The sequence below is a fragment of the Gymnogyps californianus genome, chromosome 24 (genome assembly GCF_018139145.2).
Source record: "Gymnogyps californianus isolate 813 chromosome 24, ASM1813914v2, whole genome shotgun sequence".
Lineage (NCBI taxonomy): Eukaryota > Metazoa > Chordata > Aves > Accipitriformes > Cathartidae > Gymnogyps > Gymnogyps californianus.
This window is the reverse complement of record NC_059494.1, coordinates 3,871,301-3,997,486: the sequence shown is the minus strand read 5'-3', so window position 1 is coordinate 3,997,486 and position 126,186 is coordinate 3,871,301. Positions and strand designations below refer to the sequence as shown.

Genomic DNA, 126,186 nt, shown 5'->3' with positions numbered 1-126,186 from the left:
CTGTACTGGTGCCCGCATCCCCCTCCCTGCCCATCCTCCCCTCCCACTGCTGCCAGCCCCAGGAGATGCTCTTTCCCCTCTGAGCAGCTTGGTTGCCCAACCGAGCAACAGCCCGACCAGGTCCAGGCAATCTGGCTTTGCGGGCAGGATAGCATCTCCCAGGGTCTTGCACATCCCAGTTCTCCCAGTCCCTGCACTGGGAGGACCCACGTGAGCTGCAGGCACAGAGCATCCCATTGTTGGGGAGAGCGGGATGGGAAGGAGGGTGCAGTGCATCCCACGCCCTCCTGCCCTTCCCGGTGTTAACGCCGTTTCTCCCGGCCCTGCAGCATGCAGCGCCGGCGAAGCCTGACCCAGCGGCCGCCCCCGGCCAGGCGTCCCAAGCCGCAGCCCAAGGTGGCCGTGCCGCGCTGCCAGGCGCTCTACCAGTACATCGGGCAGGACGTGGATGAGCTCAGCTTCAACGTGGGGGACATCATTGACATCCTGCTGGAAGGTACCCCCGGACTCCTGCCCTGCCCAGCTTCTCCCCGCTGTACCCTGTGGCAGCACCACACCTGACCCAGCTCTTTTTTTCCGCCTTCCCAGATATCTCCGGCTGGTGGAAAGGCCGGCTGCATGGCAAGGAAGGGCTTTTTCCTGGGAACTACGTGCAGAAGATCTGAGCCGGGTGCAGTGGCCGCATGGCCGGAGGCAAGGAGAAGGTCACCATCCTCCCACGCCACCTCCGCCGAGGCTGTGCCGAAGGAGCCGGTGGCGGCTCCGCGGCAGTTCTCCACTGATGGCTGGCATTGAGCGAGCGCTTCCTTGCGAGCCCCCCTGGCCTGTGCTGGTGGCCGGCTGTGCCGGTGCCAGCCACTGAATCCCACAGCTGCTTTAGATGACGGCCTCCCTGCAGCAAGGACCGGCTCTTTGCTGCTTGTTTGTACCCTGTGAGTGGAACTGATCTGGTGATGCTGGGGTATAAATAGGATTATTGTTAATAATTACAGTAAATAATCAGTAAATAAAAAAAATTGAGCCCAGAGTTTGTATTTCACTCTGGTGCTGTAATGCGTAAGCTGTCACACGTGAAGTCATCTTATCTTGTATGTATATAGAGGATTACAAAAGGACGGCTGATCACTTCAGGATGTTCCGAAGGCCGGTATATCTGGTGCATCTTGAAGGAGGATGCAAACAGACAGTAGTTCATCAGCTTTACTTAGATAACTTTGAAACAGACTCAGCAGTACTGTGGAGTTACCCTTTAACAAACTGTCTCATCAGAATACTTAGAATCACACCCACGAACCTAGAAGCCCCTTACTCACAGAAGCCCCTTCTTCTCTGAGCATGCGTGGTAGTAAAAGGAAACTCTGTACCTTTAAGTGAAACCGAAGACTACCGGGACCGATAAGAATCTTGAAAGATTAGATGTAAACAGTATTGTCCTGTTAAGAAATGGTCAAACAGTATGAAAATGTCCACCTTGTGTTAACCAGGTGTGCTAGCTTTGTGGAATTATCACCTAGCACCCATCTTTGCGCAAACATGAAATAAATATCTCGGCTCTGTGTGTGAGATATTGGATTATTGCACACCGGGTAAAAAGAACCCTGATTTTGGGACAACAGTTTCAGCCCGTGGCTCCCGCTGGCCCCGTGACAAGAGCCCTGCATCCATGTGTCCCCACGTGGGGACGTGGGCGGACACACGTCAGAGGCAGCCCCGTTCCCCCCATGTTGAACCCTCCAGAAGATGCTGAATACAGAAACCAACTCCCGAGGAACCCAGCTCAGGCGTCTCCACATCCCGGCGCGACTCTGGACCACTCAGCACGGCCGCCCAGGAGCTACTGGGGCAGCGGCGAGGCAAAGCAGGGCAACGGGGTGCAGCAGGACCCCGGGGCACCATCGCCGTTCCCTGATTTCTCACAGGAAAAGCCACGAGGACCACTTAGCCAAAGCCCACCGAGCTGTAGCAGCTTTTTCTGATGGTGGTCAGAAGCTGGGGCCCCCTCCAGTTTGCAGGGCGGGGGGGGTCTCATTCACGGGGGGCCAGGGGCGATGCATGGGGCAGAAACCACCATCCTCGGCTGCACCGGCTCTGGGATTTGGGGGACCCTCTCTGCCCCAGCGCCCCAGGACAGGGGGAGAGCTGGGGCTGGGGGGGGGGTCTTGGGGGGGGGGGGGGGGGAGCTGAGTCCCACACAGGGTTGTTCCAGGAGGTTTGCAGCAGGGAGAGGGATGAATGGTGCTGACATGTCGGGGCTCGTCCCTGCCTGGCCCCCCGCTCCCCGCTCCCCCCGCCAGGCCCTGCGCCGGGCGGCCGGAGGAAGTGACGACAGCTTGCTCCCGCGCGGCCCTGCCTCAGCCTCGCCTCCCAGCCCTCCTCTTCCTCCCTCCCGCAGCCCCCACCAGGGCTGCCTCCCCCCCCCCCCCCAGCAGGCAGACCCCTGCCCCAGAGACGGGGGGCTATAGCGGGGTTTAGGGCACCCTGTTTCCTCCAGGGTGGGGATGGCACAGGGCAGGAGGCTGCTGGGATGTGAAGTCCCTCCACGGCCCCATGCTGCAAACGATGGCTGGGCCTCGCCGTTACGGGTTTTTACAACCCCTGTGGTCCTTGGGGTGATTTTTCCTGTAAATCACAAGTTTTTAGGAGCCCTTGCACCGCAGAGCTTGGTGGGGGGGAAGCAGGCAGAGCCTCTGTTTTTATTTTAATGAAAAAAACTAGCTTTGGAAACTCTGGGGATTTAGGAAACTCTGGGGATTTAGGAAACTCCTTCCAGGCTTCATTGGGGCTGGGGGGGGGGGCAGCACCCCAGCAGTGGGTGCTGTGCAGGTGGGATGCTCCCACTCAGCCCTGCCAGCAGGCGGGAGCTGGGCCAACTCAGGCACTCACTGGGGTGCTCCAAAGGGCCCCGGGTGCTCAGAGGGGCTTGGAGGGGCTCCAGGGGCTCCGAGGGGCTTGGGGGTCTCTCAGGGGCTCCAGTTGCTCTGAGGGTCCTGGGAGGCTCCAAGGGGCTTGGGCTGCTCTTAGGAGCCACGCGTAATCTGACGGGCTCGAGGTGTTCCCAGGAGTCCAGGACTTGGGGTGCTCAGAGGGACCTGGGATGCTCTAAGGGGTCCAGGGTGCTCTGAGGGGTTTGGGGAGCTCTAAAAGGCTTGGGGTGCCCAGGGATGCTCCAAGGGGTCCAGGGCTTCCCAAGGGGCTCAGGGCGCTCTGAGGACCCCAGGATGCTCCGAGGCCCCCGGGATGCTCCGAGGTCCCCGGGATGCTCCAGCCGCCCGCAGGCGCTGGGGGGGGGGGGGGGGGGGGGGGGCTGCGAAAACACCCGGGAAAAACAGCCGGGGGCACCGGGACGGGGCGGGGCGGGGCCGGGCCGCCCCCCCGCAGCCCCCGCCCCCCCTTCCGCACCGCTCCTTCCTCCCCCCCCCCCCTCGCCCCCCCCCCGTCCTCCTCCTCCTCCTCCCCCCGCTCTCGCGACAGCTCCGCGCAGAAAATGGCCCCGCGGCCGCGCCGCCGCTGATGCGCGCTCCGGGCGGCGCCGGCCCCGCCGCAGCCCCGGTACGTGCGGGGACGGGACGGGCGGTGCAACGCGGGGGGGGGGCAGCACCGGAGCACCGGGTACCGGCTGGGACCGGGGTCAGCGGGGAGACTGGCACCGGGAAGGGAGCACCGGCACCGGGGGGGTGTACCGGCACCGGGGGCGGCGGGGCTTTGCAAGGAGCTGGGACGTGCACCGGGGGCTGCGGAGGAGGGGGGGGGGGGCTACGGGCAAAGCCGCCCTGCCCGTGTGGGGGGGGCACCAGCCGTGGGGCTGCTGCCCACGGGGGGCTCCAGGTTACGGGGGCCACTGCCCGTGGGGCGATTAGCCATGGGGGGTGGTAGCCATGGCTGTGTTACTGCCCACAGGGGCTAGTAGCCGTGGGTGTATTACCCATGGGGGGCTACTAGCCACAGAAACCACTAGCCATGGGGTGCTACCCATGGGGGGCTGCTAGCCGTGGGGGTTACTACCTGTGGGGCTAGTAACACAGGGACAGCTAGCCACGGGAGCCGTTAGCCCTGGGTCTTTGCAGGCATGTGTGGCCTGTGGGAGCACCGGGACCCGCTTTGCCACCCGAGCATCCAGGGTTGCACCCACTGGGGTCTCCCTGCGGTCTCTCCATCTTCCCGCACACGTGGGAGCCGCTTTGTTGCTGTCAGGGGCTGGGGGATGCGGCTGCTCGTCTGCTGCTGGAGCGAGGGGGCTCCCGCACCTCGGCCACGGCGTGAACTTGACGGGGGCCAGGGCCGCCTGCTCAGCGGGCAGCTTTGTCCGGGCTCAGGGAGGAAGGTCCATCCTCCCCAGATGGCTCCTGAAAGGAAAGAGGGTCTTTTTCCAGCTGAAGAGCTGCCGTAGGCCGGTGGATCGGCCGGCCGCGGGCAGGCAGGTAAAGGTGGGCACCAGGATGGTGCGGGGACATGGGGAAATGGCAGCATAGCTCTTCCCCATTCGCATGCCACCTGGGTCACTGATGGTTTGGAGCAAGCCGGTGGGATGGCAGGGACCCCCGGGCTGCCCTGGGCAGCTCTGCGGGGAAGGCTGCAAGATGTTTCCCAAGGAACCACTGAAGGGCCTCGGCCAAGCTGCCCCCATGTCAACTGTGGGGACGTGGCCCAGTGGCTGTGCACAAGGCTCAGCGCTCACCCCCTTGGATGCCCACGCTGCCACTGGCAGCAGCCGTGACGGGGTTCGGGGTGGGCTCCGTGGGGCTCTCCGGGCAGATTTTCTGAGTTGGAAAGCAGGGAGCCTGACCTCGGAGCGAGGTGCAGGGGTAAAACATCGAGGCAGCGGCTTTGCTCCAGCCCAAGCTGGGATCAGGGCACCCAAGTTGCGGTGGGCATCGCAAAGCCCGTGGCTGTGAGGCAGGGGCTGCCGGGCAGCAGAGATTTCCAGAGCATCTTCCCCCCCACACCGACTCTTGCAGGGCTTCCTGTAATGTCTGAAGGCAACAGGAGAATTTACGACGTGCATTTTAATTTACGACATGCATTTTAACCCCGTGACCGGTGGCTGGAGCGCATGCCGGGGCAGGCGGGGGGCTCGCCGCGCTGGCAGGAGCCGTGCTGCTGTCACAGCCTGTGTTTCCTCCCTCCGTGCCGCTCGGCGCTCACCGGCTGAGCGATCACATGAGCCCCTTGTTCGGAGCCTTTGTCTCTCATCTCCTATGCCAAGGAGCTGCGTTTTGGGAAGCTTCTGCAACCTCTGGCCATAGACCACACAGAGATGCTCAAATAGGATTATTTGTCCCATTTATCCTCCCGGGGTGGGTTTGTAAAAGTCTTCTGTGCTTGGTGATATGTATAAACCCCCTGGTTTGTTTGAGGGAGATGAGCTGTATTAATTATTAACTGAATCAGCACCAGAGGCTGCTCTGGGTGACCAGTAGCTGCAAATCCTCCTGCTCACCCTGCTTGTTGCTGTCAGCCCCCCAAAAGGATTTTTCCAGGGTCCCCGTTCACCACAGGGGCCGGAGCGAGGGAGTTTGGTGCCAGCAGGTTTTCAGGGAGACTGAACCTGCGGCAGGAAAACCCTGCAAAAAGTGACCCCGCATTTGCGGTGGCTCTGGGATTCAGGTTTCCAGGGCAGGGTTTGCACCGGCGCTGGGGGAGTCGCGTCTCCGGTGACCATGTTGGGGTCACTGGGGATGGGGACGGTGGCAGGTCAGCGGCACCTGGGCCAGAGCATCCTGCTCAGGGTTGCAGAACGGAGGGTCCTGGAGAATGAAAAGTGTTGGACACCGTCCCACGGGAGATGACAAATGACAGCAAAATGATACAGATGCCACTGGCTCCCCGAAAACCAGGGCCTGGGCCCAGCATACTGCGATGCTATGGTGCTGCCATCATGTCCGCTGCCGAAAACGCACCCGTGTTGAACAGCTTTGCTCCGGCGGGACGTTGGAGGGCTGCAAGCTGGGTGCAGGTGTGTGCAGGCGTGCTGGCTGCAACAAGGTGCGCCTGCATCCGTCCTGCCTGCCCTCACCAGACCTGCCCGTTAGCATCTGCTCAGAGGCATTTTCCCAGCTTTTCCAGAGGAAAAAAATCAGCTTAAAACGCATCACTGGGGTACCATCTGCAACTGGGAAATGGAGAGCGGCATCAGACAGCGCATCCGAGAGGGAGAGGAGGGAGGTTTCAGCATGAGCTGTAACATCCAAAGGCACCGCTGGGTTTGACCCTGGAGCACTGGGAGCTCCCTGCCCCAGGAGCCGACAGCCCTGCTGCAATGCTGCCAAGGAAGAATTTCCCGGTTTCTTGAAAAAAATTGCCTGGGCTCCAGCTGAGCTCTTGGTGCAGTGGGTGCGGCATCCTGCTCCCTTACGGCCTCATCTGAAGGCCATTGGAGGCCATCGGTCCCCAGGGGGACTGTCAGCAGGCGCTGGGGACAGGCGGTGCCATTGAGGATTGATCCGGAGTCAGCGTTTCCAGCAGGGAAGCGGTGACCCAGGGGAGATTCACTACAGTCTCGAGGACTCGCGCTACGAGGCAGTGCTCCAGCAGCACCGAAGCTCTGCTGCTTCAGGGACAGCCACCGAAACGTGGCAGTGCCGCACGGACGCTGCCCAAGGGGCTGAGCAGGAAGACGTAGCCCTGCCTCGACCCTTTTCATGCTTTCTTCCTCAAGAGAAGATTCCTGAGACTTTTTTTCCCAGCAAAACTGCATTTCCCCCTCCTGATAGAACAAAGCTCCATCAAAGCTGCCGTGAACTTTCTACTCAGTGTTTACCCCGCCCTGGCCATGCTGCTTCGTGTAGCCCAAGCAAACCAACCCCTCCAGCCAGGGCTGAATTCCCCCTCCCGGGACACAATCAGCCCCTGGCCCTGCCCCAAACCCCCGGCTCTGGGGCGACCAGCCCTCCAACCAGTCCCGGCCTCGGTGCAGGTTGCATCCTGCAGCACCGGCAGAAGCAGCCAAGCTGAGAAAACAACAACAAAAAAAAAAGGCAATGCAACCCCTAAACAAAGCCGCAAGCCTGGGGGCAGCCGGAGAAATAATCCCGCACGGATTCCCCCCCCCGATTTATTGCCCAATGGGTTGCAATCCCAGCACCACCGGTTGCTGCAGTAACAGCCGCTGAGCCTGCCTTTGCCAGGCTAAAGCCCCGCTGTGTGCGACCGGCCGGGAGCCGGGCTGGAGCGGAAAAGCTGGGAAAATGCCTCTTGAACAGATGCTAACGGGCAGGTCAGGCAAGGCCAGGAGGGATGGGATGGATGCGGGCACACCTCGTTGCACCCAGCAAGGCCGATCCCCAGGGACATTTGCTTTGGGAGTCATTGAGCTCTTGGGGAGATGTTAACCCTCTAACCAACTGTAGGTGTGCATGTTGCAGCCACTCCGCAGCCCTAGCACTGATTATTTTTTAATTTTTATTTTTATTATTATCATTATCATTATTATTATTGGTTTATTTTCCTTTTAACTTTGACATTACGACACTATTGAGAAATCTCCTGAAGTGAGGGACTTTTCAGATGCTTTTTGCTGGGAGTTAGTGGTTGGCTTTTCCGTGTCGAAGCCTCGTGCCGAGGCTCCGTGAGGCCAAGCCGATTTAATTTTGGGGACCATCTGATGTAGCTTGTGTGAAGGAACTGTCCCCACACGCCCATCAGCATCGAGTCCTGCTGCCAATGTCCCGGTCATGCAATGGGACCTGCTGCTCCTCTTGGCTGGAAAACCCTTCAAAACTGCGGGGGGGGGCAGACGGGGGGGCATCCAGTGAGACCCTCGGCCTGGCCGGGAGCAAAAGAGGCTGGAGCAGCTCCTGCGATCCCTGCTGCGGCAGCGCCAGGGCTGCGTTGGCTTGGCAGGGAGGGGGGGTCCTGTGGTTTGGGGGGGGGAATTTTTGACTATAGGTGCTGTGGGCTGGACCTTATCACAAAGCAGGAGTCTGGCAATGAGTGGGGCAGGCTGGGCCGATCGGCTGCTGGGGGGGACCTTTCGGGGGCTTTGTGGACCACCCCTGGGGCGGGAGAAGCGGGAAGGGACAACGACAGCTCTGGCTTCAAAGCCTGGCCACTGCTCCCCATGGGGGGCCATGCTCAAAGCCCCCAGGGCGAAGTGCTGCCTTTGCAGCACATCCACCCCGCAGAGATGCTGCAAAGCCCCTGTGAAGCCAGGATCTGCTGCCAGCTTGGCCCTGGAGGTCCCCGGGCGGGAGGGTCAGTCCCACAGCCACGGGGCACCAAGGAGGAGGAAGAGGAGGCAGTCGACATCGCTCCGTGCTGGGCTTTAACCTCTCGCCCTTGCGCTCGGTGTAGCATCACCAGGAGAAGACGCCGTCAGCGGTGCGTGCCTCGCCCCGTGCCCACCACTGGCCAGACCATGAAGACAGAGAAGGACGAGGCTGTGCCCACCTTCTCCCTGGGGGGTAAATACGCTGGAGACGGGGCAGGTGAGTCCCTTGTCTGGGGGTGGTGGTGAGAGGATTCGGGGGAGGACAAGGGAGAGAAGCCTTCACTCCTGTTGCTGCGTGGTCCCTTTGGCCGAATCCCACCCCAGAGGGGTGGCTGGGAGCACCCTGAGGGTGTGCATGGGTGCGCACGGGTTTGCATGGGTGTGCACAGGCGTGCATGTGGCATCACCCAGTGTGTTCAAGACACCAGCAGACTTTGCCTTCATACCAGCAGCTTTTTCTAGAGCAAAGACCCTCCCATCTCTAACCACCCTGGAGGGCTCCTGCCTGTCCGGCCCCTTCCAAGCCAGACCCCACCAGACCCCCCCCCCTAATTGCCTGAGCCCCTATTTGTAAAGGGTAGGAAGGAGGGCAAAGAGGGAGGTGGTTTAGGCAGGGGCTGAGGCTTGTCTCTGCTTGCGGCAGGTTGCAGCGAAGCAGCTCTGCCCGGCGGCCCGATGCCGGTGGCAGGGAGCGGAGGGACCTCAGTCCAGGACCTGCGGCCGCTGAAGCGCAGACCTGTCCCAGGTGAGCCGAGCCCCAGCCCTGCCCCGGTGACAGCAACAGGGGCAGGGATGAGGCCAACGGATCTGTCTCCTTCCAGGCAAGCACTACCAGTGCTCGAGCTACGGCTGCAAACTGGCCTTCCCCAGCATGCAGGAGCTGATGGACCACCTGAAGGTCCACTACAGACCCACGCAGTCCCTCGAGGGTAAGGCTGGGACACCCTGCCTCACTCCAGGGTGCCCTTTTTTGGCTGGGAGGTGGCAAAGCAGGGCTTAAAGCTGAGGCAGCACTGGTGGCGGTGCCTGTACCTCTGGGAGATGCTGCACAGCACTTTATGGGAGTGGGGAGAGTGTGGGAGGTGCTGGAGACCCACTGGTGGGGCTGCCCCCAGCCCCGGGGGGTGCAGCACAGCCGGGCTGTTGTTGAATCTCTGCCTTATTTCTTTGCTCAGGCAAAACCTTCCAGTGCCCCACGCTGGGCTGCACAGAGACCTTCCCCAGCATGCAGGACCTCATGGCCCACATGAAGGTGCACTACAAGCCAAACCGCTACTTCAAGTGAGTCCCGCTGGTCCCCGTCCCCATCCCATGCCGCCCTGCCATCTCCCTGCAGACACCTCCCACGGCACGTCCTATCTGGGGGCACCCGTCAGCTCCCAAACAGCCCCGAGCACACGGGCTCCCACCTTTGCAGAGCCCCCATCTCAGTGGCAGACCCCGGGGCCGGGGTGGGGGGGGTGTGATGCAAAGGGGAGTGCTGACGCTGCTTCCCCTGGCCCCGCAGGTGTGAGAACTGCATGCTGCGCTTCCGGACGCACCGCTCCCTCTTCAAGCACCTGCACGTCTGCTCCGACAGTGCCAGCAGCCCCACGCCGCCCCCCAAAGCCGACAAGCCTGTCCTGCCTGCTACCTCTGCCCTGGAGAAGGAGCCCCCGGCCAAGCCACCCGAAGGGCTGCCCAAGCTCCCGAGCATTATCCGGCCCCCGGAGAAAGAAGCCATCCTCCCTGGCGCGGACACTGCCCCGGCGGCCCCCGCCACGCTCCCCACCAGCCTCCCCGAGCTGCCCGGCTCGCTGGAGGCGCTGCCGCTGGTCTCGCCGGCCCCCCACCCCTTCCCGCTGCTGGAGCCCAGCCTTTTCGGGCCATCGTCCTTGACTCGGTTCTCGGGGCCACCCCCCTCCTCGGTGCCGGGGCCGTTCCTGTCCTACGTGCACCCTTCGCCCTACAGCTTGGCCCAGCCCCCGGCGCAGCATCGCCTCCGGCCCTACGTGCCGGGCCACGGCCCCCCCATCTCCAACGCCGTCTGGAAGAAAAGCCAAGGTGAGCGCGCGGGGACGTTCGGGCAAACCTTCTTCTGCTCCCGCCTTGACCAGCAGCTCCTGGAGGAGGACCCACCGTCGGCCAGCCGAGGATCCCCCTCCTCCCGGCCCCACGCGGGGCCACCCTGGCCTCCCCCCCGCCCCAGCCCCATCCCACCTCCGCCGCCCCCTCCATCCCACTCGCAGGGATGCTCAATTGGAGAAAGCGCCAGCAACCACCAAAAACAAGCCTCCAAATTTTCCCAGCCCTGCTGCTCCCCGGCGTGCTGGGGGTGCGAGGCGGGGGGCCGGGCCAGGCCTGCCCTCCCACGTGTCCCCCCCCAGGGAGGGGAAGACCTAATGCTTGTCTTGCCCCTCGATTCCCTCCGCAGGTGTGAGTGTCAGCCCACTCCTCCCATGCTTTGGCTCAGGAGTGACTCCAGGTTAGTTTGGCACCTACTGGTTGGGGGCTGCTTTCTGTCACTGGGGGGGGTGGTGGGTGGCGAGGGGGGGCCACAGGGGATGGGATAGGTCCCACGGGGTGCCGCGATGCTCCCCGGAGAGCAGAGGGGGAGGGCAGGCTCCCTCGATTTCGGGAGCCACGCGGAGAGGGGATGCCGCCCAGGTAGGCTCGGAGACAGGGGGGGGTCGCTGGCTGCGTACCCCCAGGAACCGCCCAGCTTGGTTCCTCTGGAACAAGGGCAGAAGCAGCAGGAGAAGGAGCTGCAGCAGCTGCTTGGGCTCAAGTCCCCCCAGTTGCCCCAGCCCCGAGGCCGGGCTGGAAACTGCTGCCCTTCGCTCCATGGGGTGCGGAGAGGTGACAGGCAAAGGGAGGTCGGGGCCGGGGGGGCACAGCCTCGCTCCTTGCTCCCAGATTTGGGGTTCCTCCCTTGGGAAGGCGACCTCCGTGCACGTGGGGCTTGGAGCAGGGGGAGCTCCTGCCCCCAATAGCACTGGCCGATCCGAGCCCCACAGCACCCAGCACGATGCAACCGGCACCCAGGGCCTCCTGCCCTGCACCCTGCACTGCCACTTCACATGGCTCCCGCTGGCGGGGGGAGCTCCTGGGCACAGCCCCCCCCGGCCATGGCGGGGGGCCGGGGGGCGAGCACTGTGCTTCCCTCCTCGCCCGTCCTTGCAGGGCACTCCTCCAACAGCCGCATCGTGTGGGAGCACACGCGGGGCCGCTACACCTGCATGCAGTGCCCCTACTCCACCGCCTCGCGGGAGGAGATGACCCTGCACATCGAGGACCACCGCAAGAACCCCCCACCGCCCGGGCGCCTGGACGCAGAGATGGGTATGGCCCAGGGGGATGGCGGGAGGGACCCCGACTGTGGGGATACTCATGGGGAGCGGGCTCGACCTGCCCTGTGTGGACAATGTGTACCCTGCTCCCTCTGTCCTGGATGGGGGTGACCAGCTATTGGGGTGGGCACCAGGCTCCAGCTCCTGGCTCCCCAGCCTGCAGCGATGCCCCAGGGGGGGTCTGTGTGCCCTCCCCGCACCCCCCCGCTGGGTGCCAGTCCCCAAGCAGCCTCCCACGGGAGCCAGGGTGCAAGGGGCTTAGCTGCAGTACTGACGGCTCTCTTCCCTCTCCCTGCAGATTTCGGGGTGGGCCTCGCCTCCTTCCACACCAAGCTGACGCCAGAGATGGAGAACTCCCTCTACTCTCAGCTCTGATGCTCCTGGCTCCCACGGGACTGCTCCTGCACCTCCCCATCCCTCCCACCAGCCGGGCCGGGGGGCACCGCACAGCCCCGTGCCACTGCACTGGGACAGGGACCCCTTCCTGGGTACCTGGAGCATCCCCGAGCCCCAGCGTGGGGTGGCAGAGGGGCAGATGTTTTTTTTCTCTTGAATTTCTACCCTCCCTTTTATTTTCGGAAACTCTAAGCACCCGGAACCCCACGTCTCCTTCCCCTAAAAGTTTCGTTGCTTCAGCTCCAGGGGCTCTGGGGGGAGCCCGGTAGGTTGCTCAGGAGTTAGTGGACTTCTCTGGAATGAGGTCTCGAAATAATAAATGGGAATTGTACAGGAGCGGCGGCCAGGAGAGCCTCTGTCAGTCCCCGCAGCAGCTGCGGGCAGTGGAGGAGTGGTGCCGCCCCTAAGGATGCCCCCCACCCAAAGGAGGGGGCAGACGGGGTCGGGGTGCAGGGTGGGTGGGTGCCCGCAGCAGTGTGACCCCAGCCTGATTCTGCTCCCGGGCTGGCCCTGCCCTGGGCAGGTTTGGGGAAGGGGAAGGGGAAGGGGTGCTCCCTGCCAACACCCCCAGCCTCTGTCAACACATCCCAAACCGTGAAGGGCTCCTGAGAAGCAGAGTTGGAGCCTCTGCCAGCTGCATCCCAGCACCCAGACTGGGCACCCAAACCAGGGCAGGACCTCAGCCCCTTCTCTAGCACCCAGCCAGGCTCAGTGCCTGTCCCAACCCCACCACAGACAGAGGTGCCAGGAGGCCACTCAAGCACCAGGCAGCAAGTGGAGATGAGGGCCCCTGCTCCACCCCAACAGCTCCTTCATGCCCTGGTCCCCAGCCCTGGGGACTGCACAATCCCCTACATCCTCCCCCCCTGCACACCCCATGGGAGCCAAGTGGCCACGTGTTCTCACCCCGGGGCTCCCCGGGTCCTGCTTTGCCTGCGCAGGTGCCGGCCCCATCCCAGCGAGGTGAAAAGTTTGCTCCAAACTGGTTTGAGCGAAGGCGTGCCGCTGCATGCCAGTGCCCACGCTGCCGCTGGCCGGGTGCCAGCTGCCGCCTGAGCAAGGGATGGGAGCACCAGCACCCTGCTGCTCTGCACGCCAGGGTTGGGGCCTGCCGCCAGCCCCAGGAGGGGACACAAACCCCAGGGGAATTTCTGCCCCCATTTCTCCCCCCCCCCCAGTTAAGCCTTGGCTCTCGTTCCTGGAGCTGCCCCTTTCCCAGACACATTCACCCCAAAACACAGGTCCCACAGGTGGGGGGGCTTCACCTTCCCACCTCCCCTGCCCAGCCCACTGCCAGCAGCAAGCGTGCACCCCGCTGTGGGTACGCCAAGCGGGGGGAGCACAGAGCTGAGCCCCAGTGCCCGCAGCTCTGCCCTGTAATGGGGGCTCAGGAGGGACCCAAAGGCAGCCTGGCCAGGATGGACATGTCTTCATCCTGCTGCAATCCCTGCACACAGGCAAGCAGCATCCCAGACTGCCACGGTTCACTCCTGCCTGCACTCCTGCGCTGAGTGGCCTTGCCATGCCACCTTCCCCAGCCCACCAGTGGGGACTACACCCTGGGGGAGTCACCGGCCAGAGGCAGCACCGGCCCCAGACAAGGACGGCGAGGCTGGAAAGAAACCGGGGGGAGCCGAGAGCCAGCTGGACGGACAGATTGGGCCGGACAGCCCGAGCTGCAGCTCCAGTGTCGCTGCCTCCGTGCACGGGAGCGAGCGGGAGGGCTCCCCACCGCAGCAGGGTGGCCCTACAGCCACTCATCTGGGTGAGGAGGGGGCAGTGAGGCTGTATTTGAAAGGGGGGCCCCTCACCCGAGGGGGGAGCGCTGGGCAAGCAGGGGGGTTGCATGGGCAGCACTTGGGTGCAGCAGCCCCAGGAGTGGGGCTGGGAGTGGCCGCAGCGCTGCTCTGCCTCCCAGCTCTGGTCCATGCAGGGCCTGGGGCTGGCCCCCCCTCCCCAGTCCAGCATGGATCCCCTCCTCGCCCCAGGCCTTGAGCAGGGGGACAGACGCGCTGAAGTGAGAAGCCTGAGCTGAAGCCCCCAGCTGCTGAGACCTAATGGAGCAGCAACTCGTTACAGAGCCAGAACAGGAGCACGCAGCCCTGGCAAGGCGAGGGACCCCTCCAGCCCCCAGCGAGGGGGGAGCACCGAGGCATCGGGCACACCTTGGAGCCCTCCAGCTTCAGCAGGCACAGGCAGCTGCCCTGACCCCCCCAGCCCAGCCTGCAGTGCGGTTCCTCCTCCCTGCCTTGTGTTCATACCCCAAACACCCAGCTTCCCCGCTCCAGGGCAGTGTAGGTGCCCACCCTAAAACCCAGCAGCAGGACCCTTCCCCAACTTCTCCCCGACCCTGCGAGCCTGGCTATGGTCACCTCCGAAGACAGAGAGTGCAGCACAGCAGGGGCTGCACCATCCCGTGCAGGTCCTGCAGACGCATTTGTGCCAGGACTGTTACTGCATCAGGATGGGCTGTGCCACTCCAGCCCCCACCCGAGCCCCCGCTCTGTCCCGTCCCCATCCCCACCCCACGAGCAGCCCTGACAGGCCCAGATCAGCCCCACCAGCCGAGCTGCACTTACCGAGCATCCACCCAGCATCCACCAGAGCAAAACCCGGCCGTGCTGGGGGCACAGGATAGTCACCGCTCCCAGAAGAGCCTCAAGAAAAACTGCCCCACAACTTCCAGCAAGCGTTCCTGCAGGCTGGCTGCAGCTCGGATGTTCCTAGAGCAGAGGCAGCGAAGACAACGTTCATTGCAATGGATTTTTAAAAACTGAAGTCTTTATTAAAAGTTTTATCCAAATTTTGTAACAAAAGATACAAAAGGGCTGGAGATCCTTATTTCTGGGACTAGTCTGACCGATCAAAACCTGACAGTTACTAGGCTAATATAAAATCCATACAATCTGCTAAAAATGCAGGGAAAAATTAGAAGTAACTGCTGCTCTGAAATTTCTTTTAAAAATTCCTTTAACATTTATAAGTTACTCAGTTTGCATTTTACAGGACTAGTTCTTCTCCGAATGGTTACAGCTACTGTACAATGCAAAAGACAACAGCAAGAACAGAACAAAGCAACAGAAACTCAGATGTGCTGCAACACACACCACTCCTCTGAAGGAACCGCTGCGAGTCTCGCCTCCGAGCGCCGGGTGCCGACAGATTGCCCAGAGCAACCACCGGGAACGCCACAAAGTGCCAGTGCGTCTGCACCCGCGGAGAGCCTCAACAGCAGGAGGAACAGCAGTTACTCCCACCCCAGCACGGCTCTCCGGCACCCAGCACCGAGCAGTTACCATCCCTTGGATGCCACGGGGCCAGTTCTCCCCCAGAAGCTAACGGATGTGCCAGCTGAACACCTCCAGGCAGAGGAAGGGTGGGCGAGGGGTCGGAAACCCTCCGGCGGAGAGCTACACCTGGCTGAATCCCCCCCCTTCCTCCTTCCAGCCACCGCAGGGCGGGGGGACACGTGCTCTGCGGCAACATCTGCGCTCCCACAGAGCAGAAACACGAGTGGGAAGAGAGCTGGATTTCTGATCAATGCACTTCTCTTCATGCTGAAAAGGAAAGAGGAGGAGGATGCGGACACCAGGCTAGCGCTGAGGCAACCGTCCAGAGCTGGTACTGGCTAGCAGAAGGACCCTGAGAATATATAGGCTAACACGGTCTCCCGGGGAACGCCGAGTTAGGTGCATCACAGTGATACTGGTTGAACGTGTTCTGTACAGTGCGAAATGGAGTTTGACAGAAGTGCAGTATCCCTTAACCTGCTATTTCCTATCTCTTCCTAAAGGCAGAGGCTGCTACAGGGTGACGAGAAGCCTCATCGCAGCAAAGACGCTCACAGCTGCAAAAAATCGGACTTACTTGGGATATCCAAGTGAAAGTTATTAGGTGGTCACCGGGAAAAAATATTCCAGTTTATAAAAAAATAGGAAAGCAAGTGCAGGGCTACTGCAAGGTGCATCGTCAGAGGTACCAGGTCTTGCAAGCAGCCAACCCCCCCCTCCCCAAGACCCCAGGCACCCCACATCCCCAGCACTAAAGTATCTTCAAGCATCTCCAGAGATCACATCACCATTATTTCTGATCAGAGAGACCTCAGCGATCGTTCGCTTTGAGTCCATTTAGATGAACCAGATTTGCACCCACTGCTCAAGATGGCTCAAGCGTCTTCAGAAAGCTGGTCTGAGGGCATGCGGATAGCAAACACGCCTTCTTTGCTGTCAGGCAGGGTGGCGAGCTGGAGCTCTGGGTCCAGTGTGGCAAGGCTGATTTCAGACACGAAAGATACCCTAGGAGGAAATTTTTTTTCTATTTTTTTCTTTTTTTTTTCTTTTTTTTTTTCTTTTTTTTTTTTTTTTTTGCAAACTGCTGCACAAACCACAGAACGGAGAAAGCCTTTGGTCATGAGACACTTGTGAGAAAGTAAGCTTTGTATGGAAGATTCCCCTGAATGCCTACAGTATTCTACATCTTAAAAAAATATATTGTTGACGCTGCAGCCATACAAAGGGGGGGAGGAGTGGGAGACGGGGATTTACAGTCTCACATAGACACAACGGGGAGGTTAAGACAAGCACAGTCATAGTCTGTAAAACTGATTGGCTCGCTCGGATCAGTCATCCTCATCGTCCTCTTCGTCTTCTGGATCTTCCTCTCCTTCATCCTCTAGATTTCGTTTTCTCTTTTCCCCTCGTGGAAGGTCTGCAAAAAGAGGTGAAGCATGAAGCTCTGTTCAGTCTTGCGGAAGAGCATTTGAACTGTGGCTTCAAGCTGCGTCAGCCACAGCTTGCTGGTGAGCAAGCACAGACTAGACTGGCACCATTACAGAGCGGAGATCCACCCTGCCCAGTTTCTCATGGCACCCAGAAAAGCCTGGACTAGCACGAGACATTAACTATTTTCTATACCCTCCAAGCATCCCACATTTCAACAGCCGCTTGAAAACGGGCTTTTTTTTGTTGAGCACCCCCAAAAACGTAGCATCTGCAGAATTCAGTCACTTCTGACCAAGCTCATACAAGATCATTTGAAGTCACGCCAGCCACTACACTCTGTCAACATTCATTTAGGTGTTTATAGTTTGTTATAACCAGAGGAGCCTGGACTCAAGTCAAGAAGCTTGGGTCTACCCTCCCTCTCTACAGCTGAGAGGAGAGAGGAACGTGTCTCCAAGAGCATTTCCTCACGCACACTGCTAACACGAGCTTCTGTGACAGAAGCCCGGCTCCTGCACAGACTATCAGTTCAAGCTACTTAGAACTGGTTTTCTAGGCAATTTGCCTCTTTAGTATTTGGCAGACTTACCCAGCTTGGTTGGTGTTAGGAGGTACTGAAACCTGTTTCCCCATCACCACTGTGTGACCCTTTAGTTATAACCACTATTCCATAGTCAGCTGAGGCATAAGCAACAGCTTCAGCGCTGCCCGTAAGCTGAAACGCCGCACTTTCTATCAGGGAAAAGCTGCAGGCAACAACAGCACTGCACTGGGAAGCTCTACAAAAACAGCAAATGTGTGAGACTATTGAGGCAACTTTGCAAGCACCTCGTTTGTTAGGATTCGACTCACCATCATCAGCTTCATCTTCTTCATCATCCTCACCATCTTCCTCCTCATCTTCCTCCTGGAGTCAAAACAAGATGCTTTGTTGCAAGAAGCACAATCCCATGAGCCAGGCGTAATTCCACAGCAACATTTTTCTTCACCTCTGCTCCCGCCCTACTCTAGCCTCAGGGTGGCAGGTACAAGCCAAGCAGAGAGAAGCCGTCGGTTCCTAAATAGCTTCTTGCATCCCTGCGAAGGGGGCTGTATGGCTTTATCGCTTAAAGCCACGGGAATTACCAGGCCGAGCAATAAACAAGTCTGAACTGGCAAACTCTGTGGACCACGAGTCAAAAGGTGTACAGGAAAAGCCGGAGCGCGTGGCGGCACTCCTCAGATCTGCCCACAAAGAGGCATCTGTGGCATCTGGTCAGATGGGTCACCAGATTAAGGGACAAGCGCACTACCAACCATAGCAACGTGGTGCTGCAGATTTATACCGATGGCAGAAAGCCTCACCTCATCATCTACTCCATCCTCCTCCTCTTCACCTTCCAGATCATCGTCTTCGTCTTCTTCATCATCAATGACTTCTTCATCCAAATCATCTTCCTCATCATCATCATCCTCTTCCTCGCCTTCTACCAAAAGGAGAAGGGAGGTAAGCGTTACGGTTCCCAAAGACTCTGCTACTCCCAGACAATACGCTCGCACCTCCAACCCCAGTGCTACGTGAGCAATGGGCAGGAAATCACACAGAACAAGCACGCACACGGAGCGCCAGCAACAAGCCCCGTCAGCCTGCAGCGAGTCTCATTTCTTACGCGGCCTGGCAAAGGAGGGAGTGGGGTTATCCAGACAGCCCCTCCTTCAGCAGCAAGTTATAGTCACCATTCATTTAGCAACACGACCATGCAGAAGGGGAAAAGGGGTTGTTCCCCAGCAAGAAAACCAAGAGGAGAAAATCCTCACCTTCCCCATTCTCATACTCGTCTTCCAGTCCATCCCCATCTGCTTCAGGGTCTGAGTCAGGGGCTTCCTGGTCATCAGCATCAAATCCGTCTAGGTAGGTGAGCTGGGGCAGAAGCGTGAACACGCTCTCCCGGTAGTTGATGAGCATTGTCACCTCACAGTTGAAGAGGTCCAGACTATGGAGGTTTGGCAACTTTTTCTGCAAAGATCAATTTGTTAAGATTATTTACAAGTTGACACTGTTTGAAGATCAGGCAGCCATCAGAGGACAGCTGGTTTGCTACCCAGATCTAGTACAGAAGTGTCTTTGCATGCATTATTTGCACCATGTGCTCCTCAGATGGAGAGAAGTTATTTCTCTTGCTAACTGTAGGCAAAGAAGATTTCTTTTCAGCTCCTCTGTCCTAGTTTCCCCTCCTTGGAGCCAGCTCCCTGTGAAACCATTTGCAAATCTTACTCCCTTCTGAACGGGGTGGGCAACAAGCACAGAAAGCCCAGCTCCCCCAGCAGGAGGAATCGCTGAGCCGGACTCATCCTGCCCAAAACATCAGGCAAAATACCCGAGAGCACGACACAGGGAGACCTGCAGCCTACGCCTGTGTGCCTTTCAGCACAGCCACAGCAGCTCTCCCGCTCAGGCTGTCGCACCGGGCACCAGCTCAAGCGAAGGAGGAGTAAAACAGTTTCAAGCTCTTTCTGGAGGGGATGGAGGGACCAAAGGCAACAGCTAACGAGGCAAATGCCCTAGACCAGACCTTTCAGCTACAGAGTCAGGATCACAAGGCAAGGGCCCTCCTTCTCTGGGGCAGTTCAGATGCAACGGGAACCCCCTGCAACGCATGCTGTGACAGCACCCAGGGCGAGAGGGTCCCAGCCCAGCACAACAGCACCTTTGGACTGATGTGATGGACACCCTCACTGGTGTCCAAGCAACTCATCTCCATGACACCCCAGGTGCCACCTACCTCAAACTGCATCCGACCCATTAACGGTCCTTTCTCAGATGGACACTGAGCACTGCATCCACAGTTTTACTCATCCAGCCCAATTTCATGCTTCTTTTAGCAACTGGCTGCTGGTTTTCCAGACAGAGGAGCCATTAACTATTAGCCCAGCCTCAAATTGGACCCACTCATCTGTTCCCATCAGAACCACGAAGTGCTGTTGGAACAGTTACCAAGACGTTGGACTTCTGCTGCACAGACACGCTCCCCAAAGGAAAAAACGTCATCCCTTAGATTCCAGCACAGCCTTCCACTCACCAAGGGCTCCAGGGTGTTGATGTCTTTGATCTTGTTGCCGCTTAGATTCAAGTGTGTCAGGTTAGGAGTTCTCTCTGCTAGAACTTCAAGGCCACCAGAAATCCTGTTATCACTCAGCTCCAGCTGCCAGGAGGGAATATCACATGGTCACAAAGCGTCTCGGCTTGCAACATGGGGAACAAAATTGCCCCGAGAACCGGACGACAATGAGCACCCAAGTTCCAGACCCTGTTCGTTAGACCATGCCACAGAGCAGCAGTTCAAGTTTTCACTTGAAACCCCTTTCCCGCAGTAACGCAGCACTCCCAGCCACCTCCGTGCTGCAGGACACAGGGGTACGTGCTCTAAAATCCCAAACATTTATGATGTTACTGAAGCTTCTGACAGTAGCACAACAGCAAGAGAGAAAGGAAGCTAAACATATAGTGAGCTCTAAAGTATTTTGTTGCATACTAAAAAACAACTTCTCTCACTTGCTCAGACTTGTAGGCTACAGAGAAAAAAGCAAAATCAAATGACCTTTTTCTGGCAAATACAGGAAAAAACAACTGTCACCAGGGACAGGGCAGCAGAAGTCTCAGAACAAGGACTGCTGGAGATGGGACCACAGGTCTGACTCACCTTCCGGAGTTTGTTGAGTTTGGGGAGATTGGAGACGGACAGCAAGTTGATGTTGATCATGCTGAGGAACTCCAGGTTCTCAAAATCTGAAGAGAGACCAACGATCTTCCCATCGTCGGAACGGCAGTTATCAAGAACCAGCTCCTTCACCTGCCAACAGAGACACCCAGCAGCTGTCACCCCACCCGGCCAAGTCTCACCTTGAGTCTGTCAAGCTGACACCAGGCGGAGCGACCGACACTTCAAAGCAGCACGTGTGTCTGAAGGTCCTCCTTACTCACATTAAGGGACACGCAAGATCTTAAAGCCAAATAACTTCTGCGAGGGCACAAGGTGAGAATCCCTCATGGTGGTTAGGACTTCAGCCTTTAAGCACGAGCCATGCAACATGCGACCGCTGCACCACCCCACACCCCGTGGCTCCAACCGAGGTCCACCTTCTCCACTAAGAAGCATGAAGGGGTTGAACCATGAGGCTGCATCAAAACATTTCATGCGCAAGGCATCAAAAAACGTTCAGAGTCACGCTTCAGGCTTCACTAACAAGAGGCCAAACAAGGTCATCTGGTTTTGTCCCCTTCAACTTTCTCCCCCACGCCACTGGGGTGCTGGAAAACCTGCCTCCAGAGGATTCGTTTCCCTGTGACAGTCTCCACGCAGAGGTGACACATCTGCCTAGGCAGGTCTCTAAGCAGATGGGCTCAACCTCAGGCTCCTAGTGCAGGACCACTGATAGCATCTAATATTTTGCCCAGCACAGACTACACGCACAGAAGCCATCGCTACCTGGTAATTCAGCACAGAAATCAACCCCCCTGTGGCATTCGGACCGTGAAGCGCCAGCACAGAACTGCTTCCCCCCTAAACACCTGGAGGGTAAACAAACCTGGCATCCCCCTCTCCCCCAAAGCGCAGGGGAGTGCTCAAGCCCCAGCTCTCACAGGCCACTTCCAAAACTTGCTTTTACCCCACACATTCTTCACAGCAAGATGCAAAAATCAGCCTTGGCCAGAAGGCTCGTGATGCTCTCCAAATTCCTCCTTCGCAGCGTTCCCATTTTACCTCTCTTGCTCAGATCGGCCAACTATTAGGGAGTCATTTTAAAATCACTTTGCCTTACTGGCAGCAGAGTTTCAGGGCTGCTGTGCCATCTTTGCAGCACAAGCTCCGAATAAATTAACACTTAAAACTCCAGAAGTGGCATCGCTGGTCAGGGCTCCGAGTTGAGCAGCAAACAGGCTCAGCCAGGAGTTTTGTAGCTGAGCTCATTTTGCTCCCAACACCCCAGACAAGCCTCCAACTGAACCGAGGCTCTGTCACCACGGTGGGTGTAAAGGACGGCCAGCCCTCCGCCGCCTTCGCTTTGTTGGTGCGGGCACAGAGGCGAGCCTGAACGTTATCAGGTTATGAAGGAACCTGGCTGAGACCAGCTTTAACCCAGACCGGACCCCTGCCCTGGATCGCAGAGCAAGCACTGCAGCAGGACGAAGCAGCCAGGATGGCTTCTTCCAGCAGCAACGCTGGCTCACACCGGCTTTGGTCCCAGGGCACGCACGCTCTGACCCCGCTCGCCTCTGCAGCGTGCCAGTCGCTCAAATTCCTGGTCTCAAACTAGAGGAGACCCACAGCTTGCAGCCTCAGAGGGACGCTTCTACTCCTCAAACCGTTCTCCTCCTGCAAATCCCTTTGCCATCCACAAAGCATTTTTAATCTCTACCAAAAGCTCCACTTACAACCCATTTTCCTCATGCTTGATTTTAAGCTGCCCACGGCCGCACGCTGCCACGACACAGCGACCTGTCCCCAGGCCGAGTGACAGCCACCAGCTATCTCACTGCAAGGCGGCGAGCGGGGCTGCCGGCCTGGCCCAGATAAGAGGCAGGCCGCCTTTTCGAAGCCGAGCCGGCTGCGGGAGCGCAGGCCTGAAGGACGAAACGAAACGTTTCGAGAGGCTGCAAAGCCCCGGGCCTGGCCCCATGGCTGCCAGCTGAGGGGAGCGGGCGGCTCCCCTTCCCCCGCCGGGCGGGACGTCCTCGCCGGGAGGCGGCAAGTCGAGGCGAGGCGGCAACGAGGCGGCAGCGGGGCGGGCAGCGGCGGGGCCCGGGCGGCTCGGCTGCCGCCTCAGTCCCTTCCCCAGGCGAGGGGGTACCGCAGCTCCGCTCTTCGTGCCCGCGCCCCGGCACCCAGCTCCCCCCACCCCACCCCGGGCCTCCGGGAGAGGCGGGAGGCCCCACTCGGGCCCTCGCACCGCCGCTGCCCGCCGGGACACCCGCTGCCCGCCCGGCGCTGAGGCGACCGCCGAGCTCTGACAGCGCGGCCCCCGAACCCCAGGGCGGGGAGGGGGGGAGCCCCGGGCCCGGCCCGAGCAGGCCCCGCTGGGAGCCCGGACCCCGGCGGGGCGGGCCGGGGCAGGCCCGGGCGGCCGCTAACATGGCCGAGCCGCCATGGCTGCACGGGGCCGCACCGGCCTTGCTCGGCGGCTCCGGCGCGGCGGAAACAGGCCCGGCCCGGCCCGGCCCGGCCGCCCCACCGCCGCCCAACGGCCCCCGCTGCGGAACGGGACGGGACGGGACCGGCCGCCGCCACCCCGGACCGGGCCGGGCCCCGCCGCGCACGTGCGCGCCGCCATGCCGGGGGGTAGAGGAGCAGGGGGGGGGCGGCTCGCCGCCGCCGCGCTCCGCACCCCCCACCCCAACCGCCCCCCCTCAACCCCCCCCCGCCATGCGGGACCCCCACGGTCCGCCGCCCCCGCCCCACGTGCTGGCCCGGCCCCCCCGCCCCCGCCACGCGCTCTGCGGCCGCGGTACCTCGCCCGGCTTCTTGTTGCGCAGCTCCAGCGTCAACCGCTTCTTCATCTCCATCCTCCCGCCGCCCCGAGCCGAGCCCGCCGCGCCGCCCCGAGCTCCCCGCGCCGCTCCCGCTCACCGCCGCCCCGCCCCGCTCCCGCCGCCGCCGCCGCCTCCCGCCCGAGCCCGCGCGCGCCGCCGCCGCCGCCGCCTCGGCAGAGGAAGGCGCCAACGGCAACAAAGGCGGCGCGCGCCGCGACCCCTGCCGGCCGCGCGCAGCGCCGCGCCGCGCCGCGCCCCGCCGCGCCCCGCACGGCAGCGCCCCCTGCCGGCCCCGCCCGGCCCCGCGGCGCTCGGCAGCGCTGAGCCGGGCGAGGCCGCGCTCTGGGGGGGTCCCGCGCGCGCAGCCCCCGACCCCGGTGCCACGGTCCCGACCCCTGGCGCCATGTTCCCTGCTCCAGCGCCACACTGCCGTCCCCAGGCACCACGTTCCCGCCTCCAGCGCCACGTCCCCGTCCCCGGGCCCCACGTTCCCATCCCTGGGCACCACGTTCCCATCCCCGGGCACCACATTCCCGTCCCCGGGCACCACGTTCCTGTCCTCGGGCACCACGTTCCCATCCCTGGGCACCACATTCCCATCACCAGGCCCCACGTTCCTGTCCTCGAGCACCACATTCCCGTCCCCAGGCCCCACGTTCCTGTCCTCGGGCAGCATGTTCCCATCCCCAGGCACCACATTCCCGTCCTCGGGCACCACATTCCCGTCCTCGGGCACCACGTTCCTGTCCTCGGGCAGCACATTCCCATCCCCAGGCACCACATTCCCGTCCTTGGGCTCCATGTTGCCATCCCCGGGCACCACGTTCCCGTCTCCAGCACCACGTTCCTGTCCTCAGGCACCACGTTTCCATTCTCAAGCACCACGTTCCCGTCTCCAGCGCCGCATTCCCATCCTCGGGCACCATGTTCCCATCCCCGCGCACCACATTTCCATCCCCAGGCCAGGCCCCCTCTTTCAGCCACTGCTGAGGCTACGCCTGCCAGCGGTGCCGCGGCCAGGGAGGCTGATAAAAACGGGGTGTTGGTCGGGCTTTCTGCTAAAGGAAGGATGAGATAACAGCGGGAACTCCCTCGTTACTGTGAGGGTTACGATGATGTTTTTCCCTTCTCTCATCTGATGGGCAGCCCGCAGAGGCCGGCGGCTCGCCCTGGCCGGGGCTGCCCTCCGGGTGCAAACACCCTGAGCTGGGGAATCCTGCCGTCATGAGACGGGCGAGGCGAGGGTTAGCAGGGCAGCCGCAGCCCGTGAGGTTCATGGCTGCGGGAGCGCCTGGCCCAGGCGGTGCTGTCGGGCCCAGCTGCGCTTAAAGGGTGCGACAGAGCTGGTGGGACTCGCTGCACGGGGCTCGGGAAGGTCCCCCACCGCGACACGGTGCCACCGTTCCCAGGGACCCCACTCAGGAGAAGGATTCCTGCAGGATGTGGGCACTGCTGCCGATGACTTCATTAAAAGTTATCTTAAAAAATATCCAGAGAAATCTCTCTGATCGACGACCAAGCCTCCGAGTAAACAGGAACACGAGGGCGCGCAGGACCAGCCTCATAGTCCCTCATTGTCCCCTTTGGCAGCAGGCCACTGGCCTTGTATGGGAGGAAATGGCTTTCTGGTACATTGCAGTTAATTTTTGCCAGTTGGCTCTAACATGAGCCTTATTTTATTAGGAGTAGCAAAATGAAACGGCGACATTCAGCAGAGGGGTTTAAGCTCCAAAGGGGCCAAACCCAGGGGTTTTTTTAAGAGCAGATAAGGGACATCTCCATGAAGAAAAACTGCCTTTAATGTCGGTGCATTTTTTGCATCTCTGTGATCTCCCCTGCTCCCTCGCTGACCGCGGCTCAGTTTCTCCAGCCCAGCTGCGTGCCAGAGAGCTCCCGGTGCTCTGCCGTGGAGCGAGCAGTCTGCGGGGCACCGCACCAGTCACCCCTCTCCTCTGTGTGCCCCTAAGGAGCTCCCCCTGAAATGCCCAGCACCGAGCCTGCGTGGAAGGTGGGCAGATGCTGTGGAGGGCGAGACCTGTGGTGGGGGCACTAAAGGAGCAGGGAGAGCAGCCCACGGCTGGGACGGGCTGCAAGGCCCAGAGCATCCTCTTACTGCCCTGTCCGGGTTAATCACATCCCCACGGGTGAAGCAGCAAGCGGCTCACAGAATCAGAGAATCATTTAGGTTGGAAAAGACCTTTAAGATCATCGAGTCCAGCTGTAAGATCATCGAGTCCAGCCATAACCGGGTCCCTCCTTTGCAGGGCGAACCCAGGCTCTTCTGGCCCTTTTTGGTTTCACCGAGACCTACTCGGGAGGGAAGAGCAGGTCTCGGCACCCGAGGGGTCCCCGGATCTCCCCCCTCCCAGACCCCCCCCCCGCTGGCTCCAGCAGCAGCTCCAGCAGGCTGCCCCTGGGCAGAGCAGCTGGGAGATGAGCGGAGAGGTCCCCCCTTGCTGATCTGCATTTGTTTTAAGGTCTCTTTCATGTTCTCTTTGAGGCTCGTTTCCTGTTCTTTGTAGAAAACAATGCTCCCCCCCCCCTCCCCGCCCGTCCCAGGGTGGTTTTATCTCCCCTCCCGTGGGCTGCACTCCCTCGGGAGCTGAGCTTTATGTTTGTCCTAAAATACAAAACCCTGCTCTGATTTAACCGAATTGATTTTAAAGCTGCGTCTGGTATTTGATGTCTGGTAGATGCATTTAAACTGATCTAGATTTTCTATGTTTGGGCAGATTAACGTGAAGCTGGTAATTTACTGTGCGAGTGACAGCAACTGGAAGGCTGGACTGTAAATGCTGACATGGATTGAAATTCAGGTCTGGAGCTTTTCACGCAAGCTGGAGCACAGATGCTGGGAATAATGTATTATCTGTCTATTATACAACACAATATTATCTGCTTGCATTTTGCACTGCTTTAACTAGTTCATTCCTAGCCCAATGCCTCCTGAGAGTGAATCCTGTATAAACAGGCCGTTACTGCTGTCTGTGCCACACGGACCTTCTCACCACGCCACACTTTCCTGTCCTCAAAACAGGGACAAGACTCCCCCAGATCTCCTGGTGGCTGTAGATCCTGCTGGGATCCTGCTGGGACATACTGGGATCCGGCTGCAGCAGAACGATGGGTACACCAAATCAGCTGCAACAGCTTCTCCTGTGGGAGCCAGGAGCTGCACAAAACCCGAACGAGGGCTTGTCCCTGCATGGCTGAGCTGTTCCACCAAGGCGACTTGCTCCAGAGCCCTTCGGGGCGGTTTGGGGATATCCAGTGATCTCTCGTAGCTGGAGGATGTGTTCGGGCAATTTCACTGAAGATTTACAAGCCAGTAAGGCATCAACTGGGAGACCAAAAAGCCAGTGCCCACGTGCACCCTGACAACCCCCCAAGGAGGAGGCAAAGAAGGTTAACACAGTCCTCGGTAGCCTTTAGGAGAAATTCCCATGATTTTTGTTTGTTTGTTTCGCTGATGGAAATCGGGGATCTAAAACTTGCAGGGCCTGATGTGCTGGGCCCCCGGGGATCTCCTCTCCCTCTGCTTCCCGGCCGGGCCGGGCCCCGCCGGCTCTCCCCGCTGCAGAGCTGCTCCGGTGCCGGCAGAGGGAAGCATCCCCCCGGCGATACGGGGAGCGGTGCCCCGGCACCTCGGCCAGGGCCCCTCGGAGGCTGGAGCCCGGCCCTGAAGGGTCCTGGGGGGAACCTGGGGGGAGGAAGAAGTGGGAGCAGGAGCAAACACCTCTGCAGAAGGAGAGCCTGAGCGTGGCTGGAGTCCCCGAGGTGCAGCCGGGCAAAGTGGTCCTGATTTGGGGTAAAGCCAGTGCTGGTGCCTCCCGCCTGGGCTCTGCAACCCTTGTCCACAGGACGCGTGAGCGCCGGGCAGCTTTTTGTATTTTGGGGCAAGACAGAGGCGCCCGAAGGGTTTGGATGCCACCAGGCTCCTTCCAGGCACTTGGCAGAAGTGCCTGAAACAGGAGTTGTTGTCTGTGGGCTCCCAAAAGGCAGCAGGGAGAAGGAGGCACTTCCAGAAAGAGATGTGCTTGGGTTTGCCTCTGACCTGATCGCTGTCTTTCCAAGAGCGTGCAGGATTAGTACCCAAACAGAGAGAGAGGCTTGGGGCTGGCACTCCAGTTTACACACAGTATTTCCCCAGCGTGAGATAAAGTCACGATTCTCTCATATTTGCAGTGTTTCTCCTTTATTGGTGATCCTCCCAACGGTGCGGCGGGGATATCGGCCTGTCTCCCTTGAGCTTTCTGCACGGCAAGGGCCTTGCAAGCCGTGTAGTTTGCACCTTAATATTTTATCAGCCAGTCAGTGATTGAAAAAGAAAATCCAACTGTTCTCCCCGGAATTTACCTGTCGTGTCCTGTCCCTCACGACAGTCTGCACCTGGTTTGAAACACCCAGGCGGCAGGCAGGTTCCTTCAGACTCTCTGAACATGGGGTTCACTATCCCAGCCCAGGGGCTCCTCAGCCCAGGACGGCTTGTTCTCTCTGCTCTGCAGTTATTAGCTTTGCCCTGCAGTAATTAGCTGTGGATACCGGCATCTTTATGCAGCGTAACCATATAACCCAGCTCCTATCTCAAAGCAGATCTGGAGGCACCTTGCAGATTGCTATTCAAACTTTCGCATAGGGAAGCTGAGCCGGGTAGAGGGGAAAGTATTTATCCACCACCATCTTGTAGAGAGCCAGTGCCCTTCGGACCAGCTTCTCCCAGCAAATACACTCAGCATCATTTCCATCGCAATCAGTGCCTTGGAAACACACGGTGGGAATGGGTCCAGCTACAGCCCCAGGGAGAAGAGAGAGAGGCAGCGGGGATGTACCTGGGGTGGGATTTGGGGAGATGGAGCTGCCTTCGGCCAGGCGGGCACTGTCCCCACCTCACCCCGCACGAGGAGTTACCTCCAAGCTGCCCCAGCACACCCCAGACTGCTTGCAATACTCAGTTAAAAAAGAAGGAGGGTAGTGGATAATTACTGGTTTTACCAACTCTGCAACGTCTCCCAGCTCAGCTGGACCAAGCAATAACGCCAGGAACTATCATCACGGCTATTACTGCTTTGCACTACCTCAGGATTTTGGATCCCCTCTAAAGAAGCCAACACCCAGAGAAACCACAGAGAAAACCTGTCCCAAAGAGCTTACAAAAGGCATGCGACACAGTCAGGAAATGGACTTCAGGTGCCTCAGGCCCCAAGATGCACCCTGATGTTAGGGTTAAGTAATGCTGTGTCTGCTGGGATGGACACCTCCGGGGAACCCCAGGAAACACCTCTCATCACCCCCAAGAGCTGCAGCAGACACTTCAGTCCAGAAGGACTTATAACACATGAAGCAAACAGGCACAAAGTCTGCATGTAGGATTCTCAAATGCCACCACTTTTTGGTTTATATCTCAAAAATACACGGTTGAAACGATACCCATCTCCTCCTTCGGTATTTCACCAAGACCATGTCCTGTCCCTGCACCATTTTCCTGCCACCTGGATTATGCTTCAACTGCCTCAGGCCTCAGCCAGTTTATGACATTTCTGTGCAGCGTGGGCATTGATGGGTGAACCCTGAGGTCTTTCCCTTCTCTGGCCTGGGCTTACACATCTCGCTACCCCCCAAGCTCTGATGCTGCAAAACTTCCTGCTTCCAGGCTTAAAAATCCTGCCCCTCCACCTACTTGTCTGAAGAATTTCTGTGAACAGGTAGGGAAAATCAGGATTTCTCAGTTTGTTATCACACCGCCGCTCAGTCAGAGCTGCACTTGCCTGTAATTTGCAAAGTTTGTGCCAATATTCTGATTACTTGCAGGAGTAACATCGCATTGTTGGGTTATCCCAATATGAGCATCCCTGGATGAACTGGAGTTCCTCCTCATCACCTCTGCCATGCCAGAGCATGAGGGGGGCCGCTGTGCTCCGCTCACAGGCTGCAGTGAGATTCAGGACATGAAAACAGGATTTGGGAAACTCTGCTTTGTGGGAAATAGTCCCACAGGTGCCACAGGAAGAGGCACGCAGCGGGTGGGATGGCTCCGTTTCCCAGTTCCCATCCCAGTTTCCCAGTCTTAACAGGGCTGCACTGGGGAGATAGGCAAGGACTTAGCCTGGAGGCTGGGTTCCCAGAGCAGCCTCCTGCTCCGTCACCGGCCATTGTGCAACCCTCTCACCCTCCCTGCAAAGGGTGTGGGCAGAAACCCTCGCAGGTGGGTGCTGCTCAGGGTGCAGCTGAGCTTGGGAAACAGCTCTGCACCGGCACCGAAGCACGGGAGAGCCCTGTGAGCTCTCTCCTTCGCACCACGCCGGGCAGCACACGCTCCAGCCTCACACACCCCGGCTGCGGCCGCACAACGGCATGGCGTTGGCCCCTCGCACGCCCCACATGCCTTTGGAGATGGGACGGGGCGGCCAGATCGGACCGGAGGCAGGCAGGGCCGATTTTACACCTCAGAGCTATTTCGGAGCCAAACTCAGCCCTGATGCAAGCAGGAAGTCAAGTGAATTGCACCAACCTGGGGTTATTTTGGGCCCTTCACATTTACCTCTGAGTTGCCTGCAGACTGTTAAACTCTCAGGAAGAGTTGGTTTTATTATTTAGCGATGGTTTTTAGTCCCTCTGTGTTCCAAGGGAAAGCTGGAAATTAAAAAAGTGAACAACATAGTCAAGAAACGAGGAGTTATTAAATGAATAAAGGAAATGTCTATGCTGGTGAGGGCCGGCGTGGGAAGGGATGGATGTTCAATGGAAGACGCATTCCCAACCAGCTTCTCCCCAGAGTTTGGCCCATCGGTTGCCTGTGTTTGGTGACTGCCAGCAGTGTCCAACTAAAGATCAGCGCTGGCACAACCCAGCAAACAGCATCAGGAGCTTCCTACGGAGTGTGCACAGAGGGGGAGCCATCTTCAGGGATGCATCCAGCTCTGTGTTAAGGCCACCAAGAATGGGATCTGCAGGAGAGTGGCATGGTCTTGACTTGAACGTGTTTTATTGTGCAGGCAGCTGCGCTCAGACCACTGCCTGGGCACGGGCACACAGACAGAGGCTGTTAAATAGCTCGCAGGAGGACACAAGTATTGCTTGTTATCTGTCTGGGTTGAGTTTGAATCACAAGGGATGCTCTCTGCTATGATGGGATCTCATCTGCTTTCGGAAATAAGAGGGAAGTTTGTGCCAGGAGGTGGTTGGAGGAGGATGGAGAGGGTCTTCCTCGTGGTCTCAGAGCGCAGGCGCCAAACCAAGAATGAAGAGAGTGGGACACGGCCCCTGCATGCACTCCTGCCGGATCTGCTCTGTGGCTGCTGGGGGCATTTCTGTGCCCTTCTCAGGCTCTGCTGTTTCAGGTGACAAACTCTTCCAAGAGGTTTTTCTAGTGGTGCTTCTAAGTGGCACCGTGTCCTCGTTATAACAACCCCTCTTGTCTGCCCATGAGGCACTCACACCAAATTTCTGTTTTCAAAATAATGCACAAAGGGAGACTGTGTTAAATATTAGTCTCCCTTTATTTTTGTAGGCAGACAGAGGTTTCAAAGCATCTGGGATGGGACATGCTTCTTTGAACAAAGGTAGGAAACTAGACAAGGCACAGGGATGTGCCTTGTGGGATGGGATGGGACGGGAAGATTGCAGGGAGATGCAGCGAAGGGGCCTGGAGGATGGGAGCAGGGAACAACTACACATGATTTCCCACTCCAGAAGCAACCCAGCTGGAGGGCACCCAATGCAGCCATCAGGCAGCAGATACGCAAAAGGAGATACTTTTTCACCCAGCACCTAATTAAACTGGACCTCGTTGCCATAGGATATGACCTCAAAAAATAACCTTTAAAAGCTTGAGATAAACGTATGCAGGATTGGTCTGTTCTGACTCATTAAACATGATGGTCCAGGACCTCCAGCTAAGGAAGTATTAAGTCACTGACCACCAGAAGATGGGGCAGGATTATTTGCTGCTTGCCTTCCTTCTTATATTCCTTCCAACAGACTAATACTACCACTGACAGGGTGGCAACGCTGTGGTCTGCCTTCTTAGACGCTTACAGAGTTTTAACGAAGGCACTAAGTCCCCAGGCTTTACCCTGTCCTTCACCATGAACTGAGGTGAAGCTTCTCCCTTCCTAAAACAGAGACAGCAGCTCCTGCTTACTGCCCGGTGGGGAGCAGAGAGTAAAGAGGGGCCGGGGGGTCTCCCCCTTGAGTACTCGGAGACAGCCCTGGATCAAGAAGGCTCTGGTTCCCAGGGCCCGTTGCAGACTCTGCTATTAAGTCTCTCGCAGAACTTGCACAAATCGTCGCCGTCTCCTGCCAAAGCTTTGCGTCACTCTGAGAAAGGATTGCAACGTTAGATAAACACATCTACCTGGGTGCAAAGCACTGCCCAGCTTCTGCCAGCTGTGATGTAAAGCTGGAAGCTCAGCCCAAGCAAAAAGGAACTTTCTCTTCATCTCCTTCCATTTTCACATCTCTTCAGAGTCAAGATTCCTGCAAGTAAGAAAGGGTGAAAAGTTGCTGGATGCAGGGGTTTGGTTTGGCAAGAGGTGCCTCCCTGCTCTGTGGCTGCTAAATTCAAAACCTTCCGGGACCCAAGGCAGCCCTCGCTGTCTCTGTGGCCCGCACCTAAGTGGGAGAGCCCTGGTTATGCTGTTACAGCACTGCCAAGAATAAGGTGATTTTTCTTTCTCCCGATTTAGATAGCTTATATTTTCATCTACAAGAAGGGGAGAATGAGAAAAGTCTCTGCTTAGCCCCTGCACATCGAGCAGTTCCTGCTGAGTTACATAAGCCAAAGTCTCTGCAGCGTATACACAACCGCACCGAGCAGCGCATGTGACAGATGACAGCACTGGGAGAACTTCCTTTAATTATAACTGTTATTGCTATTACAATTAGCAATTAAGGCATTTGTTTTAAACCTGTCTGTATTTCAAAACAAGCACGGGGCGGTCAGATTGGCAAAGACTATTGGGTTAACTGGTATGGCATCCTGCCTGGAGTAAAGATAATGGAGTAGCTGGGTGATTGCTCAATGATGATGGATTGGTGGGGAATTTCTCTTGGACCCTGAGTCCAACCCTCTGGGGCCTGACAAGGCTTGTGCTCTGCTCCTCTGAAGGCTGACTTGCACAAGTACCAGGGCCATGATGTTGTAAAGAGCAGGTGGTTCAGACATTTGAGACTTTAAAACCACACCTCGCGTGGGGTGCAATCCGTCTTTTGCTGTTGCTACTGACGCTTTTCGGTTGCCTGGAGCCCCTGCCCTACCTGGTGAAGAAACACAGATATTTACAGCTCTGCAGATGTGAATAAGAAGGGTTACATTGCTCCCGGTGGGCTATACAGCAGCAATGGAGACGAATGCTTTCATTTGGCTGTGTAAAGCACATGCAGCTTTAGCTTGTCTCCTGCTGCTGTTATTATTTCTTCCAGACCGCGATTTGCTAAACAGCTTCCAAACCAAGCAGAGGACACAATTCCTGCCCTGTGGAGCCAGGAATGACAGGGATTATCTAACTGTTCAGCATTAGCAAGGCTCCCAGGTCACCTGCCTGTGTTTTTATACCTGGAAGCATGAAATTGCAGCCCTGGAGCTAAGTCATGTACCAAAAGCAAAGGAGCTCGCAGCGGGATGGAGCCTGTCCAGGCTGCTTCAGGGCCTTCCTGGACAGAGGCAGAGCGATGCAGCAGGGCACCGGTGACCCAAAATGCCTGGGTTTCCTTCCTGACTCGCCCACTGCCTCGCTGTGAGACTGGAGCTAAGTCATTTTGTCTCCTTCCACCCCAGGGCTCTGACTCACGCTTGCTGAGCAAACAGCAGCGGGGATGCGGGATGCCAGCACTACCACCTCATCCTCCCTGCCCCGGCTGTTTGTTACTGCCCCTCTGCCGACAGTCACGGCTCCACACCAGCCAAGGCAATAAATAAAGACACATGGCTCTGAGACACAGCTTCTCCAAATAGGCTTTTTAAAAAAAATCCCTCGTCATCAGCAGTTCAGGTGGAAGCCTCCATCTGAGGTGCCATAGGACAAGGCAGGGAGGACCAACCTCAAGTTAAGCAACTGGATTCTCCCAAACTTGCCCGCCAGAGTCCCCACTTCCCTGTTTTGGTGGCACCAGCAGCAGAACTGCTTCCTCACCACGGCTTGTGAGGACACAGTTATAAAACGCTTGCAGTTGGGCCCTGAGGCTGCAGGCTCAGCTCCTGTGAAAGCCCCTGCCCCTTCCACTGCCTGCTCTCAGCTGTCTCGGTGCCATACCCTCGGAACCCGCTGCCTGCCCAAGGGATGACAGAGAGGCAGAGGAGCCGGGATGAGGCTCTCCAGGTTAAAGCATGTCCCTTATCACAAAGCCTGGGACGTTGCCTGGGGTGTGGGGTCTTGCAAGACGGCACCAGTCCCAGGGAGCGGGAAGGGAACAGCTAAGGGGACAGGATGAGGAACAAACCTCGTCCATGAGGTTTCCTGGCAGATCCTGGTGCAGAAGAGACACATCTGAGTGAGCCGAGATGTCACGTGTTAGAAGAAAGGTGGAGAGGAGGCAGCAAGCCTTAGCAAGGAGGTGAGGACTTTGGGTGAAACTTTGAGAGAAAGAAGTCTCGAATACAGGGAGGATTAGGGGAGTCTCTCTGTGTAACTCTCACATGAGGCCCAGAAAGCTTCACCCCTGTGCTCCCTGGGCACCCCCATCTCCCCAGCCCACTCCCATGTCAGCATCCTCAGCATCCCAGGCCCTTCTGACCACAGGCAGGAGGATGTAACCATTAGGAGGAGCTGGGAAGGAGGACTCACCAGGAAATCAGCCTCTCTTTATGACCTGAATGCTACTTATTGATGAATCAGGGAAGATGTGGATTTGTGACACCCTCCCCAGTTATTTATTCATTGTGTGCCACAGGATATATCAGCGATGCTTGGGTGCTTTACTCATGCCAAGGATGCCAGAGGTTTTGAGGTGGGAAAACTCATTCTTTTCAAAGATGTTCATATAGGCCAGCCATCACGTGTCTGGGCAACAATCTGTCTCATTTTCAAATCCACCTCTGCCACCTTCCCTGGCCGACGCGGTACCTCACCTGCCTCCCTTCGCAGTGGGGTAGGCAAGTCACCACTTGCTTCTCACTGAGACCTCCTGCGGAACTGGGTACCTTCTTTCAGCACGCGAACTCAGTCTCCTACTCGCACGCTCCATTCAGGAGTTATAAGTGAATAAAAAGCAAATTCACCGCAGACTTCCTCAACGTGGACACCATGGTGCAGCCATCCAGGGGGTGAGAGCAGCTCACTGGGGATCGCCTCTGATCTTCTGCTTCAAGCCGCATCATCTGTCCTCGAAAGACACCCAGCCTTGACTTAGTTGTATGTAACAGAGGGTCCATGTTGTAATATAAGCTGCTTCAGTGGTTAATTACCCTGTCATTTCAAAATGCATGTAGATTTGCATGTGAGGCTTTTGTAAGCCCTGGCACCTTTAGGAGGTGTTGCACAGCTCGGGTCTCCCAGGTACGCTCCTTTTTATAGAAGTATAAAAATAAATGGCTAAGCTTCCCAAAGAGCCAGTCCCCAGGGAAAATCTGAAGTGTCACAGCAAAGGCTGCTGTTTGATCCCTACTCTTCAGGGAGCACACGGCCAGGGACAGGGACACCTTGGATCTTGGTCTGACCCTGCCCTGTGATGCTGAACGTAGTGTCTCCTCTGCTCCCATAGGAAGAGCTGACCAAATAATAAGCTTTTATGTTTAAGAAAGCAACATATTTCTTCTTTTCCCAACCCTACATGGAGGAAAAAATGTTGATTTTTGGGAAAAGTTTAATTGCTGCCAATTTTCTTGACATCCTGAATGGGATTCAGGAGGAAAATGTTTGCAAAGCAGTCACCCAAAGGTGTCCTATTCAGACAATTCTTTAACTAAATAACAAAATAAACTAGCTAGAAGAAGTGTGATTTATTTTTTATAATAAAATTATTTTTGATAATAAAACAGTAGTTGGGGAAAAGTTGAAAAGTGGCTCAAAAACGAGGCAGCATCAGCTTGCTGCATGTTTTTTGGTGAAAACTGCTTTATTGGTTTTTAACCAGCTCTGTAAGGGAGGCTGTATGGATCAGTCCCTCCCCTGGGAAAAACAGGGTTAGGACTGGGGTGTGTGCGCGCGCGCAGGTAACCTGCCTAGGGGCACGCTGATGATTTCAGACTGCATTTCTACCCGCTCTTCCAACCCTTCCAGCTCACGCTTCTCTGCCCTCCCTCTCTGCCCCTGCCCATTTGGGTGCACAGATATAAACCCTCCAGCCAATATGTTTCCTTTGGGGGACTGGAAGGTTTGCCTGGAGGGCGCGCATGGCTCTTGTCTCATCCCGATGCTTTCCCTAGAGACGGAGCAAGGGTATTTCCTGGCGGCTGCTCCCGGTGAGCTCACACCGTGGGCACTCCTTCAGAGCTAGAGCGGCAGGGCAGGTTACGGCTCCAGCTTTGCTAGAAACCTTGGAGCTCCCGACGCTTTGCCTCACTGCGTGGAAGCAGTACTGGTCCGTCTCAAGGGAACACAGGTAAGCCAGGCTGGGATGAGAGGCGAGCAGCAAGCCAACAGCTGCTGGGCACTCTGGTCGCTGCTTCGATTTTTCTGTTCCCTTTTTCTTTTTCTGTCTCCTGTCTCCTCCATCCCTTCACCACCTCTCAACTGACGTCTGTTCAACTAGGAGATGGGATTTACCATCTTGGGTGTGATTCTTTTTTTACCCTACGCAACCACTTGCATTGCTGTAGAAGCGTAATGCAGAGCACCAGGGATCAGGAGAGAGTCAATGTGGTGTGAATGAGCACGTGGAAACCCAAGATCACGAAGAGGCAGACCTCCAACCAGTCTGCCTGCCATCTATTTTATTTTTCTTCTGTAGCTGTGATGTCACCTGCACTGGGGAGCCAGCCAGCCTGGATTAAAGAGAGGGCATCATTAACTTGCAATTGTAAAAGAACGGTGGAGGTTTATCCACAAGTCAGTTCATCTGGTTGGAGCAGGAGGTTACAGAAGAGCTTGTTTGTATTAGTGGTACACTCCTGTGTTTTCTCTCTTTGAACTTCTTCTTGGGAAGAGAAGCAGAGGAAGCTGTGGTAGCTTCACACCACTGCACACCTACAGTAACTGCTGAACTCGGTGGTGTTGCTCAGCTGACACCGTTGTAAACAGGGACTCGACTGTTTCTCCGCAAGAACGTGATCAACTGATGAGTGGTTTTAAGATAAACTTCCCTTCCCTGCGTTAGACTCAAAGCTGAAAGGATTTTCAAAGAAAAGAAAGCTCTGTTTTCCACCAGTGCCTCGGGAGCTCAGAGATGCTACTGAAGTGCTTGGTGTCACCCCGGTACCTGCTCATTCTGCAGAGCTAGAGAAGCACAGCCAGACGGGTTAGTTCAACACTGCATCCAGGGATTTAACTGCTCAGCTCCAGGGAATTTCTGTGGCTCTTGTGTACCAAATACCCAGCTGCTAGGGTTTGGATGGCGCTTCCAAACACCTCTAAGGTTGGCACCCCTCTATCAGCTTCTAAAATAGCTCTAAAGTCTCAAGGATCTGAAACAAAATATGCCAAATAGGAAACTTGATCAGAACTTTTACTTTTTCAAATGAATAAAAGCAGGCTGAGAAATGATGCTCACGCTGAGGACAGGAAAGTCTTTAGCATGGGGAAGCAAAACAGGCAAAAGGTTAGATTTTTTTTTAGAATCCTACTTGTAACTGCAGCTTCTGCCACTACCAGAGGCGGGCTGGGGAACCTGGCAGTGGAGAGCCCACTCGAGGTGTGAAGCTCTGTGAAAGACTGGGAAACCAAGGCGGAGCTTGCATGGGAGCGCATTCAAAGTGAAATCGCTGCCACTGAAGAGACACCTCCCAATGCCTTTGCTCTGTGCCCCCAGGACTCTGGTAATACCCAGGGTCTGTGCTGGTGTTCCAGGGCTGAGCTTGCATCAGGTGAGCTCCAGCCCTCAGGAAGATGCTGAGAAACAACTAAGGAGAACAGAGCCAATGAGCAATAAACCCTATAGAGTTGTCCACTCCCAAAAAGTAGCTCACAGCCTACAAAGTACAGGGAAGTCCTCTTGGCAGAAAGATCTGAGTCATAAAGAAAGTGAAGAGAAGGGAGAAGACAGGGTGACAAGGACAGTGCTGAAATGGGGAAGCATCGTGTGGCAGCGACGACCCCTGATCAGAGATGTTAATGCCATGGATGACCATTCCCAGGCTGGGAGTTCACGAACATTTCCCAGGGTGATTTGTCACTCCTGCGTCGTGGGGAGAGAGGAGGAAATATTCTGCAGCATGATGTCTGCTGGGAAGAGGATGAGTCTTTCGTAGCAGGGTAAGGATGCTGTGCTTGAGCAGACTGGTGCAACGCGAGCGCGCGTGTGTGCAAGAGGCAGGCAGGCAGAGCGTGCTTCTCCACTTTCCCTTTGGGTGTGCAGCACACTCCTTCCCCGCATGCAAAACTAACCCACTCCTCTCCCTTTTGCAAAGGTGGCCCAACGATGCCGAGCATATTTTCCTACCAGAGTGCCGAAGTCGACTGGTGTGAAGGCAATTTTGAGCGCTCAACGGTCATTGCGGAGTACTACAACACCGTGAGTGCGGGCGCATCCGAAGGGCAGGCTGGGGCGCGAAGGCAGCCGGCTCTGGGCACCCAGGAGCTGCTTTTGGGAGACGAGATGGGACAACCTTGTTTTCTCTCCTCCTGCTCACTCCTTTGAACTTCCTGGTGTTGGAGGGTGCTGGTATGGGGAAGAGTTTCTGAGCTTCAGGTAAATCATGGGACTTTTATTGCTTACAACAGCCAGTTGCTCACAAAACAAGCTGGGGTCAGGGGCACTTCTGGCACGTGTGGGGCTGAGTTCCCAGTGAGAAAACTCTGGCGGTGATCCTTAGCCCAGATTTGTGAGATCCTGTTATACCAGTCCTGCAGCTCTCCTGCCAACTGGGGTAGGTCCCACACAGGGCTCATATATTCCAGCTAAATGTACAGGAGTGGCAAAATGAGAGACAGCACTTGCATGAACCGTGTCGGGCAGGTTGGGAATCCGGAACTCAAGACGGAGGAAAGCTGATGCATGAGCCAGTTTCACCTCCTATGATCCTTTATAATTCAGGCTCCATCCAGCGCCAGTCCCTTGAATGCAGCCTTCCGGCTTAAGCATGGCTGGAAGCATCCATATCTGTCTGCAGAGGACTCGGTAGATAACCGGTCTCTGCAAGCGTGTCCTTCTACCTCAGTGCAATTACAGGCTAGCAAGAGTGTGAGGCATGTGGATTTACAACCTTCCAAAGGCCTTGTTTACAACTTTTAGCAATTACTGTCTAACACTAGAAGTTCTTGTTCTCATGGAAATGTCTCTTCCTCTTTTTTTAAAGTGTTTCCTGCTTTTAATAAATTGCCTATAATAACGATAATTCCCTCACCCGAGTCCCGCAGCTCCCCAGCTCTAATTGCCCAGCCAGGGTCTCAGAGGAGGGATGCTCGGGCTGTATATAGTCACTTCCCTTTGAGACAGTTAACAAATAAAGATCTGCCAGTCCAGACCAAATCCTGCTTCCCTCTGGCATCCAACTGACGTGTTGTGCTGTTGCCTGTTTACTGGCACTGCATCCCTGTCGGCTGGGCTCAGAGCTGCAGAGCAAGGCATAACTAGCAGGGAGGTACAGAAATCACTTAACCTCACATCAGCATTTTAAATGTAGCTGGAGATGCCAAAGGCCTCCGTGTTTTGGAGTGTCACCGGCAACACTGGAGAAGGACTGATTTCCACAAAGAGGAGGCAGTCTGAAAGTTATGTTTTTAATCAGAATTCATTCGGGGAGATAAATTTGCCTCACATCCTAGTTTAGTAGATAGGCAGCATTTTTCAAATGTGTCTTTGAAGCTGAGATCCCATTTTCACAGGGATCCTGATTTACACTCAGACTGTCAAAGTGGCTCAGGATCCTTAACACACCAAGAGGTATCTCAGGAGCTCTCCAAAAGCACTTACGTGTCTAACTTCTCTGCGGCACACTGCTAGACACCAGTTGGCGTAGCCAGATGCATAACTATCTTTCTTAGGACCCAAAGCCCTCTAATTCCCATAAAACATGAACTCTTAGCTGCCTAAGTCATTTTGTGGCACAGGTTTCTCAATTATGTAGCTATTCCTGAAAATCTTACCCCAGTGCCTAGTTCTGGACTGAGGTCCCTACTAGCCACAGCCATCTCCCACATTTCCATACTCCACCACCTTCGAGGCACTGGCCTTGTCGGGATGAATTTTCACTGGGTAGGACTCAGACACAGCTTTCCTCCAGGAGAGGAAAACTTCTCCAATGCATGTTTCTGCACAGATGCAAACTAGCGCGATACCAAGGAACACAGAGCAAATCCTGCAGCGTTTTTTCAAGTGATTAAACTAGCCCTTGTTCCTCTCTATATGTGAACACAGGGCACCTCTTTCCCAGCAGAGAAGGAGCTTTTTTTTGGTCCCTGCACTGATCTCCTTCTTGCCAGGCTCGCTTTTACCAGTCTACGGAGCTCAGCAGAGTGTCTGTGCAGGCGGAGGGTACCACTTCTGCAGTTTCTGTCTTAAGATGCGATTCCCATTTAGAGAAAGCAGCAGAGATCTAAACCTGCCTTGACAGCTGCCTGCATCACGGCTGGCATGTGATCTCCTGTCCAAACAAGGGGAGACAAAAGAGCAAACGCTCCTAAAAACTGCTGCTGTCTGAGCATCTGACAACAGCCCCAAAGGCTGCACCATGCTCAGGGCCAGACCTTGTAACCAAAAGCGGGCAGGAGCATCACTTACATGGGCATCACCCCTTCATCAGTCTGCACGTGCTAGCTGGCATTGCCTGGCTCTCACTCCTTGCAGCAGCACCAGGAGAGCCCTCTTCATGCTCTGGGCTCTCTCGCAGGGTCAGGCTCCTTGTGATGTGCCCTAAAGGGGGGACTATAGAAATCAGACGAGGCTGAGATCCCTAGCTATGCCTGCTGGCTGGCAGCATGTTGCAGATCCAGCTGGGGTTCAGGGCACTAGCTCAGATGTGATCCTAACAGCCTGGATCTCCTTCTCTTCTCTCCTCCATTCATTTATTCCCCATATTCAGATTGCTTCCTCCCTGCGGCAAGCTTTATGGGCCTTATCTCACTGGGCTGCCCTGAGATAATTATATCAATATTGACTTCAGTGTCAGTTTGCCAGAGTTTTAGACTAGCTGGGAATCCAGCCAGCTCCTACCCAAGACTCCTGCACCACTAAATCAGCAGGGCTTCCTAATGGAGCATCCTTTTCAACGTCTTCTTCCCAACACTGCCCGGGGCTCAAGCAGGGTAGTTTTGTGCCAGCAACAGTAACGTGCTGCTGAGAATTCCTCTGTGCCGCACTCTCTCTCAAGTCTGCTTGGGTTAGATGCTTTTTATTAGAAATAAGCACCAAGGGTATGAGCAAAGAATGTAAACAGTATCTTTAAGTACCTAATAATACATGGCGGCTCGTGATTGGATGCAGTTCAGCAACAAAGTGCTGACTATTTATAGTGACTCAGTGACCCAGAAATTTATGGTCTTCTGGCTGTTCGTAGGAGAACTGTATTGTGCTACATGAGGGTCATCAGTCAGGGACTTGTCTTTCTACCCTCGTTTCTTTCCTGAAATGACTGATCCAGGATGCTGGTAATGACACCCACATCCTCAGCAGTCTCTCTGGCAAAGCAGCAGGAGCTCTGACACTGCTGTATATCCAGAGGTCCTGGATGCTTCATCAGTTGGTGGAGATAAGCTAGGTGCAAATTACCTAGATAAGCCCAGAGAAGCACTCACTTTCAGAGTGTGTCAGAGCCGTGGCGTGCGCCCCGGCCCTCTGCACGGGCTCAGTAACCCTGCGGCCTCGCAGACGCGTCGCTCTCTTGTCTGCCCAGAAAGTCGCGTGCAGGAGTACGGCAGCTCCTTGCCCAGCACTCTGCAAACACTAGACAAACAGCTGTTTCCTGCCCCAAAGCACTGGCGTGACATCGTGATGTCAGGACATGCAGCCTCGTCTTCTGCTACACAGGTCTGGCTATTAGGAACTTGCTATACAGGTCTGGAGAGCCTCTGAGGTATTCACTTCTGTCTTTGGCCCTGTGGGCTCTTCTGTCAGCTAAAGCTAGTTTGCTGGCCTTTAAGTGAATGAATGCACTCTAATGAGTATTGCAGAAATCTCCTTTCACTGCAGAAAATGCCTATCTTGAGCAAGGACCAGCACATGGCTGCTATTGCACTGTTGCTGTGGTCACAGAGCCAGGCAGAGCTCTGCAAACCAGCATCTCCTGTCCCAATCCATATTGGAGGCTTGTTCTTACCCTGTCATGGATGGAGATGCAAACAGGTTCTCTGCAGGTCTCTCTCTCCATCTTAGGCTGCAAAGTGCCGAGTTGCAGAAGCCCTGGGGCCTTTCCCATGATCCTGCTAATGCACCAGGATTAGAGCCATGTCACTGATCCCAGTCTTGCTTTTCTTCTAGTGAAAGACACAAATGCCAGTATCGGTGGGCTTGGCTTAGGCACCTGGAGCAATAACTCACACTTGTTAGGAAGTGGGACATCGCTGTGAGCTCACACGGTGGAAAACCACAGGGCTGAGTCACTCTCAGTGGTCAGATCGCACCTCGGCTCCATCACCACTCTCTTATCTCCCTGGCATCCCAGGCAGAGGGAGCTGGTGCCTCCTGGCCAGTACGACCCAGCTAGGTATAAGTAGAAGCCGTGCTGGGGGGACTCAGCATAAGCAGAGACTCTGGAAAAACTTCCTAATGGAAGTACTGGGAACAAAACCCTCCTAACCACATTTGAGATGGAGCTTGCCACATCCTAGAGGGAAGATATAAGGCAGCACTTACAAACCAGGGCTTGGATCCAACAAGTGATGAAGACCCTGTGTCCCCCACAGATGCAGTTTTGTAGCGGCTCTCCCCTAAGCTCTGAGTTTGGCTGCTCTGCAAGGAATCACTCTGTCTTTGGACCCTGTTGGCGTGGTTCCCCTGATTATCCCTCCCCTCTGATATCTGATCTTGCACATCTCATACGGAATTAATGCGGCAATAACATTGCTATCATGTAATTAATGGCACTGTTGCAATGCCCACTGCAGCAGGGATTCAGAGCTCTCTATACGCAATCTCAAACTCCCGCATTTCCTCACTTTGATGTGCATGCTGGCACTTGCATACTGCTGCCTTTTCTGCAAGCATTTTCTCTCTTCTTGCTATCCCTGCTTGTCTTCCAACAGCCTCTTTAACCATTTCACAGGAAAAGAAATGTTTGCAACACAGTTGTTACTTTAACACACGGTTTGGTTTCTCGATCATTTCCGAACAGTTTGACCTCAAGTGTGCAAGTGGGACCAGCACTTCTCTTTTCATAGCTGGAACGGGAACAGGCCTGGATTTGGCTCTAAGCACCTAAAGAAAACCAATACTGAGAATTGCTGTTAATGGGAGCATCAACTTGTTTCATGAAAGCCTTAGTGAAATTCAAGATTAATCTCAAGGTGTTAGAGGGAATAGAGACCTTGGATTAAGCGTGAATTGTGTTTCCCTCTGGAATATGAGAGGGTGTGTTTCACATACATGACAACATCCCTGTGATTTGCAGCCCTGTTACGATAAACTTAGATCCCATGGGGCATCACAAGCCAAGCACCGATTTTGCAGTTTACCTGGTGCATGTAAGGGCTGCTGAGGAGTGAGAGTCCAGCTGTGGAGGTCAGATTCCAGGCTTGGGGTCTGGGTCAGCATCTAGCTGGAAGATGAAAGGAAAAGGATTGTCAGGGTGAGATAAAAGTCACCCTGGTGGCTTGCCAAATGGCATTTTAGCAGATGGCTCTGCCCTGTTCTTCCAAAGCCCCAAAGAGCTGTCTGGCAGGTAAAACGTGGCACCACAGTCCCAACCTTTCATGAGCAAGAAAGATTTTCCCTGGGGAAGCTGTGCTTCCCTGTGATATCCCTTTACTGAGTTTGCAAAATCAGGTGAAAAAGCCAGGGTAAGAACCCATAGAGGGCAAGGATTATTTCAAACTTCATTCCCCTGCAGCTGCAGGGGGGAGCGGGCCTGATCCAGCAGGCAGGTCCAGGCTTTGGGCACTCGCTGCTTCTCTCCAGCTCCAACATTTTCCCCATCAGCATCTGCCATTCCGTGAAGCACTGGCACCTTCAACCAGCCCAGGCAGCAGCAACAGGCTGAGCCTCAGTACCATCCCCTCCTCCCCAGACAAATCAAAGTCTTTCAGTGCAGCAATTTTGCAGAGCTGGAAATCAGGGCAGAATAATTTCACCGCATTCATTTGCTAGGTATGTTTAAAGGAGGTTTATGACTTCATGTAATTACTAGTGTCCAGAATACCTCCCACCCCAGGCCAGGTGGCTTCGCACATGACACTAGAGGATGTCACCTCAATCCTGCCTATTCCCACCTACCAACGTCCTGCTTGTCCTGCTGCTCTCCACTGCACCCACTCCCACTTAACAAAGGTTTTCCTGACTGTGGCTTGCTGTGCTGGCCTAGCTCCTCACACCCACCCAGCTCCTCGCAGGGGGCTGGCTGCTGGCCGAAAGGGGCAGAAGCCATCCAGGGAGTTTCTGGCAGGTCTGGGTTGACAGGAGAGGGAGACGGCTGCAAACAGAAGAGCTTTGGAAGCTTTCCTGAAGACACTGGGTGGCTGAAGCTAAACCATCACCCAAAAGGGGCACACCAGCTTACACTGGGCTTGCTGGCTCCAGAGGTGCCTGCAGGGAGAGCACGGATGTCTGCAGCCATTGCTGTCACAGCAGTAGCTGTCTTTCCAGTTCCGGCCTCACTTCTAGAGAAACGCCTCTGCCCTCTCCCTGTGCCAAGAGTAATACCTGCTTCCGCACGATGCTTTCCAGTAGAGATCAATATTCTCTTCACACATGGAGATACTGAGGCACATGGTGGGATGGGACTTGGCCAAGATCATGCAATAAGCTGAAAGTGCCTTTTGTTTTTCAGATCAGCAATGTAGGCTTCTTTGTCCTTTCTCCTGCCCTGCTCTACCTGAACCGGCAGTACTGTCAGCAGCGCGCCTTGCCCTTGTATGTCATCTCTGGCCTACTCTTCTGTGTAGGTGGGTGCTAAGGTTGTGAGAAGACCAGACAGGTTGCCAGAGTACCTGACTGTTCATTCATGATACCTTTGGAGGCTGGTTCTTAGCGACCAAAGCCACTAAGGGGGCAAGCTGGGGTGGGAAACTGAACAGCCGCGTCTGAAGCCCTGCAGCTCATGGTTCCTGCTGGCTGCAGATTCACACCTTCCAGCCCAGTAAGTCCCTGTGGTGCTGTGTGGACTGACTCACTCAGGCCTCCATCAACACCAAGGTCCATGCCCTGCTCTTCAGGAACGGTGTGTCTTTAGAAATGGCCCCCAAGAACTTCCCAGGCCAGGTAGGCTTGTGCAAGGATGGAGCTTTGCTGACACAAGCTGTCCTTGCTCCTTGCAGGTATCTTCTCCACGTACTTTCACATGACCCTGAGCTACGTGGGACAACTCTTGGATGAGCTCTCCATCCTCTGGACGGTGGCTGTGGCATATGCCTTTTGGTACCCAAGGGTTTACTACCCCAGGTGCATCAAGAGCAGGTATGACTCAGAGGGACAAAGGGTTGCGGGCTCTGAGGGGAGGGATGGGACATTGACACTGATGCGTGTGACCCACAGATCCCCCCCCAGCCCACAGCCAGCTCCCCTGCAAGGGGTCAGCATTGAGGTTACTGCAGTTTGCTTTGGGACCAGACCCTCCATCACTCAGTGGTAGACGTACTGGCAGAGGAAGAGTAAGAAACCCTCCCACAGGGAAAAGCTGTGCTGGGCTCCTGTCGACTGGAGCTGTTTGTCTTTGCGAAGCTGCAGAGGAAACTTTGCACAGAGAATTTAAAAATTAATTAGGAAATTAAATGTTCCTGAGCACTGAGATTCGATTACCCATGCTGTCAAACTGTTATAGCATCCCCTGCCATCCACAGAGAGCTTTCCCGCAGAGAGGCCGATGGGGTTTCCCATAGGACAAGCTGGTCAATGTTAACACCCCACATTTCAAAGGTTGTTTGCAGGAGGGCTGGCTGGGCTAGAGCTCAGCAAAAGGATGCAGATACTGGGTGAGCATGGATCAGCAGAAACAGGAACCCAGCAGGGCTTTGCTCAAAGGACTGTCCCATCCTGGCAGGCTTGCTGGAGCCCTCTGAGCCAGCCCAGTTAGAAGCCTTGCAAAGGCCTGTTCCAAGTCTGCTCTTCCAGTCTGCTCTTCCCATGCCAAAGAGGAGGTCACCAGGAGTTCACTGCGGAGACAAGGTTGGGGGAGAGGGGAAGGGACTTGGGAAGGGATTTGCATGTGAAAGGCCCCTCTGAGCCCTATTGTTGTTCAGTCAGCCCAAATCTGCATGTTTGCACAGCTCAAGCCCCTGCCCACTGCTGCTGGGACTCCTGCTTTCCAGCCCTTCCCTGTGCAAAGCTCCTGATGCCTTTGCCTCTCGATGCTCGTCTCTGGCATCACCATAAAAGTGCACAAGTTACCTTCTGGGCTGTGTTCCCCGCTCTGTCATGGACTAACTCGGGGGGCTTTGGGCAAAGCGCAGATATAAACAGACACCTCAGCCTTCCTGCCAGGACTATTGCAGAGGCTGAGGTCAGCCATGTGCAAACAGATTGGAGGTGCTGGAGAAGGGTTTCCTCTCTCAGGCAATGAGCAGGACCTCTCCCATCCTTATCCTTCCATACTGTGAACCTTCGGGGCACTGACACTCCCAACTCCCTTTAGGAAGCATTTCTTCTGGTTGAGTGGTGTCACCACTGTGATCAGTACCTTGATGTCCTTCATCAAACCAGCCTTCAATGCCTACATGCTCAACTGCATCGCCTTCCACCTGCTGTACCTGACATGGTGTGAGCTGAAAAAGTAAGGAGGGGGCTGAGAGGGGTTATCTGCAGGTCCATTGCATGCTCCTGGCAGGCTCACATGTGGCAGTGACTCTGTGCACAACAGTGAATCGAGCCTAAGTCTTCATCAGCCACATGTTGGACTATCAGCTCTGCAAAGAATTGGGGCAGCCTGGGAGGGACGAGGAAGAAGCACAGGCAGGACTGTGGGCAGTGGGATACAAGAAGGCCATCTGGCCCAGGTGCCACACAGAATGGGGACAATCCATAGGACAAGTGTATCTTCTCCTCCCCAGCTGCCATCTCTGCAGCTCTTTCCTCTTTGTGGGGGATTTGGGAACCAGTGTGGGGTTGGGAGAACCCACCAGGATCTGGGGAGAAACATAGGAGTGCCTTGGCATCTCCTCACATCACCCTCACCCACAGAAAGTCAGAAACCCTACAGAGCCACGCTTCTCCAGTTCTTGTGGTCTGATGAATACTCTCCAAAAGAAAGTCACTGGGTTTTGCCCTGTTGCATTAGCATTTGCAGCCAGGAATCAGCCCTCTTGAAAACTCACTTTCCTTCCAACACGATACTCCGCTTCCTCTCCCTCGCTGTGTCTTCCAGGTGCAATGACAAAAGGGTTCACCGGATGGCCGCAGCCATGGTCATGTGGTGGGTACTGGCCATCAGCAGCTGGATAAGCGACAAGTGGCTCTGCGGGCTCTGGCAGGCCATCAACTTCCCCTACTTCCACAGCTTCTGGTAAGGGCTCCAGCGTAGAGGCAGGAACCCCAGCCCAAACATTTCAGGGGCTGAAGGGCCACAGCTAAGGAGAAATGGCAGCAGGGATGTGATACTCAACCAGGGAGCAGCCGTATCTCTGCCCAACCCTCTCCCCCTTTCCTCTGTTGCTGTTGATGCTGCTCCTCACCCTGGCCCCAGCCCAAGGATTTGGTCCTAATCACTGCTTAATAGCCCTTACTTCCTCCGCACCAGCCAAACAGTGTTTTGCAAGTGAAATTGTTCTAAAAGTTCTAAAATTCACAGCTTGCTTTCAAAGGGCTACATCTGCTCCCAGGAAGCTGCATGAAGTGCAGTGTTCTTTGAGTTATTTTACTAGCCAAACTGAAAGACAGTGTTTTGCTTGGGCAAGACATTTCAGTGCCTGGCCAAGCGTGGCTGTAAGTGCTGCACACAGCGTGCATTCTCAGATTCATCCTCACAAATCACTGGGACAGATACCCAGCGCTGCTGGGCTAGGCCAGGCAAGGTGGAATGGGTGCTTTGGTTTGGGGCTTAAGTCCCCTATATCACCCCATCCCTTCTGCGCAAGGAATTGCCCCTGCCCCAGCTCACAGAGCTCTTCTAGGATTTCCCCATAGGCACAAACCCTGCAGGACCCGCACTCCCTGCAGCCCTCATGCATCACAGGATTGGGACCTTTGCCTGCCATCGCCGTACCCTTTGGCTTTAGCCTCACGGTCACAATGCCAGCCGCACACCACTACAAGGTGCAGGAGAAGTAGATGGAATAACCCCTGTCCAACACATGTCTTCTTGGTTTCCTTGCCAGGCATGTGCTGATAGCCATGTCCCTCCTATACTGCTGCCCACTGGTCATCTACTTTGACGTCACCTACGAGATGCCATCGTTCAAGCCAAAGCTCGGATATTGGCCCAGCGACTCTTGGCCTGTTGTGGTGCCTTACATTGCCCTGGAGGAACCCCACAAGCAGTGCTAGAGCCGGTTGCCCTCAGGCATCCCTCGGACACGGGGTGCGTGATGCACACGTGTGCGTCTGCATGGGGAACACCTCGGCTGTGCGCCTGTTCCTCGGACAAGGGCAACGTGGCTAGCAGATGGGGCAGGGAGCAGCTGAGGCCTCATGATGCCGGGCATGAAGCAGAGTGGGAGCCCACAGGTGCCTTGGAAGACTCTGCCCAGACTGGCGTCCGGGGAACCGAAGATCTCCTCCTCCAGCAGATCCCCACTGAGAAGGGGAGGGAGATGGTGCTGCTTCTGTGTCTTCTGCATTAGTCAAGCGGCGGCACCCCTTGCTGACAAAGGCACAGTGGAGAACACAGAAGCCAAACTGGTGACAGCTGGGTTTTTTGGGGCTGCTCTAATTATTATTATTAATTTTATTTATTGATGTATGTGGTCTTGCTCAGGAGGGCTGTGCATTAAAGCTATGGACACTGACTTTCACTGAGCCCCTTTCTTTCCCCTGACTGCACCATATCGCCCGTCATCTGCCAGTCACTCCCACAGACAGGGTGGCCAAAGCGCTCTCTGATGTAGGGAGAGCAGTTTATAAAGAGAAATCCTCCTGGGTGACAGCCCAAAAGAGGCTCTGCTGGCCCAGGTCCTGGGCTGCTCTACCCCTTCTCAGCCCCCAGCGGCTCTTGTTCCTCCCCAGCTCTGACAGTCTCCGATGGCCATGTGTAACCTGGAGACTCCTCTGCTTGCTGAAAGGGCTGGCTGGTGGCAGAGAGTGAGGTAAGGAGCCAGTACATTAGATAAACATGTCGGTACCTTTGCAAGAACAAAGAGAAGCTGTAAAGCCTCAGAGAAAGACCACTGCTGTGCCACGGGTACAAAGCAATGCTTTCCAGGTTCTCCCCACAGCGTAACAGCAAAGAAGTTGCTCTCGCAGCCACGGGGGACACTCTTGTTCTCCGAGCCTTGCTGCGTTACAGCGACGAGTTGAACAATGTCGTGGGTCTGGGTCCTCGCACAACCAGTGGGGACTGTCTCTGGAGAGCACCAAGAGGCTGGCAGAGCGGCTGAGGTTGGCTCCCTGCAACGCAGCCAGAACAAGGTAATGTCACTCCAGGGACCACAGGCTTTTTGGGTCCCCGTGAGTAAAGCAAAAGCAGAAGCACTCTGGGCTTAACCTCTGAGGCAGAAGGTGCTGCGCAGCGTGCCACGCAGCGCCTGTGCCATGGCCCTCCCGTGGCTGCTGCTGCTGCCTCGTGGGTCCCTCTGCAATGGTCCCCAGAGCCACTAGATGGCAAATTTGGCTCATGAACCCCGAGCAATAGTTCATCTTGGGAAAGGGATGCCTTGCACAAGGACTGAATCCCCAGGCCTGGTCCCCCTGCTCTCTCCGTCCCCCAGTACCAGGGTCAGACACCTCTCTGCCAGCACGACCACCGATGAGACACCTGCACAAGGTGCAGGACAAGGGGGACTCGGAGCTCCAGCCTTTGTATGCCCTTGCGTCCCCGTGCCGGTGCCCATCTCCTCCTCTGTTTGCCTCTTTGTCTCTCCTGCATGCCATTGCTCTTGCCTCTCCTCTCATCATCCCGTCTCCCTTTCGCTGACCCTCCCCATTTCGCTCCCTCTTGCTCTCCCCCCGCCTCACCCCTTCCCCAGCCCATCACATTCTTCTACAGCCTATTAATAACTTCTGGGCAATTGCACCGGGTCCCCGCTGGGCTCAGCCCCTCCGTCGGCGCTGCCCTGCGCAGCCACTGAGCGCGCCGGCAGCAAGTTCAAAAGTGCAGCGGGGCTTTCACAGCCCCTCTCCCCGTCAGGGGGTGGAGGAGGCCGCTCGCAAAGAAAGGCCGCGTTGCCAGGGAGCCTGGCACAGGAAAAGGGGGTCACCTTCACCTCCGACAGGACCGCCGGAGATGGACAGGCGCCAGCAGCCCGGCGGGCCGGAGATGCTGAGAGAGCCACGAAGGGATGAAGGCTGGGGCGTGGGCGAGGAGGGCTAATTGGCCGCCTCCGGCCACGGAGCCGGTGCGATGCTCGGCAGAGAAACCCAGCGGCAAAATCCTCCGTGCGGTATGGGAATAAGGGAGGTGTCCTGGGCGCCGCTGCCTTGAGAACAATGTTGCTGCAGTTGAGTGACTGTAACAGGCCCTGATGACAGCCGGGGCCGCGTTAAAAATGCCTATTCAAGCAGATCAAGACATTGAGAGGCCTCGTGGGGATCTGAAACCCTCAGGGATTTCTGGATGAAGCCAGAAGCTGAATCCCCAGCCCTGGGAACCTGAGGGGGGGGGGGGGGGGAGAGAAAAGAAAAGAAACCCACAAAGCAGTTTTAAAAGGACTGCAGCGCCCGAGGCAGGGCCTCCTGCTCCAAGCGGGGCTGTAGCCTGAGAAAGCAAAGCAGCCCTGACACCAGTGTGTGACTGTGGTCTGGGCGTCCCCGGGGCTGCACAGGGTTATCTGCGGCTGGGGTCGCACCTCCAAAAGGTCCCTGAGCTGCTGGGGATGCTCTGTCCTTCCTGCCAGGGAGCCACGGCTCCAGGTTGCGGGGTGCAGCCTGCACCGCAGAGCTGACAAACCCCCCATAAAAACAAGCGGGGCTGTCAAAGGGATGAGTCAGGGCATTTTTGCCTTGAGCTGAAAGGGGTCCTGCAGGGATGACCAGCACGCTGAATGCGTAAAACTGGGAGCCCTCAGAGGGTGAAAGGCAAGAGCGGCCCCTTCTCGACCGCCCCAGGCCATGGGGAGTTCTGACGGTACCTTCTGCACAGGGACCCTTGGCCGTGTGGGTGCCTCTCGGGGTGTAACCGGCCAGCTCGCTCAGCAGAGCAACACAGGAAAACAGGCAGGGCAGGAAGAGCTGCAAACCCGCGCACTCGGGGATCTGAGTTAGGACTGGTCAAAATTAAACCTTTCCTTATTTTTGCCAGATGAGCCTTAACCCGGATCATTTCCCTGATTTGGTTCCCCATGTGGCTGCCTAAACCACAAGAAAAGAGCAAGAGAAGGAGCAGGAATGAGGAAGAGGATAGAGGCTGCTCCTTTCAACTGATGCCAGATTAAAGAGGTGGTGAAACAACGGCATCAGTTGAGCCTGTCTGGTGCAATTGCAACACAAATGAAATAATAATATTGATAACGCACCAGTCCTGCAGCATCAAGGATTAACACTTACCTGTTCTGCTGCACCAAATTGCCTCCTGCTGTTACAGATTTACACTGCAAGATTTGGCTCAAAGACTGGAAACTTTTGAAGGCAGAGTGATTTATCTGTAAAAGACATTGCACATTCATGGACCTGCATAAATAAAGCAAAAGTAATTAATAACAACCCAGTCCCTGCTCTTAACAATGCCAGGAGAAGAAATTCTTTCACTGGAGTGTCTCATGTCTTTTGCAAAAGATCTTTATTTGTTAACCATCTCAAAGAGAAAGAAGATAGTAGTTTTGAAACACGGAATGGATGTCGCTAGGTCCTGGGATTTTATTGCCAGCCTGGCAATCTTTACAATTGATTTAAAGAACCCTCTGCTGGAGTCATGTTAAAACAACACTGATTCAGCTTTGATTTTTTTTCGGTTTTAATCTCCTAGATCTGCAGTCAAAAGTTTGAAACCATGAACGCAAAGGGCTAAGAAACCCAGGAAGCAAAGAGATAAGCTCGAAGAATTATTACCTCTAAAAGTCTTGTCCTTTCAACTCTTAAGTGCTACTTTTGAGGTTTGACACAGGATTCCCAACTCAGGGGCTGGCAATTCTGTTACACTCACCTCACAACTGCTAGGAAAGAGGTTTCTTTTTTTTTTTTCACTGTTTTACCTACATCCTTGCTATCCACTTTTCATGTAAGACAAAATTAGCCATAGGGACGTAAACAAATGCCAGGATTTACCAGATATTGATGGCTGTTCTGGAGAGATGAAAGGTATCAGGTCCTGATTAGCTGAAAGTCGTATTTCAGCGAATACTCTGTCACTGTGTTTGCAGCAGTCAGGGTCTTGAGGTCCCCTGCCTATGTCTTTCTGTATTAGCTCACACGGTGGCTGCACACATAATCGGGGCCAGTTTTGACCAGTGATCATAGAGGAGACGTGGGTAAAAGTCGTCTCTCAGTAAGGAGAAGCACGGCCATTACATGGTCAAAGAAACCAGTTGACAAAAAATGATTTTTAATCAAAAGATCAAAGGATCTCTTCAGCTGTTTCTATAAAACCCCATGATTTGGTTCCACTTAATAAGACATTCTGGTGTTTTCAGAAGAAAAACAAGCAGTTCACATTTGTCTGACAAAGTGGCTCCAGTAACTTCAATTCTCTAGTAATGGCTGCTATCAAAGTACCTAAAATGGAAGGATTAATTTTTCTGTGCCTTCACATTACAGCTCAAAACATGGTTTCAATTAGGACTGTTCTCCACTTTTTTTTATTCACTTTCTATGAACATTCAGTCACTTGGTCCCGATTCATGAGCTCACTTAAGCACATGGCTTTTTATAAATGTGTTTAAACGTAAAACTGAATCGGGTTGTTCTGAAATGGCACACTTAGTTTCACTGTCACAAATATTTAACAAAAGGCAAAGATTTGTCTCAAATGCTGAAGTATTCACCAAAAGCAACATTCAGTTGTGCATTGGGTTATAAAATTCACAATCTGCAATCGATGCTGCATTTATTTAGATAGGCCTTCCATAAGAGACCAGCTGTCTCAGTTCACTAAAATGCATAAGCATATGTTTAATTTTAAGAATATGAATAATTCCATTGATATCAATGGCACTTGCTTACACTTAAGAATATATTTTGCTGAGCTGGAGCCAGAAATAGTGCCATGTAATGCCAATAAAGTGCAAACTGCAATATTTCTCTAAGGGCTTTCTGGGATCAATTTAAAAATTAATCAATGAAGAACTGTAATGTGAAAATGCAAAAAATTAATATATGTGAGATTTTGCTGTTTACTATCTTAATATTGCCAAGTATTAACATCCACCAGAGCACTGCCAAGTGAAATCAAAACCAAATCTGTGAAACAGAGCAAAAATGGCAACAAGTTGAATTTGTTACTCTATCACAAATCATCCTATCAGACTTAAAGATTTAGTCATGTAACATTGAATAACATTTACCATGCTTACAGAAAGACTTACACAGAGATTAAAGACAGGGTCTGACCCCATTTGTGCCACCCCCAATGCATCCTAACTCTATTCAGCCCAGAGAGCCAGTCCAGTCCGAAGTGGATGCGTGAAAGGGAGAACAGGATCTGCTCTGTAACAGCAGAAAAGTGCCTTGAACAAGGATGACTTTTAATGATCAAAGTATCATAGAGCAAAGGGTCACTAAAAACGTGATTTTGCTCTCCTGCTTACTGTGCCTTACCTTCCACAAAACTCTATGAATTCCTCTGTTACGAGGAACAGATGAAAATTTCCAGGCACCAAGCACTTTAGCTATTTGTATGTGTTCTCATAACTTTACTCATCATGAGTCCAACAGTACTGACGTTGTCAGTGACCTGCATGGACCTGGGACATACCCCTTATTCTCCTATGATGGTATCATCATATAAACAGCTATATATCCATATGCAAATGACTGCTGTTTTCAAGCTGTTCATGAGCGACCTTACACACTGCCCATACGGTACGGTAATATGTTTTCCACATATGTCAGATGTTTCATGACACATTTCACGCATATATTTAAAATAGATTTCATAGCATATAAAAATGCACAGGCAATGGAAGAAAATGGCCTGCATCTGCAATGTTTACATAATGCATTTCAAAATTGCATGAAATGTGTCCAAATTGATTGTATTCTTCATCTATCTAAAATATTGATGGCATATAAAATGTATGTGTAACGGATTCACTCATGAGCACGTATTACATGCTTTATTTTGATGCCCGAGTAACAAAGGGAAAGAATTTGTTACAGCTCTGCCCCCACAGTGTAGCTACAGAGACAATTCTCAATTCTCCCTGTGTTGGTCGAAATGGTTATTTGTCGCATGTGTGTATGTTGCTTTGTATTCCAACCTGACTCCCTTCAAAGTGCACTGGCTGGCCCTTTATGCAACAAAATCAAGCTCCAAGGCACCTGAGAAGTGCCACACTGCTAAGATATGACTTTGCTGCAATCAGGTGCACTATTGTCTCACAGGTAGCGATATCAGCGATAATGATTAAGTTTCAGTGGGATAAATTTCAGCATGGTAGGGCCAGCCAAATTCCCCGAGTCACAGGCAAGTTTGCATAGCCCATACTGGAGCATGGGGGATTATCCAAACTGCTGTCGTACCTGAACTAGCTAGATTAGAGGTGATTTGCATACATTTAAATATGTGGCAACCCCACCTCCAGTCGCTGCGTAGACAGGTGAAAGCTCATTTCATACCATTCCAGCAAAACAGCTTAGCTTTGCTGGAATCTGTCATGAGAGCAGCTGACCGAGAATCCACAAAAATCAGAAATTCATACTAATTTGAATGTTACAGGCTCTGAAACGCTGCTCCGCCAGCTCTGGGATGTCTCACAATCTGCTCTGAGTATAGAGAGGATCAAACCACCAGGCTGGGTAGCTGCTCATGTTGGAAACGGCCAGTTGCTCTGAAAACCACCAAGCTGACTTACTGGGGTTGGAAATAGCAGAAACACCAGTCCCAAGAGGAAAAGGCACCACACAATGTGAGCCAGAGCTCAGGATGCTCAGAAACATGGCAAGCATGAGTGTGCGGCCACCGGACTGCTAAATTAGAGCCCTAGGAAACTCCAAACTCTGGGAATGCCTTGGGAGAGGTTATATCTCAGACAGTATATTTGTCTGGGATAGTAATTCCTACTCGCTTTTTGGACTCTTCAATCCAGAAACCAATTCAGAACAGGCTTTTTGGTGCTGGTCAGACTCACCTACTGATCTCCTCCTGTCATGTCCTATTTTTCAAGCTGTTTTTTCCCCCATCTGGTATTTTTCAGTGGCCTAAAGGTTATCCTGTCTAGGGTGACAGTCACCAGTCAGAAGTCGGGCTCTCTCTGAGCATGCAGATGAGCACCTTTCAATGACTTTGGCATCAACCAAAAGAAGCCCCATGCAAAGCAGACAAATTTCGGCAGTGAATCTCACTCCCTCCTATTGTACCGTGATTGTGTTTGCTCCAACGGGCACATAAGGTGCCTGGGCCCGTCTTCTCCAGCCTGCACTTCTGCCAGCAGCTCGTATTCAATGTTGGACAAATCCGGCTTGTGAAATGCTCTTCGTGGCAGGTCCAGCCGGCTGGTGGGTTTGGCACGACACAGACCGTTACATCACTTGGCCAAACCTGACCTCTGTCTGTAGAGTACAAGAGAAAGGTACCGTCATCCGACGGCTGCTCAATAGCTAGGCGCAACGGATTGATAGGTGTCAATTCAGCCTGCAGTGGACCAGTAGCTACATTATAATGCCAACCTCACCTTTGGTGTTAATGAGGCCCCTTCATTAACAGCCTTGAGCAGAGGGGTCAGGGACTGAATAGACAGACTCCTTTCTCACCCAGAAAGCTGGTCCTTCTCATTCAGAATTGAAGCACGTTAGCGGGGCAGTTTGAGGACGCTTGTGCTACCCATGTTGCATCTGCAAGGGACATGGCGTATTTGTGACTATTCATCTGGCTCTTTTCAGCAGCACTAAATACACAGAAAGAATAAAATAAATTCTCATTGTGATCCCACTTACTAAGAAAGTTTTCCCTCTTCCTTCTGGTTTGGAGGGTCATTGTACATTAAAAGGCTTTTGCATTTTTCAGTAGCTATAGTACACTATAATTTAGCTTTTCCTCAGGCACAAAATAACTTAGTTAAGCTAAACTATATTACAGCGTGGGTTTTTTTTCTACTAAGTCCTTCATTAATAAGGGAACTAAAGAATTTCCAAGCTGTCTGTAATTTTTCCCAGATGCAGCTAGTAGTTGCTAGGAGTATCTTTTTGGCAATCAGAGTTTTTGGCTATTAACAATCTGGACTTTCGCTATACTACCCTGGTGTTAAATATGTGCTGTGAATACTGTAGTGTTGAGTGTGAATTGGAGAAGGAGGGGAAGGCAGAGAACAGGCAAAACAAAATCATTTTTAGAAGAATAAATATTGCTAGGATTAACAGCTGATTCAAAGGAACACACTTCCCTGCAGGGATCCCAATGCTGATTAGCAAACCAGGAGCCCGGCTACACCAGAACAAGCATCGCTGCAGAACTCACTCACTCCTCGCTCACAGCTTCTCTCTCCGTCACTACCTGTTCTGTTTTCTCCTTGGCAGCCAACACGGACAAGTCCTGCAGTGAGCCTGTGCCATGAACTAAAGACAACAAAGGCCGCAGACAGCCATACACAAGCCAAAGCAACACCCAGCTCCCCTCGGTGCCACCAGAGAAACCGAATCCTCTCTTGACTTCAGGTTCAGGATGTTTTCTGAGGCTGGATGTAAGGACCTGACACTGTTGGCAAAGCCATGGTAAGTACCAGGAGAAAGATATCTGCCCCTTATTACCTAAAATGTCATCAGTTCTTTGTTTCGACTGCAGGTATGTTCATCTTGGAAATGCCACAGAGTATTTGGCTCATCAGATGTGCTTCATGAAAGTAGACGAAGACCACTTATAATCATTTTGCAGCTGGTAAGAGAAGGCGGTGAAGTGACTTACACACATCCAGGAGAGAATTTAGGGGTCTTTCCACTCAGTCATGTTGCATATGGGCACAAAGTGGAGGCATGTATTTTCTCAGAGAAACCCTGCTCAAATGCAAGATCTGTGTCTTAATCTTTAAGTCCCTGGGACTATTACAAGATCATCATTTTTCTACACTGCCTGACCCTTTCAGTGCTGGAGACAGCCTTGCTTGTTGGGTGGCTGACGTCCAGGCACTCAAAGCACAGACTGACCACAGAAGTTGTGGTCGTCAGTTCAAGAGTGGAAACAGGGAAGACGCAACTAAATTAGTAATGAGAAAATAATAATGAATGACGAAAAACAGCAAAACTTTTTCTCCAGGGATAGGAAGGGAAAGCCGCAAACAGACAGATGCACACATATAAATTGACGATAGGGCCTTACAGCGGATGTACAGCCAACCACCCCAATGAGTGATGCTGAGCCTATAGGAAAGTACTTTTGCTGCAAAATGAGAGGTGTTGCTTGGAGGCTGGCGAGTAAACAATTTGGGCATCTTGGGTTGCATGGCGATTGGGATTGTCTGCGGGGGCTGCCGGGGGGGGGGGCCTGTGTGCGTTTGGGGGGCACTGTTGTGTTCCCGCAGAGAGGGGGAGCTGAGGAGGAGGGAGGAGAGGTGCCTCGAGGAGCAGTTCTGACGGCTGTTGCCCGCTCCCCAGACAGAGCCTCGGAAAAGCTGGGGTGGGCTCTGTCGCAGTTCAGTGCCTGCGGGCCAGTCCTCTCCCAGGAAGCGCCTGTGGACGTCCGAGCGTGGGCTGCGCTGTCCCAGCTCGCACATGACGTGACTTTCCCCACCGAAGCGCTAGGACTCATCTCTTCTCAAACACCCCAGTTGTTGCCTCCTTCACTCATGCTCCCCAGGAACAGCCAGGTTTGGCCTGTAAAGCAGCCATGGTGTGTAGAGGCAGGAAAGAGAAAGGATGTGTTGTACCTTCCCAGGGCTGTAGGTTAGCCTGTGCTGGGGGAAACATCCCAGAAATCTTTCCCACCCCTGGGTTTACCAGGCCAAGACAGGGACAAGTGCAGTGCAAAGTCTTTTTTCCACTTCATTTTCCACCATCCCCAACTCTCAGGGGACAGAACCAGTCCTTGGCGTAGTCCCCTACCGTGGGCCAAGCCAGATTAAACACACACCTTTCAGTCCAAGACAAGGATCTTTGAAGCAAGACTCTGGAAAGAAAAATAAAAAGCCCAAACAAAAATTAGGGAGAGCTGTCATGTTTCATTTGCATACTTGAATATGCAAATAAGATCTGTTTCTTATCCATTGGCACTGGCCCTACTGTAGATGGCAGCAACACAGCAGATCTCTGCCAGCATACAGTGCCACAAAGAGAGACGCTAATTGGATTTGCAGACGCTTATTGCAAAACCCAGAAGCTGCTGGAATAGATATAAAGAAACAGGAGCTCAGCCCACGGCTGCCTTGGGTGCGAAGGCACTCAGCTGACAGCTCGTTAGCTTGAGATGTCCCTGCAAAATTAGAAGTTTGGAGAAGCCTGGATGGCTCCTGGCTCCACCTTCCCCAGCACTACCCGGCACCTGAAACTCCCAACGCACTCCCAATAGAGCCTGGCAAATTTTCTACCCTTGGCTGTGATTTTTTTTTTGGAGGCGGGGGGGGGAACTTGAAAAGAAAATCAGGGGTAAGCTTGATCAATCATTGGGCTGGAAACCATTCAGAGCTGGGAACTGCTAGTGGAGCAGAAGCTGGTTATAGGAATTTTTCTCCCTGAGTATTTTCACAGTTGAATGTAAAGAGCTAGCCCAGCCCATTTTAAATTAATCCACTCGCACTACTTGTCCCAGCACAGAGCCCTGGGGTGCTGGCTTGGAGCAGGCGTCAATATAATGATGTGCTTACTCTGAATGGGGCACCCCAACTTTTTCAGTATAGTTTAATGGCCACGTATCGGACTGCCCGCCTGAGGTGCCGTGGAAGCTGAGACGCCTGACTCAGGGTTTCCCGTCCCTGATTTTGAAATGCCTTACGTTCATGCTCGGATCCCAGCCCACGCCACAGAGCAGCTGAAAGCTGGAGGAGCAACTTGTGTCCAAACCAGCAGAAGTAAATATGGGTGCGCTGAAGTGGGAGGGCAGTCCAGGTCACGCACTGGGAGAGCACGAAAACAACCATTAATACCAAGCTGGGCAAAAATAAAGGCACAGAAAAATTGTTACCGATGGAAATGAAAATAAAAAGCAAATTGTAATGATGTTTCAGAGGAAGTAACAGACAACTTTTCAGGAAAGGGAAAAGTTCAGGGTCTTGTGTGTCTGAACAACATCTCTTGTACAAGGAGGAAATTCAACAGAGCAAGAGTGGAGTCAAACTTGGGAAAGATAGAGACATTTCCAGAAAAGATTGAGGCCTGGGAGCATGTAACCACCAAGGACTGTGAAGAGGCTGTGAGTGAATAGCTAGGATTGGGAGTTAGAAAATAAAAGATTTAGACCTAAGAGTCACGTGTATGGGAATAATGTCCACAATTAAAGATATCAATGAGAACTCCCAGAGAAAGAGGCCCTGTCTCAATGGAGAAGAAAAGAGACTGTCCGAGGAGATGTCTCTTGGGACTGCATCAGACAGAAACATGGAAAATTAAAACTGGTGCACTTAAAAGAATCCAAATCAGGCTCTTTTTTGTTGTTGTTGTTGTTAACTGAAGCGATTAAGCATTTTGCTTTACTAATATCCTCTATCAGGTTGATGAGGTAAACTAGCTCTTTAGAATGATTTGGGAACCGATTAATCCTTGCCTGTGGCTATCAGTTAGCAACACACACAGCGTTATTGGCTAACACACATTTTTCTGCTGCCTTAGAGATCAACAAACTATTTCAAACAAGAAACTTGCACGAAGAGAAAATTCTGCCTTGCATCCAAAAGAAAATTCGCTCAGAAACAGTCACAAATTGCACTTGTAACGACAGTCCCGCGCTAATTTAAGGCTCACGAAATTGAGCGCAATAACTTGTCATTTAGAGCTCTAAGAAAAGGTAAACAAAACCCACTTTTCAGATGCAAATGTCACGCTCAGAGTCAGCAGCGGTGCTGAGAAAACCGCGTTTGCAGGGCGGGCGGCTTTTAATGATGCCTCCGCCGCAGCCAGCAGCTCCTTTCTCAGCCAGGACAGTGACCTCCGGGCTCGTCACCCAGCTGAGCCTGCGGCTGATAACCACCGCTTCACTGAAGGAATCCCTGGGTCCATTTGCATTGCAAATGCCCCCCGCTACAGACCAGAAAACGAGATATTGTTTGCCCTGCCGCGAACACCCCGCTCCCCCGCGGTCTCCATCCACGGCACGGCCGCTGGCGGGGAGGGCGGCGGGAAGGCGGGCGGCGAGGCCCGGGCCGGAGAGCGGCGGCGGCCGGAGGGGGCTTCGGGGAGAGCGGGGGGGGGGGGGGGGGTGAAGGAGAAGAGGGGAAACGCGGGAACGTGAGAGAAACTGCGGGAGAAGGAGGGGAACGTGAGGGACAAAGAGGAGAGATGAGGGAAACTGAGGGGAGAATGAGGGAGGCCGAGGGGAAAATTGAAACTGAGGGGAAATGTGGGAGACTGAGGGGGGGAAATGAGGGAGGCCGAGGGGAAACGGAGAGAAACTGAGGGGAAATAAGGGAGACCGAGGGGGAAATGAGAGAAATAGAGGGAAAATGAGGGAGGCCAAGGGGGAAAAGGAGAGAATCTGAGGGGAAACGGAGAGAGAAACTGGGGGGAAAACGGAGAGAAACTGGGGGGAAAATAAGGGAGACCGAGGGGGAAAGGAGAGAAACTGAGGGGAAATGAGGGAGACCGAGGGGGGGAAATGAGGGAGGCTGAGGGGAAAAGGAGAGAAACTGAGGGAAAATGAGGGAGACCCGAGTGCAGTTGAGAGGAAATGAGGGAGAGCGAGAAAAATGAGGGAGACTGAAGGAGAACAAGGGAGAATGAAGGGGAGTGAGGGGAAACGAGGGAGAACAGGAGAAAACGAGAGAAATGGAGGAGAAATGAGGGATAAAGAGGGAAAAAGGGGGGGGGGGGGCGTTGAGGGAGAATGAAGGACAGCGAGGGGAAAAATGAGACCGAGGGAAAACGAGGCGGGAGAGATGGAGGGAAAATGAGAAGGAAGGAGAGAGGCTGAGGGAGAACAAGGAGAACCGAGGGCGAGCAGTGCCGCCAGCTTCCTGCCCAGCCAAGGCTCAGCCCTGCCCAGCCATTCTGCACTGCCGCGTCCGCTGTACTGGGAGCTGTGGTTTCCCTTGTTCTCAGCTCATTTGTGTAGGAAATTAATAAACGGGTGAGATTCGCTGCCGCCAGCGGCGGGGAAGCGTGGGCCGAGGGAGGGAAAAGGGGCGGGTTGGCGCGGCCGGGGCGCTCAGCAAGGCCCAAGCGTTTGGTCCCGGTGCCGGTTGGCGACCGTGCCGCGCCGTCCTGGGGGCCGGGGGACAGGCCCAGGAAGGGCACCCGAGAACGGGCCGCGGGCCCGAGCCCGGCCACGCCGCAGGGCATGAGCGCGCCGCAGCGCAGCGCCGCGCCCGCCGCGGGGGAAGAGGGGTGGGGGGGGAGCAGGGGAGGCGGCGAGGCCCCGCTCCCTCCCACTCCCCGCTTGACCCAGCGCGGGCCCCGCCCCGGTCCCCGCCCCCTGGGCAGCCCGCCCGCCGCCGATTGGGCGCAGCGGCTGCCCATCAGGCGGAGGCGGGGGAGGCCGGCGGCGCCCGGGCGGAAGCCCCGCCTCTAGGCGTGAGGCGGCGCAGCTATTGGCGGCGGGCGGGTGCCTCTCTGGTGGCGTCGGTTTCCGGTTCCGCGGGGCGGGCGCCGGGGGGTGGCGGGGCTGCTGCCTGTGAGTGACACACAATGAGGCGAGCGGCGGCGGCGGGGCCGTGAGGGGCCGCGACCGAGGAGGCGGCGGCGGCGGCCGAGGCGGCGGGGAGGGGGGTGGGGGGGACGGAGAGCGGCTTCGCTCGTAGAGGGGGGAAGAGAGGGGGGGAAGAGACCCCCCCCTCCGCCGACCGGCCAGCGAAACCGCCGCGGCGGGAGCGAGCGAGCGAGCGGGGCCCGCGGCGCTGCGCCCAGCCATGGACAATCAGGTGAGGGGAGCGGCGGCGCCCGCCCCGCCGCGCCGCCGTGGGGGTGGGGCCCCTCGGCGCCACCCCTTCCCCCCCCCTCTCCCCGCGCGGGGGGCACGCGTGGGGAGGGGCCGGGCCCCCCCTTACACCGGGGGAGGGGGCCGCCCCCGTCCTGGAGGAGGGGGGGGGGGGTTGATTCCCCCCCCCGGTGGTGTTGGGGGGCATCGCCCCCCCGTTGGGGAGGCACACCTCGTCCCCACACCCCCTGTGAGGGGGGGGGGGGGTTGCTCAGCCCTCGCCCCTTCATGGGCGGCCGCGCTGCAGCCTCGCCCGCGGCGGGGGGTGGCAGCAGCATTTCCCGCAAATTCCTGCCCGGGCTTATTTACGGGGAGGGGTGGTGCCGGCGTTCCTACCCCCATCAGCCGCGGTGTAAGGGGTTAATGCCACCGAGAGAGTTATTACCGCTCCGGGGAGGCGGTGGGAAGCCGCCCGTTAGCGGACGGGCCGCTGCGGTGCTGCAGCGGGCGGGGATGGATGCTGGAAGTTTACCTGAGGTGATCTAGAGCAGGCTGGCTCAGGCCTTTTGTGTGCGAGTGCATGCGAGCTGGTAACAGGTTACCTACGAGCCTGAGGTTCCAGAGGTGAGCCCCGCTATCCTTTGAATAATCAGCCAAAGGACAGCGAATGGAAACTGGTTATGGCTTTCAGGCAATTAGCACATCAAACAAAAAACCGGAGCAGCCTTCAGAATGTTTATTGAGGAGTTGAAAAGCAGACTCCTTTTGTATTATTACAAATTGTTTGAATAGGATCCTGATTTCCCTTTGTTGAGAGACACGCTTGGAAAAAACCCCTCCATTTTCAGTGGAGCAACTTTGGATGTTTGTTATGTTGGGAGATCTTATTTTCAAATGTGTTTCAACTTCTGGCTTAATTCGTAGCGATTGTTAATTGGACCGATATGTGAGGAGTATAGCATGTACAACTTTCACTCTCAGTTAAACAGTTCTCTTTTATGTTTAATTTTGTTCTCTTCCACATAGTCCCATCTGTTTCTCAGCTGAAATTTCTCAGCCGTTTCAACTAGAAAGGCAAATTCTGTAGACTGACAGTCATTTGCACTTCTCTGGAGAGGGGTAGTAACTGGCAACAGTAGCACAATTTAAAGGGTAATTATGGAATCGATAACGTGAAGCTGCAGAACAGACTGGCTCAGTTGATGTGAACGCTTGCGTGAACACTGTGGGAAGTATCCCAGATAAAGCAGGCCTGCAAGCACCCTCCTATGTGAGCTTAGGATTTAGGCAGACTGTCTCCACATAATGCTCTTCCACCGTAGGAGAGATTGCTGTGCTTTGAGTGAAACACACCTTGGCTTTTTTCTTATTCCTTAATACGACATGAAAGAACAGACGGCCGTGTACCTTCATTTTTAGCACAGGAGTGAGATGGAGCCAGTGTAGATAAGCCCTAAAGCACAGAATGGGAAAAAATGGCCTGCCAAGAGTACTTGCAGAGGAAGGTAACCTAAAGAAATGTTGTAGTAATACTGGTGAAGCAGTTAATTAGATGAGTTTGTCCCTGAGTCTTAGAATTGATGTGTTGGATGGCAGCTGAAGGTATTTTGCTGTAAAGATAACTGCCTGGAAGAGTGTGTTAAGGCTTATAGTTGAAATTAGAACTGGACTGCAATTTGGAGGTCGAGCTTTGATGTCTACTCTGTAGACCTCCGGTGTGATCCTTTTACAAAGAAAAGAATACTGAGGTTGAGTGACTTATGCTTTTTCAGAAAGTATTAACCATGCTCTGAAAATCACATTCCTATAAAATGTCAGGTTGGATATGCAAAATATTTTTTGAGCATTAATCATGGTCATACTCCTTGTTGCAGTTCCTCAATAGGAAAATGAGGATAATACTTTTCCTAAACATTTGTCTAGAGCTCGAGAAGCTTTCTCTTTCCATGCTCATTGTCTAACATCATGCCCTCAGTTTGGCTCTGTGTCCACCTGTAATATAGGTAATGACAAATAATGTTGCCTCTCTTAATGGTAATTGAGAACTGCCAGAAAGAACAAGACACTTGTTTTCAAGTCTTAGGTGAAGAAGAGGGTAAGGACGAAAAACTACCCCTTTTTTTTTATAAGCTTCCAGTTGCTGAAGCTGGATTTTGATGGGTTTAGTTCGAGATCACTGTGCTGCTGGTCTAGTTTGTATAACACACATGCACAAAATTAGTAAGTAGTCGGATACCTTAGGTGTTACTCCCTGTCTCTACAAATCTTGCCCCAAGATTTGCTTGCTTTAACTTGTGTCTGAATCATGTTTGCCTTTCCTCTGTTACATCTGTTTAATTCATTTCCTTTCTTCTGACTGTGAAGTCTGCAATAATATGTGGATCTTCACAATTAATTTAATCTGGTTTTTAAGAAATTTGATGGGATTTTTGTGCTTTGAGCGAGACATTGAATACACCTTCTCTGTTATTCAATGATCAGAGTAGGATTTGGGAGTGCAAATCAGAATGAGGTCATTTTAGTGTTGGATATTGTGCAGGCATGCTATATGTTAACTTGGTCTTTGAAAGTACGTTAATAAAAGATATTTAAAAGAATACAAGGAGCATCATAGTTTTATTCTAATGGATTACATATTCTAGAGAATATCATAAATCACCAATTCATGATCTAATTTTTCCTGTTTTAAGATTAGTTTTCTGTCAGTGCTGTGAATTCTGTAAGCTGTGAACATCGAGTTCTGTCTCTGACACTTTCTAGAAATAAAGATTCCGCAATTAGGACTTTGCTGACAATTTAGATAAGTGAAGCAGATAAACCTATCCCTCTTCTAAAGCTGTTTTCTCTGCAATGCTAATATTACGAAGAAAATAGGTATGAAATGGTGCTAGGAGCTATTTTTATGATACCTTTTCTGTTGACAACACTGTAGTTTTCAGTATGAGACTAATCTCTCTGGAGGCTGTTGTATTCCTCCCCTGCGGTGATCTAGCATCTTCTGTCGGTGGGGCTCAGCATTATGCGTAACATGTAAGCTGTTTCATTTTGCTTATGGTCTTACCTCTGTCCTAAAACAGTGCACGGTTCAAGTAAAATTGGAGCTGGGGCACCGAGCCCAACTGCGGAAAAAGCCCACCACCGAAGGGTTTACTCATGACTGGATGGTGTTTGTCCGTGGCCCGGAGCAGTGTGACATCCAGCATTTTGTGGAAAGGGTGGTCTTTCGGCTACATGAGAGCTTCCCAAAACCCAAGCGAGGTGAGTGTATTTTTGAAGATGCTTTATTAGGTCTTCTCTGTACGAAAGAGCATTGTGCAAGTCAAGGTTGTCTCAGACTGTCACTTTTCTGTAAAATATCGTCTTAAAGAGGAGCAAAATGTACATTGCGTGCACTTCAGCTTTAACCTTTACCGTCTTTGTTTGAGGAAGGTCAGGGAGAATGGGACCTTTCTTCTGATGAAAAGGCTGGAGGTGAGATCTTTCTCCTCTTATTTAAGCATTAGTACATGCAGGTTCTCAAGACACTTAGCGACAGCAGAAGATAATTCATGTTACAAAATGGGAAGGATGGGTTTGATTTGTTAACGTTCTCCAGCACAAGCTGGAAGCATGTGACTGGCGAGAGATGCTCAAATACTGGGCTCGTATACGTACTGGAGTATGTAGACTTTTGCATTGGTCATTAAGTAGCCATCAGGATTCCTGCAGTTTCTAGTCTCAGGTGCCAGTTCAGGTAGCGTTAAACCCAGTAGAAATCAGTGATGCCAAAGGCGTGATGGTCTCTGCCACTGGCTATATGTTCCAGCTGCACGTATGTGTGCGAGCACTGTGCAGTCAGCGTGGTTGGGGAGAGTGTACAAATTGTAGTGTTACTTTCTGCAGGATCTGTTCTTTGCTCTTTCTGACTGTGCAGCAACATGAACCTTATTCTTGGCACGGGACGGCAGGAACGCATCGTTGAGGTGGAGGAGCAGGAATTGCCCTTTTCGGCACCAGCGCAGAGTTAGATCTGCTTAAGATTGTGTAACTGCATCTGCAGTGTTATTGTTATGTAGCATTACAAGGAATGCTGGCTGCCTAAGAGTATTGCTGTAAATTACTTCATAATGTGCGTTCTTTGAAATATTTCTTTGGAAGAGTGCTGGTCACGCAGGATGTCTTAGGACTACCTACTACATTGGTTATTTGTGAGAGTCCACAGTGGAAAGTAACTCAAAGGTGTTCAGCTCATAAGGATGTGAATCTAGTCTGTATGTTAATAATACCTCCTTCAAATTGATGTAGTAAAACTGATGTATGATAAGCAAGTGCAGTACTGAGCTGAAAGCTAATTTATAGAACAAAAGTTACAATCTGCTGTGTTACAATTCTTGTCATCTGGTGTAATTACTTTATTACAAACAACTGTGTTGGGATAGCACATGGTCTTTGCTCAGTCGGTTGCCATATCATCTACCTTTAAAGAGACAGTTTTTTCCGATCTCTAAGTTTTGCATGCTTTCGTAAGCTTACTCATAATGCCAGCTTGCTTTTGACCAAAGTGTGTCTGGGTTGTACCTAAATGGTATGGCGTATGCATACTATTTCTAGATTTGTTTGAAGGGTTTCTTCAGATGGTTTGCTCTTACTTGGAGCAAAATCTACTGGTGAAGGTAGGCTTGTGCTGCTAGCAGATTGCTTGTGTAGTAATTTTAATTTGTTAGAATAGAGCAGCAAAGGAACAAAGGCTGCTTGGCAGATAGTCTTAAGATTCCTGCTGCCATATTGGCACTGTTCTTTGGTTTTGGGCTTTTTCCCCTAAATGACAGGGTTCTTATATGAAATTGAAGTTAAAGCAAGTCTAGAGATTTTTATTATTTTTAGATATGCTCTTCTTTCACAGTTGAATATTGAGTACTGCTTTCTAGAACCTTAATGATGGTAGAAGTGCTTAGAGCTGGGGATAATATATCTACATTAAAGGAAAATAATTTGTGTGCTTTTTAGGTTTGAGGTACTGTTTCCTAATCATATTAATTACTTGGAATTCTTTAGAGAAAGTAAAAAGATTTGCACTGAATTCCTCTAATTACTTAATTGACTTTATTTACATATATTGTAGTGCATAAATTATATGCAAGTGCATCCAGTTCCTGAGAGGGAGAATATCTGTGTTGGTCTCATGTTTCTTCTGGCAGCTGTTATGTAGCTGTATATATGGCCAAATAAATGATCCTAGAATCCTTCGAGTCAGCTGTCACTATACTGAAATGCAGTGGTAGATGATAGGAAGGATTCAGTAGCATGAACATACAACAGGTAGCGGGACAGGGGGAACTGAGGCAGGAAGCATGCAGATTAATTTCTTAGAAGTGATTAACTTTTTTAATTGATGTTTCTGCAATAAGCAGCACTGTGACTTTAGTGACAAACTGTTTAACCTTTCTCCGTTTCCTTGTATGTGAAATAAATAGCAGTGCTTACCTGCCCTTCAGGTTTGTTACGACATTTGGATGAAGCAGCTTGTAGTATGGCTGTTACGTAATTATGAAGATTGAGTATTGCAGGAGCGCATTTCAAGGAAAAAAAAATCTGCTTGCGTGGTACAGTGTTTAATAAATTACGTGGTACAGTGATTAATAAATATGGGCATCAAAGTAAATTTTCCCTTTCCGTACTGTTCCAATTCCCACCTTTTGGGTCTTCACCTTTTTTGCAAGACAGCTTTAACTGGCAGTTTGCATTGTTGTGGAACAGCACAGAAATGTAATTGTATCTCACTGCAAAAGGGGGGGAAGAATCTCACGGAGACTCTGGCATGGCGTGTTTTATGTTTCCTTTCCATGGGAGGAGCTAAGAACAGATTTTCATGTTCTTAACTAATCCTATGACCACCATCTTACTTTGTTTTTTTCACAAAGGTCAGTGTTTTAAATGTGTCCTGAGTTGTCAGAGGCCCATTTCTCATCTTGCAACTCCTTTTTGGCTCAAATTAAGTTGCGTTATATTCAAAGTTAACATTTGTCTGTTCTCTTTTCAGTGTGCAAGGAGCCCCCTTACAAAGTGGAGGAGTCTGGCTACGCAGGCTTCATTATGCCCATTGAAGTGCACTTCAAAAATAAGGTAGAATCTGATTTCTGGTCTTCTAATTGTTTTGAGCTGTGCCAGAGCCTGAAACTGCCTGACAGAAAGACTCTAAATTATGTGACTGTTTTATGTGTGTGTTTTTTATTAGTCTAATAAATAGAATTTAACTGGGAGTTGGAAGCTCCTGCCAGACTTCAAAAGAAAGCTTTTTCGCAGAAATGGAATTGTATAGAAAGGTAATATCAGGACAGTGTGATGGTCCTAGAGATTCTGAACAGAGATTGTACCACTTGTAACAAGCTTCTCTAGCATAGATAATACTAAAGCAGTTTAAAATATTTTATGCAAATAGGGAAGTAAATAAACATAAACCACTGATTTTTATAAACATTTGTAAATACTGTGTTGACTGGCAATATATTAAAAAAATCAATTTTTTAATTTGCAATCTTATTAAATTAACTGTACAGGTGTAAAATTTCTATAGGCCCAAGACAAACATTTGCGTATGTAGGACAAGTATTTACAGCTATGATAAAAATATTGTTGTTCTGATTCAGTACTCTTCAAAAAAGAAAACACTAAGTATTTTAAATCTTAAGATGCATTGCCAACAAGTGTATGAAAGTTAAAATTTGGGATTTATTGCTTGCTTTAAGTCTTACCACAGAGGTCACACGCTACATGACTTGAAGAAGGTTATGAAAATAGGGATTTGGGCACTTGTGTTCATATTAACTCAGTTTCAGTTAAATTGTTTTGTTAAACATGAATAGTGAATCTTTCTGGTTTTGATTACTACTTAAATAAATAAAAAAAAAAGTTCTACTTATTATCCCTTGGAGGGAACCTAGATAAACTAAAAATTTGACCATTAAGCCACATTGCTGTAATGTGTGCTCTCACCCCCACCCCCCTCAACCCTCCAAGCACAAGCCGTTACCCCAGGTTTTGTTGACAGCAGACCACGTGTAACAGCCTAATTCTATTTAGGTTTCCAGCATCCTTTCCATTGTACCTCCCACAAACATATCTTGTCTATCGTTTCCTTCTGGCCCCAGTCTAGCACAGTATACTCTCCTGGCGGTGTCATTTGTGAATAATTAACGTTGTAGTTTGTTTTTTGGCCTACCGCATTGCTCTTACCGCACTTTATGAGTCTGAGTAATAAGCCAAACGATGAGACTGAACCACAAGAAGACTTGTCTTCTAACCTGGGAACGTTTTGCCCGCAACTTTCTTTCGGGTGGGTGGGGTAAGCCAAAAGGATGTGAAGAGAAATGGCAGTTAGAGAGTAGGGGATGAAAGTTGTTGATAGAAGCAACTTTCTTGGCAAACACTGAAAACTAAGACTTGAATGCAAAAAAAAAAAAAACCAAACCAACAAAAAAAACCCCAAAACCTCAAAAGCTTAAAAGTAGTTTGACTTCTGGTGGCTTTTCTAAGGTTTTGGATGGAAATCAGGAAACTGTTCATTTGCACTGTATGTTGGCTTCATTCAGGTTCAAAATCTACCTTTACATTCCTGACCAAAAAAGTCAACTTCTCCACACTGACTTCTTGTAGGGGAATCTGTAATGACTGTGATGGGTGACCTATGTTTTGTTTCTGCTCTTACCTTTTATTTTTCCTTCCTTTCTTCACTCGATCCTTTCTCACATTTGCCTTTTCCCTGCAGGTCTCCGATGGCTTTGTCTTTCACAAGTCCTCAGATCCTTCTCTCTCATTTCTGCCTCTCCTGTATTTTTTTTTTTTGTAGGTGTACTTGTTTGCATTGACTGTCGTCTGCATTCGTATGCTTTCTTTCTCTCCATCCCCTATATTCGTATGCTCCTTGCAGAACATGGAACTGGCAGCTTTTCTGAATATAACTTGGTTTCACGCCCACCAGGGTCATCACTTCTCATTGTTTGTATAAACACGTGACTGCATAGTTGTTCTTTCTAGCATTAGGGATAGGATGGCTTTTATAAATAAGGGAAATAGGTGGTCTCTGTTCCCAGTGGAAACAATGGAAGTAGCAGTTAATTTAGGAGAAGGCGGTTTGTTTTTGGCATTTTGGTGTTCAGAAACATGTAAAATAAACAGGAGAACAAGTTTAGTTTGCAGACTTGTTTTCAAAACTACAAATCTTCAAAATACTCATCTTTGCCCTGGTTTTTTTAGATGCATGCATTATGGAGGAGTTCTTTTCCACTTTTAAGCTGATTGACTAATTAAGGAGTTTCAGACAGCACCTCCCATTATTAAATTGGGGCAAGCAGTGGTTGAGGGAAAACGTGATAGCTTCCGTCTTCCAGCACGTCATGTGAACAGAGACGTGTTCCCAGGTTCAACCATGAACTTGAAATACATGAGCTATACTGAAGTTGTTTGAAATTTGCTTTTACTGCTTAAAAGTAATTTTTCTGTCCTTATGTCAGCAAATGTTATATTCTCTGCACATTTGGAAGTTAAGCATGGTACTTACGAAGCTGCCTGATGATGTGAAGAATTTGGCTCCTCTGACCACTATTGCCCGGTGATAATGCCATCTTGAAATATTAAGAGCTTTGATTATTTTCAGTAAGTGGAGTTGAAGGAAATGCAAGAGGTAAATACTTGTGCAAAGATAGAAGTACAAAGACTGGGATATAGTAGAAATTAAAAAGATTGGGAAAGAGGTGGAGGAGGAATGGCAAAGCCGTTAGAATACAGTCTATTTTCTCCTGCATTAAAGAAATATGACATTAAAGCACCAAATAAATAAGTCTTTACTACTTCGAGACCATATGTTCACTCTGATCTCTGTAAACCTGTTGACACTGGCAGGGATCAGCTGTTGTGTGTAGAGCATATATTGTTTTGAATTTGCCTGAATTGATTGCAGCATTTGGGACTCATCCTTGAATAACTCTCTTTCAAGTAGATGTTATGGATTGATTCTGGGATTGGGTAGAAAACGCTGTTTCGTAGGTGGCTGGGCAGGAGGAGTCGGGTGGGTCTTTCTGGCCACATGCTCCCTACATTCTAGCACGTTTTTGTTGATGTGTGTCCTCTCAGTTGAAAGAAGAGTTGCAAAGGCTTTGGGATTTGTTTATCGATGCATGTTTAGCTTTGTAAAGGTGAGAAGAGAAGGGATTTAAAGAGGGAGTGAACTAATCTGTGGAGGTTGATCTTTGCCATGGTTGGCTGAAAATGTTTTTTCCACAGTTTAAGCCTCCTTTCTTCGCCGTTTCCTTTCCCTGTTCTAATTTGTCACTAGGATGATAAATAGCGGTTGTCAGAGCCAGTGTAGTCTTTGCTTTGGCTAAAGAAACATGGGCTTGTTCACTGCAAAGGCACAGTTTTACTAAGAATGGCTTAAGAATGGTTTTAATGAACTTCATCAGGGATTTTTTTTTTTAGGCAACTTTGCATAAACCTGCCCATTAACTCTTCATGTTAGAGTACTCTCTCTTTGTTGTTGTCTCTTTGGAGTAGGAGAGTCAGTGTGCTTGGCCCCACTGAAGCTTTTGGTGCCTTTCTGTCAGACAGGGAAGTGTCAGCAGAGTATTAAAAAAGGTGCAAGAGCCTGTTCTTGTCCTCTACGAACATAGTTATGCCTTGTTGGCATGTGTTTGTCCTTCCTGTGCTGTAATTCAGTTCCTCAATAAGGAGGTGCTTTCTCAGTCTTGTCATTTGCATTACAGAATATATATTTTGAATATTGCTGTGAACCTAGACAGTTTGTGTATCTGAGCTTTCTAGAGAGTTGCAGTGGTCTGTACAGGCTGCAGGACTTGCAGTCTCATTTGATACTGGTGGCCTGCTAGGGCCTTAGCCTCTGTAACCGAACCTGAAAAACAAATGGCAGGGTCTCAGTAGGTTGAATGATAAAGTGTTTGAAAGCACAGTTGACTAATGATAGTGGATCATTTGGGATTGTTGGACTGAACATGTTGGTATGCTGTTTTTATTTTTAAATCCTTTGTGTTCCTTCTTATAATGGGGGCTGCTGTTAGTGGCTTGTGGTGCTTGAATCAATACAAACTGGGTACAATAAATGCGTTGCTGTTTTTCTACTGCTCTTCCCCTTCCCTCTCCCCCGCTCAATTTCAACAGTCTTGAGACTTTTTTCATGGCCTCATTGTTGTCTCCAGATACATCTCTTATAGTGGCATATGTTGTACTCTGGAGGCTGTAATACAGGTATGACTTTGGTATTCATCCCATTACATTTTTTGCATCCTAATCAAATTAGATCAGTTGTGTGTTCCCCCCCAACAAAAGCTAAAGGTCTAGTACACTTTAATGCTATTCTGATATAAGGCAGGTGATATTAATGCAACATGGATAAGAGGTTGTATTAAAGTCTCTTTAAAGATACTACCTCCCAATTTCAGTGCTAGAGATAAAAGGCTTCTAGTATTTACATAATGGGTACATGTAACTCGGGCTTTTTCTATTAGTGAAAAGGGAGATAAGCAAAGAAAGCAGAGAAATCCGTTTGATTTTTCCACTTAGGTTCAAAATAAAAACATGCATATTTTACCCCTTCTGCAATACTTACAGGTGTGATATATAAAATACATAGAAAAATATTGGAGAAGGGAAAAATTATTTGTGTTTCAAAGTAGGAACTTAGTGGAGACGTACATGGCTTGCACATATGGCAGGGTAGGTGAAACTGGAGATCAATTAGAACTACGTGTCAGGACTGTGCCATCAGGAAGGTATTGGCTTGTGAAATACTCCTAAGGAAGGTCGCTGAAAAGCCCGTGTTTGTGCGAGACGTTTGATTTTACTTAACAAATTGCTGTGTTATTGGGGCAGGGTCTGCACAGGTTTGAGGAAAGGAGGAGTAGATTTAACCTGTTAGTATTTATTCAGTGTTGCTGAAAGTTGTGGAAGGAGGAGTAAAACTTGTCATTTTGTCTAGCCTTTAAGTGGAAGCATTTGTTGCTCACTTTTTTTTTAGGTCTGTTCTGTATTGTCTTACCAAACCTATAGCACTTTCTTTTGTGCTGCTGATGAGTGGTGAATCTTTTTTTACCTTTTTCTGTCCTAAGTTAATACTTATTATCAGTTTACCTGTTCTTCTATCTGAGCAGACTGTTTTCCTGGCCAAAAGAGCTGGGCTGTGTGTGTTTCTGTAGCCGTTCAGTGTGGCACATCGATAGGCATCTCCATATGCTGAATAGATTGCAGTGCCTGGCAAGGAAGCCTTGTCAAATGTAGCAGCTTTACTAGCCCTGCCAGCATCATATCATGTATTTGTAAGAGCTAGTAGATTATTAAATGCTGGTCTTTGAGCAGTGAGTATATTTTCCTAATTTTCAAACAAAGCAATAGGCTTCAGATGGGGGAGAGTTCCAAAACGCTGTTCTCTGTTATTTTACTTAGCCCTGTAGAATCTCAAAAAAGATAAGGGTGTTTCACGGACTTGTTAACAGTGTGTAACATAAGGCTACTTGCTTCAAAAAATGAATATTGGGCTATTCACTTTTAAATGTCCTGTCTCTGAAGCGGGGTGGAAGACTAGTCAAACGGGTTGTACAAGCCCGGAAAGGGGGTTTCATTTATACAGACTTTATGGACTGGTTACGGATAAATGACTCTGTCAGGCTGGATCTATGGCAAAAGGCAAGTAGTGTTAGATGTTATAGTTATTGAATAACCATGAGTCTGCTTCCTTGGTGTGCTAGATTTTTGTAGATAATTTTGTTTTATGGCTTTCTAAAAGTGATTTATGAGCTTTATGCGCACGCTACCAGTGAAATTCTTTTGATTTGTGTTAAGTGGCAAAGGGCACACCCTGCCTTAAAAACAGGACAAGGAAATTTTAACAAAAGACTTTGAAAAATTCCTCCTCTTACGAAAAGTGCCAAAAGAACTTTAACCCATTACTTCAGAACTCGGAAGAAAAATAAAGCAACTTTAGTGTTCGTAACAGTGCAGTGGCAGTCAGTGCAGACAGGAAGCTGGAAAACAGTAAAAATAAAGCGTAATGTACTCAGCTTTGGAGATTGGAGGTGGAGTAGGGGGATTCACTGGATGGAGGGAAATTTACAGCGGCTGCAAATAAAAGCTTGGCCCTGGCTTTGTGGTACACACTTCTAGTTTATTTCTCTGGCATCCTGAGATTTAAGGGGCAGATATAAACTGAGGTTCTAAGGTGGCTTGCTGAGAGATCCCATACCAGGTTAACCATTTGCTGTCCAAATTGACCACTGAATTTTAATCTGAATAACTGCAATATCTACCAGTTAGAAATGGACGTGATCCATCCTTTCTAAAGCCTTTCTTGGAAGTAAGGCCCTTTAGAAAAGTATATGGTGTCGGAGAGCAACAAAATATCCACAGAAAGTAAGTCTCTCCCCTTTTCAGTTTTACTCGTTGACATCAAGGGTTGAATATCAGAAGGTGGAATCATCTAAGAGCAAAGTTTGGCTTGCACCTATAGTTGCTACTCAAGCAGGAGTACATAAAGTGGTGTTGCAGTGTGAAAACAGACTGCCTGGACCTAACTTTGTAGGGTGAAAAAGTACCTACACTCTATTGCAACTCCAAGCAGCAGGACGTGTAGATCCCAACATCAGTGTGGCTTTCCATTTAAAGTTAGAGGATGTGTAGGTCCAGGTTAATTGAGAGAGATTTTCCTTGGTTTTCTCCCCCCCCCCCCTCCCCCAACCCCTTGATGGTTGTTTGGAGGGAAGAACCTTTTAGGGGGGACCGGATGGGTTAAGCTTTGGAGTGTCTTGAGCTGTAATCATTAGCTGTCAGTGAAGGCAGTAAAGGAAAGAATGTTTATTTGCAGCTTTTTGCTTTGAGACTTTTGTACTTGTTCTTTTAGGAGTGCTGTAATCTTAACTATTCACTTGGGTGGGGGGCTTCTGATGGCCTGAGACGATACAAAGGATATTTTAATGATCGTGGTACTTGGCTAGGGCTCAATTCCCAGGGCGGTTGTGATCTCTGAGTGGGAGAAAAATCACATTGAAAAACAGTCTTAATTTTACAAAAAGTGGAAGCTCTTCAACAGAGGTACGATAAATATTTGGAAGGTTCTCCACTTTTGAGTCTACATAAAAAATGGGATACCTAAGATAAAAGGGAAATGAATCTGCTGCCCCTCTCCTGCTCTGAAAGCAAATGGGCAAATGACAAAGCAGAGCTCTGATAATGTAATGGCATAACAGCTTTTGACTAAAGCCTGCTTTTGCTAATATAACCAAGATCAATTTACTCTATGTTGTAAACTAGGAAGAGCATTTTAGAAACCATTCTTAGGCCACATTTGGATTTCTATTCATCCTTCATTTAAGTTTATTAGACTTTGAGGGACCCTCTACAGCTGCTGTTTTAACTCCAGTGTAAGCACGCACATGCAGAGCTCACTAATGATTCAGTTAATGAGAATGGTTGTAGCAAAAGAGGAAAATGACAATGCAGTGTATTTTGCAAGTACTTTTCTTCTTCTTACCATTCATTTGTTTTAGTACACGTTGAACCCTTTCAAGTGTGCATGGATTCTTCAGGACTTTTCCAAAAGAGGGTCCAAAGACCCTCGTGTTGGTAGCATGTTCTTGCTTATTAATGGGAGACAATTCTATTGTATGTGTCTGCTTAGATGTCTGCCTTCCCTTGTTTGGGGAGTTAGGACCCAAGACCTTGACTCCCAGGTGAGCTTAGGGTAGTGATTTTCATGTAAACCAGGTGTGGTTACCACACTTTATTATTATTAGAGGTATAGTTTGTACAAGAAATGGCTTCTTTAGTGACGTTAGTATCCACCAAGCAAACAGCAGGAATCAGTGTGGTCTGAAGCCGTTTGATGCTTCAACCTATTTTCAGCAAATCTAATGGCTTGGGCTAGAAGCCTGCGGCGTCTGTTCCCATACAACAATGCAACTACACCAGGAAATCAAGCTGCTGGATATGAATTGTGGAAAAGACTGCTGTGCAGCTGCTTGATGTTGCGCATTGAATGAGGCATGTGGGATGCATTCATGTAAATACTGAATGTACTGTAAGGCTCTGTGTGGTTTGCAGGAGAGGCTCTTTTGCCACGTTTTGAGTTTTCATCTTGAAATGCAGAATACAAGGTAATACCAGGAAATGTCATATCGATATTTGTAATACACAAGTAGTATGCAATATTTGCAGTTTCGGGAGAAAAAAAGGAAGAGATTTCTTCCATTCTGTACTGCAAATGCAGAGTGTTCGCTGTGCTTCTGCAGCAGGTGGAACAAAACCAGTGAGGCGCAGATGATCCCCAACATGCATACAAACTCCGGATTTCTTCAGTGAAAGTGCCCTTGGAAAGTTCAAAAGCCTAGGATATCTTCCCATTCAGCCCCTGCAATATGCATATTGAAAAGGATTTTACAAAACGAGTCATCCTTTTACCATTGCATTTAATCTTTTCTCAGTACCCGCAGAGATCCTGTGAGTTCAGAAGTTGTTCCTTCTCTAAATAAAGGATTATGCTTTTCTTAATATTGATACTTATAGTTCAGTTGCTTCCCAAAGGAGATAGGATCTGAATTTCAGTGAAAACAGAATAGTGGATAAAGCTTGTGAATCTGCTTTCCTAGGAAGACTTGAATGGCTTTAAACAGACAATAGTCAGTCAGTATCCTTGTCCGTGCGTTGCTTTTGCAGTGAAAAGCCATGCTTGAGTTTCTGGTGAACGGTGTGTTAACTTCAGGCACTTTAGGCACAAATAATTTAATTTCTAGCTCTCTGATCTCATGATGAAAAACTCTATGAATGCAATGCTCAGTGGTTTATTTGGGATTTTCAGGAGTGACTGTTTGAATCTTCTGACTTAGTGTGCTTGCCAAACTTCTTCCGTTTTCCCAAAGTCTTTCTTGTTTTTAGGAGGAGCCGAAAAAGGTTTGTTTCACATACGACTTGTTCTTAAATTTGGAGGGAAACCCACCTGTGAACCACCTTCGTTGTGAGAAACTGACTTTCAACAACCCCACCAAGGAATTCAGACGCAAACTCATTAGGGCTGGAGGGGTAAGTGCCAAAGGGACGGAGATCTGAAGAGGTTCTGCTAAAATGTGTAGTGATCTCGTTTTGCTCTGGGGTTTCTTTTTAGCTGCAGCCTGGCAGGCTGCAGTTTTCTACGGTCATCTAAAGGATGACCCAGCCAATTTTTACTCCTGGTTATACGACTGCAGCACTTGAAGCAGAACTAAACCATTGCTGGTGTGATTGGTGGCTCTTCATTTTCAATTTAAATGTGACCATTAATATCAAAGCACTAAAACCGCTCTGGAAATGGAGATCTTCTGTGGATGTTGCACGCTGTCCATCAGGCAGTTACAGTTATCTGTGACCTTCCCAGTGTCGTGAGCTGTATCAGTATAGAAAAGCTCAAGAAAAGGGAGAGGCTTCCAGTCTATTCCTTACTCATTTTTGCCACAGGAAAGCTTAATACTTAGCACTTCCTGGTCAATAAATGTCCTCTAAACCTGAGGTCGGCTGCTTGTGGCTTAGATAATAAAATTAAGGAAAAGTGTTAGAATATAGAGCGAAAATGGGTGTGGGAGGAAAAAAATAGATATACTCTTGAAGGCCCAAGAAGATACGGGTTGCTACAGTGGATGAACTCTTACTTCTGGGAAAGTAATAGGCAGTGATAGACTAAACCAGACAGAGAATGTCATGACTGTATTCTGAGACACCTCCATATATAGTAATGTATAATTATCTTCTATTCAAGGACTTATTCAAGATGGTCTTAATTGCTGGCAAAATTTTCTTCTGAAAAAACATGTTTCTAGCCTGAAAAAGTAAAAAAAGTTGTGGGGAAGTTTGTCGATAGTAAATCTCAGGAGTGGCAAGCTGATCTGTCCAGAACTTCCTTGGTGTGCCAGTGCTTTTCTGTATTGGGCACAAAGAGGAAGGTGCTTATTTCAGCCATAGGATGGCTAGAACATCATTTGCTTTCTAGGATTTTCATAGTACATTATTGTATTCCTTATGTATTGAGGTATTTCATCTGTGAATCACTTTTGATGCCGTTCATCTAGTGGAAATTTTTGACAGGATTATTCTGACAGAATATAGGGAAGGTAAGAAGGAAAGTGTTTCATGGAGCTCAGTGCTTGGTGTTAAGATCTTGTCAAGGGAGAGACCCAAGGCCTGCTTTTTTCTCTTTTTTTTTTTTTTTTTTTTTTTTCCCCGGAATGAGTGAATTCAGCTTCTCCTAAACTGATGAAGTCTTGCTCATTCCTTCCAGATTTATCTTGCTGCCCTTTTGCAGGATAAGAGCATTTGCAGCAGAACACACAGTTCTTGTCCAGAGCTTTATTGCCTGCTTGTGCTCAGAATATTAGCGTTCCCTTTGGGAAAGATACTTGATATTGCATGTTGCCTTTCATTTTTTTGTGGTTTTAATGTTCTGTATTTGAGGAGTTGCCTTGAATCGGAGCATTACCTAGACAATATCTTTTTATGGCCTTTAAGCAGGGGAAAAAACATTGAAAAGATGAATAATAGTGTGTTAATTGAGCAAGTGACTTAACATAATCATGTGTTAATAGTCCACGCGACTTTACTCATACATAATTTTTCTCCTCTTTATTACTAGGTAATGGTAATGCCAGAAGGAGCAGAAACTGTTTCAAGGCCAAGTCCCGATTATCCTATGTTACCCACAATACCTCTCTCTGCCTTCTCTGATCCCAAGAAGACCAAACCATCCCATGGGTCAAAGGTCAGTGCAGCGTGCTTTTGTGTCATCCTGAGGTGAAGTAGTCTTTCAGGACATGCTACTAAGAGCTTGTTTGGCAGCTGTTTCTGGCTACTTCTAATTCTGCAACCTTCTTCCTTGTATTCCGTAGTTCACTAGCTAATGGCCTGGAACTTAGCATAATTTAGGAGGCCTTTTTATGATTTGCTAGACTTCTCTCCAGGGAAATTTTGAAAAGAAAATTAAATGTTCAAGACTGGGAATTTTTGATGAACCGTATCTTCCTCCTGAACTGCTATAGTGATAAAGTTGAATGAAGTCCTCTCTGTTCTGACTTGTATCCTTGATGCTGAAGATGAATTATATGGCTCTTTCACTGTCTGTCACGTAAAGCTGGGCTCCAAGTCCTGCGGGATTTCGATCTCTTAGCAGTAAGGCTGAGTAGAGAGTCAGCACTTCCTCTGTCATTAGGTAGGACTGCTTAGGGTCGTGGTGTAAAGACCTTCTGGTAGAAGGTCCAGAACACAGAATATGCTGCACTTGGTCAAACTAGCGATTTCAAGATTTGATGTTTGCATCCAGCAGTATCTAGTTCTTGAGACTTCAGAAGAAGCTTAAGTTTTCTTTTTTTCACTTGTGCAATAAAGCTATTTCTGTGTGATTCTACGTAGAAGAAACAATCCACAGGCAATGTGTTTTGAAGCAATTTGCATACACTTTATCAGCCTGAACAGTCACAAATATTAACAGCAATTCATTTTATGGTGTAATTTAATTCTGGTATCCATTTTGTTCAGGGCTCTGAACACTTCTGGCACTTCGGTCATGTCTTCTGATGTTGATATGAAACAGAATAAAGATGACTTATCTGTTAGTGGCTGATTTAATTTTAGTTAGGAATTAAGCATTAGAAAACAGAGAAGACAGAAAAGAAAGAAAGGGCTCTGACCCAAGCTCTGGTGAAAATTGCCAGTAGCCAAAGAGGCAATAGTCTCCTGCTTTTCTGCCTCCAGGTTGCCCTCAGAGGTGCATGTGTGTTTGCATCTCAGCGTGTCCAGTTCATACTCCAGTATCTCCCCACAAGATCCACTTCTAGAAGTGTTTTGAGTTCACATATAATTCGCAAAGGGAAGTACTCCTTTGCCTTCATGCGTACCTGACTCTTAGGATGGGCAGGGTCCTAATGATTGGTGTCTTAAAGCTCTTATTAAAGGTGATAAAATGCCTGCTGATATCAGAGACTTTGGCTCTCTTATGGTTGTGGGGACATTCAGTATTTTTGTCAAGTTGCGGTGTGGTTGATGTGGTGAGTTGGGGGCTAGGCTGCGAACATAACTTGCACTTGCCATGGATGTGATTTAACCTTAAAAAATCTCTTTAGTTGCTGGGTTTTTTCCCTAAAATGTGGTGTGAAGTATAACTTTGTGTAACACAGCTAGTGTGAGTTTCCTCTTATCTGGCTTCAGATGTTAACCCTGCTGATTAAATCTGAACTAAACATCTATAGATGTTTATAGACCTCCTTTTATAGACCATGGAAAGGAACAGGCATTTGTGAAACACGTTTCATCCTGTCCTGATGTAGATGTTTAAGTGCCTACTGTCAATTTCTGTCCATCAGCTTTAGGGAAATCTAGATGTTTACCTCAGAGGTAGATAAGTACATTAGGCATCTGTGGGTGGATGTCTACATGAAACAAGTGCTTCAATGTGATTTATGAGCATGTGTTTTATACTTCTATGCAGAGCTTCAATTTCATACCTAGCTTGCATGTTTCTGTTGCTGAATTTTAGGATGCAAACAAGGAAAGTAGCAAGGCATCCAAGCCACACAAAGTAACCAAGGAGCACAGAGAGAGGCCAAGAAAAGACTCTGAGAGCAAAAACTCTTCCAAAGACCTTGAAAGAGAACAAAACAAGCCTTTGAAGGACTCGTCCAGAAAACCAACTGAGAACAAACTGCCTAAGGAGGAGAAGGCACCTCCAAAAGCTGCTTTCAAGGAACCAAAACTGGCCGTGAAGGAGACCAAACTGGAGAACACTTCTCCAAAGGGTGGGCCACAGCCGGAGTTGAAGTCTTCCAGCAAGAGGCCCTCCAATGTGGAGTCACCAAAGCCTAGTGCCAAAAAACAAAAAAAGAGTAGCTCCAAAGGGGTAAAGAATATCCTAGGGACATCTCCCAGAACCTCGTCTTCCTCATATCCAGAGAAGAAACAAACCAAGGAGAAGATGAATGCCAAAGTGGAAAAGGTAAAACCTGAAAGTGAGGCCAAGGAGATCAAAAAGCCTGTAGAAATGGAGGAGTCAAATTCAGAGGATGAAACTTCTTTCAAGTCAGAGGTGAGTAGGGATTTGTCCTTTACCAGAATTTTTAAGCATGCTGTTTAAATCCCTGCATGAAAAAGATGTTCAAAAATATTCCCTCAGACAAGATAGAGAACCAGATTGGCAAATGCTTAGGCTGGGTTGTATCTCAAGTAAAACTCCTCTTTGAAAAACCTATCAGTATTAATCGTTACTGCTACCTGGTTTACCTCCTGTTTTAGATATGCAGTTCTATTTAGATTTATCTGCAAGTAGAGTTATCTAAAAGTCAGAGTTTAAGGTTATGGTCTCTCATTCATCCCTTGCAGTGACATTTATAGAGCTAGAGTATAGTAGGCATAGATACACTTTCTACCTGCTTATGATAACATAATGTTTTTGAACGTGATCTTAATTCAGAAAAGGCAGAAATAATTTCGGTTTTGTTTCTGAAAAAAAAAAATTATTAAAATGTAAATAAAAAACCCTATTCCTGACATGGCCTGTAAGAAATATGCTATTGGCTAAAGCTCAAAATACAACCACATGCCACTAAACCTAAATAAGTTGTGTTGTAAAATGTAAAACAAATTATGTTATTGCACTACTATTTTTAAAAGCTGTCTAAATATTTTTTTCCTCTTTACAACTAAGAACATTCCTCATCCTCTGTCTTCTAAAAATCATTCTCCAAAAGAAGGCAAAAAAACCCCAACTTAAATCCAAACTCTCGCTACTTTTCGCTTGTATATTTTGTATTTGCTGTAAAGAAGCCATATATCTTCTAACAGGATTCACAGGATAATGTCACAGAATTTTTGAACTGCTTCCTACTGACCACTTTTAGAAAGATTTGTTTTACTAGAATAAATCTTCTAGGGACAATTCGTATTATGATTTAATCAGCACCATGATACAGTAAGTATTGATATGTTTATTTCAGAAAGGACTTTTTTGCAAAGGATTCCCAGTAGAAGAGTTATTGGGGAAGTGTTAATTCAAGTTACTCTGCAAAGGTTTTTTTTTTTCCAGATTGATTAAATGTGTAGCTTGTGCATTAAAAAGAGGCAGCTCCTCTCCACTTTTAGCCTTATACCTGAAGTGCTTCAGTGTGTAGCAAGCCCGTCATTTCTGTACCAGATACATGGCCCTCACTGCGAGCCTCTGTACTCTGCTGATCTCCGAGTCCTGAGTGTCTTGTACTTCATTATTTCTTAGGTGTCATCCATCCCCTTGGGACTCACCGTGCAGCTGTAAGCTGATAGTGCTGTTTAGACTGTTCTGTGAAACCACAGACTGTGGTTGTGGGTCCACACTGTCTGCTGCAGTCTTGTCCTGCCCCCACCAAGCTTTGTATGCTTCTGTGTCCTCTCTTGCACCAGCTCTTGTGTCTGTTGGATGCTTGACAGAGGTATTTGAGAGCTAGCCCAGGAGGAGGGTAGGAATACTCAGTGTGATGGAGGGGGAACCGTGGAAGCTGCCAGTCAGATCAGCTTAGGTTTCTGTGGAACTTGAAGCTTAAGGGTGTAACTGCATAATGCGTTGGCATCAGCAGAGAAGACTGTTTGAGTTCCTTTTCCACCCTGGGGGGTTCTTTTTGCTCCCAACGCTGCAGTTTGCTACTCCAGCGTTTGTACTGGTACAGCTGTTTGTGGATCTGTGTGGTAAGCCACATCACTAAAGCGAATGAGCAGCTGGAGGTGGACCGGGGCCCGGAAACTCTTAAATCAGCTTTGCTGCTGCAGCCAACGTATTGTGCAACATGCTCTGAGGCTGCAACTCAACGATTGCTTTGAGTTGACATCTTTGCAGGCTGCTGTTGAAAGGAACAGTCTTGCTCTCATTTGTGCTGCTGGCATGAGAGCTCGTGTGACTTTGCAATGGGCTGGCGGAGTTTCTCCTTCCATTTCAGCTCCTGCTGAAAGTTAGTTGTCCTTTCTTTTTTTTTTTTCTTCTTTTTTTTTTTTTCCTTCCCCCATCAAGTCCAGTTCCCTGAACTGGCCTCATGCTTGGCTGCCTAAACGCTAGTGCTGACAAAAGGGAGAGGCTGAGATGTGAGGGCAGGATTGCTTTTTTTCCATTGTCGGCATGTGCTTTTGTCATATCACGGTGACAGTAACTGCAGCCTGAGCATGCAGAGCATGTCCAGCTGGATGCCTCCTGAACGTTTGAAATAGCCGATAGGGTTAATGGCAAAAGGAGAGACGGGGGTCCATACAACTTCCAACTTCTGCTTCTTAGGTCCTGTTGAGTCATTTTAAGGGAGCACCTGCTAGATTATCAGGAATGAAGGATGTTAGGATTGAATCTGTGGGTAAGACACAAGAGCTGTGCTCTCTTATCTTGAAAATATCGCTCTTTACTTTCACGTTGTAATTTTTCTAAACAAATAAGGCTGCTGCAGTGTGCCAATATATCAGATATTGGAATTGTTAAATTGTTTTCTTTTGCTACTGAATAATTCCCAAGGGTTGTAATACCCCTTCTTGACATTTTTCCCCACCTTCTTACAGTTGAATAAATGAAACTCTTAACAATACTTGGGTGATAAATCATAGGGAAGGGTGGTATCGGGATGAAAGTCCTGCTGCCACTTTCACTTATTAATGCCCAAAGCTGCTGATGTGCCTCTTCCTACCTGTTTACAATGTTTTTATAGCATTAACACTTTCTGTAATAAAGTTCATTCATCAGTGGGAATGTGTGGTTTTTCTAGCATCAGGATTTGGTAGTGGAAGTAATAGGTGGATTCCCAGGAATGGTGCAATGGAATTGAAATGCTACATTTCCAGGGAATTACTTTTAAAAAGGCAAGGTAATGTTACAGTACATTGAGAATCTTTAAACTAGATCCTACTGAGTAACAAAAAACCCCTTTAAGATTATTGTAATAGTCGCTACTGCTACGGGGGATGAAATAGTTGATTTAGCCTTCACTGCCACCTCGTGGTTCTTTAAGCTAAAGCATGTGATTGCTGTACGATATCTGGTTTTATGTTAAACATATACGTAGCACTAAAACTTTGTTTCTGGATGCTGTTATTAGCAGTAGTTCATTATATCTTTTTACTCACTGCATAGTATGCTCCTGGCATTTCTGCTGAATACTGACAGTCAGTGGAGTTGGTTTCACAAGAGTTTAGCTGGTTTCTGTTATGCTTTCACAATAAACTGGAAACAGTACAGTGGATCGCTCACATTGGTGTAGAAACAACTGTTTTGAGGGTATAGTAATAAGTTAGAACTAATTTTGGAGTCAAGTGAGCTAGTTAGGATAGGCATCCTTTCCATGTTTAATGATCCGTCCGAGGTGTTCAGAGGGAATGCTGGTGGGTTACAATAAATACACTTTTTAAGAGGTCTTTGATATTTGTTCTAGGTTGTATGCTAGTTGTCTTTCACATCTCAAAGTAAAGGGTTTTTCACTTCAACATTTTTCAGATGCTATATTTCATCACGTGAAGCTATTTGAAACTAGTGGTGTGAAGGGTTTTGGTGGGAGCTGTTGATGCTACTGCCCAGGAGTGCTGAGCTACAGCGTGCCAAAGTTTTCATAAATGTTGTTTTTATTCACGTTGCATTTTGTATATTTTCTGTAATTCCAAGAACTGCATTCAGTGATGTATGATGTTGTAGAGTGCTCAAATGCTTCTGTCTCACTGTGCTTTGTGCTCTGTGCTGGTTTTCTGGATTAGAAAGGTTAAGATTCTTTTTCTTTTTTTCCCTTTTATGGGGGGTTAAGTCTGTCCAGTCCAGCCCTTCCAACTCCAGCTCCAGCTCCGACTCCAGCTCTGACTCTGATTTCGAGCCATCTCAGAACCACAGTCAAGGTGTGTTGCAAGAAATAAAATTTGTTAAAATCTTCCTTGCATAACCTTAAAAGGCTCATGAGAATTAGATTTGTATTCCCAGCACCGTATATAAGGCTAATACGGTTTCTTCTATGCAACCATGTGTTGAAGCTGTGACGCTCCAGCAAGAAAAGGCAATAATGTCATAGCGTAATCATGAAGAAGCATTTTCCTTGTTTTGGCAGTTAATTTATGAGTAGGGTATCTCTCTGGATTTGATTCTTTCCCTGTTGACTTTGATTTCTGCCTCGGTTTATAAATGTGTTTGCTGCTGCTTGATCTATAGTGTCACCAGAATATTTCTTCTCCAATCTCATGTATGTTTTATTAAAAATTATAAATGTGACATTCATCACTTTGCCAGTGCATAACATAGCTTCTTTTTCAGATTCCTCCACTGATAATCCAAAGAGATATACTGTGGCAATAGTAAATGTTCTAATCTTAGCAAATGCTGTGTTGCTACAAATACTGTCTGTTGAGTGACTTTTAAAATAGTCCCCAAACGCATGAAAAATGTGTCCTTTTGTTTTCATTTCAGAAGAGAGTGGGAGGGTTTGGGGGGAGGCTAGGGTGGCTTTACAGCAGTTGTAAAGTTTGTCAACTCTGCTTTAGTTTTGAGACCGGAATACAGTGTCTTTTAGGAATGTCTTTGTGCAAAACGAAAATACCAGTGACCTCTTACTGAGAAATCTTGATGTATCTTAATAATCACTAATCCAGTTCAGATCAGATAGCTTGGATGGAGTTCTGCTGCACGTGTCCTAGTGTTGAATTGTTTTCTCCCCTCTGATCCCAGGCCCGCTGCGTTCCATGGTGGAAGATCTGCAGTCAGAGGAGTCAGATGATGATGACAGCTCCTCTGGAGAAGAGGCAGCAGTCAAAGCAAACCCAGTCAGCCGGGATTCCAGGTGGTAACAAATCGGGAAGAAAGATGTTTGTTGTCTTTTTGCTCTCCATGTTTGGTATTTTTGCGTGCCCTCCCTTTAGAGGGAAGAATCAAAGTGATGGGGCTGTGCGTGAGAGGAAAGTGTGAGAGGAGGAGAGAAAGGGCAGATGTGTGGAATACTTAGCACGGGGTGGGGACACAGAGTCGATAAAAACGGCAGGGTGAGAACAGAGTTGGATGAGGAGAGATCACCAGAGCTCAAAGAGAGGAAGCCACTGGGAAGTGGTATGTGTTGAGCTTGCAGATGTTAGTGACTGAGCCCCTTTAAATAGTCACCTAATTGTCGTCTTCAGATCTCTGCTGAGCTGAATGGTGTGTGACACCTTTGATCTGCAGAGATTAGAGAAGTGGTGTGGAGGCTGTCAGCATGTGTGCTCTTCTTACTGCATATGACTGATACAAAACTGAGAAGTCTTAGTCTTTGCTGATAGTGCGTGCTGACAGTTGGTTACTTGACTCCTATGGGACTTGGTTAACAGCTGTTTCCTGCTTTAGTCAATGCAAATAGTTGAATTTCATCCTTCTCCCCTCAGGAAACGCTGTTGTAGCCAAAATCTGGAGTCTCAGGCTGAATATTTGAAACCAAATGCTTGGCCCAGATAGCAGCTGCAAATTTCAAACGATGCTTGTGTTCACCAAAAATAAAAAAAAAAAAAAAAAAAAATTCCGTTGTTGCACTCTGTCATTATCAACTAAACAGGAATGGAGGGATTTGAAGGATATTTTTTAGACCGTTGGGGGATAGGTAATAAACAGTTTTTCAAGATCATCAAAAGTAGGATACCTGCTATAATACATCTGTAGGGCCACAAGAAGAATGAGAATAAATGGGAAATCTCAAAGGTCACAACAGAAACACTAAAAGCATTTTTTTTGCCTGTGTTCTCAGAGGAGGTGTTGCTAAGCCTCTCATGCAGGTACTCGGTGATCTTGGAATGAATCCCCAAAAGGAACAGTTACCGTTTGTGAAAATCAGGTGGTACTTACTCAGTTGTTCTAAGGGGACTTCTGTATGAAAGAGTTGAACTGCTCACTGTAATGTGTCAGCTAAAACTCCCTACTCTGCCTGCCCAGGGAATGGAAGATGGCAAAGGCAACGTCAGCTGGGAAAAAAGGGACTCTTGGCAATTACAGACTGACCATTTCTCCCAGACAATTCAGTAGTCTATAACAAAGAAGGGAATTTCACTGAATTCCATGTGGTTCAGTTGACAGCTAACTAAGTTTCCTATTACCTGGTGATGCTAATTCTCTGCTGCTTGTTTTTCAGACTGAGCCTTAGCGACAGTGACAGTGATAACAGTGCAGATTCCTGCCTGCCAAGTCGAGAGCCACCTCCTGGTCAGAAACTGCCCCCAGCAAATAATAAGGTATGGCATCCTGCATGCCCATACAATGCTACTTTCCACCACTCGTGGTTCCTGCATTGTGTTCGGTCCATGGGATTAGTTCTGACTTGCACCAAATTTTCCCCGTTTCACTGTCTTCATCAGACAGGTCATTTCTCTCTGTTCAGGGCTGTGCATCCAAGCCATTAAACCACCATGTTGTCTGAACTAATTTTGGTCCTTAATGTTGATTTCTTTTACCCTCAGGCATCTGGAAGAAAAAGCCCAGAGTCTTGTAACAAGCCAGAGAAGATCCTGAAGAAGGGAACATATGACAAGGTATGTTTGAGGATTTGCGTATCATAGAACTGTTGGATGCTCACTAACATTTCTGTGTAGCAAACGATTTGAATCAGCCTAGCCTGTTCACGCTGTTCTGTCTCGGCAGGTTAGAAGCTTGAGTATATTGAAAAACAGATGTTGAAAGGACAGACTTTGGAGAGTGACACTGCAGAAATTGTGTATATTAAATAGATGGACCTCCAGGTCGTTTCCATATGCAAAATCTTAAAATTGTTTTATTTGTTTGCCCTTTGTCTGAACCAATGGTCTGGCCACTGCTGCAGTGGCGAGTGCCTCTTCATTAAAAGGCAGTTTTCATCTGTCTTTGATCTTACAAATCAAAGACTGTTTGATGCTCTGCTTTGCTGGTTTAGTTGAAACCTTTGTTTGTTCAATGAAATTTCTTTTTCTTGCCTCCAAGGAAAGCAGAGCAGCGTACATGCTCCTAAAGCATGGCTAACTCACAAGCAAATAGCCAAACCCCAAGTTGTCCAGAAAGTTCTCCCACTGTGATTTTTTTCATAAAGAAATCGATCAAATGGGAGCTTAATACTTTTCCTTAGTCTAATCATTGAAGTCCTTACAGTAATCAAAGAATCAGTCTGTGGCTCTCACTTGTGTGTGTGAACACTTTTTCAACAGGAGAATACAGCACAGGTTAATCACTTAATGTTAGGTGTAAGTGTGATCGTGGAGATACTTGCATCTGAGTCTCCTGCTAGCTACAAAATCTTCCGCTGTTAACTGTAGCTGAGATGGCTTATCTGGGGCAAGGTTTGTAGGTAATAGTATCTTTTATTAGACTGCTTAATACAGATAGAAGGGGACACCCTTGAGACCCACTGAAGAGAGTGCCTGAAATACCGTCAGCTTTTCCAACTGTCAGAGGTTTTATAAAAGATACTAGCTCTCCCAGCAAGCGTAGCATTCAGTACTGCTTGGGTGTTTTGGGAAGAAGGCTTTTCTCTGTGTGAATGTGCTGGGGAGGGGTATATTTCACAAATTTTTTAGGGGGTGTTTGGGATGGTTTTTTTGCGTTGGTACAATTACTTAAATTAGTTCAGTTTTGCTGATACAGACATGACAACTCTGGGGAGCTTTACAGATCAAGAATCTATCCCCTGTGAGCAATAGTGTGCCAACAGAAACTTGCCTTGTTGGCTGCGTAAATTAAACAAACAAACAAACAAACCACCCTTATATAAGAACAATTAACGTGTTGAGCTTGTAAACAATCCTGCATTTCCCATTGTGGTGTATGTAAAACTACCTGGGAATACAGTACACTGAAAGAATTTTTCCTTACCTAAACACAAATCATTGTTCAGCAGGTTGCTGGGATGTTGATCACTGATGCAGGTATTTTCAGGTAATGAGTAGTTTATTAGCACAACCCGCTGATGAAGAACTCACACTGAAGTTCACCGTGGTGAACTTCACCTTGTTAAGGTCCTCTAAGCTCAAAGGTTCTGACCATGTCTTAAAGCTGGTTACAGGTGTTTGGTTAATGGTGTCCATTAAATAGTCTTGCTGATGGTCTTCAGGCCAGCCGGATTTATGTGAAGTCTTTAGTCTCCCAGTACTTGATAAGGATGGAGGAGGCAGTAAAAAATTTAGGGAAAAATTGGGAATAGGAACATGTCTGAAAGGGCCTCAAGTTCCTCTGATCCTCACTAGGAAAGTCACTTCGGCAGTCATACAAACATGCCACGTATGTCACTATTTCTGTTCATGCCTCCTTTACAGGCCTACACTGATGAATTAGTGGAGCTTCACAGGCGACTAATGGCACTACGAGAGCGCAATGTGCTACAGCAGGTAGAGATCACTGGTCAGCTTTCTGGCAAGCTGTTGTACTCTGGTAATCTTTGTGTCCAAGGGTCTCAGCCGGACCCCTGTGATGCTTGACCTTTCACTTGCCTCTCCTTCGTGAGAGGGTCTGGTTCACTTTGAAAGCAAAGATATGTAGAGAAAAAAAAAAAATCCAATGTGCATGCAATGCTTTTGTTGGAAAAGATACAGAAGTGTGGTTTGTGCATCTTTCCTGGGCCATCCTGGTAGCGGTCCCAAAGCTGGGCGCGCTCGGTCTAATTTAAAAGGAAAGAAATGTGCCCACATCACTTTCTGGACTGAGCTAGTCAGGCATGCAGGAGGAGCTGGTTTGCTTTTTTGGGAGAGGATTCCCTTCGTGTTGCGAGGCATTCTCATCTCTGAGGCTATCCTAAAGGGATGAGAAAAGGACTGGATGGGTTGCTCTGTATCTGCTGGCCTTTCTGCTGTACTTAATCTTTATGGGGTCTCTGTATACATCCTTGCTTGTCTCCTTTCTGTACAGATTGTAAATCTCATTGAGGAAACCGGGCATTTTAATGTTACCAACACAACCTTTGACTTTGACCTCTTCTCCTTGGATGAGACAACCGTCCGTAAGCTGCAGAGCTACTTGGAAGCAGTAGCAACATGACGCTTGGCCTTAGAAGCAGGCTGCTTTTGAAACCAGAAATCCCGTTTATTGGTACCAGGAAACGAACCCATGGAACTAGGCCTTCTTATTCTCTTGATTCACCCGAAGCACTGCCTTAGAGAACAGCCATGCTCTATGAATGCACAGCCAGCTGCACTTTCTTGTAGGCTTCAAACAAGCACCCATATTGCTGAGTCTGTCCTCCCTAGCTTCGTAAGTACGCTTGGGCACAGGTCCTGAGTAGAGCAAAAGACGTGCTGCACTTAGCTGCACAGTGTGACCTTTTTGGTTTTACTTCAAGAAACTGTGTTTTAAGAGCACATTTTCAGGCATCTCTGAGATCTGAAGAAGTGTGGACGATGTTTTCTTCACCAAATCTAGGGACCAGCCTGCCTGCAGAGAGCTCCAGCGAGTCCCGTTTCCTCCAGCTCTGTGAAGAAGCGTTCATGCTGTGTAAGTAAGATTGGCTTTTACAAAGCTAGCTGAGAGACTGATGACAGAGGAGGCTTCCCGGGGTCCTGCTGGTCTGCTGCAGAGGAAAGTGGACAGATTCCAGTTTTGATCACTTGCAAGTTAGTTCTGCCGCGGTTCGGTACAGAGCACTGCTGTAATTTGGCTCCCGATTCCTACAGGGCATTGTTCCACGCGCAGGACCTTCAGCTTCCTGCAGAGACAGTTCGTGCTCTTTGAAGAGGCCTCTAGAATCTGCTGTCTCCCGCTGGGGTTTTGAGATGTCTTGTTTGTTGATCTGAGCTCCTAAACAAAGTCTCACTCCTTTCAGTCTGCTTTAACTGTAATAGGACTACAAAACTGTAAGCTGTATATTTTATATATATATTATATATATGTATGTACTGTATGTATAAGAAGGGCCTAGTTGGGTCTTATGATCTTAAGGGTGTGTTTTTCTGTTATGTTTTTTAATGGCTATGGCAGGGGAAGGGCGCTTAAGAAGATTCGACTTGTTTGTTAAAATGCCTCTTGTGGACAATTTTTGGTGTATGAAAGCTGAACAGCAATCTTCAAAGCATTTTGTGCTCTGGAAGGGGCTCACCTGTCATCTTTTCATTTGTCAGTGTTTAATAACTTTGCCAAAATACGTGATTGGTTTTGTTCTATGTTCTCAAAGAGGAATCTCCTACAGTGGCCCCTATAGTAGTGGCTGTACTTTGGGAAAACCAAAACAAGGGAGAATTTTATCTTTGGACACACCTGGAAAACGCTGATGTAAAAAGCAAGTGAAGTCAGGTTTGTTTCCTCTTCCCTCTCCCGCCCCGCTGCCTGTTCAAGAAATGGCAGGAAACAGTAAACACTAATCCAGAACCTTTCATGTATTTCTAGTTAAACTAGTATTGACTTCCAAGTGTTGTCTAGGTGGGTGTGAGGAAAGTCCCGTAGCTTTCATCAAAACTTGTATTACACTCCTGTTCCCTAATTTCAGGTTAGGTTTGGTTTTTTTTTTTTTTGAAGAATTGCTCAGTTTTTTCCAATCAGTGTGTAAGCTTTTGCCAAATGTTAAGTGGGCTGCAGGCAGTGAGGAGGAGAGCAGCGGTCCGGAGGAGCCCTCTGCTCGTGAGTGGCCCTCCCGTATCTGTGAAAGCCCCGTGGGGGAGCTGGGGGGTTGCATCACGCCAGGGTTTGCTGTCCCTTCTCCATTACGAAATTGCAGTCCCTTGTTTTGGGTTACCCCTTTCTTTATCATGGAAATGTTGCAACTAATCAACTTAAGTGGCAATATGATGATAAGCTTGTTTGAGTTGGGTCATGTTGACCCGATTCCCATTAATTTTGTCTTTGTACCATCTTTCATGTGTCGTGTGTGTGAGTGTGTGTGTGTATATATATATATAAAAAAAAAAATCAAGCTCATGCCAGGTGCAAACCCTGTCACACCAGTGATCTCAGCTGTTTTCTTTCTTGATGGACAATGCCAAGCCTGGATAGAAACCTGTGCGCAAATGTACACTGAGAAGGTGGAGGACAGTGGGAAGAGGAGGAGCTGCGGTTCTGTCGTGGTTGGCAGTGGGATGCACCGCGGCGGAGGACGGCAGACGCAGTCCACGAGTGTCGCAGACTCGCCCGTGTGCTGTGTTAGGCGTGGTGGGTATGTGCGAACTACTCATGGTCTCTGTTGGGTCTGTGGCGTGGAGGAGGCAAGCCTTGTGCGGTCGCTACGGCCCCAAACTCGGCTCCCTGGGCGTGCAGAGCAGCCCCTGGCACGTGGTGCCTCCTGCCCACTGCCCCCAGTGAAGGGTGGGGTTGGTGACGTTGTCCTGTCCCCGGAGCAATAGGAGCAGCGGTGGTAGCCAGCCTGAGCCGGAGATCTCCCGAGGTCTTTGCCTCCTCTCTCCACCTGGGTAACTTACTCCCACAGCTATTGCAGCCGTGTCGCCCATCCTGGGCCACACCATCAGTAGGCTCCAGAGTTACCCCACGAGGGATCGGAGGTGCCACCTCCCTTCTGCCCCCTTCTCGTGTTAGGATCTGAATGGTCACGCTGCTCCCAGCCAGTCCAAGAACCCGTGTGGGAGGGCGTTCCTAAACTTGGCTGGAAGTGCCCGGAGCTCCCGCCCGCGGCTGTGGCATCGTCCTGTCCTGGAACCGACTTTATTCGTGAAGTCTAATGAGCATTGATAGGAATTTTGTTTGGTTTTTATAAGAAGTATTTTACACATGGATTTTTTTAGACTGTTTATAATCTCCTTGAAAACCTGAAATAGGATTGTTCCCCCAGCAATAGTTCTCTTCCATTGTGTGCACATGCTGATTTGTTACTAAAAGGTTTCTTGCAAGTACTTAGTTGTTCTACAGAGTTGTTGTTTTTTGGGGTATGTGGTAGCGTCGGGGACCACAGGAGGAATGACTCTGCAAACAAAGAATGGTCAAATTTGGGCCTCATCTTGTGTCCCCTTCTAGTTACATATGAACGAGTTCCCTGTGTAGATTCTGTATAGGCTGGCTGAATGCTGTTCTGAACATGCCGTGTACAGGTATTTGTGGATAAAGTGTTTGTTCTTGTGTCACTCTTGAGAGCATGGATGGATTATTGTACTATAGGAAGGAGGTGGCAGTGCTGCTGTCAGCATTGCTTCAGGTCTTCGAGGATGTGTAGTAGCTTGCATTGTTAAAAAAAGGAAAAAAAAAAAAATATCCAAAATTGACTTCTAGCCATAATGGTTTTTCCAAGGAAGATGGACAGAACTCTGTTACTTTTCAGTGTCCTTCATCTTGTTACTGAAGGCACGAACAAGTGCTGATCGGCTTTCAGAGTTGCTTTGAATTGAATCGTGTTGGAGGTGAGATCAGGGCACAGCTTTTCCTTTGTCCTTGGCCTTTGCATTAAAGGGCAAAAGAGGGGGCAGGAGTGTTTTCCTGTTGTCTTGGTCTGCGTACGTATTAAGCCTTGAGGCTTTGATTACTGACATTTACTATGAGGAGGAAAAAAAAAAAAAAGAGGATAGTAAGGCTGGCTGGATCCCAAAACACCGGCTGAGGAATATCGGACACATAGGTAAGGAGACTGGCTGTGCTGTGGTCAGGCTGAATACATGGAAGTGCAATGATTTTGCCACCAGTTCTTCTGTTGCTGTGTGCGGTGGTAGCATCAGAACTAGCAAAGCAATTGATGCAACAATCCAGAAGCAGTTTTTGTCAGATCTTGAACGTATTTGATGGTGAGAGAGGTTTAAACTTCCCTTACGGAGCTTGCCCTGTCACGTTCTCTGCAAGCAGAGACCCGAGGCACTCTGGTTCTGCAAATTTCGGCTGTCACGCTGGCGAATGCACTGGAGCACGGGCGGTGTACTCGGACGAAGGGTCTCTCTCCTAGCCCAGGTGCCTGGCACTCACTAGTTGGCATCCTCGTCTCGATGCTGTAGACAACCACGGTGCACCTTGTACGAGTATTACTTCTAAAAAAGATGAAAATCGGTCGGTGTTGCTTTCCTGGGGGCGTGAAATAGCCATCAAAAACTGACAAGATGAGTTTGCACTCCTAAAGAAAAATGTAAGTACTTCAACTTCTAGATAATTTTTAATTGTATTTCTGCCTAGAGCCGAGGTATTAAATACCTTGTCACTTGAGGATTTTAAAAGTTGTGTTGGGAAATGAATTCTTCACTCAGCTGTAAGATATTCAGCTGGCCCAAGACTAACTTCAAGATTAAAAAAAAAATAATAAAAAAAATCATGTTTGTAATACGTTACAGGATTGTTTGTCCTGAATTTTAAACTTTTTGTTAAATTTGTGGAACTATGGAGGAATTTTCTAGAAAAAGTGAAATAAAGTAAGATGGAAAAGTAAAACTTCAAGCGTTTTTTGTTTGTTGTATTGCTTCTCCATGGACAGCAACGAGGCTTTCCTGAAGCGCCTGGTTATCGAAAATGTTTTCCACTAGCAATACAGAAGCCGGTAACGCAGTTGGCCGCTCTGCGGCGCTGCCAGCCCCTTGCCTGCAGGCAGCACCGCGCTGGAAAGCAAAGGAAAAGGAAACTTGTTTTAGGTGCAGTGTGTCTGGGGGAAGACTCTGATGTCCGTTAATCCATCGGAGTTTTAAGTCAGTTGCTTAAATCCTGTTGCCACTGCGGCTTCGTGTTTGGGTTCCCTGCAGTTTGCCAGCAGCAGGAAGGAGCCGTGAGCGCTAGGTGGAGCGAGCAGGCCAGAGCAGGGGTTTGCCTAAGGCGAGTTGCAAGCGCTCCCCTCTCTACTTCCATGGGGTTTGAAGAGGTTATCCGCTGCTCCCAAAACATGTCGGAACTCCTCACGAACCCAGATTGGCAAGGCAGAGCTGTGGCGCAGGCGTTCCTCAGCCGCAGGCTGTGAGCAAAGGTGAAGGCCAGGAGCTTAATTCCCCTTCTGAATGCTGGAGTGGTTTGTCCACATGGGTCTCCTCCCTCTGCTGCTGAGGGGAGCGGCCTCAACCTTGGTGGTGATCAGGGAGCCCGCTCTGGCTGCAGCTCTCCCTCTGATAAGGCAGGTGCTGCTCCCCACCCTGTCACCCTGGACCCAGACCTCAACACCGGGTCAACTGTTATTTTGTAGAAATTACTGAAGCTTTAAGAGACACAAACTGCAGAGTTTATTTATTAGGCATTCCTCTGAACGCTGAAGACATTTCAAATTCATACATGTTTGCACGAAAGCAGCAGCAGTTACAACAGTGCGTTGCCCACCCTTCCCCACAGGTGCAGCAGGCGGATCTGCAAGTGGAATTCCACTGAGCCCAGGTCAGATACAAAGTTTTTGGTTTAAAACCCACCAGGTGCTCAGTTCCAGGCACTGTTAAGGCTCACCACAGCGAGGCTTCCATACCGAGTAGTGCTGGAGGTAGAGAGCTGCGTGCCCTGCAGCCTGTGTTATTTCATAGCATAGATGCCTCTCCCCTGCAGGATGCTTCCCCTCCAGCACCCGACAGCACCTCCTGCTCCTCCTTTGGCCATGGGAAACATGACCCAGCACCCAGAGTAGGGCTCTTCCACTTGTATGCAGGTAATAATTTCTAAGTTTGAAATAAGCCATTTTACAAGCAATCCTTCATTTGCTGTTGAGCTGAACGGTCCCTCCAGGCATTGGGCAGGCTGGAATAAGCCTTGCAGAACCATTGAGAAGAAACCTTCAAGAGCTACTGGTAACGGGTGCTTTCCCACAGCGCTAGAGAAGGCTCTCCCATGCATCCTACAAATTCAATGTAAAGGGCCTTTACAGTTACCAGAATGGTTGATCACAGACCTTCAAAAGAAGCAGCCTCTGAGCAACTGGGCTCCTCTCTACCAGTGCAGGTACAAAGCCTCAGCCAACCCCACCGCTCGGGAGTTCCACCTGTTTCGGGACACTCTAGATGGCATTTCTATGATTGTAAGACGGATTTCACACACAGTTGTACGCAGCCTTATAAATAGTCCCTTTGCATAAAGCACTTCCCGGAACGCAGGCCAGGTATCCTATTTTAACAATACAATTTATGGCTTCATTATAACTCAAAAAGATAAACCAGACTCAAAATATTGCACAGACAAACGGAGTAAATGCGAGGTTCCACATCCTGAGCCTGCGTGTGCAGTCACACAGTGTTCGTCATCTTTGACAGAAGACAGTTTGTGGGTAAAGAAAGAGATTTAAAATAATTCAGATGTCATCAGCATGCAGTTAAACGTGCATCGGGGGAGTGAAGTGAACTGCTATAAAAAGAAATCTGCCCTTCTCCCTCAGCAGGAAAAGTGCAGTTCCTGATTGTTTTACATTCAGCTCAGGAAAAGAAAACTTTGGTTAAAACATAAGATGTAATATGGATTTAAGGTAAACATTGTATAGCCCTTATAAAAATGGAAAGACAAAAAATACGAAGCAGAGACATTCAGGAATATCTCAGAACACAGACACAGGGAAACACTGGGCACAACCACGCTCACCACACTGCAGCACGAGGGCCAAACACCAGACAGTTAAGCGATTCAGAAGGGCTGCGTGATGACCGAGCCTCATTTATTTCAGCAGAACCCGGGGAGCCCAGGCCGACAGCAGGGGAATCGGCCTCCAGCCTTGCTTCAGTCCACGGCACAAAGCCGCCGCGCTACTGCCGAAGAGCGTTCTCTGTTGTGGTCGGTGTATCCGCATCCGCGTAAAACTGAGCAATTTGGTCTTTGTACTTCTGTGCCACCACCAATCTCTTCAGCTTCATTGTTGGGCCTGTGGAAAAAATAGGGCACAAGGTTTTACTGGTGACGGTACCATTTTGAGACACAAACCAGTATGAGAGTGAAGCAAGCCTGAATGAAGATTGAGAACGTATGAACAGACGTAGACTTCTAAATTTCTCTTTGCAATTAATAAAATCTCCCCTTCTTTCCCCGTGAACAGAAACAGGGCAACCATCCTGCAACAGCCAACGCAGAACCAAGGGCAAGCACTGCTCAGCTCAGCTCTGCCAGGCAGAAGTGGGAATTCATCCCACTCTCCCCAAAACTCTGACACGGAAAAGCCACAGCAAGGAAGGGCCAGGGGTAGCTCTGTGTATCGGGGGTCCTGGCTGCGTTGTCTGTTCAACAGCCAAGGGAGGGGTGACGGGGTAACCCCAAATGTCCCACCCACCACTCACCAAGCTCTCCACCAAAGAGAGAGAAGTCCTTCTCCAGAAGGACCCACTTCTGGACCTTCTGGGCATTTGAGACAGCTCCCTCGTTGACGGCCGAAATTCCCTTCTGGATAGCCGCGTAGACAGCCTTGTCTTTGCTGCTGATGATTTCGGAGACTTTTGTAGCCTTGCTGCCCAGTTTCTGACAGTATTCTATAGCTTCTGGAGTGAGATCATCTCCTGGCTCGCCAGTTTCTACATCTACATTGCACTGCAAGACAAGTCAGAAGAGGTAACTTTATATTCCTGAACACTTGATTCCCTGCGTACCACAGAGCCTTACAGCCCCGGGAAGCCGCCCTATCTCCTTCCCCGCCCCAGGGCCAATTGTCCAATTGATCAGCCACTGCCATTTTCATATGCTTGCTGCAAACCACCGCTTCAAATGAAAACTCGTTGAGGCAAAATGCGGATGAAACTCCTTCAGAGCTCTGCACACTCAACAGCCGTGTCAATGCCAAGGAGCAAACTGGGTACAGAGCTCATCTCCCAAATTCCTCCTGTGCTATCCCAAGTTGATCTCTTTTTTTTTTTCCTGGACCCTTTTTCTGGGCCACGGTTTACTTCCCTACATCCCACAGCAGCATAACAGTCTGTTGGAAGCCAACACATGCGGCACCCGACTCAGACAAGCGCAGCACCACCACCTCCAGGGCCTGGCTCGGCGTCTTGCACAAGGGCGAGGAGGTCAGCAGTCAGTCTCGCTAACGAGCGATTACCACTGTCCTGAAAAACCACCGGCCTGCGAGGTCTCTAACCAGAAGTCAGTGCAGGCCATCACAGATGTGTCACTGTGGAGTTTAAAGAGTCTTAAAAAGAAAACTCCACACTGTGGAGTCTTAAAAAGAGATCACTGACAGCTCGTTACTGTCCAGACTGCTCTGGGAGATACTAAAAATGGGTAAGAAAAGCAGAAAGGTTTCTTTTTTCAATCTCACTTTTAGGTCTTTTACTCCTGTTTCTTTCTGTCCTATGTGGTACAGAGAGAAACAGCTGCCCTGAACAACGGAACCTGATCGTCTGATCAAGTGGCGATGCTCATTGTTCTGTACAGTTACAACTGCTGTTTGCAACTCAGCTACAAGTCATACTCCACGATGCCTCCTGTCTCTACAAGACAATGTAAAAATGTGTAACAATTATCTTCCTCACTAGAACCAAATGCATTCAGCAACAGAGGTGGATTCCCATCCTCTTTTTCCATTACCTTTAGCGTTAGAAGCATAGCAAGGAATTTTGCTTTGTCTCCAACCAACATTGCGTTGCTGATGATGGGAACAGCATTTTTTACAGCATCCTCGATTGGAACGGGAGGAATGTTCTCACCTCCTGCAGTGATGATGAGCTCTGGAAAACAGTCAAACCTTGATTAATGCTTAGAGCTTTTCCCCCTTCCTTCACAATCTGAAATAACTTTATAGCTCCTTTGTGTCTACCAGATCAAACAGTGAGTCTGTGTCCCAACATCCAGAGAAGGCAGCAAACCAGAAGGACTCCTCCGGTCAGGCCAGGAGAGATGAGACTGAGGTGTGCGCGCAAACAGCATTGCAAAAGCTGCTTTAACGCTCTGGAGGTGTTTGCAGTTTGGGAACACGGGGTGTGGCGTACAAGCACCTCAGCACCCTGCCACAGTCACCTTAGGCTCTAAGGCATGTCAGTTGGTACCCAAGTTGTTCAGAAACTGAAGTAAAAAAATTTGCTGAGGCAAAGCAGAGAAGTTACGCAGTGTGATGCAGAGCAGAGGAGAGCCTGCCTTTCTTGGCTGTCTTTTATAGATTTCTTAAAGCAGCTCCTCTGCGTAACCATTTATCTCTTTTTGATGATTGAAGTCTTGCATGAAATTGGATTTGTTTGGGGTTGGTCAAAGTGGTGTCCCAAGAACTGCGTTGCTGTGAGCCGTTTTCACAACTGCGTTAAGCTGTTCTTTTCTCTTTGGGATTAACTAGCAAAGCTAGCTGAAACTGGAGGGAGCTGGCAGTACACACAGCTGGACCTGGACAGGTTCAGCACCACAAAACAAGCCAACAAAGCATTAACTACCGCTTCTGAAATCAGAGGATTTCTTCCTTACTCCACAAACACACGGTGGTTTCAGAGGCCATCCCTCCCCTCCCATCGCACACCATGGCACGTGCTCAGTGGCAGGACACGCTGCAGCCAGGTTCATCTTGAAAACTTCAGAAGGAGAAGTATTTAAATATTCTTCTGTGGAAGCCACAACCACACAGCTAGCAGGGTCTGAACGCATCGTATCATAGTACTGCGCAACCTCACGACAAAGAAGTCAGGGGATGCGTTACCTTTAATTCTGCCAGTGATGTAGAGGAATCCATCTTTATCATGCTTGCCAAGGTCACCCGAATGCAGCCAGCCATCTTCATCAATTGCCTCTTTGGTTTTTTCTTCCATGTTCAAATAGCCCATGAAGATGTGCCTTCCCGAGAAGCAGATCTCCCCGTTGCCATCTCCATCTGGCTTATGAATCAGTGTCCGGCAGCCTGTGATCTCCTTTCCACAGCTTAAAGAGAACACAAACGCAAAACCCATGGCTTTTTTTTTTGTTTGTTTTTTAATTCAATAGCTGAGCAGCAGAGTGAGATTATAGCAGTACCCTCCCAAGCTAAAGTGTTTGAACAAAGCCAGGCAGCTTTTTATTACAACTGCTTCAGCAAGGAACTTATAAACTTAAAAGGCATCTGCTTATGTAAGGGGAACTACAGAAAAAGTTGTTATTGCAGAGAGATCAGTGCTCACACACCTGGTGTTTTCCACCCATTGTTCTCAAACACCTGAGCTTTGAATTAGAAGATTTATGTCCTTGGCAGCAAGCGTTCACCGATGGTGGCATTTACTCTGCAGACTGAACCCACAGGGACTGAACAAGCCATTCAAAGCAACAGCAGAGTCTTACTGCATTTATTAATTTGACGGTAAACTGAACTGTAGGCTAGAGTTACTAATTCTTCCTTCTTCCCATGAATCCTTTGCTTCCTCCTCAGTTCCTGGAGAATCCAGGCCAAGTTAAATTTAAAAAACACAGCTGTTGCCCTTGGCAGATCTCTTCATCTGCAAGATGTGACCAAAGGAACTGGCTCCCTAGCGACTTTTTACCGGCAGCAAAACTCTGGGGATGAGCTGCATCAGGCAAGACGGCCATGCCAGATGCAAGAGAAACCTTAAAGCAACTCTTCCTCCCAGGCAGCAGTGCTCTACCCACAGAAAGCTGTTTACCTGGTAAGCTTGAAGGCGTGAGGTAGAGAGACTGTGTGAGGCCCAGAGCTCTCGCTCATGCCATACAGCTCAAACACAGGAATGTTCAGACTTAAAAAGAATTCCAGTGTCTCTCTGGTAATGGGAGCAGCCCCCGTGTAGCACCTTGTGCACCGGTCCAGCCCAACGGCCTTTCGCACTTTCTTGTACACCAAGTGCCTGGCTAAGCGGAAGTTCACCGGGACTTCAGAATACCTGTAGGAGAAACATGGTTACAAGATCTCAATCACCAAGTAGAACTTCTCCCCCTTCTTCCTTTCATCGTCATCCTATTTTAGTTTATTCAGTAAAAAAATTAATTATTTCCCCCTCCAGCCCTTGCTGCTCACCCTCTGGTCCAAGTGCTACATTTGGTTTTTACTGTCCATAAGCCTGGCCCGTTAGATGGGATATAATTCCTGATCTGATAGTAAAGTTCTCCTAATATTTGTAACATCCCTTAAGTGTAGGACATAATTACCCATTCATCCGCTTCAGGTTTGTCTGCAACCCGACTCCCTTGGCCCACGATGCCACTTTTCTTCTGAGCGCTGACGATTTTGCGCCTATGGCTTTCATTTTTTCTTCCACTTTTTCCCAGACACGAGGAACTCCCAAAAAAGCAGTTGGCCTCACTTCCCGCAGGGTGTCCACCAAGGTGCCCTGAGCGAAGCAGAATTTAATACAGCTTTCAAAAGTGCTTCACTATAGACTTCAGGGCAGCACTGGTCACTAGCCGAGGCCTAGGACTCGGCCATCAATTTTGAGGAATTGCTCATTTTCAGCTGCAGTGCCGCCACTGTTGTTGAGTGCAAACAAAGCAGCGCTGGCCAATACCAGCTCCCTTTGTGCCGTGCTCCTCCGCAAGAGGAAGGAACTCGGGAGCATTCAATGCCACAGTGGTTTTGAGAAGGCAGCGAGGGTCGATGCGTTCAGTGCCAACGCTGACACAGTGCCGAGAGAAGAATCGTTCTCTTCTCAGGACACAGGTTTAATGGTGGTGGCATTTTGCAATGTGGACAGAGCAAATACAAAGCTGTTGCTCAACCAAGCTGTTGGGGAGGAGAACTGGTGTCAGGTGAGACACCCAGGAGCTCCTAGTTGTGAAGTGCTTGGTCAGCTTATCCTAGCTTGCAATACAGAGTCAAAGGCAAAGGTCAGAGTGGCTATACTCGTCAAACCAACAGACCCTTAAAGAGGAGCAGTTGGTCACTATGCAAATAAACCCAGTTAGCACAGCTTTCAGAATCCCGAGATAAGTCAGCCATGTTTGTTTTAAAGCACACACCCCAGCTACAAGCAGGTAGATGAGCGCAGGGTTTTTATTAGCTTATGTTTTTACCTTTAATGCATCTGGTTGAGCAAAGAAAACTTGCACACCGAATGTCATTGCCAACCAAATATCTGACATCTGTGCAGCGATGTGACTGAGGGGCAGATAGCTGACCACCAGTTCCTGCTTTTCTTTAGCATCTGTCAGCATCATGAAACGCCCCGCCGCCAATGCCGTCCACGTCAACTGTAACAAGAACCCACATCAGTATGAAGTGACAGCTCTTCCGAGCAGGCACAACACAGAACGCGCAGCTCACAAAGCAAGTCTACAACTCCCGGCGATCTCACCATCAGGCATGTTCTGCAGCTGATCTCCACCCTCCCTCAGCACCCACCTAAGGTCACAGTTCTTGGAACGGGCAGCTATATAAAAAGATACTTACGTTGTCATGACTGAGCATTACTCCCTTTGGCTGTCCAGTTGTCCCCGAGGTATATATTAGTGTACAGCACTGGTTAGGCTTCTGCGACTCAATGATTTCATGGAGCTGAGTATCTGGAACATCTTTGCCAAGGTCCATGAACTCACTCCACTGTATACAGAAGAGAAGAGCTCAATCACTTTGTAAGCTATCATTCACATGCGAAATTAAACTCTTTGCTACACATGAAGAGAAGGAAACTGTTTCCTACGTCCAAACCTCTGGCAGAATCTGGAAGAGGCTGTAAATATGCACTGTCAGCACCACAATGTTTTCTGGCTGCCACAAGAGGCATGGCAAGAAGCAGAAAAGGAGACAGATCCACCCTGAGGAAGCTTACTAGCTCTGTAGCAAACCTGGTATTCACTGGGAGTGCCGAGCTGGAGTAACTGTGGACCCGAGGCTGCCTTGCAGAGGTCAGTACGCTAACACCCCCCCTTACACCATGGATTATCAAGGTTTGAACAACAGTAGACATTTACTGCTTCAGCGAGGCAAGCAATCCCTCACTAAAACCAACACAAACTCACATGATGACAGTCCCGTGGAAGGTGATGGTTGCTTGCAAGCCATCAGCTAAACACAGCCAGTATTTACAAGCCATTAAGATGCCCAGTACTTACAGAGTACAGATTTGGTCTCTTCTCTTTTAGCTCTTCCCCATACTGGATAATAGCTTTCAGATGAGGTAGTTTATGCTGAATCTGTGTTAAGAAGGGAGATTCGTGAGAAAGAGCAAATCCTGCTTCTCCCTTTTAAGCCTAAGTAACCCACCACTTAACGTGCTACTGCTACTTGCCATTTTAAGTAAAGCTAAGAGAATCTCATCTGTGTTATTGAAAGAGAACGGGGAAGCCTCATTAGAGACAGTAATCATTTGGACTGGGATGTTGCCAGACAACCTAGGGGATGCTCAATTGTTTGGTTTGGCTTCTTGTATTTTAAGCTCAAGGCTTTGCTAAGCTGTGGAACCACCATTTAACCTCTCGTGAGGTTTAGCACTAGTGACTACTCATCTGGCTTGATCAGGGAGCTCACCAAGTAGGCTCACCAAGTAGGCTCAATCAGTTCACCTCTGCTTTCAGATCTGAGCATTTCCCTCAGGTATTACCCTCCCACATCTGTCAATAGGATGCTGTAGCCTCCAGCCATTTAAAAAGTGTATTTACTTCTAAGATTTTCTGCAGCTGTTTATGATTTTCCACAACCAGAACGTTAGCACTACAGTTCTCTGCTACATAACGACAGGCCTCGGGAGAGTTTGTAGTGTAGATACCAACAGCAAATCCACTACAAAAGAACAGAAAAAAAAAAACCAGAAAAGCAAAACACAGAATTAGAGGATAAGCAGAATTGCTGGCAAAATTCAGACCATTTCAAACTTTAACAGAGGAAAAACTTTACAAAGAATATCCCATAAAACAACAGCAAAAAGTGGAGGGCTTAATTCCAAGAGCAAAGGCTCTGTTCTGGGGCATGGGAAATGTCAGAATGGTGTAAGGGACCAAAATGTCTCAGGTGGAAGAAGGCTATCAAAATCCAGTGCTGTGATTCTCTGGCATTTCCCATCATATTTTTAATCACAGTGTAAGTAAGCATGCTCTTGGATTAACCTACTGTTCATCTTATTTTGAGAGAAGCACCTGGCTAAAAAAAAAAATTTAATTTTTGTCTCATTAATTCATAATGAAGTAAAGAGAGAGTTTAGGTTCTAGCTATCTTCATTAAATTCCAATATAAGCAGTTGGTTTTGTTCTGGTTTTTTGTGGTTTGTTTTGTTGGTTTTTTTAATCAAAAACTGCTTCTCACATGAATACTGAGATTACTATCTGAATGTTAAAGCAAAATGCATGTCAAGAGACAACACTCATTCTTACCCTGCAAGGATAGTTCCAATGTCAGCAATAAACCACTCCGCAGAATTAAATCCCAAGATGCACACTCCATGGAAACGCTCTAGTCCCAGCTGTAAACAAGAGATGAGATTACAGCAATCTTGTTTTTCCTTTGAAGAATGCTTAGAGTTAATTTACAGATCTCTGCTGCGAGCACAGCGTCAAGGGAGAAGTTCATGCTATTATATACAGTAATTCACATTGAAAAACTTCCCAAGATCTAATATGGAACAGTTAAGTTTCACATCAGACACTGTCCCACTTTATCAGTAGGCAGGAAAAAAAGGATTTGCTTAGGTCTGCACTCAGTATGACTAGCTCACTGATGCTAACGGTATTATAAAACTGCAATCCAGGTAGTTATCAGTTCCCTTTGGGCTGGGAATGAGAAGGTAAGAGGTTACGTTAGACCCCACCTACTGAGACATTTAGTCATTTAGTACAGGTTAGATATGTCAGATATCAATAATGACAAGAGCAACAAGCTCCAACGACAGTCAGAGGCACTTTGCTATGGAATTCCAGCTGTTGAAGTCCCAGTCTTTAAATCTCCTTCAGCCATTCTCTGGTTTTGTCCCAGAGTGGAAGTACATAGACTGGAAGATCCCACCATAGCAGTAAAAACAGAGTGGCCTTAACTTGAAGAAATAAGACTTCATAATGATAACAGTAAGTACATGTAATGTTGCTTTCTCTCTCTGAGTGTCTTAACTCCCAACAGTACAGGCAAAAGGCTCAGCCAGTTTGGACATTTAAGTCTGATTCATAAGCATCCCTTCAAGTTTTTTCTTAGAAGGATTAAGATTTACATGCCTCATGAGGAGCGTTGTCCAGGCTTGACATATACCTCAAACACCTCTCTTTAAATGTTTCCTTACGCACTTTTTGTTAGTTGCATGTGGAAGCAACTTGCAAGAAATTCAAACAAAAACGCTGCGGTAATTACCAAGCTGTTCATGGCATGTTCAGGTATTTCCCTGTCACTTTGAGACTCACTCAGAGAATCTGCAGGTTTAAGATATAGTTGACCACAGCCATTTCAGCAGTTAAATTGACTGAACATGAAGGAGGAGCAGAAGTCATCAAAAGCTTACCTTCAGAAAGCTTTTTGCTGCTTTCCAGCACTCATCATAGTACATCTTATATGTTAGTTTTATCCACTGGCCACCCTTTTTGGAAGCAAGGGCATAATAATCACCATATTTACGAGCGGCTTCCTGGAATAGCTCATGAACGGTCTTTGGTGCCTCACTGCCTATGCCCTGTTCATCCATCCTCAGTCTGACCTCTCCATCTCGTCGTGTTGTCCACACACTGGAGGTAGGAGGTGAAGAGGCTGGTTTGAAAGAAAAGCATTCAGCATCTTATATTTAGAAATTGCTTGCTTAGAAATATAAATACAAGTATCAAACATATGAAAGCAAATGCTAATATACCCCCTCCCACCCCCCTTTTTTGACCTTTTATTCTTGGCAGGTTTGCCATATGACTCCCAGTATTTTAGACCAGGACTAACAGATGAAGCCTCTAAAGCACTGTCAAAATTTTGTTAAACATTTACACCCCCCTCTAACCTGCTTTGCTGCCCTAAAGCTCTTGTACTGGTAAGGTGGCAGCTTCCTGCAACAATCATATACACTGTGTTTTTGGTTTGTTTTTTTTTTTAAGGAGGACTGGAAGTAGTACATTATTACCTGGTAGATAAGCATTAGGTAGTGACACTAGCTATTTTACTCCTTGAAGCACATCCATGCTTTAAAGTCAAAGTTCAAGAGACTTCTGGACAGACCATCCTGCAATTTGAGTTTCTTCTTCCATTGTTATGGTTTGATAAATTTCTCTCTCATTTCAATAATAATTTTATGCACACCACAGTAACTAAAAATTCTGTCCGCTTACCTTTGAAACCAAGTGTGTCTATCTGACATCCCTCCGTCTTAGTATCTTCAACTGTCTCAATGCTGTGGACCTCAACAGTTCTGCAAGGCAAAAGCAATTAGCCCTGGATAGGCTTTAGCACACTGGCTGAAGAATGCCTTAGGCATGCTTGCTCCATCACTCAATTATATTAGTCCTTGGGTGTCAAAGTGGTTCCTGATGTTCTGCAGGTGACTTTATTAATTTTACTAGCCTGCATGGCTATGGCAACGAAACACGTCCCTCTCAGTGTGCAAGCTTTGCTTGCACCGCTTTTAAACACATGTATGTTGTCCTAATTGTAGCTATCACTTCAGATAAGCTGCAGAAGAATCCATAAACACGTCATCCAGAAAACAGCAATAATTTAATACCAGAGGTCTGCTCTAGGTGCCTGCAACAAAGAGTCTACAGCAGTGAGGAGGAGGAGGGCAGGAAGGGGTACATGGATCTGGTGCTTATCTCCTGTCTGCAGTATGCGAGTCTAACGAAGGGGAGGCCCTAGCAGCCTCCCTCCTAAGCAGTACAGCAATCCCCCTGGCTAGTCACCCTGTGGGGAAACCCACAGAGATTTCCTGCAGAAGGCCAGGCCAGCTGAAAAGCAGGAAATTGATTCAACAGGAAATCTTGTTCTTAGGTATTCCTAATAAAGTTAGTGCATCAGGCTCCCACCAGATGTTTGTGAAGAAATGAAAACAGGCATATCCCCCGTCTACTTCAGCCATGCTCCTCACCAGGAACTTGTCCTGCGGTGCCAGCTGAAAGTTGCCCCTTTTACGTTCAACCTTGCGAGATCTGGTGAAATGCTACCTGCCCATGGTTGTAGAACAGTGTTCTTCCTCCCTCCCTTTCCAAGACAGACTTTCTCACGGCCATAAGTGATGAGGATAAGGAATAATCAAGTCGCATGTCCCACTTCAGACCACGAGTTGGAAGGCAGACCCTGTGAGATTTGGTATTTGGGTCCCTGTGCTCTGCTCCCTAGAAGGCATCCCACCCTCCAACCTACAGGCAGATGACGCTTGTTCCCCTCCCCTGGGCAATACCCTGCTTGCACCATCAGCGTAGCACTAAGGTCCAAGTTTTAGTCGACCAAAGATTATATTCCAGAGAACCAAAATCTCCATCTTGCCTTGCCAAACAGCCCTCCCAGGGCCCTTCGCTCCAGGCCATCACGAAGGCGTTTGTTTCTTCACGCCAGTGCTAGGTGTTTACTCTTCCCCATGGCAATGTTTGGTGCAAGGTTTCTCTCCAGCACCGATTCGCGGGTCTTCTAGAAGGGCTGCAGGCTCCTGACATCACAACAGCCCCAACCCTCCGCAGGGGCAGCTCTGGGGCAAAAAGAAGACCCGACATCTCTGCCTGTCACAATCGGACCACACCTGCACGTAGGCAGGAGCTCCTCTGGTCCCATGCAAACTCCTCAGCCTAATCCAGGCAGGGTTCCCACCGAGCCCCACATTTTCTTCCCCTTCTACCAGACCAAAGAGAAGACAAGTCAGCACAAGGCACTGTGTGAATTTCAGTGTAAGGGGGGTAAATCGCTTCCCTCTGTTTTGTTTTCTCTGAATTTCTAGGGGATAGTCAACTATTATTGCTTCAGGCATATGATAAGGTTTAAGGCACAGAGAAGATTTGACATGGCTACTCCCATGTACTGTCCAAAAGCAGAACTGCTTCTCCTAACTAATCTGCAAGCCAGAAACCAGAGGGAAGTAAATAATTTTTTTTCCTTTATTTCCCCCAAAGGGATTATGAGATGTTCCCTACTGCCCGTTTCCTCCTCATTGAGAGCATTTTTCAGCACAAATTAATTAATCCTCAGTTGCAATAGTTCTGCACTATTTCTCCACCAGCTTTTATGATCAAAGCATGCAAATGACTCAGTAATATGAGCAAAAAAGCCCCAGCTTTTTCCCTTACAGTGAATCATCTTCTTCTCCCCCTTACTACATGTAATTCAAACGCAGCCTGAAAAAGTTTAAGTAAAGAGTTTTTGGTCAGCTATATCCCATTACACTGTGGTGAGATATAGACCCTTAAATACTAATCTGCTCTTTAATAAGAGGCTGCTCAGATTTACAAAGAGACTAACAGGAGTTTGATGAAAATCAGCATAGGTACTGCACACAAGCTATCCCCTACAGAGGCACGTCTCTGTTTACAGTACAGCAACACTTCACAAACAATGTAGTACTTGCTAGGTATTCGAAGTATTTGATCAGTGCCCTCCCAATTACATACAGTTACACAAAGCTCCTTTGTAAGAGGTCATCTTTCTCACTACGCTGAATATCCTATCATTCCTGGGCTTTAAGTTTATATTAAATGCACACTACTTCAAGCTCCATACTCTGTGTGATAGCTATGTACAGCAAATTGAATTCTGTTCCTCTTCTTTTGAGAGGGTGAGATTGTAGATTCAGCTTTTGGATTTTGGTAGTAACAAATATTTGAAATTTCTTCCAAAAAAATCTTAATTAATCTAAGTAAACATGATAGAATACAAACTATATCCTATGTATACAGGTCACCACAGAGAAAGTAAAATCTTAAATCAGACAAACCTAGCTGAAGAGTTGAGCAGTACATCATCCAGTGACACCTCACAGTTCCCTTGAGGATCCGAATTAAAATAAGCCGTGGGGACTGGTTCCGCAAGTGCCATATGTGCATCTGACTCACACAGCATTGTCCCTGTAAAAACAGGTTTTAAAAATTAAAATACAATCCAACGCTACGGTAAACGGTAAAATCAGCTTCCATTGATGTAGCTATCTGACCAAGGCAACCCCAAAGCAGGCAGGACTCGAGACTGCTGTATTTGCATGAAATATGGGAAATTCTAACAGCAGACACAGCACACTCCGCATCGCGCTCGGTTCATTTGAAAAACCTGATCAGCAGTAGATGATACATCCATTCCCACATCTGAAAACAAGGGTGACAATTACAGCTTTGAAAGAGCACCGTGAGCCTAACAATTTACATTTTACACTCCCTTTGCCCCAAACGTTCCCACTCGGCTCTCAGACCCTCCCCCCCCCCCCCAAACCTGCCATCACAGGGCTCCGGGTCCAGCCTTACAACGCATAGCCTTTGTGCAGCCTCTTCTCCCGCAGCCGCTCCGGACCAGCGCTGCCGTGTAATATCTTTTATTTTTAAACTAGCGCCCAGGAGGCAGATCTGGAGCATCTTATGTCATGTGCTGCCTGCCTCGCAATTGGAAGCGGCTCATCACCCCACACCGCCGCCTCTTAAGGAAGCTCTGGCCCCACGCCTGCCCGCCAGCCTCGGGCACACCAGGGCTTTGGGGTCCCTCTCGGGGGACGCTGCCCCAGGACACCCCAGAGATTTAACCTGTTCTCATAAAAATCAGCGCTTTTGCAGCCGTTGTGTGTTCAGCAGCTCCTATGCTGCTCTCAGTACTTTGTCATTAGGGGATTTCGTCACCTAAATGAAGTTTTTTCTAACACTGAAAGCAACGTTGATTTTATTTAAGGTTTACATTCATCAAAAGCCTTTGATGCTTATGACCTGACAGGCTGAGCTTTAATTGTTTCAAGGGATTTCTAACTGATTGGAGATAAATCTCATTATCCTTGATCTTTTTAAAAAGTGGATTTTGGCATGCTATTTTGTACCTGCATTACACAGACACAATTTAAAACGGGCAACGTGAAGAGCACATTTGTGTCAATGACAACAGACAGGAGCAAAAGGAAAGAGCCCTTTTATCTAATGAATCCAACACAGGCAAGCTGCAGCCTTCTGCCGCTGACGGGTGGGGAAAGCCACAGCCGCCACAGTTGACAGCAGGCAGACCTGCCTCCAGCCCAGGAAAGCACATCCCCCCCCTTCCACTTACTCATCTACGCAAGGACACGTTGCTGCTCACGCCACGCTCTGCTACAGGCTACAATTCACAATGCAAAAAATAGTTTAATTCACAAGCAGCTGAAAAAGGGATGTCTCCAAAAATCCCATCTCAAGCTTGGCAGACGTCACCCAACAACCCATTCTAGGCTAAAACACCAGAGCGGTTTACTCTGGCTTTTTTAATAAGACAGCTGTGAGAAAAGGGCACAGAGCAGCCCAGTGCTAGGAGCAGCCACCCACCCAGACCTGTGAAACCTGGATTTAGTTCCCTCCCTAGCCTGGAGGAGCTCAAACCCACATCTAGAAGAGCATGCCAGTTACCAGACTGCACGGTGCCTGCTGGAGGTGTCACCACCGCCCTCTTGCTCAAGGAGAGGCCTCGGCGCGAGGCGAGGAGGAATGTACCATAGAAGCTGTCATCAGGCCTGACCCCTTTCACAATACTGTACCCACATTCCTTCCCAGCGCCCCACAACAAGGAGCTTAAGGCTCCTCTGCGTCCCTGAAGGAAGCTTTTCTCTCTGCGCTAATTATAGTGTTTCTCTTGCTATCTGCTCTTTAATGCAGCAAGAAAGTTTCAGGGGAAAGGGTGGAGGTGCCCTCACACCAGCTATCTGACAGCACAGCCCGGCAAGCTGTTGGGCAGCGGAGGTTGCTTGGAAACACGTTGGGCAAAGAAAGGCAGAAGTGTCATCTCACAGACAGGCATTTCGGCTGGTAGGCTGCGGGTTTCTGTGTCACCCCCAGTCACCCAAGAGGAAAAAGTGCTTCACAGCGGAGACCATAACTGCATTCTGCCCTTGCTGCGCTGTGCACGTGCTCTTCACCGAGACGCCCTGTACGGGGCACAACCCTGACAGCAGGGTCTCCTGCTGACGGGTGTTTGGTTCCCAAGTGTAGGCACACCAGGTATGGCACAAAGATCGAGGACACAAGGCTACACAACTCCTAAGTCCAGGGAGACACAGCAGGACATCACTGTCACCATCACATCCAGTGGGATGGGTTCTTCAGGGGGAATCTAGATGTTAATGCCACATGGCCCTCAACACCAGGAGAGCAGCAGCACCTCCCTGCATAAGCAGCAGCAGAACTTCTGGAGTGCCCCGGTACACTTGCACCATAAAACAGAAAGCTGAAGTGCAACCTGGTTGTGCAAATTTCCTTGTGAACGCAAGCCATAGGAATCCATGCATTTTATATGTGAGTCATGCTTTTTATATAACAAATTTAGGTTAAAAACAAAAATTTGCCAATATATGTATATTCTCACTAGCTCTGCTAAGCACTGCAGCTAGCCCCTTCCTTCTCTGATGCTCAGTTACAAACACAGCTGTGCTACACAAGCCACTGGAAAACACACACACGCTCGCCAGAGCGGGCTTAACGCTCACGGAGGGGGTGAATGGGATCACGAATGATCCTCTCCTGCCCCACGCTGTTTCCTGAGGAGTTAACACACTGCGATGCACCACAGATGCTCAGGAACATGAAGAACACACCCCCAAATAAAAACCTGCTGAAAGAAACCTCCCTTTTAATTAAGCCTGTGTGACAACTTCAGTCATTTAAATACAAAGTGTCTGCTGCTTTGAGGGAGAGCTGTGTCCTAGAACTGGAAGTTGGTGAACGATTTCATTGAAACCGCTGCGGAGCTTCACTGACAAAACAAAATAAAAGTTTGACTACGTGCAAACTCGTGACAGTCAACAGGACAGGAGTGAAGGTTTCATTTATAACAGGCTCTGAACATGCCTTTACTTAAAACACACATAGAGCTTCAAAAACATCAGTTCAAATTCCAATTACTGCGTACGTTCATCAGCCATCTTGACATTTTCCAGCACAGCCCACTTTGCATCATGTTGCTGATTTCTTTTCTTTTTACCGGTAAAGACACCACGTCTGATCCGGTCCAGTTTCCACTGTGCAGATCAGCTTCAAGATTGCCACATTATCTCACTACCTTTCCACATTTCCACCAAAACTGAAACTTGGCCTTTTTGTTCCTTTGTTTTCTTTAAAGATTTATTAAGTGAGGAAACAGAAGCTGAGCAACCCACTCTTCCTCTTTTAGACAAATTCCCTTTTTAAAAAGGGCAGTGATAAAAACTTCCTAAGCACTAAAGGTTTTCTCCTGGGCAGTACCACTGACCACGGTCGGCGTACGGCTGGGAAATTATCCGATGCCCTCCTGATGCAGGAGAGAACACGAGGAAAAATAACCCCAACCTCTATAAGGATGATACCACGCCAAAGATCTGGAATAAACGACACAACCGCAGGTGGACATCTGACTCCACCGCAGCGCCTTCAGAGCTGAGCTCTGGCTGAACGAAGCTGCCCACAGAACTTCACTGTGTCAGCTAGACCCAGGGCTGGGCACCCCGAGAAGGGCGCCGGCATGGGCTGACACCGAGGGCTGCAGGCACGGGCACCGTGCAGTTCCTCAGCCACCCAGGCCACCGCGTAAGTCGTTATTCTGAATTTGATGCAGATTGCTTCTCCAGGACACCGGGATATTTTAGGTGAATTCCCCAGCAATGTGACTCACCAGGAGGCTGGTTTAAGTTCCTCTTTCCTAAACTGCTATTCGCTTTACCACGCCATCTGCACTCGTTTGCCTGCAGGTGGGAAATCCCCTCACACAGAGAGTAAGAAAGCACAGGGATATATTTTTGGAGACACATCACCTGTGCTTCTGCCAGCTTCCACACCGCTCAAGACTCTATCTCCGCTTGACGTCCAGCCCGGCTCGGAGCCCACGGCGCGGTTGGTACCGGAGCATGCCGGAACGCTCAGGTCACCTCACCTTATTTCACCATCTGTACTGGGGCAGGACTGGTGACAGCCACCCACGGGGAAGGGACGCGCCTTCTCCTCGGATCGTCCGTCAGCCTCAGCCCACAGCGCTGCCCCCCTGACAGGACGCGTCGGCCCTGAACGGACCGTGGGTTTATTTAACCCAAAACTCCAAGTATTTCGGCTCCGTTGGCCAGGCCGCCCCACTCGCGAAAGGAGCGTCAAGAGAAGTTGGCTCGGCAGTTGCCGGAAAGATTAATTTCACAGTGAACGAGTGGGCTCAGGCCCGGGTTCAACACCCACACCAGCCCCACGGCCGCGCAGCCTCCCACTCAGGACACCCAGAGGTTCGCAGGGACATCGCGTGGGCACGGCCAGACTGGGGCCCGCGGAGCTGTGACCCTCGTGGAGCTGCGACCCCCGCGGAGCCCCCCGGCGCCCCCCTCCCCGGCCGCGGCGGGTGGGCGGGCCTGTCACGGCTCGCGTGGGCGCCAGCGGGTTTCCCGCGCTGCGTTTCCCGTGCCGCGAGGTGCCGATGAACCGAAACAGCCCCCGGCCGCGCGCAGCCAACCGCGAGTGGAAGGCGGGACCACACGCGTGGGCCGCCCCGCGCGCACGCGCCGTTACCTCAGGAGCCGACGGGCGCGCGGCGACCCCCACGCGGCGCGACAGCAGCTGCCGCGCGCTGCCACGCGGGGCCCTTTAGAGCGCTCGTGGCGGGGGGGGGCGGGGCCACCGCCCAGAAAGGGCGGGTCGCTCCCCTCCGCCCCGCCCCCCCCGCTCGAAAGACCCGCGCGGCCACGCCATTGGGCGAGGCGGCTGTCGGAAGGCGCCGAGGCCCCGCCCTCCCCTCCCGCGCGGCGGAGGTCACCCGCGGTCGTTGCCCCGCCGCCGGGCCGGGCCGCGGCCAAGCGTCGGCCGTCGGCCCCGGGCCGAGCAGCGCGGCCCCGCCGAGCAACCCCTCAGCTCCCGCAGGCTGAAGGCGAGACGGGCTGAGCCAGCGCAGCCCCCGCGAGGCGGTGGGAGAGGTGTGAGCCGCCTCACAGTCACCCCGAAACCCATGAGCGCGGCTGCGCCTCAGGAGTCGGTAAGCAGCTGCCAGCGTGAGGTGTTTCTGCGTGCAGCACGCTGCTGTGTGGCCTTCTCTGCCCAGCAAGGAGAAATAAAAGTGAGAGGAAGAGAAACGGCGCGATGGTTGCTCGCGGCCAAGATGCTGCAGCAGAGGAGGGAGCGGTGCGGCGGCCGGCGGAGCGTGGCCCCCAACAAACCAGCCCCACGCTGTTGTTTTCCCGTCAGCACGAACGAGAGAAACAGGCTGGATCTGCTAAACAGCATTACGGCCGCAAGCATCGGGCAGTTCTGGCCGTGGCGGCAGCAGGCACACCGTTACCAGACCTAGGGCAGAACCTGTGGCCTGGTGCCAGCTCCACCATCTCCTGCCCTCCCTGGGTCTTGCTTATTTAAACTGAAGTCCAATGGCACGCTTTTTAATTGATTTTTTTTAAAGGTTATGGTCAGGTAGATCATCTAACTGTTCTGGTTGTTTCTAGCTGATAAAGTTGCAGAAAAGCCAGAATTTTGTTTATCCTGTTAGCAAAACAGCTGTATCCGTTAAATGAATTATTGCTGCTATTCTGCTAGTGCGGACCAAGAATTCCTAAACATTGGTTTTTTTCCTGCAAATTGTTCTCTCCCTCCCGCCACCGCCCAGAGATATTCCCCACTCTCACGGGGTGGTGAGGGTATGGTTCACGCCATTTAGTTGATGAGCAAACAAACCTAAGGAATATGTCATGAGAGAAGCTCCTGCCAGAAGGTCAGGGCTGCAGCTGGAGCAGCAGCAGGTCCAGAGGACAGAGCGCCGAGGATATTGCAGCTGCAAAACAGCAACAGCACAGTGAGAGCTGCCAAGTCAGCCCCAGGAGCCCTGCACCATGCCGTCTGCACGTCGAGGCACCCAGGAGTTCTTGCTTTGTTGGCTGTTGGCCATCTCTTGCAGTCTGAGCCTTCCCTTGCAGCTCCACTGCATACCCCTCTCTGCCCCAGCTATCTCGTCTCCTCCTCTCTGCAGCCTGTCCAGATGCCTTGCGTGGCTCCGTTTCGGTTCAGATGGCAAATTTGTTCTGAAGAGCAAGGATACAAACAGCATCTGGAAAGTCGGAAAGATCTGTAAACTTAGCAGACCGCTAGCCCTCTTACTCCAGTCATGCCTTGGTCGTTAGCCAGTACTTGCTGCGGTGACAAGGGGCACGTAATTCTCAGTGAACCAAGAAAAGATTCAGTGACACAGCCCAAAGGTTAACTGAAGTGGCAAGAGTAACCATTTCTATTTTTGGCGATGCCCTGAGCTAATAAATTACCTTGGGCAAGCTGCTTTTTTGTGCTCCCAGCGTCCTTGTCTATCAAACTGAGGTTGCATCACTACAAAGGTAGATGTCATGGTGTTTGCGAAGCTCCCATGGGTTCTGGGACCAAAGGGGACCACATTACTGGTAAAGGACCAGATAAGAGCAAAGATAAGCGCAGATGGTCCTCAGGCAGCTCTGCCTCAGGGAGGAGAGGGACCGTTCTCACTGCATGTGGGGGATCAGCTTATACCTTGGCATAACTGCAAGAACCGTTATTATTCATTGGTGATAGCACAGCCCAGCCCTTTATGAACAAACATGGAGTAGTTAAGCTTAAACTAGCAAATGCACTGGAGTGACTGCACCCTTTGTCAAGTATCATCTTTCCTGGCTCTATATTTACCAGCAATTAACTCAAGTGGAGTCCCAGGGTTCTCATTTTCCGAGGCACTAAGAGCAGGGTGGCTCAAGAAGCTCCAGGAATATTAACACTGTACAGAATCGCTCGCCTGGGGTGAATTTTAGCAATGGCTGGCTAGGCCAGGAAAGACTGGAAAGTCTTTGCAGGTATCAGTTGTTCCAATCACTGGCTCACGACTGATTTTACTGAATTTTCATGCCATGAAAATTGCAATCAGCATGAGTTATGTATAGTGGCATGGGGGGGGAGAAAAAAAAGCATTAAATACATGTCAGTCCTGCATTTGTTGGCTACAGAGAGGAGAGACAAGTGAAGTATAATAGTATCTACTGTCTGCATAGACATTTTCAGTCTCTGGGATTTCAAAGGGAATAAAGGCCAGTTTCTCATCCGATGCCAATCAACACAGCTCTGCAGAAGAAGCCGTGCACTATGGCGTGCTTCCTGCCAAGATCAACATCCAAAGCAAAGCTGTGTATTTTACAGTAAAGGAGCAGATAAGTAAGCATAGTGCCTTAGTGTTTGGCTCTGTAAAGGAGACCTAACAATTGAAATGCGTTGTCTAAATGGCCAGCCAGCCCACATTAGAGTGTTAATATAGATTATCCGGATAGAATAAATTGCCAAATACTAGTATAAAGTTATAATTTTAGTTTAACACGGGTTTGAAGACCTGTCACATCTGCTGCCCTTAGAAAAAGCAGGTCACGAAGTGTGAGAGCTGGGGAAGAGTTCTGGGTTACAGAGTCTGACTGTGGACCAAGCTTCCAGAAGATACCGGGCAAATATGGAATATTCAAGAAATGCTAAAAACCTTCCCCTTTGAAGATGCCGTTCCATTATAGAGTCACTCTTAACAATCGAAGTTTCACATTACCTTTAAACTGTGCTTGTGACACAAGATTGTGAGAGAGGAGGAGATGGCTGCAGGTTAAGCAGCCTTGAGCTCTGTTGATAACACAGGCTCAGCCTCAAAGGGAGGACCAAAAACTCCATAGAATCCATTTTGTTCCTCTTGGTAAATTTTATGGTGAGGATACCCAGATACTGCAGCGAGTTGAAAATGCAGATACATGCATGATTTCGATAAAACCCCTAGTTAATAGTCTGCTTGGATCACTTGCAGCAGGACAGCACCATCTTGGTTGTCTATGCCTGCAACGTTACAGCTTGTTGACTACTGTCATGTAAGTCACCTTTTCCTGAGTGTAGACACACTCCTGGAGGTATTTAAAAAGACGTGTAGACATGGCGCTTAGGGACATGGTTTAGTGGTGGACTTGGTAGTGTTAGGTTAATGGTTGGACTCGATGATCTTAAGGTCCTTTTCCAACCTAAATGATTCTATGATGCCTTCATATTTCTATCCTGCCCTGACGTTTGCAGGTATTTAACATACTGCAGCAGAAGACTAAGGTGGAGGAAGATGCCATCAAGGACAGAGGCGTCCCTCACAAGACCAGAGCAGTAGGATAAGTGCCTTTACAAGGCTCAGGATAAATGCAGATTGGGGCCGTGGTACTTTAAGCTTGTGTATGTCAAATCACCCAACTGTGGTTAGAAACGCTGGTTTCTAACTGGTGCTAACCAGACAGCACACTTCTTCCTGACAGGGGTTAGTTTGTCGGTGAGGCACAGGCTGGCTGCTGCCGAGAGCTGCGTTCTTTGTCTTGGCCACAGGTTTCCTGTGACCTACAGAACATCACGCCGCCTTGGTGAAACAGAAGAAATTCTATTCGCAAGTTCTTTCCTACCTCAAGCAAAGAATCATCTCTTCATACAGTTGTGGACACAGAGGGAGAGTGGAAGTAAGTTTCTTCTTCAGTTTAATGATTCCCCATATGGAAGAAGTCATATCTGCCCACCTAAATGACCCAAGACAGTTACACAACTTTTCACTTTTATCACCCTTCCCATCCAGCCCTGGCATTGGATCTGTAAGCTATTCTGGGCTAGCATTCCTCCGATAACGCTCACAAATTTCCAACTCCAGAGCCACTGGTAGCAAGTGACTCGACCCGAGATGTAGTTGCGCCTCAGGACATTGACTTGAAAGATAATGAGGTGGAGGGGGCAATACGCTATTTCAGCAATTTCCACATGAAGTTCAACAAGAGGAGAATGAATGCACTGAGAAAATATGCTGGTAAACACGCGGTCACAAGGAAGGACGGGAGACAGAAGAGTCTGTTTATAGCATAGTAATTTCTAAACTTAATCAGGTCATGTTATCTTTCCCACCAAGGACTTACAACATCTTTCTGGTCATGTGAAAAGGTCTACAACAAATAGGTGTAGGTGTCTCTGGAAAAAAAACAACAAACCAAAACCCCAAAAACACACACAACAAAAAAAAGAGACACACACACTAAAATCCCACACCAAATTAAGGTCTAGATTCATAGCCAACTCTCAGCTGTCACAAATCAACATAGCTTCAACAAAGCCAAGGAGTCTTCACCAGAACACACCAGCTGATAACTGACCTTTATCTGACTCTGTCTATAATAACATGACTCTTCTGCAGTTTTGTTATCGTAAACAAAACTGGAGCAAAAAGTATTTGCCCTGTCTGTCATAGGCACAAACACTTTTGTATTTTTTTTAATACTCATTAAAACCTACACGCTAGTGGATTTTGAAACAACGCAGTATAGGCAAAGGCTGTCCGTTGTTTTACGCAACATGCAAAGTATAGTATGTGGCATATGCATTTATAAAGCATGAAAGGCAGTGGAGAATTAGAATTTCTAGCCTATATAATAATTTAGTTTGATGCTAGATAGCACCTCTCTTCAGAGGTCTTGTCTATATCCTCTGAACATTAAATCTAAAACCAAATTGCAATGCTATTTATGCCCACAGGTAATTGCACTTTTGAAAAAGAATTTGATGGAAAGCCATTTGCTCCAAAATGAGATGCATACAGAAGTTACATGTGGAACAGGGGAGTTGTTTCCAGCAGCTCAGAAAAAAAAAAACAAACCAACTGCGTCTCTGGAACTTCAATAAACAAGACAGTTACATCTTTTCTCTCGCTGCTGTAGGAGGAGGACAGCAGGCTTGCTTTGCCATTCCCAAGGCAAGGGACTTTGTTGCAATGGTGTCACAATATTTACCAGGCAGGTGTAGCCCAAAGCAGAACAAGGCTGTGCCCTGTCTGTCCTCCCTGTTTAAACTGTGTTGTAACCAGGAGAGGGATGAATATGTAACCAGAGTAAGAGATAGCAACACGGAAACATGCTCTGTCACTTGCTTACAGAGAGTCCAGATACCATTCTGTGTGCTGTGAGACAATACAAGCAGAGAAGTTGCTGATGATGGTTGACTGTAGTTGGAGTGTGGTGCAAGACCTATGCACCTGTAATTCAGTCTGAAATGTTAATAATCCACAAGGCTACTTAATATTTTCTGTGTTTTTTAAACGTAAACTCACAGTAGTAAAAAAGTTACAGAACTTTAAAATGCTTACAGTCATGAGCATGTTGAACTTCCCCATATGAACAAGCTGAACCTTTCTGTTTAATATTCAGGTTCCAAACTTCCGTAAGACTTCAACTTTTTGTCCCGGTTCAGGATGGAAGAAGTGACCTGAAACATTGAAAACATTCATAACGTAGGCAGATAGGAAGTGGTTGTCCTCCCACGGTTTGGTTTTCAGAATAATTCCGCCCCAGGTAAGCTGGGCTGGAATGTGCCAGGTATTCCGCCCCAGGTATGCAGGTCAGCATGCAAATTACACTATATTCATCCATGTGGTCTTTGCTCTATTGCTCGTCCGTCCCGCAGGACAGCCAGCTATGCCCATACAGCCACTGCAGCACAATTCCCAACGGTGATTTTTTTGTAGAAGAAAGTTGTCCCTCATCCGATGGTTCGAGGAAATCATGCTATAGCAGTTGAAGTAGTTATTGCCTCTCGTTGCCCCCCCCTTTACCTTCGCTGCTGCAGTTCACAGTGTCACAGCTCAGACTCACTTTGCTGCTTGGTCAAGGCTACAAAGCCAGGCTTTGCATGGAGGTGGCCAAAGCAAAAGCACACGTACCTTTCTCTTAGCACTGCTGGGCAGATGATGGCTTTTGGCAGAGAGTTGGAATGGAAAGGTGAGGATAGACATAGCAGTTCCCTACAGCCTGTCCATCAAAACCTTAAAGACTCAGCTACACCTCCCTTAAATACAGCTGAAGCTGTTTGCTGCGATTCTTCTTCCAGCAGGCCACTGGTACAGAAACCCAACAGCTCTTCCCACCTACTTGAGTGCAGAGTCAGGCATCTTAAACAGCAGATCACACCGCTGCCAGATCCAGCAGTTGAGGAGTGAAGTTCTCATCCCAAGCTACTACCTGCAACCTGCGGATTATCAGCCCTGTAAATTTGCTGATGCAGAAATGTTTGCTAAATCATTGCAGGCAAAAGCAACTGATACGGCTTAGATCATGTAAATAACTTGTCTAAATTAGAGTAGCTGATTTTGCCTGATAGCAATTTCAGTGATCATTTCTCAACTTCACTGCTGGCAACACTCACCTCCAAAACGCATGAGAAGGTGGTGCAAATTTAGGGTAGTAATCTTTCCACCAGCATATCTGTGTCTGGGAGGCAAACGGCCTTAGGGTAAGCCACAGAAAGAGGTGGTTTGAGCTAGTGACTGATTTTGCACGGCTGCAGACTGGGCAGTGGTCACACATGTTGCTCTGCCAGGAGAGAGGTGGGGAAAATAACCCTACATATTAGAGACAACAAACTGATGAAGGTGTAACATCTTCAACCAGAAGTTCTCTGTTGCTCGTATTAACTGGAAAAAAGAACCCCAAAACAGGACTTTTTTGCCAGCGTAGCTGCATTCACGCAGTGCATTTTTGGAAGCAGTGGTAGTAACAGCTTGGAGGTTTTGTGTTTGGGATTTCTTTTTCTGCAGTCCCAAAGAACATTGCTGTACTGACTAAACGTGGAAATATAAACTAGGTCCTGCTTGGCCTCACCCCTAGCAGGTATCATTGATGATGATCTCGAGGAACCTCGCGGATTGCTTGTGCCCTGCTGTGCTGTCCCTCCAACAGCTCTCAGGACAGTTGAAGTCCCCCGTGAGGACCAGGACCTGCGAACACAAGGCTGCTCCTACCTGTCTGTAGAGGTCCTCAGCCACTTCTTCCTCCTGGTCAGGCAACCTGCAACGAACACCTACTACAATGCCGCCCTGACCTGTCTCCTCTTTAATCCTCACCCATCCCCAGGTGAGCTCCTTCCTAAAGAGCCTGTACTCCTCTGTTGCAGCACTCTGGTCATGGGATCCATCCCACCACATCTCCATGCTCCCAACACGGTGGTAGCCCTGCAGCTGCACGCAGGTCTCCAGCTCCTCAAGTTTATTCCCCAGTGCTGCTGGCATGACTGCACAGGCACCTCAGAGAGGCACCCCAGCACGCTGACTTCCTAGAAATGGTTTGGGGGATTTCTCCATGATGGTGCCTTATAAGCACTTCTTTCCTCACATGCAGGTGCTGAAGGTGACACCGCTTAAGCTGTTTTGTTGATTTTGTGATCCCTTCCCGTCACATCACCCAGGCCCTTTCTTGTTGATTCTGTCCGTCACTCCCTCCCAGGCTGCTGGAGTCCCTTCCCGTTGTTCTTAGTGCCTGGGGTTATCTGGGAAACGGGGGAAGACTCATTTAAACTCACTGCACTAGAAAAGAAGTTTCTGCATTGTACAGAAATTCCATTGGAACCTTACGCCAGGGCTATTCAGTCATTGAGAATTTAATTACACAGATGTTGCCTCCATACAAAAGTTCTGTTGACATAAGCTGTATTGATTTAGTTATATCAATATGACTATCTTTGATTACGTCCAAGTTGTGGACACATCCTCTTCTAGTTTCTGCGAGCTGAGAAGGCTACAGTTCCCCACGGGGTGTGGCATATATGAACCCACATACACTGGTTTTTCCATGACCATACTCAGTGTTTTTTGCAGAATTTCCAGATAGCTACGGCCAAACCAAACCGATAACACTCCAGATAAATGCTTAGTCCTTTAATTCTGCTGAAAGGAAATTTCCAGGGTCAGGGGAAGAGAGCATTTGGGTTTCTAGCTGTGCTAAAAACTTGTTAGGGGGAAGACATGAGGCTGAGAAGAGTAACCTCTTCAAAGTCCACATCCTCAGAACAGCGAGCTGGGAAGTCTTTGCCAGGGACTGTTGCGATACTTGCTGCCACCCAAGGGAGACAGAAGAAAGGGCAAGGGAAGGGCTGAAGGCCCTTTCTTCTTTCTCCCATCTTTAGCACTCACCTGTTCGCTTTCAGGCTGGGTAAGGCTGGAAGGAAAGCAGAGCTCTGGTATGCTGTCAGGACAGGACAGAGCATCCTGTAACACTGGAGCAGCGACAGCCCGGATTTCATTTTCCTGCTGAAGAGACGCATGGGCAGAGGAGGACGTGTGCTACGATGCCACTGGGAAATTCCCGCGTGGCCTTGGCACAACCACACTCAACAGATTTATCCCCTTAAGCCCAGCCAAAAGCACTGAAGAGGGTTGTTGTCTGACCAGCAGCAAATTCAGAAATGTGTGATGCAGAAGACAACACTCCTGGGGCCATGGTTGGAGCAGGCTCTCGCCCAGCATTACCGATACGCTCCAGTGCTCGAGGGACGTGGCAGCTCCACACAGGAAAAGCCATCGCTTCGGTTTGCTGTCCATCCCTCTGAAGAAGTTCCCTCAGGAGTACCTGGTATGGAGATTTACTCTGTTCTCAAGTGCTTCTCTTGAGCAGCTACTTGCCTACAAAACCAGAACCTATCCCCTCTGTAGCACAATTTAAAATGATTGTAAAGTTAAATTTCATTGCTGATACATTAAAAGAAAATCCATTATCACAGTTTAGACCATCTTCTTAGCTTGCATGGGATGATGCTGTTTATGCTGTGGTAGAGTGGACACAGAGAGCCACCAGTTCAGGCTCCTTATATTTTGCACCAGATGCACTGGGATCACTCAGCAGTAAAATACAGCACGGACAGAGGGGAACCTGACACAGAAAGCTTTCAGGCAGGAAGGTGCTGTGTGGGCTGGTACCTGTGTAAAAATCGGGATTCTCCCCATTAAAACTGGCTGAACACAAGCAAACTTATTTTTTAAGGAAAAAAAACCCAAAGGCAATTTTTTGTTTTGATTTGGTTTTAATCCTCTGGGAATTTTTTTCATTTTTTCAGTAAAACAATTGAAAGGAATAGCTTCATTTAAGGTTTCATTACCAGCAACCAAAACAACAGTATTTTTCACGGATAAACATGAAGTTTCAAAGGATCCCACTACCTTTGCAGGGCATTTGCTTCCATCAAAAGAGTAGCTTTCGTCAAAATCTCCCTTTAGTGAAATCAAGTCAAACGGATCCTTTGAGCGGGATTGGATTTTAGCTGAATTCCAGTTTGCTTTGAGGAACGTGCCCTCCTGTGGGTATCTGTTACAGCTGCAGCAAACGTGCTCCTTTGCGAGCAGGCTTAGTTTCTTCTCTTTCTTTACCAGCAGCTTTCTTAAATAAGGCTCCTTCCCCCAGACCCACCCCGATACTGTACAGGCTGAGAGCGATGAGAGCTGGCTTATGCAACAGGTTGCAAAAAACAAGGAAAAATTAATTCCAGTGATCAGCTTGACACAAGAGGTGACAGGCAGGTCCCTAATTAAAAAAAACCAGCCCTGTGATTACTCCCTAGGTTCCCAGGAGGGAACTGGCTAACTTCCAAGGTTCGTAGGACTTTATCAAAGGTCGTGTGGTGGGCATTATCAAGAATTTCAGGGTATTGCTGGCAGGGTACGACGAGACAGGGAACCTCTGCTTTGGGTTTCGTACAATAATTGACACTTTGGAAAGAATAAGAGCACATCCGAATGTGTTTTGCCTTTCTTTTGCAGAAGTACAGATGCCGTGCAGTGGAGAATCATGCCCTAAAAACTAAAGTGATAACAGACCTGCAACAACACATTGCACGTGATACTAAACTGGGAAGGACTGCAGGCACTTCTGGAGGATTTCATGAAGCTCTTAGTAAACTTGAGTGATGACTCAAAATAAACATGATGCAATTCAATATGGCCAAATGCGAAGTACGGTGCTTAAGGAGGAATAAGTGACCACAGTATTGCAGGATCAAAAATAACTATTTACATAGCACTTCTGTAGGAAAGGCCCGGATTTTTCTTACAGAAAAACCAGAGGGTTAATTTAAAAAACAAGAGATTGAGGGAAGAAACGAGAACAATCTTCAAACACATCAGAAGGAGCTATTAAGAAAAAGATACTAATCTGGTCTCCTTTTCCCATGGTAAAGGTGAATGCTTATATGCATTAGGTGACTTCTCAAAAACTATTCCATCTCTATTTTCTATTTTCCTGTTTATTAAGCAATGACACCCTCACCTAATAGTTGATCTTTTTAAATATCCTTGAGGGTCTACAACCCATTAAAAGAGTGACTTATTTTTCCTTGGAGCTTCTCAAAATCTCACCCAGCATGTCCGTGGTGCTCAGACACACAACTCTGTGAGTTTTTCCACTCTCGTAGTAACCTATCGAAAGCAGGTATACCAACCCCAAATCTGCGGACAGACCAAATGCTAACCAGCAAGTCCAGTCTCTCCAGTTTATATTGCCTCACTCAGTCACTTTCTCTCCATCTCTCCCTTTTCCAGTAACTCCTTTCCTGATATGTTAGGTAAGAAAACTAATAATCCTGCAGCGTTTGGAGCCGGCTGTGTTATTGGAGTCTCCATGGGTACAAATTCCACACACTTCCTTGGCTTAGGCTGGGACATACTTTTCAGAAAACGTTACAGAAAAATACATCATAAAAGCTTTTTATTGCATGTCAATAAGGTGATCCTTGAAATCTTGAAATGTCTGATGGGGATTTTTCAAAGCAATTGGAAAGCGCACGTGGTGATTCTGCTGGATTTAACCGGGGGAAAAAACCAACAAAACCCCCACAAACAGAAGTATTCCATAAAGCTTTACAAAAAATGCTGCTTTCCTTGGCAGCACCTGCTTTCAAAAAGCATAGAGAAGAACTGAGACTGACCTAGAGCACGTATTGGTTTTCATTATGCAGCCCTTACTGCCAGAATTAAAATAAACAGGAGAGGATGTGGGGAGCGGAGCACCTCCCTCTCCTGTGGTTAAAGCAAGTGTTAGCCACCTCAGATCTATCAGTCATTTTAAACTTAAGAGAAATGCCCAGGATATAGGACTGGGTTAACTCTGCATGGGTCAGGCCAGCTCCGAAGCAGCAAGGTTGATGTGCGTTGGTGGGAGATGTAATTACCCGCAGTAAGAGGAAGGACACATCCCTACTTGTTTTTAAAGCTATCCCTCCATTCATAATTTCTTCTTTAGGAGCAAAACTGTATTTAACCTTAATCACAAAGCCACAACCAGGCTCATCATCATCGTCATACTATCAAGACCCTTTGGTTGTAAAGAGAAACCTCTTAGAATTTGAACAACGGAACCATCTGAACTTTCAAATATGTTTAAATTTGTCACCTATTACAAATGCAAGGTGAAAAAGAGAAAAATCACATTAATAGCAGTGTCGGTGTTTCCTTCACCGTCTCGTTCTTAGGGACAGACACAAAACTCAGCCTGCATGAAATGCCAGAAAACAAGAGAATGTGGCCATTCTTTGCAAAAAGACCGGGACAAGATGGCTCAGCATGAGCTGGGGTTCTTGCAACTACTCAATATTAATTCCCAAGGGAGTTGCTGTAACTGCCTGGAAAGGTTTGTACATGCTGTTTTGTTTTTATAGGAATCTGTATCCAGAGCAGCATCCCAACCCTGCAGGGGCAGAATTTGTGACGCCTACTACAAAAAGCCTAGTTTTCACCCCAAAATGAAGGAATAAAGGCCATCCTTATGGATAGATTTTAGTCTGCATGCGTTCAGGACACCTGCCACTGCCTTGCTGGTGAGGCCAGGCAGTCATGTCCAGACTGGAAATGCAAGCCTGAGGCCACAAATCCCCTTCTTCACACAGTGCAATCTTTTGAGTCTCTTCTGGTCACTCAGGGAAAGGATTTCAAGGAAGCTCCACCTGAAATCTGCTGAGTTTCCAGCCTGAACCACTTCCAGGAGGGCAGAGGATGTCCGTGCTGGATAACACCGATTCTCACCGCAGGCATAACGGGGATGTTCATTTAAGGGGAGAAAGTGTAGAGCCAAGGTAGCTGCTGCTTTTGCGATTCTCTGCGCCCAGAGACTATAGTTTAGGCTTTGTTTTCTCTCCATCACCAATATAAAAACATCAGTTACATCTTCCCACCCATAACCATGTGCTACGTGGGTTTTTCCCGGTGCGGTATCCCAGAGCCTTGTCACGCTGTGCATGTGCAAATACAGGTATCTGCGGGCTGACAGGGTTCTGCACATTTTCTGGCCGGGCGCAGGCACTGGGAGCCATTCCCAAGTTGCCGGCAGCTGGCAGATATCTCCTCCGGACTCGCTCCGGCTCCGCACGGAGCTCACCAGAAAACACGCTTGCTGCTGCAGCCGTTTGGGGTTCGAGCCCAGCATTTGGTGGACTTAGCCCGTTCTTTAAAAGCCATGATGGGAGCTCCATCAGGAAGCATTTGCTGTTAGACGGATAATTTTGTGTCATGGGACGATGACGCTGCTTCTATCCTTGTCCATCGCATCCCCCAACCGAACTCCAAGCGCTGCCGGTGCCTCATTTCACCCGCGCTGGGGCGGGAAGCGGGAGCGTGTACCCGTGCAGAAGGATGCTGCGCAGCGATTCACTTCTATTTCTAAAATTTGCTCTAAACCGGGACCCCTGGCCCCTGTTTCTCCATCAGCTCCCATCCGCGTGTGTGCCCCCCCCGCCCCGCGCTTTGTTGCCTGTGACTTCACAGCCGATCTCTATGGAGACGGTTTGATGTCATGGGGAACTGGGAGCTCAGGTAGGGAGAAACCAGCGGCAACTGGGAGAAACCCCGAGCCCGCCCCTGTGCCGACCGGGTTTGTGCCGTTGCCCGGGAGTCAGCGGGAACTTTTTAACATTTAATAGAGGAAGAATTAATTGTTTTCCAGTCTGGAAGCGCGGCGCTGACAGAACCGCTGCTCCCTGCCCATCCGCGCCCCGCCTCACGCCCCGCCCCGCCCCGGCGGCCCCTCGCCCCCCGCCCCGCCCCGCCCCGCGCTGAGGCGCCAAAGCGCGCGCCAACTCTCCGCCCCGCCCCCTCCCCACCACCATTGGC

At 49.7% G+C, this 126,186-nt stretch overlaps 6 protein-coding genes across 13 annotated transcripts in view; 4 read left to right on the top strand and 2 right to left on the bottom strand.

The window, feature by feature from the left end:
* The window catches only part of MYO1F (myosin IF), a 13,317-nt gene extending 11,771 nt beyond the window's left edge, over positions 1 to 1,546 (top strand). The window contains 2 exon segments of the mRNA XM_050910796.1: positions 330 to 496; positions 589 to 1,546. Coding sequence (XP_050766753.1) covers positions 330 to 496; positions 589 to 665 — 244 coding nt within the window. The 3' untranslated portion in view covers positions 666 to 1,546.
* Positions 1,547 to 3,538: 1,992 nt separating this feature from the next.
* On the top strand, positions 3,539 to 12,330 carry ZNF414 (zinc finger protein 414). The gene is made up of 8 exons (XM_050910628.1): positions 3,539 to 3,549; positions 8,290 to 8,423; positions 8,850 to 8,951; positions 9,028 to 9,135; positions 9,382 to 9,487; positions 9,714 to 10,249; positions 11,369 to 11,527; positions 11,834 to 12,330. Exons 2-8 carry the CDS (start codon positions 8,354 to 8,356, stop codon positions 11,908 to 11,910), a joined length of 1,158 nt encoding a protein of 385 aa, XP_050766585.1. The 5' UTR covers positions 3,539 to 3,549; positions 8,290 to 8,353; the 3' UTR covers positions 11,911 to 12,330.
* Positions 12,331 to 16,397: 4,067 nt separating this feature from the next.
* Positions 16,398 to 23,229, bottom strand: LOC127025591 (acidic leucine-rich nuclear phosphoprotein 32 family member B). 8 transcript variants are annotated; one of them, XM_050910646.1, is made up of 8 exons: positions 23,140 to 23,209; positions 20,333 to 20,482; positions 19,712 to 19,834; positions 18,467 to 18,648; position 18,184; positions 17,997 to 18,104; positions 17,505 to 17,559; positions 16,398 to 16,638 (listed from the first exon to the last, which is right to left on the bottom strand). In XM_050910646.1, exons 1-8 carry the CDS (start codon positions 23,191 to 23,193, stop codon positions 16,550 to 16,552), a joined length of 762 nt encoding a protein of 253 aa, XP_050766603.1. In that variant the 5' UTR covers positions 23,194 to 23,209; the 3' UTR covers positions 16,398 to 16,549. The 8 variants fall into 8 exon arrangements, with proteins under 8 accessions (XP_050766603.1, XP_050766605.1, XP_050766601.1 ...); XM_050910648.1 differs by lacking the exon at position 18,184 and having other exon boundaries at positions 17,997 to 18,118; positions 18,450 to 18,648; positions 23,140 to 23,229; XM_050910644.1 differs by lacking the exon at position 18,184 and having other exon boundaries at positions 17,538 to 17,559; positions 17,997 to 18,118; positions 18,450 to 18,648.
* Positions 23,230 to 37,671: 14,442 nt separating this feature from the next.
* On the top strand, positions 37,672 to 47,817 carry ACER1 (alkaline ceramidase 1). The gene is made up of 6 exons (XM_050910703.1): positions 37,672 to 37,764; positions 44,171 to 44,285; positions 44,658 to 44,796; positions 45,971 to 46,108; positions 46,700 to 46,837; positions 47,649 to 47,817. Exons 1-6 carry the CDS (start codon positions 37,672 to 37,674, stop codon positions 47,815 to 47,817), a joined length of 792 nt encoding a protein of 263 aa, XP_050766660.1.
* A 13,742-nt stretch (positions 47,818 to 61,559) lies between these two features.
* On the top strand, positions 61,560 to 93,838 carry MLLT1 (MLLT1 super elongation complex subunit). The gene is made up of 12 exons (XM_050910612.1): positions 61,560 to 61,571; positions 64,645 to 64,825; positions 67,587 to 67,669; positions 76,478 to 76,621; positions 78,201 to 78,326; positions 80,097 to 80,642; positions 84,349 to 84,436; positions 85,257 to 85,368; positions 86,677 to 86,776; positions 87,002 to 87,073; positions 88,823 to 88,894; positions 89,412 to 93,838. The coding sequence occupies exons 1-12, from the start codon at positions 61,560 to 61,562 to the stop codon at positions 89,538 to 89,540; spliced, it is 1,665 nt and encodes a 554-aa protein (XP_050766569.1). The 3' UTR covers positions 89,541 to 93,838.
* Positions 93,839 to 94,594: 756 nt separating this feature from the next.
* ACSBG2 (acyl-CoA synthetase bubblegum family member 2) lies at positions 94,595 to 108,582 on the bottom strand. Its single transcript, XM_050910476.1, has 15 exons — positions 108,567 to 108,582; positions 108,056 to 108,200; positions 105,471 to 105,550; positions 104,666 to 104,907; positions 103,554 to 103,642; positions 102,846 to 102,966; positions 102,300 to 102,380; positions 101,638 to 101,787; positions 101,262 to 101,438; positions 100,401 to 100,582; positions 99,902 to 100,135; positions 98,971 to 99,188; positions 97,878 to 98,017; positions 96,635 to 96,881; positions 94,595 to 96,225 (listed from the first exon to the last, which is right to left on the bottom strand). Exons 1-15 carry the CDS (start codon positions 108,580 to 108,582, stop codon positions 96,110 to 96,112), a joined length of 2,238 nt encoding a protein of 745 aa, XP_050766433.1. The 3' UTR covers positions 94,595 to 96,109.
* Between the last annotated feature and the right edge of the window lie 17,604 nt (positions 108,583 to 126,186).

What these genes read in the sequence shown, in the direction of transcription:
- ACSBG2 (XM_050910476.1), bottom strand. An exon ending in ATTGGAACTATCCTTGCAGG is followed by an intron (nt 102,967 to 103,553) that starts GTAAGAATGAGT and finishes GTTCTTTTGTAG; the next exon opens with TGGATTTGCTGTTGGTATCT. An exon ending in TAATGCTCAGTCATGACAAC is followed by an intron (nt 101,439 to 101,637) that starts GTAAGTATCTTT and finishes TTCTTGTTACAG; the next exon opens with TTGACGTGGACGGCATTGGC.
- MLLT1 (XM_050910612.1), top strand. An exon ending in CTTCCCAAAACCCAAGCGAG is followed by an intron (nt 64,826 to 67,586) that starts GTGAGTGTATTT and finishes TTCTCTTTTCAG; the next exon opens with TGTGCAAGGAGCCCCCTTAC. An exon ending in AGAAGGGAACATATGACAAG is followed by an intron (nt 87,074 to 88,822) that starts GTATGTTTGAGG and finishes CCTCCTTTACAG; the next exon opens with GCCTACACTGATGAATTAGT.
- ACER1 (XM_050910703.1), top strand. Translation starts at nt 37,672, where the DNA reads ATGCCGAGCATATTTTCCTACCAGAGTGCCGAAGTCGACTGGTGTGAA. An exon ending in TGGCCTACTCTTCTGTGTAG is followed by an intron (nt 44,286 to 44,657) that starts GTGGGTGCTAAG and finishes TGCTCCTTGCAG; the next exon opens with GTATCTTCTCCACGTACTTT. An exon ending in CCCTACTTCCACAGCTTCTG is followed by an intron (nt 46,838 to 47,648) that starts GTAAGGGCTCCA and finishes TTTCCTTGCCAG; the next exon opens with GCATGTGCTGATAGCCATGT.
- ZNF414 (XM_050910628.1), top strand. Translation starts at nt 8,354, where the DNA reads ATGAAGACAGAGAAGGACGAGGCTGTGCCCACCTTCTCCCTGGGGGGT. An exon ending in ATACGCTGGAGACGGGGCAG is followed by an intron (nt 8,424 to 8,849) that starts GTGAGTCCCTTG and finishes TGCTTGCGGCAG; the next exon opens with GTTGCAGCGAAGCAGCTCTG. An exon ending in CGTCTGGAAGAAAAGCCAAG is followed by an intron (nt 10,250 to 11,368) that starts GTGAGCGCGCGG and finishes CCGTCCTTGCAG; the next exon opens with GGCACTCCTCCAACAGCCGC.
- LOC127025591 (XM_050910641.1), bottom strand. Translation starts at nt 23,193, where the DNA reads ATGGAGATGAAGAAGCGGTTGACGCTGGAGCTGCGCAACAAGAAGCCG. An exon ending in TCAACACCCTGGAGCCCTTG is followed by an intron (nt 18,649 to 19,711) that starts GTGAGTGGAAGG and finishes TGATCTTTGCAG; the next exon opens with AAAAAGTTGCCAAACCTCCA. An exon ending in AGGATGGAGTAGATGATGAG is followed by an intron (nt 17,560 to 17,996) that starts GTGAGGCTTTCT and finishes TTTTGACTCCAG; the next exon opens with GAGGAAGATGAGGAGGAAGA.